This window comes from Aplidium turbinatum, chromosome 4 (assembly GCF_918807975.1).
Source record: "Aplidium turbinatum chromosome 4, kaAplTurb1.1, whole genome shotgun sequence".
NCBI classification, from domain to species: domain Eukaryota; kingdom Metazoa; phylum Chordata; class Ascidiacea; order Aplousobranchia; family Polyclinidae; genus Aplidium; species Aplidium turbinatum.
Window position 1 is genome coordinate 2,462,784 of NC_137475.1, and position 140,993 is coordinate 2,603,776.

Sequence of the window (140,993 nt, forward strand, 5' to 3'; positions counted from 1 at the left end):
CTACAGTAAAATTAAACCTAGACCTGAGTTGTCGTGAGATGCACAAAGTATTTTTTTACGAACAATGAGTTGCTGGAACATATTGTTTCTGGCAAACGATATGGCATGTGATATATAATGGCTCGTATAAATGCTGAGATTTGTTCAAAAACGTTTGTTTTATTTTGTATAAAAATTTAATTTTTCTGTTGTCCTTATTTTGGGGTCCATGTCGATGGCAACCTTGGATATTGCAGTGGCGTATATTCAGAGTGTGTGCGCCGCACATCCATCAAACATGGTTGATTCATCAATCATCATACAGTTAAACATGCAAGTAGGTTACTTGGTAGCCTATATAAATGGTGAAGGCAGAGTATACAAGTAGCCTATATAAAAGGTGATGGCAGGGTATACAAGTAAGTAGGCTTTTTGGTAGCCCATATAAAAGGTGAAGGTTTGGTATGTGTTTTGTCATAATAACCAAACATTTCACTTACTGAAGTTTTAATTAACTTAAAGTATGATATTTAAATACAGAACATAAATACATACGTAAACAGAAAAGAACATCATTACTCTGTAAACATAGGAACCTAACACCAGCTAACAAACTCAAGACTGCAACGAGTTAAAAACACAAAACACCGCGCGTACCAATAAAGAAAGAATGCCTGCGTCCGAAACAAATCAATCATGACGTCACACACACGAATCAGGAGAACGCAATTTCATTACAATCTCCTCCACCAAAATAGTGAGAACAATAATAGCGAATACATAGCAAATATAATAACACGGTAGCTTAAAGAGAACACATTTAGTAAGATAGCCTAGCAGGAGGTTTACGTTCTCTTGATGATCGCCAACCCACTTCAGTTTGTGCTTTCACAACCTTTCTGGGCGAGTCGTCAACATCGGCGAGCGGTAAGTCGGTAGGCCTATTATCTGCTGGGCTAACTCCCATGCTATCAGGTTCAAGCACGCCCTCTTGTGACGTAGGTGAAGACGAATGTCCTGTGGGGGCAAGATCTCTGGCAGATACAGTGGCTTCATGACCATTTTCGAAACGTACACGGGCATAATTCGGATTACTTTCGAGGATCTCGGCACTGTCAACAAGAGGTTCATATTTACTGTTTCTCACATGCCGTCTAACATACACAGGGCCATCTTCGAGCCAAGTCGGGACAGAAGTGCCAAACGATGATCGTCGTGAAAACTTAAACAAGCGATCGTGAGGGGTTTCGTTTGTGGCAGTATTAAGCAATGATCGGATCGAATGCAAAGCCTTGGGTAACACAGCTTCCCAGTGGGCAGTACGTACATTTTTCGATCTTAAACACAGTTTTATGGCAGTCCACACAATACCATTGTAACGTTCACATTGAGCATTCCCTTGGGGGTTATATACAGATGTGAAACTAGTCGCAACAGACAAATTTCTCAAGTACTCTTTTAACCTCTTAGAAAATTTAAACGCTTTGGCGTTATCAGAATGGATAATGCTAGGCATACCGTACACTGAAAACAAATTATGCAAACATGAAATCACAGTATTGCCACTGGTATCAGCACAAGGAAATACAAATGGAAAGCGGGAATACTCATCCACGATAGTAAGAAAATAACGATTTTTAGAAACTGATGGTATCGGGCCTTTAAAATCTATGTTCAGTCTCTCAAACGGTTGGGTAGATTTGATTAAAGTAGCATTCGGTGGCTTATAAAATCGTGGCTTTACTTCACAGCATACTTCACAATTAGCAGTCAAACGTCGAACGTCTTCAACTGAATACGGTAAATTTTTCATACGAATAAAATGAAACATTCTTGTCACCCCTGGTTGACATAATTTGTCGTGAATTTCGTACAGTGTAGTGTCTGCTGTGCTGGCACAATATGCTCTTGAAATAGCATCTGGTGCTACGTTCAATGTCCCAGGCCTATAGATAATGTCGTAAGAAAATTGTGAAAGTTCAGCTCTCCATCAGAGAATTTTGTCGTTTTTAATTTTGCCATGATTTTTGTTGTCAAACATAAACTTTACCGAATTTTGATCAGTGACGAGGCTAAAACGACAGCCGTGGAGAAAATGCGACCATTTTCGAACAGCTTCCACTATTGCTGTGGCCTCTTTCTCAACACTTGCATGATGCTTCTCATTGCGATTCAAGGTGCGAGAGAAAAATGCAACCGGTTTACCGTTTTGTTGAAGTATTGCTGACAGTGCTACGTCTGGACGCATCGGTTTCAACACAAAAAGGCAAATTTTCATCAATAGCTTGCAACGTCGCGTCCGCCAACACTTGTTTTAAGATTTTAAACGCGTTTTCAGCATCTTGATTCAATGGAAATGATGCTGTTTCCGTTAGAGGCTTTATTTTATCCGAATACTTTGGTATCCAACGTGCATAGTATGCAAATAACCCGACAATTCGTCGTAGAGCCTTTGTACTCCGGGGCACAGGCATTTGAAGGAAGGGCCTTACTCTTTCTTGATCTGGGACACTGTTACATTGTCTAAGTAAGCAAAAGTACTTTTACAAAGAATGTCGATCAATAATGTCATCTATAATTCTTTGAAACCATGGCACCGCGTTAGTTAAGCCAAATGAAATGACATTGTACTCGTACAGTTGACCATTTGCTTCAAAAACGATGTACAAGCGATCAGCTTCGGGAATTTCTATTTGATGATAAGCACTTTTGAGATCGAGTGTGCTGAAGAACGTGTATTTGTGCAATTTTATTTACTTGATCTTGCATATTGGGTAATGGGTAAGCGTCTAAATCAGTGAATTTGTTAATTGTGCGGCTATAATCTACACACATTCTTTTCCGGTGAATTTCTTCATTTTCCCCAGACACAACAAGAACTTGGGCTCTCCATGGGGAGGTACTTGGACGAATTATTCTATTAGCTAGTTGCGTTCGAATGGCATTTCCAATAAATTTTTCATTAGTACCGGTAATAGATTGTTTTCTTGATTTTGTGGCAATAGGTTTGCAATCTGCAGTCAAATGTTCAAAAAGTTTTGGCTTGAGAGGTGTCTTAATTTTTCCTAGAGCGCCAAGCTGAAGTAATGGTTCCTTTCCACCAAAATCAATTTTTACTGACTCATGTTGTTTTAAGAAGTCTTGGCCCAAAATTACGTCAGTCAGTAAGTGTTTCAAAATCACCAGATTGACATCAACATATTTGCGTTGCCCGAGTTCAATGTTTACTTGACAATAACCTTGACTACTTGACGCTTTTCCTTTTATCGCCATTCTAATTTTACATGATTGAGGGTGAACTACAAAATTATGCCTTCGAACAAACTCTTTATCCACATGGCTTAAACTGGATCCAGTGTCAATTAATGCATTAGCCCAAATGCCATTGATGCTAATTTTAAAATTTACCTTTGTCGGGGGGTCTCCTGTTGGTTCCGACGATGATACCACCGCGAGCGATTCCATTGCAGAAGACTTCTTCCAACTCGTGCGACAAACCACCGCGTAGTGTCCGTAAGCGTTGCATTTGTAGCACTTGACTTTTCTGGCAGGGCACAGCGACCGACCATGTTTTGGAAAACTTCCACAATATCCACATTTTGATTTGAAGCTGGATTGATTGGAACTACCCGCAAGTGGGTTTGGAATAGCAGCAGTACAGGGTTCATCATGATACTCAGAAATCGGCCTTGACACAAACGGCCTGTCATATTGTTCGGAGTTTCGATGAGCAATTTCTAGGAAAAGAGCTTGCTTGAAAATAGCTTCTAGCGTTGTGGTCTCTGGCGTATTGTTTTCCAAAAGACGCTGTCGAATCTCGTGAGAGACAATACCAGAAATGAACGTTTCGCATATAGCTTCGTTTTGATATTCTATTGCCGTCACCTGTCTGTAATCACAATCTTTGGCTAACGTTTTTAGCTTTTGTAGATAGTCATCTAGCGATTGACTTATTTCTTGTTTGCAAGTTTTCTATTGGTAGCCTAACGTGAGAAACTACTGTTGGTAGGTTTCTCATAAAGAGCACGTAGTGTAGCAACTGCATTGTCAAACGTGTCGCACTCACTAATATAGTCATAAACGTTGGCATCTACATGCGCAATCAGGCATCTTAGCTTGTCCCAGTGGCGTAGCCAGAAAAGAGATTTGAGGGGGGCCAAATATTTTGATGAATTGAACAGAACAACAATGTATTTGATTTAAGCCATCGCCACTTGGTGTGCAGCGGCGCATCCTGGTGGGTTGGGCAAGGGAAGCAATAAAAGTGGTGGGGGGTTAGAACGTGGCAAAGGCACGCGTATCCTAGGGGGGTCCTGAGGCATGCTCCCCCGGAAAAATTTTGAAAATTTACACTCAAATTATGGATTATAGCACTTTCTGGAAACACTTTTAGGGTAATATTTGTATGAAATTTATTAGCAGATAAACAGCTATTAACTTATTAAAGGTAGCTCTTACCCACGAACGGGCAAAAACTGCGGCTAAAATTAGAAAACACCAAAAACTCAGCTACACAAAAACTCAATAACTACACAAAAACCCAACAGAGTAAGCCATTCTGAAATTGCTTCCACAAATTAGTTCAAAGAAACGTAAATCGCGTAAATTTTGCGCGATTTGCGATTTACACAATTTATTGGTGTCTTTCTGTGTCTAAAACAAGTCCTGGGAGGTGTTAATAGCCAGATGTCTTGGAAAACGTTATAAATTTCTACAAATTTTATTACATTTTCAACAAAAGGCAACTTCGGAATCCAAACTTAGTAAATTTGGGGGGCCATGGCCCCTTTCGTCCCCCCCCTGGCTACGCCTATGGCTTGTCCACATCAGTCGCATTCGGTGTACCTTCTAAGAATCCCGTGAATTGTTTGTACCAATGTAGCCAGGTTTTCTTGGATTGCGCAGAACTTGGATCAGCCTTGAAGACGTTGGGTTTATAAAACTTGCTTTCCATTTTCAAATAAGTTAATTAAATTATTCTGTCATGATAACCAGACATTTCGCTTACTGAAGTTTTAATTAACTTAAAGTATGATATCTAAATACAGAACATAAATACATACGTAAACAGAAAAGAACTTCATTACTCTGTAAACATAGGAACCTAATACCAGCTAACAAACTTAAGACTGCAACGAGTTGAAAACACAAAACAACGCGCGTACCAATAAAGAAAGAATGCCTGCGTCCGAAACAAATCAATCATGACGTCACACACACGAATCAGGAGAACGCAATTTCATTACAGTATGCAAGTTGTTCCCGACAATGGTTCACCTAATCAAACGTCATATAAAAACCGTTATGGTCTACTTAACCTAGCTGGCATCTTACGTCATGGAAGTTGCTAGAAGATGAGCCAAAATTGCACCATCGTTCGTAAGACTTGTGTCAAACCTGTTTAAAGCTAAAACCTCAATTGCTAAGGTAACAGGGATCAGTTGTCAGTAGATGTTACAGAAAATATATTTCGCACTTATTCAGTGCATCTTCAGTTCTGAACCTGTTTAAACCTGTTTAAACCTGTTTCAGTTTGAAACCTGTTTAAACATGAAACATTGGATCACCAGCTTTGAACACCTGTTTGAATTGCGTGACAATGTCTTTCACTATTGCGTCACAGTACTGCATATGTGAGTTTGAGATATTGATATCTATTCTGGTCATTCGTGAAATGGTTGCTTGAGAGTTAGTCGCACATTTAACTCTTTGCTTAGTGCTTGCTAGCTGGACAAAAATTCCGTTTTATCTAAGTAGTTTGTTCTGTAGTGTCAAGTTTTAGTGGTGTACGGCGTTGCATCTCGATTTCGATAGCCGCGGGCTAATTTTACAGGAATACACGTTTTGAATAGACGTTTCAAAGAGTGTTTCTTTTTCGGTCATTACATACAGACGAACGGATTCGGGAATCTTACGTTACAATTTTCCCACAAAGAGATTATGGTTTACCGCTGTGACCACAAGTAACTAGGCTCTTGGTAGCTTACAAAAAAGGTGAAGGCATGGTATGTAAGTAAGTAGGCTACTTGGTAGCCTACATAAAAGGTGAAGGCATGGTATGCAAGTAAGTAGGCTACTTGGTAGCCTATATAAATGATAAAGGCAGGGTATACAAGTACGGTAGCCTAAGTACTTGGTAGCCTACATAAAAGGTGATGGCAGGGTATGCAAGTAAGTAGGCTGCTTGGTAGCCTACTTAATAGGTAAAGGCATATTATGCAAGTAAGCAGAGGTGGACAAAAAGTAGCGTCTCTCCCGCTACCACTACTTTGGAAAAAAAGTAGCGCCGCTACTGCAGACGTTACTCCAACTAAAAAGTAGCGCCACTACCGCTACTTTCAACAAAAAAGTAGCGGCGCTACAAAAGTAGCGCACTATTGCCCACCTCTGCAAGTAAGTAGGCTTCTTGATACCTTATATAAATGGTGAAGGCATGGTATGTAAGTACGTAGGCTACTTGGTGGACTATATAAATGGTTAAGGCATGGTGTGCAAGTAGCCTATAAGTACTTGGTAGCCTATATAAAAGGTGAAGGCATGGTATGTAAGTAAGGAGGCCACTTGGTAGCCTAGCCTATATAAATGGTAAAGGCATGGTATGCAAGTAGGCTACTTAGTAGCCTGTTTAAAAGGTGAAGGCATGGTATGTAAATAAGTAGGCCACATGATGGCCTATATAAATGGAGAAGGCAGGGTATGCAAGTAGCTTAAGTAGGCCTACTTGGTAGCGTATATAAAAGGTGATGACAGGGTAGCCTATGCAAGTCAGTAGGCTACTTGGTAGCTACTTGGTAGCCTATATAAAAGGCGAATGCATGATATGCACGTAAGTCGGTTTCTTGGTAGCCTATGTGAAGGCACGGTATGTAAGTAAGTAGGCTACTGAGTAGTCTATAGGGCCTATAAAAAGTGAAGTCAGGGTATATGGACGACACAGGTATCAGATAAGTATCAGTGCTCAGTGAAGGCAGAACAGGTAGGGTGTTACCCTACTGACTGAAGCAAGTACCATAATTGGGTTCTGTTTCAGTGAAACATACAATCATAATATTGAAGTGAAGGGATATTTAAAACACAATTCGCAATTTATTACAGGTATTCAAGACAGTAATTCGTAATAGTGCTAGTGATAGCCTACCAGTCGTATTTTACGTTGATTGATTGAATGCAAATAATGCCAACGTACTAGTTGCTCCGGTGGAGCAAGCAGAAACTCACTGAGCCATCAATTCTATACGATTTCAGCATCCAACAGCTCACGGAGCTTTTTGTCGAGACCGATGTTCCTACATCGATTGACAGTTTTCCATGCTGCACACTAGGGTAGAGTGAAAATAACTTTTTCGCGAAATTCAAAAACATAGCCCCCTAAAAAGTTGCTTTTGTTCATGAAAAACACATTTGTGAAAAAAATGAATAAAAAAAATAATGTCTTGATGAATCTCAATCCACAAATCAAAGATGGCCGCCAACTTTGCTTAAAAATACAGTAAATTCACCATAACTTTGTCAATACTTGCCCAATTTTCATTATATTTCAACAAGCTTTCCTCGTTCATGTCATAAAACACTAGAAATACATATGATGATAGCGTGAGCAAATTATGACGTCACCAAATCCAATATGGCCGCCAAATTCAGTTTTTTACATGTCCTATCCATGTTACACACTTCTTTTTCGATTTGCTCCAACGTTTGACACTTATATGGTTATGCTGTTTTCTGTCGTAAGTACGATTGTTCCTCTTGATAATATTAAATACAGATGGAAGTTTTATTTAGTATAGTATTCATCTAGAAATTAAAAATACCTTCAATAATTGCAACAGAGTAGGATAGGACGTTTAGCCGTTAAGCCCGTAGAATTAACGTTTCCAGTTCACGCCACGTGGAGGTAGTCCTACAGGCTACATGTGAACCTTTTAGGGGCAAACCGGGATGGAATGCGTTTGTCACCCAAGGGCATTCTGGGAAGTCCAAGGGATATGAATTTCACCCCAGAATGACCTGTTCAATGTAACCTTCACTGAAATTCTAAACTTTGAAATCAGCCTTGCTGTCAAACTTTGGCATTTTGCGCCTGCTCTCTAATCGAGCCCTGATGAAACCATCTCTGTTATCTTCTCCACAAACGGAGCCTGAAGCCTCTGTCACAAGCTTAACATGGCGTTCCACAGCCTGGCTATGACAGGAGAAACTTTCAACTGTGAGAGGACTCATCGTGAATGGATTTGTTTTGATCATATTAATCAAATCTTCATTGCTAAGGTTCTTGGTGTGGGGAGGTTCAGTGATATCTTCGTGCCAGTTCAGTGCCAGTCAATTATTTCTATATAATTCCTAGCGTGAAGGCTCAAGGTTGGCACTCTAAAAACTCGCACTGTAGGCCTACTGCTGCTCTTGCGTTCTCTGGACTTCTGTATTCGCCTGAGAGCCAGTTCTCTGATACTGATGTTTTCGTCTTCTAACATTGCCAGCAGAAAGTTTTCAGGTTGCGCAAAACAGGCATTTTTCTGGATAGCATTCATAACAACTTCCTTAAGCTCATCCTCAAGATATCTGGCCTTGTCTACCATGTTGTAGACATGTTTTGCTCCATCTGTACACAAAGATGCCTTTTTAATAGAGAACTACGTCGGTACATACACTTTCAAAATAAAGGTGATAACAGTCTTCAATTCTATGGACGGTGCTTCTGTTGAAATATACAACCGCAATATGCGATTTGCTAAAATCAGCCATCTTGCTTGATTAATTGTACCAGGGCATTTGAGTGAAAGGTCCAAGGAGCAACAACCTTTGCTAATAGCCAGACAGATTTCAAACAGATACTTCTGATCGGTGCTTAAGTCTTTGGGTTGCAGTATGTGCTCTAAATCACAAGGTATTTTGTCAAAATTTACCAGTGGTTGACGGTCACAGGTATGAACGGCTTTGCCGATTGGTCCTGCAAATCCATGGGGGCCAGTAATTGGACCATTTATCTTCTGAAAAAGGTACCTGAGAGGGATCTCATTGGTTTGCAACAGGCAGATACACCATTATGGTTTACCTAGTGACTCTTCAATTAATCGAACGACTCCCTTCTTTACACCAGTATTGACGCCTGTTCAATCAGTAGGCTACCAATTACATTGAGTTCATTTGTATCTACCCCCCTTTTTTCTAAATAATCTAACAACTTTGAAGCTATTTCAGCCCTATTTACTTGCAAAAACATGCCCGAAGTAAAATGATCCTGGTTCTGCTATAATTGTCACGTGTTCCTCTGATATTATTTTACAGTGAAATTTGCCATCAATCTCTTTTGCATTAAACATTGTCTTACCTTTTCGGCCATCAAAATATAAACCTGTAATCTTTGTACTGGCTTCACCTGACAAAGCTGTGCGTTTCTTCATCCTTTCCCTGCGAACTTTGCTTCTGTCGATCACCAAGGAGTTGCCGCCTTGAACATCAGTATGAACAGAACTCGCTATGGCTTCTGTTGCCCTATCTGAGACTCCATATCTGTCACAAATGGTTGCCATTGTTTGCAAAGATTTGGGGAAGACCTTTCTCTTCTTTCGACAGGAAGCATCTATATCAGTGGTTCTCAACTGGGGGTCCGCGGACCCCTTGGGGTCCGCGAAGCGATTTCAGGGGGTCCGTGAAAGCTTGCGAGTTTGCAACATGATTCATAAATTACGAAATGTAAAAATTGGTTGGTTGTGCTTTATTTGTGTATTAGGCTACCGTGATTTTCAAACTGTACTTCCCAACGAACAGGTGCGATGTCTTTTGAAAGTTCAAAGGCTTGGTTTCTAACTAAAAAAATATCATATAAATGAATTGATTTTTTAATAAGGCTATGTTCAACTTAACTTAGAAATACAAACGTTGGTCAGCAGTCTATCACCACTCACAGTTTTGCGATGACAAAGATTATAACGAATTAATATTGATTAGAAACGAAAAAAGGAAGAAATTGTTTGTAACGGTCGCAAAATTCTATTGGTTTTTGATAAAATTTATAGAAAAACATCAAATCAACATAATTATAGATTATATAGCCTACTGACTTTTGATGTGCTAACAAAAAGCTCATAACATAATTTCTCTAATGTCATCAATAGTCATAAGTGTGTAGCGAGTTCACCAAATTCTTTTAAGTCGTTTCGAAACTCATGAAACATTTGATTCCATTACAATTATAGGAAAAGCGATATACCAAAATTTCAGATAAAATTTTTTTGGGGGTCCGCGACCGCTTCGAAGGTACCAAAAGGGGTCCGCCAAAACAAAAAGGTTGAGAACCACTGATCTATATGTACCACTAATTGTTAGGACATTCTGTGTCACTGTTTCTGTCACTATGATAAACCTGAGATGATGCAGACGACTGAGTTGCACAACTTCTTGTGGTCATTTCACAATGCTTTAACAATGTTCTTCTTTTGTTTCTTTTTTCGAGCTTTTGTTTTTCTGCTTTATCAATACTACCAATAATTATTTGCCTGGCATTTCTTTGATTTATCAGAAATTCTACGACACATTGCAATATAGGCTAACGGAAAAACATGGCTTGAGTCAATTAATATGGACACGACTGTAACTATTTCTGGTATAAGATGAACACTTTTGAACAGGTCTGCAATACGCAATCATCCGCAATGAAGAAGAGAACGTAGCCTATATATCTATAAAAAAAATGAAAGAAAAAATACTAGAAATGGAAAAAATACAAAAAAACATAATTTGGCGGCCATATTAGATTTGGTGACGTCATAATTTGCTCACGCTATCATCATATGTATTTCTAGTATTTTATGACATGAACGAGGAAAGCTTGTTGAAATATGATGAAAATTGGGCAAGTATTGGCAAAGTTATGGTGAATTCACTGTATTTTCAAGCAAAGTTGGCGGCCATCTTTGATTTGTGGATTGAGCTTCATCAAGACATTATTTTTTTTTTCACAAATGTGTTTTTCATGAACAAAAGCAACTTTCTAGGGGGCTATGTTTTTGAATTTCGCGAAAAAGTTATTTTCACTCCACCCTACTGCACACAAGCAGTTGAGCGCGCAGTCAAACTCGCCACCGAAATGAGCGATGAGGTCATCGGCCATGATAGTAGACATGAACTTATTTTGACGCGAACTGCTGCTCGTTCACAGCGTCCACGTTTTGAGTCAAAGAAAGATTACGTTCTGTGATTGTTTTTGACTGTTTACGTCGTTTTGTGTATTTTTTATTTTTTTAATTACTTTTTTTTTTGGAAAAACAATTTTTTTTATTTTATTTGGATGAAATGGTTTTTTTTGTTCGGCGTCTTCCCGCGGCCCGATCAAAAAAATTTTTTCAGATTATATGTTTGTGACCTAAGCCTCCTATCTGAGCCGAGTTGCTAAGTGATTTGACAAAAAATGTGCATTGACGCCCTCCTTAATATGCATGTCCACTTGCATGCCTTTAAGTGTCCTTCTAAAAACACAGAAGCATTCCGTTGAGCAGTGTTGAACCAGAGTCCTTTCGAATGTCGAATCAAGGTTCTCACCACTCGGTTATAAATGCAACCGACATCAATGCTGTGGAATTGATGCTGACGAATGTCAGTACGTGACTGGCTATATGCAATAAGAAAAGATGTCACTGAGAGTAAATAGCCTTGAACGTATCTAGTGCAACAAAATTAAGCCAAAACAAAATTATAAAAACGAAATGTGTTGCTGAAATAAACCGCTTCATCTGTGTATTTCTTTCTTTTCGCTCAAAAAGTGTTCTTTGTTGTCAGTCGAAGGTTGTGACGTTCCTAGCTCACCAATTAAAGGATATTTGTCTGAACGTCAAACTCGAGTTCCGATTGGGGGAAAAATTAACTATCGATGCTACGACGGATACCAGATTTCTGGCCAGGCTACTATGATGTGTAGAAACGACAAACATGGTCGGCACCAGTTCCGCAATGTGTAGGTGAGTTATTTCAAATAGATTCACTTGTTAGGATTCACTTGTTACAAACAAGGCAACTCGTTTTAATTAAAAGAGTTTTACAATCTTAACTGATGTAGGCTACTGGTTTTACTAATATTTACTGGCTTACTATATTACTGTAACCTGTTTTATTATATTTACTGGTTTTAACTATAATTACTGATTTTACTATAATTTACTGGTTTTACTATATATTTACTGGTTTTATGATATTTACTGGTTTTATTGTATTTAGCCTACTGGTTTTACTATATTTACTGGTTTTACGATATTTACTGGTTTTATTGTATTTAGCCTACTGGTTTTACGATATTTACTGGTTTTATTATGTTTACTGGTTTTACGATATTTACTGGTTTTATTATATTTATTGGTTTTACTGTATTTACTGATTTTGCGAAATTGACTGATTTTACAGTATTTACTTTTATTTTTACAGCTCAAATGTGCATTTCAACCTTCCAGCAGGAGATAGATATCCGCCCTTTGAAGCCCAGCTGGTCTGTTGGTGATAAAGTGACTCTTTCTTGTAGACGCAAGCCGCCAATTAGTTGGAATACCAACCGCCAGATGTCAGTCTAATGGCCGGTGGTCAAACAGGAACGTCCGTTGCGAAGGTTGGGATGCAGTAAGGATTACTGTATGATTTAAGGTTTGTAGTAAGACTAGACTTGTAGGCTAGTGAATCCGTTGCAGAAACGAGGCAAACATAGTTGACATTGTGGATAAAACTTTGTAAGTTATCTTTAACGATTTATTCGAAGTGATATACAATAGCTGAAATCAATAATGTATAAAATGCTTTGAGAACTCTTTTACTTGTTTGACGTTCAAAAAATGAACATGTGAATTCAAAAACTAATTGGTCACAATGTGAAAATGTTGAGTTAAGAAAGTGTTTAGCAAGTTTGATTCACCTTGTCTTTGTATTGATATTACCATCTTATAATCTATTAATTATCGTTACAGGAGTTGTGTATCTAAGTATCTACAACATGTACAATGCAGTGTTTTGGTTTCCTTTCGTTTTTTTTTATTATCATTATTAGTAAAATATCTTCATTCCGAAATAAGACAAATAAATGTGCTTAATTTAAATTGTTGCTTGTTATTGCAGCTATCACAATTATTGCAGCTATCCATAATTTTGCTTCAAAGTGTACAACAGGCTGGCAACTTATGAGGACGCTTCAAATTCATGCTTTACACAAGGAGCGACTCTGCCAGTGATAAATAAAGAGGTCGTCGTCGTCGTCGTGTGAGCGTCTGGGGCCGAGGGTCTATCCTTTTACCACCCCAGATTCACGATGTTCCCGGACTACACTGGAAGGCTACTAGAGAGCAGCCAGTCTTTGGTTTCATCATCCATGACACGCAGACCTTCCACTCCGTTAAGTGGCTTGAAAATGGAACATTCATTGATGATGTGGTCTGCGGTCTGTTCCTCGGCATCACATTCACAGGAGGAGGAAGAGGCCATTCCCCATTGGTGCATAGTTGAGCGGAAAAGCCCGACGCCCGTACGGAGACGGTTGAGGCGCACCCATGCCTGTCTTGGTAGTATCAGGCCAATGGGGCGCGTGTCGGTGTCGGAGATGAAAGAATGGAGTCTGGTGGTGCTTGACTTCCATTCAGAGCTCCAATAAAGAGGTGCAAGATAAAATCTATAATGCAGTGTCTAGGTTTGGAAATGGGCAAGCGTATTGGATTGGTATCACGGGTAAACAAAATGAAGGACGATTTGTTTGGGTCAATGACGACAGACTTGGAAACAGTCATAAAAGAAACAATTTACAGCAAAGTACTAACAGTGCAGATCGCGATTGTGTCACTGCTCGCACTGTAGCAGTTTCTCGACGTGGAAACACTTATTGGTGAGAGGTCCAGAGTTTCAACGCAGCATACAACTAAGTTTGCATGAAATGGGAAAACACGGTTCATCCCTTCAGATTTACGACATCAATATCTGAATTCAATGGAGTCTACGTTCCCTTATGGACGTTTGAGTCAAGGGCGACCGTTTTATGTCCAAACAGAAAATAGTAATCGTAGAAAGTAATATTCAATATTTTTCAATAGAGGCTAATGGCTAATGTAACACAATATAGGCTAATGTAACACATCGTTAAAGTTAAAAGATACAAAATACATATACAAATCAAACAGTTTAAGTTTTGCATTTTTTTGCATTGTAGTTTATAAAGCAATTTGATTAGTGATAATAAGCCAATACTTATGTTAATACAATTAATTGCTTATGGAAATATTTGACATTTTCAATTAATCACCATGTACACGATGCAATTTCTTCCATTACCGTGTTGATATTGTTTTATTTTATTGACTTACATTTATTTTATGCAGTGTTTATGCGTATGCTGTATACTGCATGAACTGCATATACGTATCATTTTATATTAAATATAATTTATATAATAAATAATATAATAAATATAATAAAAAATTTTTATCTTAACCCTTTGAGGACCATTAATTTTCCAGACAAATTTTTTAGGTAGAATTTGTTTGTTTACACTTCATATGTCATATAAAAAACATCTATCAAAAAAAAATTAAAAAAATATTTCACATGCCGGAGATATCGCATGGGACATATATGTCCCATCGGTCCTCAACGGTAATTTTTTATCCGCAATACTTAAACATTGGTTTTTTAATTTTTGCTCTTACAGTGACTAAAAAACATGGCTAAAAACACAATAGACAGAAGTTTTACAAAACAAATTCTTCTGTTTCATATGCAGGCTTTGTATTATATGGTATTGCAGTGGATGTCCACCACTACCAACCTGAAGATTCCTACCACCTACAGCATTTACTGCAGAAGAAGTAACTTTTAGGATGCGTACCGTACTACTATGTATGCAAATTTTTGTAATTTCACAAAACAACAAAACAGAACATTGTAATGAAGAACATTTAGGGTCTAACAGTCTATCATTGAAAGCTATTGTAACATGCACTTATACTTGATGGTACATTCTGAAACAGTCCCTGCCATTCACATTGCAAAGGAAAATATTGCACTCTTCACATTTATTGTTTGTCCTGTTTCCAACTTTTTACTTGTGCACAGTAGGCCTAGACTAGACAATTGACAGTCTAGGCCTACAGGTGTACCAGTAGGCCTAGACTTCTTCCATGTCAACAAATTGGGATCTTGAACATTCTCTTGTCAGTGACTGGCTTTCATTGACATCATTGAAGAATGGTTTACCACATGAGGTTCAGCTTGAGATGTGTGACCAGCTGAACATGTTTTAGAGGTTCAATAACAACCTCAATTGGACAATCACCACCATTGTTGACAACAATTTTAAAATCATCTTCCAAGAAGGCAATATCTTCTTCATCAAGCATCAAAACATCTTCATCATCGCTATCATCGCAATAGCCTACTGAAGTTGACTAATCGATTCTTCATCCAAATGAAACATTTTTGTACGAGCAATAGATAGCATTTTAGCAGTTAGCTGTTGTGTATGCAATTATGTATAATAAATTTCTGAAATAAATCGCAAAATATAGATACGGTACTTAATGAAGCTGAAATATACTTGAAATAGGCTAAATCATATGACAGATAAGCACATTATTGGCCAACAGCATAAGAACAGCTTTGTAAACTGCATAATAACAGACTACCCTGGAATATACAGATAGCCTATTTTTGACAAAACATAGTGTGTGCAAGGGCAGAACTTTTAGCATGTAACTGTACAAACTTTAGTGGGCTATTTGGGCAAATGCACTGATTAAAGGTGTGCAGAGAATTGAACTTGTGGATGTAAGAGATATTTTTTTGCATTGATAATGCTTGCTAGTTATTTGCAGTTTAGCAGCTTAAAATAGTGAATAGGCCTAATTTAGCTGTTAATGTTTTTTAATCAAAAAATTATCATCTTCAACAGTCTGCAGAACTTTCAGTTAGCCTAACAATTGTGTTTCAATCCTGGAATATAGCGAATACACAGTCTCTAAAGAAACATAAAAAATTACCCTTGAGGACCGATGGGACACATATGTCCCATGCAAACAAAATATCCTTTCATGCCATAATATTCGCTCTTATCCTAATTCTAACTGGCATACAACAACAAAGAGGTCTTACAGACCACATTGCAACCAAAAATTTTTTTTTAAATGATATGAAAATTTCTCAATTTAGTCACTAAAAAAATGCACTTGTAACCTCAACTTTTCACTGTTTTCAAACTAAAATAACACCAAGAAAAATGATTGAGAGTTTCCAATTTTTATATTTATTTTGAAGGATAAACATCTAATACTATGTTAGGGTATCAGCAGTGGCAATTTTTTTAAAGTTAACTGCAGGGTGATCGGTTAAGTGCATGGGACACATATGTCCCAGCGGTCCTCAAAGGGTTAAGGTTAAACGGTGGATAGTTTACAAAAAGTTAGTAAGACTTATTTGAAACAGAATTAATTTCGTCTCAAATTTTTGTTAGTCACCACTGCTTCGAATTTGTGTTTAATTTATGAAGTTCTTACGTAATTTAACGTGGAAAGTAACCGCTCACACATCTTTGGAAAATTTTAAAATAATGTGTTTTTCATTTTTTTTCTTTCCTTCAATCGCACTGCAGTATATAACTTTGTAAATTTTATTTTGTATGTTATTCGCTCTCAGAATGCGCATTGTCATGGTGCGCGAAACGTCAGTAAAGCAATAAACCATCCTGTTTATTGTTGCTTTTACTTTCACTTTCATCAAATGAATGTTGCAACTAGTGCTAGAAACGACAAAAATTATATGTCATCAAACTCAAATTTGCAACTCTTATAAAGAATTTCTGATTTATCATTGATGTCCTAATCTGCTTTCTAGTAACTAACTCTTATGTACCAGGTCATTGGTCGATATGGGGTGATTGGGGCAGTGCTCGTTAACCTGTGGAACTGGAGATGAAGAACTTAAAATTTAGAGAACGTTTCTTTTTTTGTTGTTGATGAAATATGTTGCAAAGGAGCACGAAAAGAATTACGAAAATGTAACACAAACGTTTGCCCTGTTGAAGGTTAGTCTACTTGTGTGGAAAAACCAAAGAGGTTTGCCAAATTTCTGAGACTAACTGACACATTTTCGCTTTTTGAAGTTCGCATACATCACGATTCATATGTTAGAGAGAGAGAGATGTTTGTTTATTTGCCTTTCTAATACGAGTCGAGAAAAAAAAACACAATTATACATACGAATCAAAATATAGCATAGAAAGGTCTGGCAGCACCGAACAACCTTGCGGTTAACCAGTCAAGGTGCTGCCTGAAATCAGGCATCATACATTGCAGCGTTAGACATTACAAGTTATACATTAACTAAATCAATAAACAGCATGATTGAACAGTAGCTTCGAAATCGAAATGAAACATATGAGGTTTAGTAGGAAAATGAATCAAGACCAGCTAAGAAAACATGAGCATAATAATGAATCATATCGGATAAGAACACAAAGTACACAAATACGAGGTTACAACAATGAAAACTATTAATACTACAAAAAGTGCTCAATGCCAAGCAAAAAGGCAAAGCAGAGCGAATTAAATCAAATATAGTTATTACTATCTGAAACCTTTACAAATTGTTTCACTTAACGGATCATCAGAAGGTCTGAAAAAACATGTAAACAGTAAAGAATCAATAATTCTGAAAAAATATTAAATATTACAACTGTAATTTAATCTGCCAAAAAAAATCTCTAAACTTGTACTTCCTGAGAAGATATTAAATATTACAACTGTAATTTAATCTGCAAAAAAAACCTCTAAACCTGAATTCCTGAAAAGATATTAAATATTATAACCGTAATCCAATCTGCAGAAAAAAAACTCCAGAATTACCAAGGACAGCCTCCATCCGCCCCGACAAAATTTCAATCAATTTGTCTCAATGGAAACCAAGCAACATGATGGCAACATCTATGACATCACAAAGAAGCAAAATGCTTGTGTGATGATCGGCGCAACCTGTAGTAATCTGAACAGAATGAATAAAAATTGTTTTAAACCTGTCAAAATTAAATGAGATTTATAACCTGTAAAAATCAAATGAAATTTAATTTTTTTCAAAATTATAACCTGTAAAAATCCCAAGAAATTGTGATGATGTAACCTGTAGTGTCCTGAACAAATGAAATAAAATCTGTTTATAAACCTGTAAAAATTAAATGAGATTTATAGCCTGTAAAAATCAAATGAAATTTTAAAAACCTGTGAAAATCAAAAGGAATTTATTTTATTTTGAAGTACTTGAGTTTAAATTTGTTTCTATGACGACATTTGCCGACCAGTTCCGCACGCTTGTTCAAAAGGTGGCCACTATCAGCCTTCAGAATGGCCAGCTTTTCAGCCAAACATAGGCCACAATTGTTACGACCACCACCACTATAAGGCCGAGCACAGCTGTGGATGGACCAAGTTATTTTAGGATCAACACCCTTGTCCTTAAGGTCCCAAACTGCCTTAGATAGTGCGGTGCTGTTTCGTTTAGACCTATCCATGAAGGTACATTTATGGTTGGAAAAACGTTTTTTAAAAGTAGTTTCGCAACAACCAATGTAATTAAGAACCTTCGGGCTATTATCAATAGTAGCTTTGTAAACAACGGCCTTCTGCAAGCATTGCCCATTCAAAGGACAATCTGGCCTCACCCTACAATTGCAACCAGGCCGCGATGGTATATTATCAGCCTGCAATATTGCTTTATTGTGGGAGGATATGACGCTTGCAACATTCGGAGTACAACTGTAGCTCAGCTTAATACTATTACGGTTGAATATTTTGTGCAATCTATGATGGGGTGGAAAGTGGCTTTTTGAAAAGTGGTTTTGCGGAGAGAGTTTGCTACAACCCTGCTAATAACTTACCAAAATCTAGGAAAAGGAGCCGGAAAATTTTATGGTTTAACCCTCCTTTCAGCTTGCAGGTTGATAGCAATATTGGTAAGGAATTTTTCAAACTTGTTTCTATACACTTTCCACCCCATCATAGATTGCACAAAACATTCAACCGTAATAGTATTAAGCTGAGCTACAGTTGTACTCCGAATGTTGCAAGCGTCATATCCTCCCACAATAAAGCAATATTGCAGGCTGATAATATACCATCGCAGCCTGGTTGCAATTGTAGGGTGAGGCCAGATTGTCCTTTGAATGGGCAATGCTTGCAGAAGGCCGTTGTTTCCAAAGCTACTATTGATAACAGCCCGAAGGTTCTTAATTACATTGGTTGTTGCGAAACTACTTTTAAAAAACGTTTTTCCAACCATAAATGTACCTTAATGGGTAGGTCTAAACGAAACAGCACCGAACTATCTAAGGCAGTTTGGGACCTTAAGGACAGGGGTGTTGATCCTAAAATAACTTGGTCCATCCACAGCTGTGCTCGGCCTTATAGTGGTGGTGGTCGTAACAATTGTGGCCTATGTTTGGCTGAAAAGCTGGCCATTCTGAAGGCTGATAGTGGCCACCTTTTGAACAAGCGTTCGGAACTGGTCGGCAAATGTCGTCATAGAAACAAATTTAAACTCAAGTACTTCAAAATAAAATAAATTCTATTTGATTTTCACAGGTTTTTAAAATTTCATTTGATTTTTACAGGCTATAAATCTCATTTAATTTTTACAGGTTTATAAACAGATTTTATTTCATTTGTACAGGACACTACAGGTTACATCATCACAATTCCTTGGGATTTTTACAGGTTATAATTTTGAAAAAAATTAAATTTCATTTGATTTTTACAGGTTATAAATCTCATTTAATTTTGACAGGTTTAAAAACAATTTTTATTCATTCTGTTCAGATTACTACAGGTTGCGCCGATCATCACACAAGCATTTTGCTTCTTTGTGATGTCATAGATGTTGCCATCATGTTGCTTGGTTTCCATTGGGACAAATTGATTGAAACTTTGTCGTGGCGGATGGAGGCTGTCCTTAGTAATTCTGGAGTTTTTTTTCTGCAGATTGGATTACGGTTATAATATTTAATATCTTTTCAGGAATTCAGGTTTAGAGGTTTTTTTTGCAGATTAAATTACAGTTGTAATATTTAATATCTTCTCAGGAAGTACAGGTTTAGAGATTTTTTTTGGCAGATTAAATTACAGTTGTAATATTTAATATTTTTTCAGAATTATCGATTCTTTACTGTTTACATGTTTTTTCAGACCTTCTGATGATCCGTAAGGTGAAACAATTTGTAAAGGCTTCAGATAGTAATAACTATATTTGATTTAATACGAGGTTACATGTAGATAAAATAATTAAACTGAACAATTTTAACTATTTAATAAGAATTTAACAAGGTAATTTTATAAAGTTTTTTAAACAATGTGCATTTCAGATAGAGTAAAAAAAATAATAATCTAAAGAATTTAATGTTCATATATATTTATTCTCTGTAGGCTGCTGTACAGTTTTGTGCTTTCCAAGTCCTTGCCGTAATGGTGGAACCTGTCAAAATTTTAGCCTAAAGTGCCCCTGACAGGTTGGATCCAAGTATAGTAACTTTTTAAAGCATTATTTCCTAGCGCAGAATTACACTTAGCGAACTTTTTAATCTTAACCTTGTAGCTCGACTGGTGAGGGCGTAATTTAATCAAACGACTGCTCCGCAGCGCCACCACAGGCGAAACTCCATATTTCACTGCTCTGGGACGACTTTGGTGGTATTACGTCATCCTAAGTGGACGTCGTTAGCAACGGATGAAACAAACGCTTCCTAGATGTAATTGGTGGATCACAGTTTGGTCGGAGTTGGTACAAGCGGTTGCTTTTTTCGAAGATTTATTGTTTTTTGCAGTTTAATAAAACTGTACTGGATACGTTCCTACAAAACCTAAAATATACTTTAAGTGAAAAATGAAGAAATCGTACGAATCATCATTCATATTTAATTCATCATCACTATTCAAAAATAAATAAAAGTTCTCTCTCTCTCATAATGTGCCTTCAGTTGGCCATTGAAATCCTGTGTAACGGTCATCTGGATCTGGAAAATTGTTTCGGATTCGCCAAACAATGCATGACGGCATCACAATCCGATTGTTGCTTCCGAGAGCATCACCTTGTAGTATACACTCCAACACATGCCTGTAGGCATTTTTACTTTAGTGGTAGGCCTATTAACAAAATCATCTTCAGTGAAGTGAACATATACGACTAGTTTTGTATGGCCCATCCCACTTTCGAACACTTGAAGAAAACTTTGATCATTTTCTTCTCAGTAGCCTACCTTGTTTTGTGGGAAAGTGGGAAAAGAAAGCACACCGTCTTTGTCACTGACAATGTCACATGAACAGCAATTTGTAGGCATTGCCTCAACCATAAATTGAAGGTACTGTTTGTGAGATACTGTTGTTACACTGCAAATGGCTATAGCCAGATTAGGACAAATAAAAAAGTATGAAAATTGTAGCCCTATGAAACTGTAATTTCAATTGAATTGAGATGCTGTTTGATAAACGTAAACTCAACCTATTTGATCGAAACCTGATAGTAATAATAAGTTCACTTTTTCATTTCAGTAATTCTTAATTTGCACATGCTTTAGACCAACAGAACCCCACACATTCACGTTTTGCAGTAGCCGTACCATACTTTACCAAGTCATCACAGAGAAAGAATGTATCCTTCCCGCTTACTGTGACGTCACAGCGTTGTTGCCGTTTTTATTTTCGCAATTGAATGATTGCCAGATTCGCCGATGTCAACCAAAGTTTGCAAGCGTGTAACTTAGTAGCTTGTTGATATTTTTTACGACTTGCTGGTCAGGGAAGTTTGTTAGTGTCATCTTTTTGGTATCTTAGATAAATTTAGCGAATTTATTTACTTGTCAGAGGCACTTTAAACTGCAAGCCAATCGGAATAATCTAGACTCTAGACGCCATCGCTCCCAGTGTAATGATTTTATCAATAATTTTGTATACGCAATGATGATGTGTTGATTGTGCTCATTAACTGCTGGAGCTTCAATAAGATGACCAAAGCCTGACAGTTTATGGGATGGACGGAAACATCGAGCGCCCCATCCAATCCTTAAGTTAACAATAATGATGTGGTTGATTTGTAGCTTATAGTTGAATCTGAAAATCTACACATAAAAACATGGTCAAACGACGCTGATTCGACTCTAAGGGTATGCGTTTGAACAAAGAATTTCAGGACTGCTGTTATTTAACATCACTTAGAGCAGCATTTCTTAACCTTTTCTGACTTTAGCACCCTTGTAAACAGGCCTGAACAGTCTAACACCCTCTAACTATCGTTGACATGCGACTACTACAGTGGCGACTAAAAGTATAGTAAAGGCCGAAATTTTGACATCCCTTCAGTACTTTGTAACGAAGTCTCTTGTTATTTAACAAACTGTGCAGTTGTTTTAACGAAGTTGATTCAGGATTTGGTATTTGACTTTCATTCACCAACAGAAATTCAATTATAACAATATGTAAGAGAATCAACACTCTTAAAACAACAGCATAGTTTGTTAGGTGACAAAAAAAATATATATATATATACCGCCAGTGATCAAAAAGCATGTCAAAATTTCGGCGCCGCCATTAAACTTTGGCCTGCACTATTGAAAGGAAAGCGATGTACAAATTGATCATCTTGTTTATTCTTCAAAACTACTGTCGTCATTGGTGATAAAAGAAATAGGAAAACCCGAGAATAGTGAAAGAACATGGAAAAACTTAAGCATACTTAAGTTACTCAGCTGGGTAACTACACTAGTTACACATGTATCAATGTGATTTCTGTAACATTGCTTGTGTGTGACCAATTTCTCTATTCGAGGCTTCGTGTTGCTCAAAGCCACTCTCATATCGTGGTGCAACCAATGTTGAAGGCAGTTCGGGCCAATTTGTTGATTTGGAGCATGGTGGAGAACGCCTTTTCACACAGGTAAGTAGGCTATAGTCGGAAATGGAACGATCGATTCCAGTGTTGCTCGTGCCAATGCAGGATATGCTGTCAACTGATCACACCAGAAATCAGCAAGCGGAAGGACGAAATTTTGTCCGACAACTCTGATTCACCTGCATGCCAATCAGCTCCTCCTTTAGTTTAGTATCATCACTCATGTCTGCCAAGAAGGGCTGCTATATCCACTCTGGATATGAGTGATTTGTGCAAACGTATTTTGCCATGGTGGTTGCTAGAAGCGAGAGGTGAGCAACAATATTACAACAAAGCACCCACCAGGTGGTAAGTTCGCACAAACTAATCAGGATCAATTTGCGTACTTGACTGGGAGATGACTACAATAACAGCAAACCATGTAGGCTGCTTCGAATCAGCAATCATTGATATGACAACTACTGATTCTAGCAGAAAGACGAAAAAATGAAGAAAACTAAAATGACATTTTTTTATATTACACTGCATGCATTTAGCACCCCCTACAGTCTATTTCAGCACCCCTGGTTAAGAAACGCTGACTTAGAAGATGGAGTAATTCAACCACTTAGAAACTTTATGATGTCACTCTTGGTTACCGGCCCTGAGTCAGTGGTTCAATATCTCTACAAGTTTTAACTGCCAGGATTAAGCTTTCAAAACAACCTGCAGAAGCTTTGTCAATCTGAGGATAAATATTCAGGTGTTACTATTTTATGCATGGTTGTGATTATGAGACCAAAAACATAGGCAGAGATGGGCAGTAGTGCGCTACTTTTGTAGCAGCGCCACATTGTTGTTGGAGTAGCGGTAGTAGCAACGGCGCTATTTTTTTATTGCAGCGGTCATTATTGGAAAGGCATTTGACATGGGAATAGATAAAGTTTTTAGCCAAAGTCATCACCATTTACTGTAGCTTGTTTGGTTAACAGTTGATGATCGCTTACGTTTACCGCTACTGTATCTGGGCTATTACATAAAAACTTGAACAATACGTTTATCATTTTACAAATTCTAAAGTTTTGGTTATGTGAAGCTAAATGTAGGTGTACAACTGTACAACGTCAAAATGAGCTATTTATTCTTTCTCATCAACGATGCAGAGCAGTGTTGTCACAACTACCTCTTCATTAGCGAGTTCCTTCCGCAAAGCTTCCACTATACCTACGCGTGGATTCTTACACAATGCAATTCATGTTTAGTATACTGGAAAAGAAGGTGATAGTTATAGAGCAGGAGTTACACGGCTTTAATTACATTTTCATTAGGAATTTCAACGATGACTTTTTTAGATGTATTTTTAAACGTAGAATCCAAAAATCGAGTGCTTACAAGCCGAAAACTGGACATTTTTGAGATATTTGCATTTTTTGGGCTAGCAAGAGAATAACGTCATTGCTTGGGAGCTCAGGAGAAATTCGCGGTCGTTGGATAGCGGCTGCATTTGAATACATGGCTCAAAACCAAAGTTGCTAGTTCCGCTGTTTTCCCTCGCAATTCGGGTAGTTTTGTTTCCTGGTCGCGGCAAAATTTTAGCTGTGATGGGTTGTGGTCTGGTTGTTTCGTTTCAATTCGAACCAACTTTCATAGAATAAATATTATTGTTACTTCACTATTTTCAGTTTTCATGACTTCACTTTGCACAATTTTTCTAAAGTTGGGTTACGTTTGTGCTTGTTTCATTACGTGTTCTCCAGAAGGAATAATTGGAGAAAAAGGATTAGCAACTGCGATTGCTTGGGACAATTATGATGAGAATAAAGATACGCTTTCAGGCAGTGTGGCAGTTGTGGCACCCTCCATGATACACAAAGAATATGCTTCCAAAATATGACAACAAAGTTAGATGGATCAAAGGAACAAGGCCCATCACAGAGTGATAGTAAGCTTAGCAATTCTGGTTTGTCTTGGATTAGAAAAAGGAGTCTTGAAATCCCTCACATTGAGCTGGAGTCTGTAACAAAAAAGCCAAAGATAGTTTCTTCCAATTTTAAAACTTTCGATAAGCCTTCTCCAGAAAATCTACAAAATGTGACAAAAAAGGATGTGATTTGGTCAATCGCCTTTGCTGGCTGTAAAGGCACGCCTATGTGGTCAGGATGGAATGCTTAACTTACAAAAGATTCCCTGCTACGCCAGACAGTTGCATACATGCCAAATATAGGGAAACCACCTACAAGACATGATGCAGTTCTTGATATTGAAAGTAGCGGATGAATGCAAGGAACATTACATGAATGTTACGTATGACCTTGGAATTGCAAAGTCTGCTGCCCAAATCCAGAATATTCTGGCTCTCAGATTTGCTAGATTATTCATCTACTATGGACCGTTCCACATCATGTTCAGGTACTTTGGTAGCTTGGGGTACCTGATAGAGGATTCCGGAGGTCCATACATCCTTACTCTATCGGAAGTACTAGCTCCTGGGTCAATTAGCGGCTTCTTATCAGGAAAGCATTACAACGGGTATAAGCGGTTGCATGTTTTGCTTGCCACTGCGTTCAGGAAAAAACATGTAGAGTCGTTCTTAGAGCAGATGAAGGACAATGTGAATAGACATGCTATCATCACAGCAATGCTTCGAAACAGTATAGCCTACATATTGAAGATGTTGAGAAATCAGATGCCTTTAAAGGTCTTATGAATGATTATGAGAAGTTCTGTGACTACACACGGAACGAGAACCATGGCGGTACGGCCCAGTTCTGGTTTCTTTACATCAATCTTGTACAGCGATTTTTACTTATGAACAGAGTTGTAAAGACGAATAATATTGAGCTCTTCACTTATGCTCTGAAAACAATAACGACACATGCTACTGTACATCCTAAAACTGTTGAACATGGACTACAAACACCCTGGCATACGTAATCAGCTGGAAAAAGGAGCCTTCTCTTTAAGGTTGTCTGGACATTCCTTCTCCAGATTACCTGTTGATCTAGCAGTGGAGATGACTGTGAATGTGGATGCTGCATCCAGGATGACTGGCATAAGTGCGTTCACCCAGAGTTTTCCTGCCCAACAAAGATGGAATGTCACGAGGTATGTAAGGAGTCAAGTGATAAATTATGCGATGGAGAAAGCTGGTATGAAACATTATGAAACTGTTTACCAGCAATCAAAACCTTACAGAATAAAAATAGACCATGCTGATTTCATGAAGATTGGTGAAACTATCGATTCGACCATGAATCCATTTCCACATGTTAAACAAAGCAATCACTTGATCAAGCTATCGTCTGGAAAACCAGCTCAAGATGAGATCATAAATGATCTCTTGAACACAATTAGCAAAGGTTCTGAATGGCAACAGGAGTTCCTTGATGAAATAAAAGAAGATTCAGCTCGAATTGAAAAGCCCATTAAGAGAAGAAAAGTTAAAAATTTCGTTAGCAATGCAGCAAAGGTTTTCGTCACCACAAAAGATAAGAAAGTGGAAGAGCTGAAATGTTCCAGACATGTTTGGCAGACTTTTTTACTTGTCCTGCCAAAAAAAGCTTGACTTAAGAAAAGTCCTGTCTCACCCACTGTCAGTACAGTAGTTCCCCTTAGTCTATGCAATATAGATGGAAGTATATGACCACAACCAACAAGTCCAAATTGGCTAATCATCTTGAGTCACTTGCGACGGCAGCTAATGAACCATTGAATACGGGAAGTGATGTGAGTATTTTTGATGTCATGTTCTTGATCAGAATGATTACGAACCTTCCTTCTACTTATGGTGAAATTGCCAAAGCTCTTTTAACTATGATTTATAAAGCTACTAGCGAAGAAGTGCACTTTGTATGTGATGATTATACTCAGAACACAATCAAAGATTCGGCTCATGAAATTCGGGGGGACACCGACACTGTCATCAGCATTACTGGTTCTAGCCAAAAAAGACCTAAAGACTTTTCAAGTGCCTATCCTCATCGCAGTTAAAAGATTTTTTCCTTGCTTTCTTGTTTTGTGAGTGGCAGTCAAATCCTATGCTGAAGTAATCGGGAACAAGAAAGTAATTGCGGCAACCGGAAAAAAATGCTATGAATTTAGTGTGCAAAGTGACAATCTTGTAATAAGACAGGACTGCTGTTTATATGACTGCGGACACAAGGATGGTGCATCACACCTTTCAGTTCTACAAAAGTAGTAACAATCCTCTGCGAGTGAATGTGCGTTGTAATGACACAGATGTAATGATCATTCTCTTGCATTATTGCAGCGATGTGGACCTGCAAACAGAAATTTTATTAGAAATGGGTCATGCTTACAACAATACTCGACGTATTGTTAACATCAGAAGCATGATGGAGGAGCTCAGTGAAATTAATGGCTTATTCTGTACAGCTTTGTCAGGATACCATGCCATCACAGGGTGTGATTACAATTCCTGTTTTTTTGGCAAAGGGAAAACTAGACAACTCTTAATTGCCTTAAAGTACCCTCAATTCCTTCAAGCACTGGCAGATTTAGGCAGTTCTATCAGTGTTAGCTCTGTCACGGAAGCTGCTCTTGAAGAGTTTGTATGTGCAACATACGGGAAAAGGCAACTTCGTGACGTCAATGAAGCCTGCAGAGTTATATTTGAAACGAAGTTTACGTCAATAGCCTACAGCCCTACATAGTGAGCGGCCTCTGCAAAAAGTAAAAGGTTTGGAACCTACAGCAATGCCTCTTTACAGGGCAGCGTTTATCCAGCACATTAAGCGAGCAAATTTTCTTGCAAGGATGTGGAAACTTGCAAATGAATTCAAGCCTGTGACAGAGTCACCCTTAGACCATGGGTGGAAAGAGGATAATAGCGGTAAGATAGTGCCAAATTGGTTTGAAGGCTCTCAGCTGCCAGATTCTCTGGAAGTAGACCAATATAACAATGACAGTAACTACGAGGATTCGAATTTATATGACGATTCAGATGACAGTGAAAGTCAGAATGATGATTTTAACATTATTATCTAACTAAATCTTGTATTTCAGATTTTTTTTTTACAGTTTCACATTTGAAAAACACAAAAACTGTTACAGTTACTCAAAAACCATGACAGATAACCTTTTGTCTTGGCAGAGTTTGACCAATTTCAATTGTTGAACTAAGAAGCTGTCTTACTTCTATGACAAATTAATAAAGGAAAAAATTAGAAAATAAAAAACGGAAGTAGCCCACAAACATTAAAAATTGCTAATATCTCAGAAATGTCCAATTTTCGGCGTGTAAGCACTCGATTTTTGGATTCTACGCCCAAAAATACATCTAAAAAGTTCTTCCTTACATTTCCTAATGAAAATGTAATTAAACTCGTGTAACTCCTGGACTATTACTAGTTTTCCATATATAAAGTTTTGATTGTGCTTGCACTAGTCTTCCTGGGCAACACCAAGCGAATGAGATATTGTGTAAGGGAAAATCGAAGACTATAATTATTTTCTTTCTATCCTATAAAATTTGAACATACATCACTCTAAAACAGCAGACAAGGATGGTAGCAAAATATATGGCTATTCTCGTTCTATGTGCGTTCAGTATTATTTTAACCAATGGACAAAGTAAGTAAAAGCTAGATGCTACAGCTATGAATTACAAATAAAGCTTCGGTAGAGAGGTTGTCTTGTTGAACCACAGGCATACGAAGCCGAGTAACGTGATCAAGTTTAACATCTTCAAGTTTGTTGAAAAGGAGCGATCTTCCTGGCGTCAGCACTACCTGACTACTCACTATAGAACAGCGAGCATTGTGTTTCGCTAACCATACCGGTGTAGCCTCCACACTAGCCTTCAAGACTTTTCCAAATAACATGTGTTTCTCGGCAGTCGAGTGTAGCAGGAACTCAGCGATAGACACGTGTTTCGCCCATGAGGCTGGGCTCATCAGTACCGCACCACTTGTTCCTGCCACAACCGCTGGTTTTCGCAGTCAATTGAATTCTTACATTTGTGGAAAGAAAACAAGAAACCAACGTTAGCGAAACCAACGTTAGCGGTATGGTTAGCGAAACACAATGCTCGCTGTTCTATAGTGAGTAGTCAGGTAGTGCTGACGCCAGGAAGATCGCTCCTTTTTAACAGTGCATATCCTTGGCGACACCGTTGGTTTCTTGTTTTGAATATTTGAATAAAAGGTTGTAAGTCTCACGAGCCTTATTCACTGCGAACGATTATCTGCGATCTGGTGGCCTTGGAGACATTGCTGCCAAAAAGCGTTTAACAAGCAAGCCTTGCTTTCCTCGCTAGAGCGAGCGAGTGAAAGCGACACCGGCCTAACTTTTACCAGCCTTTTTAGATTTTTTTTAAAGTCAGTTAGATAAATAAATAACTAGAAAGTTTAGAAAATAGCCTAAGTCAGCTAGATCAGTGGCCCCCTGCTGGGAACCACTGATCTAGGCGAGTAGTTAGCTTTTTTTCCCTCCCTAGATTTTTTTTTTTGGAATCAGCCTTTTCCCCTTAAGGGAATTAGTTGATTGCCACGTAGAAAGATCAGGTGAGAATAGTTAGTTAGCTACAGCGAGTCTAGACAGTACGTGACCAGCTTTTAGGGTGTGGTCAAGACAGAATTTAGCTGAACTTTCCTTCAGAAGGAAAGTTTGAAACTGTTAAAGCTTGGACTTTGGTAAGTCTTGTTAATTTCTTTATATTTACAATCTCTACATACAATCTATACTCATGGGCGATTCCAAGACCAACGAGTTTAAATATGAAAGAACTTTGGTGGTGCAAGCATCAAGCCAGTCCTGGCTTGATGTAAGCACTTTCATAGGTTTCTTTATGGAAGGCGGTTTCCTTGCCAAATATGGAAAGGAGCTAAAAGCTGTGCGTGCCAAGAGCCTGCGGCAGCACATTTTCACCGTTACTTTCTCAGCTTCTGAGAACGAAACAAAATCCTTGCTGATGGAACAGCTGGCGCTACACCATCGGTCACCCGTGACCTACAAGCACAAAGAAACTGATTATGTAATCAAAGTATGGCGCCCTATGCCACCATGCGACGTGATTACTTTATACCCAGTGCCAGACGAGTGGCATCTGGACTTAATCAACGAGTTTGCTTGCCAAGCAAACTGGGGAACAGTCTATCAAATGACCAAAGGTAGACATAAGCAGCACCCCACCATCTGCAACGAGTTTATGCATGTCTACCTGCAGAACACTCAACTGAATAACATCCCAGAAAAGGTGCAGATGTTTGGTGAATGGATATCCATCACCAAGCCTGGGGAAGGACATTTGCCTCTCTACCAAATTTGCAAAGCCCGGGGCCATTTAGCTTCCAAATGCCCCACGAAGCTGAAGAAGACCCAGGCTAACCCACCTCGAGACGGGGCGTCCAAAACTGATCTACCCCGTGACCGGGCGTCCAAGCCGACCAGAAACCGGACGCCAAAAAGAAGAACAAAACACTCCCGGGACAGGAGCGACAAAGTACACACAAAACGCTCCCAGGATTCGTCACCGGCCAGGTACCGTCTCCCCTGCCATGTTTGCCGATCAACAGACCTTCACAAGCCTGGATGTGACGCAAGAGAAAAGTTCCGGGAAATGTGTAGTGGAAGAGGAAGGGGAAGAGGAAGAGGAAGAACCCCTCCCGCCCCAAACAACAGGAAGAGGAAGACCCCCCCCCACGAGCGACGATGGCTTTATCACCGTGGGCAAAGGAGGGAAACACAAACCCAAAACCCACGTGCGCAGCATCTTCTCGCCAGATGCTGAATTGGATAAGCCCATGTCCAACATGGAGTCCAAGACATCGACTCCAAAAGAACCATTGCACAAGCGGAGATCGGTTCCCCAAACAGCATCTCCCAGGACGACGAATCTTACAGACCACGACGCATCCTACGCCAGCTCCAAGGATGCGTCGGTCTCAGTTGACAATGACAACTCGTCAACTGACTTGGAGTCCGTTTCTTCGAGAGAGTCTCTGCGGGCTGGACTGCCCGGGACCTCTCCTCCCCATCGAAATGTCTTCAGTTCGGTGGGTGAGCTCACGGACTCAGACGGCGACGACCCAGCCATTTACACGGTCTAGTCCAACCCCTTAAACTTTAACCTGCTTTTTCCCTATCTATAATCATGTTCGCAGATACGGAGAGTGACGATTCGGACGCCGGACTGGGTAACCTCAAGGTTGGCTCAATGAACATCAACGGAATATCCAAGAAATTGCGAGATGTCAAACAGTTCTTTACATCTCACAGACTCTCTGTACTGGCAATTCAGGAAACACACAGAATCCCCACCGATCAACTCGAGACGTGGGCTCAACATAACAATTACATAACATACAACAACATAGAACCTGATAGAACCCCCTTCTATGCAGGGACAATGTTCATCGTAAAGAAGGACATACACGATAGGTCCGAAATCACACATCACACCATAGTACAAAATCGAATACATCACCTCAACATCAAATGTGGTAAAAATAACATAAACATATTCAATGCATACCTTCCGCAGAGCAACGGAGAGAGAAAGTCATGTTTTGAACTGCTCTCCGAGGCTATGCTGGAATATGAACATCAACATGTGGTCTTACTTGGTGATTTTAACGTGATCCTTGATCGGTTGGACACTGCTAAGCCGCAATTTTTCTTTACTACACCGGATAAAACAGCACTTAGAACATTAATACATCATAACCAATTGACAGACATATTTAGACAAGAATATCCTCACAAAAGACTGTTCACGCGCCAAAACCACAACAGTAAGACCAGGATAGATAGAATATACATAAATGAACATGCACTTGAAAATTATCATAACATCAAACATGAATACTTCACATCATCAGACCACTGCACATTACCAATAATTCATCTCCAATATCAACAACACACCAAATGGGGTGTATATTCATACAAAATCAATAACAGCATATTAGAATATGCTCACGTCATAACAGAGCTCGAAACGGCTTGGGAAAATTGGACTATAAACGTACCACAAGTAGAACCACCAGACATGCTTATAAGGTGGGATCATGGCAAGAAAATGTTGAAAAATCGACTGATTGAACTCTCGCAAGATGTCGCACTCAAGCGTAGAGAAGATTTCAATCAAGCGAAAAATATGCTCCACACTCTGGACGCTCATCCAGACCACGTCCTGGAAGATCGTCGCCCGGAATTCTTGGAGAAAATCAACAACTTCTACGATTATAAAGCAGTCGGATCGCAAATCAGATCCAGAACTATCCCAACTAGCGATGAAGAGCCATCTAAAAGCTTCTAAAGCAGAGGAACAAAATTGTAAAAGTAGCTCTATCACTGAGATACACGACGCAAACAACACAACTCTCACCAAGAAAGAAGACATTCTCAAAGAAGTACACAGCTTCTACCACTCCCTATGGGGTGTAAAAGACAACATAAACTCTCAAGAACAAAACAACTACTTAAACATTCTTGGAGAGGCCAAAATTGAGGAAGACGCAGCTGAACAAGCGGAACAGCTGATCAGTCTCAAAGAAGTAAAAACCGCCATCGATTCTTTTAACAAGGATTCTGCACCTGGATCAGATGGTCTCGGCTCATTATTCTACCAAAAATGCTGGCATTTCCTGAAACACGACATTCTAGAGATGCTTACAAATTGTTACTTGAGAAAAACAATGACTCCCTCAATGAGAGAAGCAAAAGTGAAGCTAATCTTTAAAAAAGGTGAAAAAGAAAAGCTCAAAAATTGGAGACCGATCTCTCTGCTCAACACAGACTACAAGATCTTGAGCAAAATCCTCTCCAACAGACTCACACCCATGATCACAAACCTGATTTGTCCGAATCAGAAATGTGGACTGCCAAACCGCAGAATAGAGCATGTTACAATGAATATACAAGCTGCCCTGGAAGCTTCTCAAACACAACACAGGGACTTGTACGTCATGATAACTGACTTTGAAAAAGCTTTCGATAGAGTTAGTCACTCCTTCCTCTATGGAATCTTGAAGAAACTCGGAGTAAAACCAATAATGATGAATTACCTGTCATTAGTTTACCGCAAAACAAAAAGCAAGATAGAAATCAATAGAGCTTTAACAAAACGAATAAACGTTAAAAGGGCATACGACAGGGTTGTCCCCTCAGCATGCTCTATTTCATAATCTGTGCTGACGTTCTCACCCGACGCATAGAGAAAAACCATCTGATCAACGGTTTTCGCTTTTCCAAGCTGACAATCCAGCAATATGCGGACGACACCACATTCATCACAAGAGACATTCCATCTGTCAAGGAAATCAACAAAGAACTAGCCATCTACCAGACGATGTCCGGCCAGAAAGTGAACCAGGGAAAGACCCAGATCCTGGCGTACAAACCTGACCTGGCCCAAAGAGTTCAGCAACTCTTTCCAGAAGCTGCGATCTTGAACAACGTCAAGATCCTGGGCATCTGGCTAGGCACAAACAAAACACAACTTGACAAGATGAACTGGCAGACCGCCATCAAGAAAACACAAACGATCGCCAACATCCACAAACCACGAAGACTCTCCCTCTATGGAAAGATCTCCATCATCAACACTCTCTTGGTACCCGTCACTCTGCATCTGAGTAGAGTCCTGATGCCAACACAACAACACATCAAAGAACTCAACAAAATCCTTTTCAACTTCCTCTGGTATCCTTCACCATTCAAACAGCTCCAGAGAAGCAAGACGTTTCCTCCTGTCAAAGATGGAGGCATCAACATGGTGGACATCCAATCAAAATTTCAAACAAGCCGCATCGACAGAATTCGCCACCTCTTCTCACTAGAAGACGCCACCGAAATCTGGCACGAATGGGCCATGTTCAATTTGAGCTACAGAATGAGACACATTAATCCTCATCTGTTCTCCAACAGCATTCCGCATGCCCCAAATCCAAAAGAAATGTATGCGGACATCTTCAAGTCCTTTTGCAAACTCAAAGGCTTGAAACACGACTGGGAAAATACTTCCTACAAAAACATCTATCTCAATCTGAAAACGCAATATGAAAAGAAAATTGACAAGATTGATCAAGACGGAAAGAAGATTCCTTGGAATGAGATCCTCTTGAAAAACAAGGGAATCAAACTCCTCCTTCCACCTTACCTAACCTCCATATCCTTTCGGATTGCACATGGAGGATACAAATGGGGAGACTTTAATAGATCAATACATTCCGACAGAATAACAAATTGCAAATTCTGCAGAAAACCAGAAGACAATGTTGCTCACGTCCTCACCAAATGCTCTTTTGCGCTAGGAACATGGGAGCGCCTGAAACAACAATATCTTGGCCTAACCAACGAAGGCATGGAAATAACAAAGGACTTGATCCTCTACAACCAAATCCCTGACGGACAGAAGAACAACCCGATTCTTTTGACCATGATGAATGTCGCCAAACACACCATCATCCAAAAGAAGAAATCTCTGGACATAGGCGACACATATATACAGGACACAAAACGGTCCACCATTCAAGCCCTGTGGGTGATCATGACAAAAACGAAAGACATAACACAAAAACATAACATTCCTTTGTCATCTGACATTTCTACTCCTTCCAAACCTCCTCCTACGGTCAGAAGAAAGAAGAACCAGTCGAGATCCACTCTTCAACCGCCCTCTCAGTCGTCCTCGGTGGTAGGGATGACTGATTGCAGCGGTGGATCTCACTAGCACAGTACGGTCGTAGATCATCTTTGAAGAAGATTAGACAGCCAAGGGCGTAACAACCCACCTTTAACCCGTCCCTCTCACTCATCTGCAACGGCCTGATGCCGGAAGAGTGATTGCAACGGGGGATTTTCAACCGTCCCTCTCCGTCGTCCCACTCGCTCTGGGATGACAGGATTGCAGCGGCCAATTCCATGATGACTCTGGGGTCAGCGAAAGCTACCCTCCCTCTGGCCGCTCCTCTCTGGCATCTCCGCCAAATGAGATGTCAGACTGCAGTGGCCCGTTTTCTCCAAACAGGTGCCCTTCCTGAAGCGGGCAACAAGAAGATACACACACACAAACAAACTCAAATAAAAATTAAAAAATGAATTATCTACCAAAACGCGCTAGTTCTCATGCTTGACCCGCCATCTCCTAGTCTGCTCCAAGATCAGCAAGAGGAAAGTCGAGACAGGCAGATCAGCTTGAGGCAGCCACTAACCAAACATTTACATCCACAGATTACCATCTACCGCGGTGGGTCCCTTCGGTCGTAGTGAGTCCCTCGCCTCCCTGGTAGGTATCTTCCATGTAAGTATGGTGTGCCTGCTGAGTGTTTGGGTGTGTGGACGGCTCCCGGAGCGGACGCACTAATGATGAGACAGGAAACAAATTCATTCCATATGGACAATTTGTAAACCTGCAAGATGTAGTGGTATCCATCTTGAACTCTGAGCGTTGCGCGAAAAAAAAAAAAAAAAAAAGCCCAGCCTCATGGGAGAAACTCGTGATTAAAGTAAATTCAGTATAGTAAAAGGAGATATATTTATGTATGATCGTTTGTGCCTTGTCTAGTTTAGCTTAGGATAGTAAATATACAGAAGTGAAGAGAGTAGCCTACGTCAGCTAGATCAGTGGACTCTGCCTTAGGCTCCACTGATCTAGAGTGGTAACTTATATTTTGCTTTTTTTTTCTTGTTTGAGGCAATCAGCTGGCTTCTTTTCCCTGAGGCTTTCTGCTGATTCCTTCAAAAAGGAAAAACTTTTATTTTGTTGATGTAAAAAAGAAAGAAACGCCTTAAGCAGTTTCTTTCGAAAAGGTTGGCAGTTTTTTTGTAACTAATTAAAGCGCCAGCAGCGTTCTCACTGCCAACGTGGTAAAACCTGCAAGTGCTAGTTTAAAATACCACAAACTGTTTAACTTTTGCTTTGAAAATTTAACAAATACTCGTACATACAATTGTGATTTGAGAATTAAAGCAGTAGGCTATAGTAGCTCGCAACAATGATACCAAGCGAGCCATACAACTTCCAAAGAAGACTTATAGTGAAAGCTGAATGCCAAGGTTGGCTGAGCATAGACAATTCTATTAGTTTCTTCATGGAAGATGGCTTTCTAAGCAAATATTCTAAAGGACTTGAAGGAGTACGCACGTTATACCTAAAAGAACATCAATTCGTTATCACACACACCGAAGCAGAAAAGGAAAACTTGGAAAAACTAGCTATAGATCACCAAACCCAACAGCATATCAATACCAAGGAGCTACAATAACAGTCACAGCTTGGAAGCCCAAACCACCCTGTGACATAGTAACACTGTACCCAGTTTCAGCAGAGTGGCGGGTAGAACTGTCAAGAGACATAGCAAACGACTGCAAATGGGGAAAACCAGAAAAAATCTTTCTTGGGAGATTTAAAAAATTTCCAAACATAAAAAACGAATATGTCCATATCCACCTAAGGGACATAAACCTGGAAAATATCAGACAAAATAAAAGTTCATGGTATATGGATATATATCACAAAACCAGGAGAGGAGCATCTCCCCCTGTGCAGAATATGCAAAAAGCGAGGTCATTGGGCAGCAGATTGCGCCCAGTGCGATATATGCAAAAAGAAGGGGCACACAGCCCAACAATGCCGAACGACACAAAAAATGAACAATACACCTCAACGTCATCTTTGTCGCTTCTGCAAAGGACTGGACCACCTCGATGCAACATGTCCCATGAGGATATTGTGTGGGTATTGCCAACACCGAGGACATCAAGGTACGGAATGCCCAAAACGTGCTCTCCTTACTCAACAAAGAAACGCCGAAACTGAAAGTGGTACTACAAGCCCTAACACAGAAGGACTATCTTCAGATATAGAGTCCACTGACATAGCATCACACCCATGGGAAAAGAAAAAGCACACGAAGGAAGAAAAAGAAAACGAAAAGGAAAACAACACACAATCAACAAAGATATCCGATATCTAAAACAAGAAATGCACCTGAAAGTCACCATTCACCTACACCCACCCACATCCGACCTAATAAGCGACCTCTTGAAGATAGTCCGCCCTTAGAAAACAAGACCCAAAAAATAGATCCAAACTACTCAAAAGAATCATCCTCCGATTCAGAACAAAACTCAATGCCTCTGATGATTGACACATCATCCCAGAATCAGACAGATGAAAACCTTCCCACACCATAAGAAAATGATGAAAAATCTATGCTTAAACCAAACAAAGATGAAGAGCTGCCAAGAGACAACGAAAATACTTACTAACTATAATATTTAAAACGAATTTTTATTGAATCCTTTTATCGCCTAAAAACCCCCAAAAAAATGTAATAATAATCATAGTGTTAAATAGCCTATAATATAGCCTAATGTGATTGTGTGTCATACTTTTGACACCTAGTGAAATGCTTTCTGAGGCAGAGAGTCAAACTTGTCACATGCAAGTTAAATAGCTTAAAATTTGCTCAATCAATATAAATGGAATTTCCAAAAAATTTACCAACATTATAAAATTCTTTAAGCTTCATAGACTCTCTGCCTTAGCTATTCAGGAAACTCATCGACTTTTACCTAAACAATTAGAAAATTGGGAAAAATTTGATAACATAAAACTTTTCTCAAACATATTCCCTGATTCTACAAGCTTTCGTGCAGGAACTATGATAATACTAAAAAATGAAATATATCAAAAGGGTCAACCCAGACATACTATTTTAAAGAACAACCACCTTCACCAACTACATATCAATATTAATGGTGAAAATATGCATATTATCAATGCATACTTTCCACAAAATCATAAAGACAAAACATCACTATCAAAATACTAATCCACAAACTTACAAAAATGGAATGATGACAAAATAATACTACTTGGTGACTTTAACCTCATCACAGACCCTCTAGAGTCTAGATACTGCAAACCCTCAATCCTTCTCAAACACCTACGACAAAAAGACTTTTAAAACACTAGTTAATAATTTTCAACTAATAGACATATTTCGATACAAACATCCACACAAAGCAATCTATACATATTCACATCCAAAAGCAAAAACAAGAATAGATAGAATATACATAAACAACAATACCTTGAAGCACTTTGAAAACATTACACATCACACAAATTTGTACTCAGACCATAATAATGCACCAACCTTATCATTAAGCTATCACACACACATAATATGATCAACACACATATAAAGTAAATAACTCCATCTTTCAACATCAACATGTAATATCCGAAATAGAAACAACCTGGACCAATTGAACAATAAGAAAACCAAACTTTCAAAATACTCTTGAATGGTGGGATAAAGGAAAAGAAATACTTAAAAATAGGCTGATAGAGCTCTCACAGCAACTTGCAACGATGCAACGAGAAGCATATGACACAGCAATCCAACAACTCCAGATCTTAAACTCTAAGATTGAAGACGAATTTTATCCAAAACTAGTATCTGACCGAGCAAAATTTACCGATGTTATTGAACAATTTCACAATAACACGCAAAGAGGAGCACAAATTCGCTGCAAAATACCTCAAAACGATTCAGAGCAAACAAGCAAAGGATTCTTTAATCTTGAAACGAGAAGAGGTAAAAATAATACTATCACCGAACTACATACAGAGGACAAAAAAGTTGTAACCAACAAAAATGATATCTTAACAGAAACACATAATTTTTACCATAAGTTATGGGGAATTGATGAAAAAATTGATCCAACTAAACAAGATGAATATCTAAACATTTTGAACCACACCACAATACATGCAGATGAAGCACAAGAAAATGAAAGACTAATAACAAAAGATGAAATTAAGAACGCAATTGATACATTAAATAAAAACTCAGCCCCGGCTCGGATGGCCTCAGCGCAATCTTCTATCAAAAATGTTGGCACATATTGAAATATGATTTGCTTGAAATGTATGCTAACTGTTTTCTAAAAAACACCATGACAGTAACGATGAGAGAAGCCATAGTTAAACTTTTTCACAAAAAAGGAGATAAATCATCGCTGAAAAATTGGAGACCAATCTCATTATTGAACACCGATTACAAAATTTTAAGCAAAATCCTAGCCAATAGAATCACCCTTGTAATGAAAACACTGATTCAACCCAACCAAAAATGTGGTCTACCGAACAGACGAATTGAACACGCTACAATGAATATTCAAGCAGCCATTGAAGCAGCAAAACTAAAAAACAGAAAATTATATATAATGGTAACAGACTTTGAAAAAGCCTTTGACAGAGTGGAACATTCCTTTCTGTACAAAATACTCGAAAAAATTGGATTTAAGCCAGTGATGATTTCATACTTAACCCTTATATACTCAAGCATCTCTAGTCGAGTTGAAATGAATGGAGCACTGACAAAAAAAAATCGACATTAGGCGAGGCATCCGACAAGGATGCCCTCTGAGCATGCTCTTTTTTATAATATGCGCCGATGTACTCACACGCCGCATAGAGAGCAATGCATCAATAAAAGGCTTCACCATAAATAAAAAAGCAGTAAAAATCGAACAATACGCAGACGACACAACATTTATCACTAACAACCTTAATTCTATTACTGAAATACCTAAAGAATTAAAACTTTACCAACAAATATCAGGACAAAAAATTAACGAAAATAAAACACAAATGCTTGTATCACAACCTGAGTTACAAAGTGAAGTACAGCAACATTACCCACATATTCAAATTCAAAATGAAATAAAAATCCTTGGAATCTGGTTAGGAAACAACAACAAAAAACTAGACACTCTTAACTGGGAAAAAGTGATAATACAAACTGAAACGACTGCCAACATTCATAAATTTCGACCACTCTCCCTTCTAGGAAAAATCACCATAATAAATACTCTTCTCGTGCCTATATCTCTTCACATGGGAAGGGTTCTTTACCCACAAAAAAAGCATATTCAATCCTTAACCCTTTGAAGGTTGGGGGGGGGGCTGTCAATTTAACTTTTTTGCATCAACAGTTGTATCTCTAAAACCACTGAGGCTGCGACTACGAGATTTCTTGACTTTTCCTAACTTTTATTCACCTCTATTGAGCTGAAATTTTGAGCGAATAAAGGTTATAAATTGAGAGATATAAGGCATTTCTCAGCACATCCTCTGAAATATTTCATATTCTATTGTTCAAAATTTTCCCACCAGCTGGATGAAAGTAATTAATTTGGCCCATGTCTCGTTAATCAAATGATTTAAATTGAGATTATGTAAAAAAAATTTAATCACAACATTGCAATGCATGTTTTTCATTACTCTATCAAAAACTACCAAATAATTCAAACGTCATAAGTCACATCAACATTTCAACGTATATAAGCAGTTCTAAAATTTACATAGTTTTAATTTTCGGATATGCTCTGCGTGAATAGTTTTACAAAGTGAATCCCAAATTTTGAAACCGTGCCTTAAAAAATAACAGAGATATCACTCCTAAAGCATAAGAAGAATCGACAGCCCCCCCCCAAACTGAGCAAGACTCCAGGAGCCCAACCGCCTAAGGGTTAAACAAAATCTTATACAATTTTCTATGGTATCCATCTCCAATTGAGCAATTAAGCAGAACTAAAATCAGAGCAGAAGTTAAAAACGCAGGATTAAAAATGGTCGACATAGAAACAAAATTTCAAACCAGTAAAGCTGACAGAATTAGACACCTATCCACACTCGATAAAGCTACAGAACTATGGCATGAGTGGGCAAAGTATAATCTAAACTATAAAATAAGGCACATCAACCAAAAATTATATAAACTAAGTGAACCACACTCTGATTGCCCAAATTCGTTTTATTCTGATATTTTCCGCACTTTTCTCCAACTCCGAAAACACAATCTTGACTGGACTGATATATCATATAATACAATATACACAACCCTAAAAACACAAAAAGAAACTAAAACTGAAATTAAGAGCCTAAACAATGAACCAATAAGCTGGTCAGAAATGCTCCTTATGAAGAAAAATATCAAACCATACTTTTCAAACTCTGACATATCAATCTGCTATCGAATAGCACACTCAGCTTTTAAATGGGGCGATTTTTACAAACAATCTAACTCATGGCATTGCAGCCAGAACAAAATTACTCGGTGCAAATTTTGCAAAATGGCTGTTGACAATATAAAACACCTGTTAACTGAATGTACCTTCACGAAATCAATTTGGAAAAAAATAGAAAAGCTATATCATTCAATAACAAAACAAAAGGTTAAACTAACAACTGATATAATCCTATACAACCATTTTCCAAGCAGACAGGCAGACAACCTACTGATTCTGCTGATCCTAAATACAGTTAAGAGTACCATAATTAAAAAGAAAATTTCACTAGACATTGGAGATAATTATATGTGGGACAACAAAAAATTTACCAAAACAACCCTCTGGGTTATTAAAACAAAAATTAAAGAATATCTTCAAAATGACACCTCTGTAATACCGACACCCCATACAAACTCCCCACACTGTAGCATAAGTCGAACATGACAACCAAGAACCAACTGTCCTCGAAAGAATTCTGCTATTAATTGTTATCATTTGCAGTGTATGTACCTGACTTGTGAATTTTATGAAATGCGCCATAGTAAATGATACTTATTCACACATACCATCTGCATGTAGCATCATTGCACTATAAGAGAGCAATGAGGCAACATGCAGATCCTTCTTCGTTTATGCAATTGCATGCATTACATTATATTCCTACTTATTGATTTGTTTATTTTTTGGCTACAAATGTGCGTTGTGGGACGCACAGTAAAATAGACACTTTTATTGTGACTGGTAATGTGTTACCTACCTGCCTGCGCAATGCATCTGATTTAATGTCGAACACAACAACGCCTTCTGGCATATGCATGATAAGAATATCTTTTGGGCTACTATTGTATGAACGTACTTGTTAGATGACCGTTATTGTGAAGATAAAACACTAGCCTCAAACATAAAAGTGATATCATAGCTACAATGAATTTCCAAATCTATCGCATGCCTTTGATCTCTTAATTCAGGTATAACTTATACTGTGCAACAGATTGGTATCAATAATATGATTGCATTCACCAATTGCTTCTTCTGTATTGTTTACTGTACAACTGTTTTTACTTTTCAATAAAAAAATAAAAATAAAAAAAAAACAGCCTCATGGGCGAAACACGTGTTTATCGCTGAGTTCCTGCTACACTCCACTGCCGACTTACTGTGCAGTGTTTGTCTTTTCCTGTTTACAGATTTAGTTAACCGTTGTGTTTTATTCAGATGTAGTTAAGTTGTATGTATATTATTCCTGAAGAGAACATCTTGCGATGTCGAAAACGTTCGATACTTAATTTGTTGCGTAGTTTTGTGTTTCTATATGTAATAAACTTGAAGATGCTAAACTTGATCACGTTACTCGGTTTCGTATTAGGGTGGAGTGAAACATGGGGTCGAAAATTTAAGTTGATAGAATTAATCTGTAATAGTTACTAAAACTTGTGATGTGGTAAATATATTCACATGCTGAAATATTTCCGATTTTGATCAACGTTTACGTCTGCCGCAAGTCGATTGAAGTTTTCTCTGGTATTTTGGAGCTATGGCGTCATCAAAATTAGCAGATCGTTATTTTTATCTATCTGCTACCTTCGGTACTTCTACCTAACAATATCAAAGTTATAAATTACACATAAATCGTCGCAAGGCAGTGGAAAATACGTCTTGTAGAACGCTTGTTGCATGTATATTATCAACTGACAAGAAAAAAACACAGATTTTAAGATATTTTCTTCAAATTTCAGTTCCTATCACAAGTTCATATGCACAGTTTGAGCAAGTATGTGCAATGAAGGTAAAGCAAACTACAGTAGAAAAGTGTTTTCCTTAAATATAACAATGGTGAGATTTCGGTTGCCTGTTTACTTTTGATCCCATACAAATATTGTAAAATCAGCTTATACAATGCATGGGCGTTGGCAGAAAATGTGCTGGGGGAGCAAGCATTTTCAAGCCAAATTTCATCTTGTGCGCTGCAACGAGTGCAACGTAGCTAAGTATACTTATGAAATGTAAGGTAAATTTGGGCGGCACGAGCGAAAACGTGGCAATTAAAGATATTTTCAAGGCATAGCCTAGGCCTACTTAGAGATAATTTCGGGCCGAAAGAGCAAAAAAATTGTTCTGGAAAAATGTTAGTTTACTTCGAAGAATATTAGATGAAAAAGATATTATCGCCCGAAGGTAAGAAATAGTTTTGAAATATCGTTTTCATAAGGAAAGAAACGTTTATAAGACCCAAAGCCAGGGAGACAAGTGCCCTCTCTGCCGACTTCCTGAGTTCAAATCTCATTAAGCACTCCATTTGCCAAAAATTCCCGTTTTGTATTGAATACAGGCATTCCTAATCTTGACTGCAGTCTACTTCGAATGAATCCGTCCCGTTGTTTCTGCCCACACACCGCAGATGCTGCTTCAGTGACGAGGCGAACGGCCCTTTCCACGGCTTGCGTGTGACACGAATAGCTAGGAAATTCAAACTCTGGAGCTGCAGCATCGTCAATGAAGGACATTAACAGACTATATAAATCCGGTTTGTCTCGAGTTAGCTGTAGTTCATATCTCTCTGTATGCTGCCAATCGATCAGTTCAAAGTATTCGTTTGCTTTAAACTTCAAGAGTGGAACTTTGAAGAGACCAATGGAATCTCCATGACTTTGTTTTCTGGCAGCAAGTATCCTTTGCAGTGCCAATTTTCTGATGTGCAAACGTTCATCTACCAACATGCACATTGTACAGCAATAAGTTCTCTTGGTGAGCAAATCGAAGACATTTCGGTTGATAACAGGTTCAACTGTAGCTTTTGTTCAACGCCGACTTTTTAACTACGTGAAACAGATGTTTAGCTCCTTTAGTACAGGAAGGTTGCGTTTTCACTGCAAACCACGTTTGAGCGTATACCTTGGCAATGTACTCTACCAAAGCTCTCAGATTTTCACAGGGATTCTTGTGTGAAACAAAAAGCCTCAAAATGCGATTGGCTGTTGTCAGCCATCTGGAGTGATTCATCTTTCTTGGATTACGATAGGCAAGCTTGGCATTACAACGCCCTGAGCTCATTGCTTTACAGATGTCATACAAGTATTGCTGGTGAAGGCAGTCGAATATCAACAGCCTCAAACTCAGCGACTGGTACACTGTCACAGTCTTCAAGTTTTTTACCAATGGAGCCAGAAAAACTTTGTGGACCAGATGTAACTCCATCAAGATAATGCATTAAGTGCCTCAGTGGTAGGCTAATTTATTAAAATGCAACAGATATACAATGATAGCCTACAAACCGCTGCAATGGCCTTTTCTTTGGTTCTTAATGGTTCTTTGCATATTCACGATTATGTTGCATAAATGGACTAATTGAATCGTAACAAATATCTTCTATGACGTCACGTGCGATAGTTTTGCTGTGGGAAAAATTCTGAAGCAGATCGTGATATTTAATCTGTAGGTCGTTGTAATTTTGAACTTGCTTGTGGCAGACGTAAACTTTATTTTAAAACGCTGAAATTTGCAAAGCTAATTAGTCAAGCCACACTACAACTTTTAATTGCTATTACAGAGCAAAAATCAAGATTTTCTTTTTTCACTCCACCCTACTTCGTATGCCTATGGTTCAAAAGTTACAAATATGTGGCAAAACATCTTATAGCACTCTATTGCATTCTACTGTACTATAAACAACAGCAGCGATCTTTGCAAAAATGTTACATACTTGTTGATTGATATTAGGTTAACAGAACTTAATGATATCAAGAGAAAACTCGATGTTTTTAGAACAAAATTCATGTGGAAAAGCTGGAAATGTTAGAAACATTCGGAACCAAGCATCTGTTGGAAGAGTCATTGGAGGGGAATATGCTGCTGGAGGAGCCTGGCCTTGGCAAGCTGTTCTTTGCGGATACGAATCCAGTGTCTTTAACGTATGTCAAGTGAAATAATCTTCTTCAAAGCAAACCTATCCACAATTGGAGAACTGCATCAGATTTATTGTGAAATACACCGTAGAACTCTTTAAAAATATCAAATAGCGTACTGCAGAAAAGAACGTTCATAAATTTAATCAGATAATTGCTTGACTTATTTGAATAAAACACAATGTAATATGTAGTTGTTATCATTTATGCAGTAGCTAAAATTGTAATCTATGATTCCTTTGAGTGCGAATTTGTGAGGTTATTAGTTTCACAACATTGCTCATGAATTGATATGTGTTTTGTTCATTTTGACATCCACATTGCTAAACCAAATATTTCCAACTAAGTCTCTGATATCACAAAGTCAAGAATGCCAGTAGTCTAGATATCGCAATAAGTTAAATCAATTCGATAGCATCACACATTGAATAGTTTTCAAATGCGCTTTACGTAAAACATATGTTTTGATACTTGTCTGCTTAGTCGTACAACGATAGTACATTCGGAGGAGGATCTTTAATCAACCATCGCTGGATCCTAACAGCTGCACACGTCTTCACCTCTTACTATATTCAACACGGTTGGCCTCGCAACCTACTGGTCACTCTGGGTAAGAGAGAAGTTTTGTTGTAAAGCAGAGAAGACATTTTTTTTCTTGATCTTTTCTTTGTAATGCTTGTTTTGCTTAAGTTACCTCACCACCAAAACTTGTTTTTGTAAATTCTTTATCAAGTTTGCATTATGCTGTGTTTGAAAACGTTCTTAATGCCGTATTTGATTGTGCTTGTAACAATGTTCCGATCTTAATGTGAGTTTGACTGGTATTGTAATTAAGGAATTTCACAACTTCCTCTCCAAACGCCGGTTACCCTCCCAGTCTCCTCAAGAGTTTATTTACCAGAGGAGATTATCATTCACGAAGACTTCTCAGACCATACTTTTGACTACGACATTGCTCTTGTAAGTTGTATGACCACTGGTATTATCGATCCAAGCAACTTGAACTTTATTTTGCACAACAAAACTTATCACAAGTGATTGGTTCACAGAGTTTTGACACATTTCACAAATAATATTTGTTAATCACACCCAAGAAACAGTGCTTTGTCCTCTGCTATCCAATAGAACACAAGTGTTCAATTTTTATGAAATATAAAATGATATAAGAAAGCGAGAAAAACCTGGTTACTTGGTGTTCTCTTGATTTAAAATTGTGAACGCTTTTTCAATTGTGCAACTTTTTTAAGATTAAACTTGGACAAAGAATGCAGATAGTTGATGACAAGTGGATCGTGTCGTCGGTCAGAATGGAGAAAGATTTTGTAGAATACTCGTCTTTTATTAGGCCCGTGTGTCTGCCGTGTGTTAAAGGAAATTGCGTTAGAAGTTTTCTTTATCAAAGTGGAATTCTTCACGGAAATGAATCGTCAGAAGAACAGTGCCAGAAGGAAAGTAAGCAATTGGTTACACTCTGCAACCAGAATAATCAGAAACAAGACAAAACAGAATTTGTCCAATTCATCCATAGTAAAAACATTTGACTTACTTTGGCTTTAAAGCCCAAGTAGCCGGGTAGAATTTTGCACTATTGAATTATTTACTTTGGTTTTGAACGACGTTTAAATAACATCACAAATACTGTAGATTCAAATCATTGTTATGTAAACGTTTAGGCAAATGGTTACTTCAGGAAGACAAAAGAGAAGAAAGGGATATTCTTGCTGTTATCACTGGCTTTGGCATAACAGACGTAAAAGTCGAAAAAGTTTCGAACAAACTCAAACAAGGATTAATTCGGTTGCGAAACAATGAAAGGTTTGTTATCAACTTAGGTTGCTCTCCATTTCGATTTGATTAGTGTGCATTTGTTTGCTTTGAGTGTCTGAAACAATCTAGTTCTAGAGGAAACGAACTCCTACAGCACGAAAGGCTCATTTTACTACAACTGACGTCAATCTGATTATAAAACCTTAACCCACTGTCTACCGAAAAAAGTATGAAAGTTTTACCATAGGGGTCCATTGGAACCCACATTTCAAAGTACTTGTTTTGACAAAAAAAAAACTGCTCCGATGATGAAGTTGAAGCTCAATAGGAAAGGACATAACAGACTACAAAAATCATAACTTATAAACACTGTAGAAAAACCAAAAATACTCGAAATTTAACATAGAAGTCATATAGTAGCCCATGCACAAACCAAACTGATACGGAATTGGTGTATTCTTGAACAATAGTCAAACTATTTAGAGATTTGGCTAAAAGACGCATATTAGGCCTACATATTAGTTCACAAGAAATATTGTGAGTTTATATATTATCGCATTCATTGCAAATGAATTGCGAATGTTCTTGGCAAACGTTGAGTTTGCAAGTAGTAAAGAATTGTCTGCATTTTTGGGCTTTGTACCTTTAGAAAAGATAGCATCTAGCCTTCTTTGATTTTGGCATTTGATCTTTAACAGCTGTTTCTTTTATTTCGTTGCGGATTTAGATGTCTTATTAATATTGAAGTTGAAGCTGGTAATCTAGCAAGCTCTTTTCCATGTTTGATCTAAAATTTTATTCTCTTTCATGCATGCATGCATGCTTCAATGTTGTGATGCTATTTTCGCTTTGCAATTGATGCCATATCACAAAAGCATTGACAGCAGTGACATCGATCATATTGTAAAATAGATCTATCGGCTATCTTCTCGTCATTCTTCTGGAAGTGTATTTCCTAAAAACTCTGTCAATAGTGTCGACTCCTCTTTTAGTGCTGTTGTAATACAAAATTACTTCGAATGCAGCAGGCTTGGGGTCCATTGGACCCCACAGTACAAGATGCTATTATTTTTTCTATGCTACCAACTTTTGTTTGAGATCAATAAATATTATATTGTCCTAAAGATCAAGCAAAGGTGTGAAAAGTCAAGGTATATCAATATTGCATCTGCTATATGTCCTGAGAAATCAGAGCGAAATTTGTTTTGGGGCCCATTGGACCTCACGGTAGACAGAGGGTTAAAATCCACATTACGACGGCGAAAATAGAGTTGCCATTTTTTTTACATGATTTGGATAGTGCTCTTACATTTTGTTTAACGTTTATAATTGTTTATTGAAAGATACAGCTCACAATTTATACATACAATTTATTGTAAGAGAAGAAAAAAATATCAAATCATATGCAGTCCTATTACGATTGCAATTTCATGACGATAATCTGTCTTGTCACATCTTAATAGGCGATATACATATTATTACATAAGTCTTTAATTTGCAATCTCAGACATTGATTGGTCAAATTAATACTATTCAGAAATAATAACTTCGGTATACTTGCCAATTAGATTCTATAAAAGTACGATACAAAATAAGCTTACATCACAATAACATGCAATTCACAAACATAGAGGAACGTATAAGTACGCTCAGTTTTGAATAATTCTATCTGATTAGCCAGGAGCTGCAAACGATTATTTGGTCTTCTTGTTAGCTGCTCCTAACTGGTTATATTTATAAAAACAAAACACAACTAGTGCTGAAAATTGAATGAGGCTGTTCAGTATTCACCAGGCGTTTACTTAAATAACATGATCCGTTCTACTGGTGCAAATTAAGCTGAACTATCACAAGATGTACAAAATGACAATCTGCTTTTATTCCGACGTTTTGTCAAACAGACACTTATTCAGGGGTACCAGGTAGTGACTATACCTGTCTAGCAGGGCAAAACACAGGACCATGTTGTTGAAATCAACTAAACATGCAGAGTGAACATTCAACTTCCAGACAAAAGAATTATCGCGCGCAAAACTTTGAAACTAGAAAAAATAAATAAAAACGTAAAGATCAATTAACATTCACATCCCTTTTTTCTAGTTTCTAAATGATAACTCAGCTTAACCCTATTATCCCTAGGTTCTGAGTTCCACCGAATCCCCAGGTGGTGCTGATTCAGCACCCAGTTTAAGCGCTTATAACTCTTTTATTACGAGTCTCATCATTACCATCTTTTGACAACAGATAGAAAATTTATCTGGGGATATGAAAATTGTAAAATTGTCATTCAATTGCTTAAAATACTCTTGATTCAAAGCAATACACAAGCAGTACTTTTTTTACCACATTTAAAATAAAGAAACACTGCAATCAAGAAAAAATGTTCGTTTTTTCCCACTCTTTGACGTCATCACGGTTTGCGGTTTCCATTCTCTCGAGAGACTGAAGGCTGACAATGATTTTAAAGGCATACTAAAGGAAAATTTCAAACCGGAATTAAGCATTAAAATAAGTAAACTGAACATTCAAGAATACATTTCAAAAACAATTACCCAAAAAAATTTGTTTTCAATGGCGCTGGCAAGGCCCAAAGTCCAGTGTTTCATTTATTTTCATTTTTTTCAAAATGACCAAAACGTGCAAACACAGCTCAAGAATACGTCATAAAGTCCAGCAATAACAAAAGCCACGTTACCACATCTGATGTTTTGAGCAAACTGTCTGCTGTTTTGATGTTGAAATGTGCTGTTTTGATGTACATACATACATAGCCTACAGTCAAATCGCCCGCAGTAACAATTATTGCGTGATCGGTTGATTGCTAGACTTTATGACGTAGACTTTATGACGTTCTTTACAGTCGCACGCTTCGTTGCTCAGGCCAATCTCGTTTTGAAAGCTCTGACAAAAGCACGCGCACAATGGTGGTCAGACCGCAATGGGGCAAAATTTTATTGAAAATCGTTTTATGGTAGCATGTTAAACACAAAGAACGTGGAAAATCGCCAAGTCAGGTTTTTCCTTTAATACCCCTTTAAGATTTTTTCTGTCTGCGGTTTTTCTTGCCGACGTATTTGTCAGCGCTCAATGTAGCTGTTCATTTTAAAGGATTTCAACGTCCGAAGACATTAGTCTGATTTTGAATAACGCAATAGTAGAATTGCTTTTCTTGAAAAGGTTTCACTGTTGTCTTTCAGGATAGTCAGAAACAATTCAAGCTGTTTCGTCTATAGCCTATGGTTCACACAATTTTGTATTGTTGAGAAGTATCTTGTTCTGTGCGAGTCAAACGAATCTTCACGACACTCTGGACACTTCTTTTTTATAAAAACGTCTTGCAGTTTGTTCCACTCACCAGAATGAAAATATTTGTGTTTGATTTATTCTATGGTGTTGTCAAGTTTTGTTTAACTTAGTAAAAGAAACTGTATTGAGTAGGACCGTTTGTCACAAAGTAGATTGTAATAGCAAAAAACAGTTGAATTTTTTGCAGCATCACAGAAGTTAAAAAAATACACGAATAAACCTCAAATAAGTTTTGAAGTCCATGCCGACTTGCCTAGCACTACCCGGCAAGAAAAATTTGTGCATTTTGCATTGATTCAATGTCTGTAGACATTTTTCTCAGTACTAAAAATACATCGTTTTAGTAGCTGGGTAAATCCTCATAAAAACGGCAACGTCACTGCAACTACATCGATTTCATAGTCCAGCCACAATTATTTATTCAATCAAAAATAAGATCAGAGAATTATTAAATTTTGTGTTGCAATGCAGCACAAGCAGTTTATAATATTGTGCATTTAAAATTTTCTATTGTATGCCTGTTTTATTTTGCATTGCAAGAAATTGCCCAATGACGACTAAATAAAATCCTGCTTGAGACTCGCGGCAGATTGAACATAGCGACTTTGGAAGGAAAATACATTTTGAAGCCAAAGCGAGCTGGGCTTAGCGATCAACATTTTGAAATGCTGTTGTTTCTGAAAGGAAATTGATGTTCTGCTTCTTCGCTCATTTTAGATACCGGTATAAAAGTATTGACACGACCTTCTGCTTATAAGTACGGAGTGTCCTTGGCATGTCGTTTTTTCAATTTTTTATTTTTTTATTTTTGGTAGGCGTACGTTTTGGGCTTGGATTATGGATTTTTAGAAGCATTATAATATGTGGAGAGCTAGCAGAGTGGTCGCTGCTTTGTAGTTAGGCAACAGCTACGAACAAAGTATCGTCTTGCCCTTTATCATGTATTTTTCAACTTGTACTTCATGCAAAGAAGAGTAGTTGTACGTCAGTACACATCCATTTCTTTGAAAAGTAACTGTAACAAGTTACTTTTAACAAAACGGTATCTGTAACTGAAACTAGTTACTTTTTGAGCGAAGTAACTGTAACTCAATCACTTTGAAAGTAACCAGTGCCCACAACTGGAAGTTATGCTTCGCTCTAAAAGCCACTCGGCTGACGTCACCTATGTATACAGTCTATTTTCTAAAGTATAGCGTAGTTGTCTAAATCTTTAGAAAGTTAAAGGCATAAAAGATGTTAGAAATTGTTGCCCACATTCGATAAATGGATTCATAATTATCAAAATAACTTATAAAATGAGACCCTGATTGTGACTTTAAAAAAAAAAATATTTACATGAACATGAAAGACCAGCCACCAAATTAATCCTTTTTAGCTTTGGTTCAACGTCTGCAAATGTCTGTCTGGGCGATGCTTAGGAAAAAGAGGGTAGCTTCATTCCTAAATCCTAATGGATATAGGAGTCAGCCCTCCTCGATTTACAAGAAGGTATCTAATTATGATTTTCTTTGAGTTACGTAACCTAAAGCAGATGATCGATGCAAAAAAATAATAATAACAAGCACGTACACAGCAAAAAGTGATCAATGTTCTGATCTAATACTTCGAAAACCGTACGTTATTAGAGTAAATGCTCGTTTTTTTTTCTAGGTATGGCAGAGCGAACAAATTCGCTCTCATAACGTTGATTCATTGTCTACAAACGCAAACAAAAGAAATTGCGGACTTGGTAGATTGACCGAATCAGCATTTGCGTTGAAACGATGAAACTCTCACCAAACACTTTCATGAAAAATTGAGATCTGTCCAGAAAATGTGGATAGCCTACATTTTGCAAGTGACATTTGAACATTTAGGCGACTGGAGAAAATTCAAGTTTGCAGTGATATGACGTTTTTGAATGAAAGCTCTTTGTATTGTCATCGCCACTTTCCAGTTTTGAAGGTAAAATAGATAAATATGTACAGTTTTGTTGTTAGAAAAGGAATTCATAGATTGCGTTTGAAGATCAAGGAATTGTGAGGTCATAAGTTACAACTGCTATGAATCACACAGCAAACAAAAAGATTTTTTATTTAGCAAATTGACTAAAGATCAGCGTTGCGTTTCTCTTTGCTACTTGTCGGTTTGTTGTCATTAGTCGAATCCAGGGCTCACCACGTGGAGGTTGACAACTTGAGCCCCATTGAAACCAACCAACTATGGAAGGTACCCAGCTCAAGCTGTTTCCTATCTACCTCTTTTAACATCTCTGAGTTAGACGCAGCCATCAAACACCTAAAAACTGGCAAATCACAAGGCCCAGACAAAATCCCACCAGAGCTAATTAAACATATTGGACCATTCGCAAGAGAGTGGCTGCGACAGTTCATGTCATTCTGCCGAAAGAAGTTGCTCCTCCCAAAGATCTGGAGGAAAGCTAACATCATAGCCATTAGAAAGCCCAACAAGCCAGCTGATAACCCTAAAAGTTACAGGCCCATTTCCCTGCTCTGTGTGCCATACAAGTTACTTGAGCGTCTCTTACTGAGCAGACTCGAACCAATCGTTGACCCAAAACTGCCAGAAGAACAAGCTGGATTCCGACGCGGCCGATGCACAACTGACCAGGTTGTCAAGCTTACTGATGACATCGAAAGAGGCTTTGAAGCCCGTGAGAAGGTGGGTGTTATCCTAGTGGATCTTACAGCAGCCTATGACACTGTGTGGCACCGTGGTCTTACTATGAAACTATTACAACACATTCCTGACCGACACATGGTTAAGTTTCTGGTAGAGACCATCTCGAACCGTACCTTCATACTGCATACCAACGAGGGAAAACCCAGCAGACCACGCCGCCTGAAAAATGGCGTCCCCCAAGGGTCAACACTATCGCCACTCCTATTTAATATCTATATAAGTGATCTCCCATGCACTACATCGCAACAGTATGGCTATGCGGATGATCTAGCTCTTCTATATGCTCACAGGAACTGGCATGAGGTGGAAAGAAAACTTGAAACTGACGTGAAACTGGTGGCTGACTATCTGGACAAGTGGAGGCTCAAACTGAATGCGTCGAAAACAACAATCTCTGCTTTCCATCTAAATAATCGGGAATCTCAGCGTCAACTGTCTGTCTCGCTAAAAGGAAGAAGAAGCGTTGCGTTCAAACGATGAAATTAGTAGCAAGTGCTGCACAAACCCGGTTGAAATCTGGAAAAACTGCTGCACAAACCCGGTTGAAATCAAGAAAAAGCTTCCTAACAGACGTTCAGCCACTAACCTCAACAAAAGAAGAAACAAGACTTAAGCAATGGAAACAACAATTCGAAAACGACCCATCATACACTGAAATGAAGATCCCACCATCAGAGTCCCTCCCCCCAGGAGCAAACGCTCCTTGGGCAAAGTGGAAAACATTAAATCGACTCCGAACCGGTGTTGGACGTACTAAGTCTGCAATGGTGGAGTGGGGCTACGACAGTATGTATCTGCTGTATGTATCTGTGGCACCGAGCCCCAAACAGCGGACCACCTTCTTGTTTGCCCTCGGCTTGCCACCCGGTGCAGTAGGTGGGACCTGTCAGTGTACAACTCCGTTGCGGAAGAATGTGTCAATCTGTGGTGTATCAACAAACTTTAGAAGACTCGATAGAAGAAGAAGTAGCAAGTGTTTTGATAAAAAAATTGAAATCTACCAAGAAAATTTACTTCGGTTTTTCACGCCGCTTCTAAACATTTCCTGGGGATGTTACATTTACTGCAGCAATATGATGTTATTGGATGAAAGGTTTGTGTATGAAGTAAAATCCTGCGTCAGCACAAATCTTTGATTGACAACGCTAAAGCAGAAACCACCAACCAGAAAATGAGTCATACATTTTTGCGGTTTTGTTTTCAGACAGTTCTCGGCCAGCGCGACGCTCCATATGAGCAATAAAGAAACACACAGTCTTCTCCGAAAAGAGCAATTTAGCAAAATTTCACCAATTGCATTTCAAAATGCATATGTTTGCATGAAAAGTATAAGACATTGGAGGCCCAAATTTACACACAATAAAATTCGATGATATTTAGGAAAAGTCAAAAAAATCTGGATACATGGAGCCAGTGGTTAAGCCGCGACAGCACATTTGAAGTGCTTGGTGCTGATTCAGCACCACCTGGGCAATATAGGGTTAATTTGCACCAGTATAACGCATCATGTTATTTAAAACAAAAATAGGTTGAAGAAGCACTCAAAATGACTAAAGCAAAGGTAAAGTTGAGCCATACTTGATCCAAGCATCGGGAGATGACAAGATAAGGTTCTCCTTATACTAAGCCTTCGGCACTAACCATAGTAAGGTGGCCAATTCCTTTCTATCGGCTGTTTTTTTTTTGTCAGCAACTATGCCACCCAATTTAATACACCCTGGGTTGTCGAACCAGTAGCCGGGTGTCGAACCAGTCAAAATGACTAATGGCAACAAAATAATTACGATGTATCAGTGACCTTTTTAGCAGGGTAAACTTTTGTAGAGGTAAGCTAAGTTGTTTTTATGTCTGGGAATGATTTGTTGTCATTTTTAGATAGTGTAATTTTTTATTTATCACTGAAGGTTTTGATGTTGGAAAGTGTCCGTATTTCGTGTGGAATTTCTTTCCATATTGTTGGAAAAGTCGTACAATGTTAGAAATTTATAATAATGTTTTTCATTTCTTTGTTTGCTTGGTCCTCGAGATAAATATGCCCTAATCAATGTTAAAGCACAACCATTTTGCACATAGTCCATGCAGACAATATTTTGCAGTGTTAGAATTGTATTTCATTTTAACTTTTAGAATATATCATTTTACAAAAATCTTTGTTTGGTTGATATGATTAAGATGCTTGGCTGATCAAGAAGCGTTGTCGGACAATCGAGTTATTGAAGAAAGCATAAAGTTCACCACAAACATGATTTGTGGAATTGGATCGATCAAGGCAAAGATTGTCGACTCTTGTCACGGTGATAGTGGGGGCCCTCTTCTTAGAGAGGTAAGACTTTTAAAATGAGTTTCAAAGTTTCTGATTTGTTAGTAAGTTTCTGATTTGTTCGTAAAAAACACTTCCTCAATAATCAAGAGCTATAAAAACGACATCCACTACCTGACTATGTTAATTGTTATTACTTTTGTAATATCTGTATTTGTTTTGTTTGTTTTTTTCTTCTGTTCTTCCTTCCTTCTTCTTTTTTGTGTCAATTTGCTACAATATTTAAAAACGCAATACTTTCTTTCGTATAACTATTTGAATGAGAGAGTGCAGACTCGACGACCGCCTATGCCTTCAGGGCTACGGTCTTTCGCACTCTCTCATTGGATGCACACTATCAGTTTCTGTTTTATGTATGTTTCGGCGTTTCGCATCCAAACAAAAATAAAATGACCATCCATCCATACTGTTAGATATATTTTTACATCAATTAAAATATATTTTGTTGAAATACATGGACGGTAAATATTTATTCTGGCTTTCCATCATAATCAAAAGAATACAGAAAAAATTAGGTTTTTATAGTTGTGCTCATAAAAACACTAAAGCTAAAACTACTTCAACTTAAAAGTCAACTAAATTAAAAGTTTATTCCTGCCCAACTATAATCAAACTAGTGCATAATGCTTGATGACCTAATAATTTCCAATTGATCAAATGGATAAAGATCAAAAAGCATTGTTGTAAACTTTATTTTTGTGAAAAGCACATGCTGTTAACTTTCAGACTAAAGCTTTTCTAACTTTAGTATTTGTTATAAATATGTTTTGCATCAATTAGAATATATTTTGTTGTATTAGATTGACGGCAAATATTTATCACAACCTTCCGTCATAATCAGAAGAATACAGGATAAAAAAAATTAAAGTTTTACAAGCGTAAAAAGTAAAACAGAAAATGTGGCTACAACGACTTCAACTTAAAGTCAACTGAACTAAAAGTTTAGTCTTCTTCAAGTGCACAATCAATCACATTGTGACACAATGCTTGACGACCTAACAACTTCCTATCAAATCGATGAAGAGTAAACAGCATTATTGTAAACTTTATTTTTGTGGAAAGCATATGCTGCTTTAACTTTTAGATTGCAGTCTTTGAGACCCACTGAATTGTACCTCTGGCGGCATTCTTGTAAATTGCGATTTGCTCACTGTCATATTTCTTTCTAGGACTTACACGTAAAAAGACATTGGAAAAATTGATGTCGTAATTTATTGGAATATCAAACGTTTAACAGTCAGATAAGTGGTCGCATAGCTCCACATGTGAAATGATAGATGAACATTCTTGAACTGACGAATTGATCATCACTTCCAGCTCATAAAGAAATCAAACTCTGAACAGCAAACGAATTTGTTGATTTCAAAATAAATATACACCACTATTTGCAATTGGCAATAACGTTCACTTTTACATTCTATTCAATATCGGCTGAAACTCTACAATCGTTTTCAATAAACTTTTCACTATAACTTCTAATCCTCATAAGTCATAATACACAAAACTAAACACAGCTCTGATAATAAAAATCAAATCACGCGGCTATTTATAACAGGTGTGCTTGGACCAGAAGCTCTCAGAGACTAAGGTAATATTACATCAAAAGATATCATTGTTCTGGAACAAGTCAGAGAAGTTTCCAGAATGTCATTGTCGCTACCCTTTAGAAGCAGATTTTACAATAATAGATTGCGTAACAAAAGGTTACTATCTGTCAGTATCATCGAAACACTACAACCGAATTAATTAAAATAGTTCACTCATCCTAGAACAAAACTGTAGCCTACCGCGGACTACGCATATTGATTGTAGCACTTACAATCGAAACGTTTCTGTAAGCATCTCTTTACTGAGAGCTTTAACAAGCAATTTCATTTTTATTGAGATCATCAGAAGGTTCTTATTCAAATAGAATTTACACTTGGATCTCCACACTTGTGTGTTAAAAGTTACATTCATCGTAGACTTCAGTCACATAAGTTGTAGTCAGCAGACGAATCCACTGCTCAAATATGAACAGTAGTCATCGTCGATGTCATTTAATTTATGAACGAAAACACATCAACAGAACTTGGCAGTCATCCTTCAAACTACCTACACATGGTATTATACTAAAAACTTTTGAAAACAATAGAACAAAAATAAACTTCAATTAAAATTTGCTTTTAATTATATAGGTTATAACTGGCGCTTTTAAAAGCTGTTGGGTGCAATTGGGGATTACCAGTTGGGGACCAGTGGATTGTGCTTCGTCCTACCTCAAAAATGGGATCAGAAAATATCATCCTGGGTTTTATACAAACGTCCCAGCATTGATTGCCTGGGTAGCAAGGAAAACAAAAAAAGGTGATTATGGTTGACTTCGATTGCATTTATATTTGCTTTGCATTGTCTGAAATACAGCGCGCCTCAATTTATATATGAGTTCGTTCACATCGCTTATCTTGCACAATGTGTGACTTACAACTTGAGTATTTGTTTTTCATAGGTAAGCTTGATACCTTAATATCAGAAGCGAATCAAGGCGCTACCGCCTAGGTCATCAACGAGTTATGACGTACTGTATGGGGAACTTGAATCAAAGGGGGAACTTAGTGACGTGCTTTCTAGACAAAAACAAAAAGCAACATCTAATCTGTTTTGTGCTTTTGCAAACTTTTGTCACTCGCTCTACCACATTATATTAATCTAACTAAAGGCAAAAGCACACAGTACGTTCAAAATCACTTGCAGATTAAAAAACTATAGAAATTTGGTTATACGCATATCAAAAACCGCAAAACAATAATATGAAAGCAATCCTCTGTGGTAAAAATAGCAGTGTTTTGCAAATCATGGGCCTAAGGGAATTGAAATAGGGAGTGGAAGTTATAACTGCAAAGGAATCATAGGATGACTAAGAGCAATGCTAGATCAACAAGTAGCCTAATTGTTCATTTATTTTTACAAATTTTGGTTTGTCAGAGTTTTACTGCTCCCAACAAATTTCTTTATGTATGTCCTGCTGCTCAATAAATTAATATTTCATCATTTTAGAGATTGGCTGTTCTAAAGAATTGTCAAAATTGGAAAGAGGCAGAAAATGCAAGAAATCATGTCGTTCTGAAAGCGATTGCAAAGGATCGCGAAGGAAATGCAGATGTGATAATGTGTGCGGAATGTCTTGCTTCAACCCAGGTAGGGAACAAATTTCTGGCTGAACAATATTGCCGCTATAAATAAGCTAAAAGAAATAGCTAAAAGCTATAAATAATAGCTATAAATAAGCTAAAAGAAATAGAAATCATAATAAGCTAAAGAAATAGTTGCACATTTCTTCTTATTTTATCGAACTTTGTAAATTTTATTGACACTCCAAAAATTGGAACCCGAAAACTAAAATTAGGCAGTTGTTTTCTTTTTCAATCTGTTTTAATATTTTACAATGTGTGATTTTATATAGCTCTGTATGTGCGTTGCTCTCAGCGCTTGACTAAAGCTGCAAGGGCAAGCTTAGCCATATACCAGGCATAGAGCATATAGGGCATAGAGGCGCAGCCGAGTACATTTTCACCTTACATCAGGGGTGTTCAAAGTCCGGCCCGCGATACGTTTTTGTATGGCCTCCGCCTGTTATTTCACAATGTGTTATTTTTGTCCTGCAGACACACAGAAATCATGCCAATTCAACTTGCATTAAAAAAATTAAATAAGACAGCATTTTCTCACAGACAAGAGAAAATTTGAAATCATTCTTGCGTCATAATTGCGAAATCAACATTGTCTCTAAGAGTATAGAAATGAGTTGACTGATATGCGAGCATTTAAACATTCTCTTTCTAACGAATTCGGAATTTTGCCGCCATTGAAAAGGACTTATTGCCATTCACTTCCTTCTGTGTTAACCTTGAGGCTCCACCTCATGTGCAGGTAATTGGGCTTCACTGCGACGTCGAGTGCCGAAGTCGACAGCAACATATCTCCCTTGTGTTTTTTTACAAGCAGATGGATAAAAAAAAATTCAAACATGCGAACGTTTACAAAGAAACCATTGAGCTTATTCCGCTCAACATATTTATGCCTGGTTGCTTGTCCACCAGTAACCTTGAAACAAATTTGACCTGGGTATTGAAATCAAGACGCCAATTTTACCCTTCACATTAATACAACTGCGTTTTAAAAAATTTCTAGATGATTTAATTTATAATGAAAAAGCAGATACTTTATATACTTACTTATCACATTCGATGATAGGCAATAGCCTATATAACTTCTAATGTACAGCAAAATACCTAAACATGCATGTTGCTTTATTGTATGAAAATTATATTACATAACACAATGTTACTACATAACGTCGCTTTGTTCAAGAAAAACAAGATTTTATCAGATATTGGTTGACCCACGGCCTCTTCCGCATTATAAAATTTGGCCCGCCTGGAGAAAAGTTTGGACATCCCTGCCATAAATCTATTTCCTTGCCGAATGCCAAAAAATACTAAGATGTAGGCCTACCACTTAAAAATTTTTTTTCTATGATCCGACAGATTAGGCCATCTTAATCATGCCTTCTAATTCAGAAGGTACTCTAACCACCCCTCATCAGCACGATTGACAACATTCTGTAATCATCGCATCTTGGCGGCAGGGAATGGGACGGAATGGAAGATGGAATGGAATGGAAGACTTGTATAATGGAATGGAAGACAGCCTTCCATCATTCTAAGTTCCATCATTAACTTTCTAGCCTGACACGTTACCAGAGATAAAAAAACTTGTTAAAATAACTTTACTAAAAGTTGCCGTTTGATTTTTTTGAATTAATTTTAATTCGATTTTCGGTTCGTATTGAACCAACGAGACTGTTGTCCAGACGGTTGTTCGAGAACGAGAAGTCGACAACATTCACAGTGAACTAAGCATCCTCATAAGTTGGCTATCATACTTTCACTTCAGTCATTTAAATTCACTAAATCACTCTTGAATCATTCCATTCGTGTGAAAACGTGAACAATCAATCAAAACAGTTTGAGATATAATAACATTATGTGGCAGCAAGCAGAGCGCTTTGAAAACCAAAGCGCTAACTGTGATAATAATCAATCAATCAAGTTTATTTTAGTATAGCTTCACATACCGGCATGACTACGGTACATTTGAACAAACGTCCGAGATAATATTATTTGGCCATATCAAACACATAGCCTAACTTTTATCCATATCGACGCTACACCACCGCAATATAAATAAAACTTAAACGTTACAATAGAAAGTAAGCTTGCGCCGCTACAAACTCCAAACACACAGTGGACAGAAATCATTGTGAAAACACAACACAAAAACGCAGCTGATCTAAGCTTTACCAGCCCGCAAAAACATTTTGACGATACTCTTGGAAGCGTCGGAAAAAACAAACAAACATCTAAATGACATGCCACTGAAGGCCTGATGTTTCACATGAATCATAGACTCCTTAACTCGACCTGTTATCAGACGTGGTCAAATGGCCGCGCCCTTCACTAGTTTTAAAATTTTATATAGAAGGAATTTTCCTAAAACGCTGATATTTCTTGACTTTTACTTTTTAGCATTTGAGCAATGAGCATCGTTTAAACCTAATTTGGTTATTTTTGGAACATTATGTGGTTCACAATAAGCATTTTGTCACAGGTCGTTCAGAAATTTTGTCTAAATTCCAAAATTTTGGCAATCGGTCTCGAAATGACTCATCGCTTCTGCCAGTAGCGGCGCCACGGGGTGGACTGGGGTGGACATGTCTACCCCACTCCTATTTAGGGTCAATTTTGTAATTCGTCAAGATCCGATGAGAAAACTTGGGGGGTGTATGCAGAGAGTTAGGAGGGCCTTATGATTGCGTCATAAATTAATTTCAACTTCTTACGTATGAATTACTTTTGCAGTATTGACATACAAAGAAATAAAGAATCTTCATTGTTATCGCGCTGTTGTATTGATTGATTGTAGTCTAATTTTACCATTTTGAGGTGATGGCTTTTATCACAGCTGAGACACAAGCTTTGAAAGACCTAATGGCAAAGGTTTTGATAGGGCCACCAACATGTCAGGCAAGAATGAAGGTGCACAGCAACACCTAGTTGCAGCGGGTGCCAAACTGTCGGTATATTTTCATTGTTTTGCACACCGATTAAATCTTGTGTTTGGGCACAACGTTAAAAACGTAGCGACAGTCAAAACAATTTTTGAAACGATTAGTAACATGTACCACTTTATGGACTGTTCTCCCAAGAGACATTTTTTGTATAAAGAGCACTTGAAAAAGAAGGGAATCACGTCTGGAAAAACTGCATTGCACTCGTTATCTGATATAGACTAGCCTACTATAGATGGTCTGCACGTTCAGATGATCTGGATGTTGTTATTAATGTAGTCTATATCCACTATCCAGCACTGCTGTCAATGTTCCAACAAATGTCAAACGAAAGTAATGGTGTAGCTACTGGTTTGTTCTTCCGCATCAAGCAAACTGAATTTGTTACTGCTAGTCTTATTCCTCATAAATGCTTTTCGTTAAGCAAACTGGCTTCAGATTATTTAAAAAGTGAAGAAATAGATCTCGCCACTGGGGTTGCTGCTATCAACGACTTGACAAGAGCATTTGACTCACTGCGTTCAGAGGAAGATTTTAACAAATTGGTTTTCAACTCATCGCTGTTTGCGGATAGAAATTAAATTACCAGTGAAACCACCACGCCGGCTAAGCGATGCCGCTACCCACCAAGCCATTTCCGAGATGGTCAGATATTATTGATAGGTTGCAACAGTCTTTTCGTGGAGTGAATCTGAATCCATTACAGAAAAGTTAAGAGATTTTTCTTTATCCTTTGACAGAATGCTAAATGAACTTAAAAAGTACTCACTCGGATCAAGCATGAAAATTAATGTCAAATGCAGCTGCATTTTATTTCATGCACATGTCTCCATCAAATTTGCCTAAAGTTGAATATTTAGTCAAATTCTATAATTTCGATGAAAATCAGGTTGGGCAGCAATAGGATCTTCTTTTTTTGAGGTCAGCTAATTGTCACAAGTGGAAACTAGAATTTGAAAAGCACCAAAGTGGATTGACCAAGACCGCGTGGTTGTATTTGCCTTCACTTTTGAAATTGTGTGGACAAAACAATCTTAAATCATTTGTACAGCGATTTGTTTCAAATTATTGCTAATGTTGCTACTTTGCCCATGACTGTGGCATCTTGTGAACATATCCACAGCAAAGTTAAGACAATAAACAATTATCTGCCATGTCATCACAAAGATTTGAACATCTGGTACAGGTCAGCAGTGAGCGAGACATTGCCGATAACACTGGTCCTCAAAAATTGGTGAAAGCTTTTAAACTGACCTGCGAGCGCAAAATAAAACTTTAGTGTAGTGATTCTTAACCTATGACTATGGGTATTATTGGGTAGTAGCCAGGTTTTTTTAAATTCTGTTAAAGGGGCCTCCCAATAAATTTGATGAGGCCGCCTATCATTGCAGCAGCTCCATGACATAAAATAACGACAAGCTTGCTAACATCAAGATCGTAGTCGGCAATTCTATGGACCGGAGAGGAAATGTATGGGATCGTTTGGTCCCATTCTATTCTTTTGTTTATAATTTAGAGTGCGCTCAATGGAAAACGAGCTTTTTCCCCCTTTCAATTTCCTGTGTTTATTTTTCAATAAATTTCACAACCGAGCTGCAGTGAATCACATCGCAGTCGGTAATCTTAGTGACCATATTTTACGGTAGTATATTACCTCGAAATATTTTTGTCCACCTCACTCATTTTTGGCTGGCGCCGCCCCTGGCTTCTGCTATTGTATACACAGTAGCCGCAGTCAACCGCGAGTCAAGTCATCAATTACAGATTAAAACTAAAAACGAAACGCAATGGAACTCATAGTACAGTTTATCGTTTTATCTAAATTCAGGCAGTTTTTGTTGCGTCATTGCACAATCTCGACAAGTGAAGTTGACCAGTGTTTACGAAGAAGATTCGACGTGTTCAAAACATGAAAAGCAAACTTTGGCAACTAGGAATGATCCGTTACTTTAGTTTAGTATTTACACTTTGCTACTTCTGAAAAGAAAGACAGGGCTAATCACAACCGAATCATCAACCACAGCCATCCACAAAGCGTTGTACCATTATGTGTAGATGACATCAGAGGAACAGGTTATTCCATCATCATCATCATTACGTTCCTTCCTCGTATTGAGGGTTGGATACAATGCGCCATTTTTCTCAACCATGAGCTGTTCGTACTGAATTTTCATAACTTAATTTTGTCCATTTAGTGATGTTTGATGTCCAAATCATTCTTGGTCTACCTTTTAGTCGGTAGCCACTTTAACAAGTCGAAATTCTGCCACTGAAATTGACTAGAATGAAACCGCCAACCAATCATAAGCTACGGTTTAAGTGACGTGGAAAATGGCAAAAAGAAGATGATAGAAAGCAAATTAAATGATGGATTTTTTGTCAGCTGGTTGGCTTAGGGGTTAGGGTTAAGGCTAGAAAGTAGTCATTTCATTGACGCGGGTTCGATTCTCACCACTGCTATTGCTCTTTTTCTTCTGTAATTACCAAATAAAGTTCAAAACAAGCATTAACTCTCTGGATGAGTGCTAGAAGGGTCACAATTGGACGGTAGCCTCTTGTAACATGTTCTGATTGGTTGGCGGTTGCATTGTAGTCATTCGCGGTGGCAGAATTTCGACTTGTTAAAGTGGCTACCCTTTTAGTCAGGTTCACTATGTCAAAAAAAAGAGTTTCGTTCAAAATTTTTGGAGATTAGCAAACCTATACATTTTCGGAAAGCTTAGATGATGAGGAATCCGAGAAACGTTGAATACATTTGTAGAGATATCCGCATGGCCGCCATTTTCAATTTTCAAAATGGCGGCCGCAAAATATATATTTTGATATATCTTGGCTGCTAATAAACTTAGAAACTTTATCAAATATGCTAATTCTATGTTTTAAGGGTCAAGATATTCATTAGAAGCATACCTAGATACCAAGCGTTAACCACTTTGCAATTATCCGTCATTTTGTTTTCAAAATGGCCGCCGAAATTATATTTCGTTATATTACTACTTACTAGTTGAGATATAAACTTCATTCACATTTTTCACATTCTGAGATAGTTGACTAAGGAATTCATTAAAAGCAAGCCTGCACGCCACTGTCATATTTTGGACAAACAAAAAACAATTCAATTTTCCAACAGCTGTCCTGAGTCTTATTTACAGCATTACAGTCAACGTCATTTTCGCAGTCTGTCCCACACAGGCACAAGTCGGTGCAGGTCAAGTTGTTCCTTCGACACGAACATCTCTGGGTTGAGAAGTTGGTTTTGCATTGGCATCGGTCTAGCTGAATAATGGCTTGTGGTGCAGGTAGAATCTTTGTGGTGATAGGTGAAATCCCACTTTCATGCTGATGGTAGCCATGCCGAAGTGGATCAAGGGGCTGTTGTCTTAGTGTTGCCACATGACAGTGGCTTAGCACCAGACACGACTCTGAACTCGCACGCGTTCAACGTGCTCCTCTAATGCACCAATTGTTGGAGGCAAGTTATGATTCTCCGCCAAGTTTGTGCAAAGCAGGTGCCATCTCAGTTCTGGAATGTTGCTTATGTGGACACCCTTAGGGCAGTACATCGTGCAGACATTTCTTTCACATTCTGAGATAGTGTGTTGTCCTCAGGTAACTGTATTAGTGCACTGATTGTTTCCATTCCTGCCTTCAAGTACTGTTGGAACCACTTGGTTTTATCCAATCCTGAAAATCTTCCAACATTATCAGCTCCACTGAAAGTATGGAATACGGGTAATGCTTTCGACTTCTCTTGTCCTAGAGCTCTCCATATTGGTGCGATCACCACTCACCAGTGTACCTGATAGCATGAAAATGGACGAGTGTTTGCAGAGTTGGTCGCACAATTTTGGTAGAGAGGTGATTTTCTTTAACCATTGACAGATAAAACCAAGCAACCACACGGCATTTAACATCATATATTAGAGTGAACATAAAACTATAAACTACGAACGTTTTCGGCCGAAAAAGTTGGCCAAAAACGTTCGTAGTTTATAGTGTTATGTTCACTCTAATATGTGATGTTCAATGCCGTGGGTTGGTTGTAGTTTGCAACAGCAAGGACAAGAAAGTCTGTCCAGACTGAAGAAGACTAACTGCGCACCAGGACTCCGCTGTGATGCTGATGCTGCGAGGCAGATTATCAAGGTGTCAGCTTCTTCGTGATTGTTCACTTCAAATGTGATGTTCCGATTGCTTCTGGTGTAGCCTGACGCTGAAGTTATTACCAGCTTTGGAGAATGCTTGTTTTATCCGATTACTTCTTCAGCAAGGTACTGTGTCAAATCTGCTTTCGTTTGGTCATGGGACAGGAACCTACTCAGTGGTATGTGCTTGATTCTGGTGTCATCCATGATTTGGTATTAGTCGGGATCTTTGTCTTTTCGTCGTCTTGCTCTAGTTTTTTTGTTTCAAAGAGTCAGACTTGTACGTGTCGAACACCAGAATAATCTCGTCAAACTCTGCTGTCAACGTCATGAGCTTGTCATTGAAGTGTTGGCTAAGATCTTTGACTGTCGTGATGGCCCAGTATTCTTTGTCATGTTCTGGACGACCACCATGCTATTGACAACGGCAATTTTCTGACTTATGTGCGATGCCGATGGTAACAGTTCTGTATTAGCAGTGTCAACTCTCTGTCCACCCGATGCTGGTTCATGCGCATCATGCTCTTTTCCATCAGTTTCAACCAGATGCTGCAGGCAATGGATGAGCTTTGATTTATCAGTGCATGGTAGAACTGATCCATCTGGAGCGAATAGTGCTCTCGGTGTGAGGGTGAACTCATAGTTACCGATAGCGTTCTTCTGGTCAATGTCCCGGCTTGATCTGGATAGGACCATGAAGCGCCCGTAGAGATCTTTTGTTTCTTTCAGATCGACCGACTGCTCATGAACCTTGATTGTTTGCTTCTTGTTTCTTGACATGTACATGGGGTTGTTCTGCTTCTTGACTGGTGCCCATAAGCTGACATCACCATTGATGCGTTCTGCAACATACTCTTTGTAGAGCTGTTGCCCTGCTCATCGACGGTCAGGATCTGTTTGATATTTTCGTGTAGAACACATGCGTGTGTGATGAAGTTATACAACTCATCACCTTCAACTGCGAATGGATTTCCGTGACTCAGTATGGTAACCTTTATCTTGTCAACAGCTTCATGCTCTTTCCTGACAATGGCTGGTTGTACTTCATGGTTACTTTTTTTGGAAGAAGTGTCTCTAAACTGATCTTTTAACTTATTTGAGAGGCGCGGCATCTTTGGTGCAGCCAGGAAAAACCGTTGCCGGGCATTCGTGTTGTTAGAAATGCCAATTAGTCCAGAGCGGACTTTCATCATCTTGTTGAACTGCTCACATGCATGATCTGCACCAATGGACACAAATGGGATCTCACCCTTGGTAACAGACACATTGCCTTCTTGAAGTTCACACCAAGTCTCTGGGTGGTTGATCTTCAGGTCATGCATATCTGCAATATACAGTGGCCAAAAGCGCTTGTACTTTAGCCGATCTGGAGCTTATTCAGTTCCTCACCAACTTGCAAATGGAGATTGATATTTGCATTCAGGGATGCCTCTACAAAGAATAAGATCGTTTCCACACGGTGAACATAGTCCATCATTGACTTGAACATCGCATTAGAGGACTTCTCCGTTTCCCATGCTTTCGATTGCTGCATCACATCTTCATCTTTGAAGATTCGTTCCAGATGGTCATGAGCAGTCGAGATGGATTCAGGACTAATGTTTCTGTTATCAGATGACGATGTACATGCCTCCTGGACCTTATCTGCTGATCTTGAGCAGATAATCTTCAGATGTGGCTTCTCTGTGAAAAACTGATCCAAGGCCAGTTCGTACAAAGCTATGTAAGTGTGGATGTGTGCACGAAGAGTTCTCTTGTAGTGCGCACACTTGAGAGTTTGTCTTGTGGTCGCAGATCCATAAACATCGGCTTCGATCCAGGCATCCACAATCCCAGAGTTCTCTATGGAAGTTCCGAAAGCTCTTAGTGCAGCCATCACAGCATGCAGCTCACCCAGTCTGGAAACAATTCTCTTTTCAGGTCGACCCGTGCGTCTAGCAACTGCACTGCCTTTTCGTAGATGGCCATGTCGAAGGTTATCACAGTTGGGTACCCCTGACTAACGTCTTCAGCTGGGATACTTGTAGAATCACGGTCAGCATAGTAGGCCGCTTGTGAGCAACTTCAGGTAGCAGGAGCAGTGCACCAACGACCAACGTGAGTGAGTGGTTTGCAAGATGAGATGAGTGACTTGTATCCTGCCCATCCGGGGATCTTGCTCTGTTCATCATTTTCTCTTGCTCTGGACAAAGTAGATGCTGTGACCCACTCTAACTGGGTCAGTTCATATAACTGAGCAACACCTGTTGTGTTGGCCTTAAACCTCCGCGGTATGTTGTCAAGTTTTGGTTTTGGCTTGGCACATGGCTTAATGGGCACATGATATGGAAAGGTTGATAAGTTCTCAGCTGCAGTAAGTTCAAACTTTGGTGCGACTAGTTCTCCTGGAACATTTGCTTTCTGATACACTGCAGTGATTGTTCCATGTGTGGCGGCTTTCCAGTAGACGGACACCAAATACGAATAAATGCTTTTTTGTAGGCGGACAAATACGAGTACGACGTAACACGAGTACGACGTAACACTGTATATAAGTAGTAATGTAACGAAATATAATTTCGGCGGCCATTTTGAAAACCAATATGGCGGATAATTGCAAAATGGTTAACGCTTGGTATCTAGGTATGCTTCTAATGGATTTCTTGACCCTTAAAACATAAAATTAGCATGTTTGATAAAGTTTCTAAGTTTATTAGAAGCCAAGATATACCAAAATATATATTTTGCGGCGGCCATTTTGAAAATTCAAAGTGGCGGCCATAGAGACATCTCTGCAAATGTAATCTACGTTTTTCAGATTCCTCATGGTCTAAGCTTTCCGAAAATGTATAGGTTTGCTAATCTCCAAAAATGTTGAACGAAATTACACAACAAACCTGACTATTTGTTTCTTTTACCGTTTATCTTCCCTTCTATTAATAATCTTTGTAACGAGTTTTGCCTTATTGTGTGTCCAAAATACTTTAATTTTCTTCTTTTGACTATTTGTAAGAGAATTTTACTTGAATTAAATTTGGATAATACTTCATCGTTAGTGATTTTTTGTTTCCATGAAATTTTTAACATTTGCCTGTATGTCCAGAGCTCGAATGCATCGATCCGTTTTTCAGTTTTTTGTGACATTGTCCAAGTTTCAGAGTTGTATATTAAAAGGGTTGACCAGACATAGCATTTTAATATTCTTTGACGAATTGATAAATGTAAACTTTGATTGATTAAAACATTTTTCATTTTTCCAAATATAGTTCTTGCAATTTCTATCCGTCTTAGAATTTCATGTTCACACCTCCCATCTTCAGTTATTAAATGTCCAAGATAAGAAAAAGATTTAACTTTTTGTATATTTTGATTGTCAATTATAATTTGGAGTACTGGAGTGTCTGGTGATTTTGAGATTATCATTGATTTAGTCATTTAGCGTTAATTTTCATATTAAATTCTTTTCAAATTGAGTTAACATTGTCCAATATTTCTTGAAGATCTTCTTGTGATTCAGCCAAAAGAACAGTATCATCAGCATAGCGTAAATTTGTTATGTTCAATCCGCCAACATTTACCCCTTTCATATCATCAATGCGTCGAAAAATCATTTCTGTATATAAATTAAAAAGACATGGAGAGAGTACACATCCTTGGCGTACTCCACGTTTGATATCAATTCCTTTAGACATATCTTTTTCCATGCGAATAAATGCTTTTTGATTCCAAAAAATAAATAATCTCGGCAAAGTTCTTCATTGTTGCTACAAATGCAACATGCCTTTTTGCACAAAGCACATGTTGAAACTATGTATGTTATTGCCATTCATGACATGTACAGTTGAGAAGGAGCGATCTTCCTGGCGTCTGCACTATCTCACTGCTCACGACAGAACAGCGAGCATTGTGTTTCGCTAAACTGAATTTTTCACAACTCCACGATTATTCGACGTGTGTTGATCCAGAATTGTGGTACGTTTCATTTTGAATTTTGAAAAGTAAAATTAACTTTTCTTACATTGTCTCGACATTGCTAGACTCAAGTTAAACAACCCAGACAGAAAAACCCGTCATTTTACATTGATTCAACGTCTGAAAAATGACGGGGTTTTGCTGTCTGGGAAATTTAGCAAAAAGCAGGCAGCCCAGGCAGAAAAGTTGGCTTTTATATCGTTTCAACGTTTAGCTACATTGAAAAGTATCAAAAAGAAGATTTTTCTTTTGACTCTAAAACATTTTGGCAGGTTGAAATGAAAGCTACACTATGAAATAAAACGTCTGACAAAACAGCTGACTGGAATCGTGTTACCTATACTTCTAATCCAGCTAGTAAATCAACCACTTTCAACAATGATTCGACGTCTGCAAACGTTAAATAAATGTAAAAAGGATCAATTTTGCTGGCTGGGAAAGAATGTGGTAAAATAAAGTTATTCCAACCAGAAAATCAATCTGCCAACGTTGAATCAATGTGAAAAAAATGATTTGCTGGCTGGGATCGCTACAACTATTTTATGCTTTCATTCATCTTGATTTGTCATGAGAGATACTCCGATGCTAAGCAGCCATGACCACCTGCGGAGAAGCAATTCATCATAATAATTTCAAAATCGCTTGATGTAGTATGAATATGAAAAATACTGCATTTATTGTAGGAAAAAATAATTTGTTTTAATGTTTTTTTGAATGTTCACAAATCATCAAAATTAAAATTCGAACGAAGAAAATCGAACATAAAATGACTAAATGCCAGCAAAATTTGCGTTTTTAGAGCTTTTTTGCAATATATGTTTTCAAAATACACAAACTAAGCATTTATTTCGAAAACAAATAATTACAATATAAAATAAAAGCATTTGACTATGTGAATGCCAATTTTCTCAAATGTGCGATATTTAGCGGCTGAGTTATAAGCCATTTATCAGGGCGTGGCCAAACGGCCACGTCTCGTGCTTTTCGCGTGTCTTTGAAACGAATACCAGATAGGGTTAAGTAAAGGACTGGAACCTCCCATGCTCGGGGTTTGTAACTTGAGTCTGAATGATTAACTTGAGTCCTGGGCAAAAGTGACTTCTAGAAAAGCTAGAGACACAATCTTAGAATCCATATTAGGGTTTTTGAAGATGGCGAGTACAATGGCAGTCTATCATTTTCAACACCATTTGATGTCATTTTCAAAGTCAAAATATTATACTTTAAGGTCAAATTACAGAATTTTGGTAATTTTTGTCCATTTTTGAGTCTAACTCGTAAAGCAAAACTGTTTGAAAGAAGTCTGTGACGAAACATGATATTGTGCACCTACTGCATCTATTCCCAGCTAGCAAAATCCGCATTGTTTTTTGATTTGGAATCTGCAGACGTTGAATGAATGGAAAAATGACAGCTTTTGCTACCTGGGTTGTGTAAGATATTTTCTCTACACTGCCTAAGTTGTTTGAAGTTCATGTGTTTACGAATGGCGATATATTGATAAATGCCCTTTTTGGCGGCATAGCAGCTTTTTCCTGACCATTCATCAACTTCAATTGATTAAATGGAAATGTGGGGCAAGAGTTCTGTTCATTTGTGAGCTTGGTTTGTGACATCGTTTTGTCAGCCAGTTCGGACTTATTTAGTAAGCCGAGATTTGTAGAATTCGGATAAGCAGCTTGAAAGAGATTGCTTCATGTGAGTACAAATTGATTGCTAATTTGGCTTTTGCTTTGTGTTAATTAAACGTCTGACATATCTACCAGCTTTGTTCGTGCTTGGTTCACTTGGAAAAAGGCTTACTTAATGACAAAGTTTTATTGCGCATGATCTACGTATTTTTGACGTATTGTAACGCGTTATTTTTATTTGCTATAGCTTAATTGTAACAGCATTTGAATCCTGTGGAATCACTCAGAATTGTGGTTTTAGAGATTGTTGTCAACTGTCTTTTTTGTACATAATGCCTGTAATTTGCATGACAAGACTGATATGTATTGCCGGTTTCATTTTGCTGAGCTGTTATCCTTTGTAGATGCACCTTTAGCTAGTAATAATGCTGCTTGTACTACTTTCACCAACATTCTATTGAAAGCTTGTGTCCTCAATGTAAGCGACAAAGAAAAGTCTTTGGAATGCCTCAGGAGGCAAGAAAAGCTTTCCAACTAGTGATAAACATTGTCTATTATGGTGTCATGTTATTATGTATTGTCACTTTGTGTACTATATTGTAATCATAGACTCCTTTAGATAATAGCCATAGTGTTGAGAAATGCATAATGTTGTTTATGTAATAACACGTTTCGTCACGACTTCTTTAAAAATGTTTTGCTTTACGAGTTAAACGCAAAAATAGGCAAAAATTACCAAAATTCAGTAATTTACCCCACAAATGGTGTTGAAAATAACACTATTGAACTCGCCATCCTCAAAAACCTTAATATGGATTCCAAGATAGTGTTTATAGCTTCTCTAGAAGTCATTTCAGCCCAGAACGCAAGTTAATCATTCAGACTTAAGTTACAAACCCCGAAATCGTAACATTCCAGTCCTTTACTTGAGGAGTCTATGACATGAATTGACAAAACACAAAAAACAAATTCTCCAACGCTTTTCATCTCGCTGCGGCTCTTGTAACTTACAACAAGTGTTGAAGTTGCACAGAAACAAGACTGCACAATAAATACTATTAATACTACAAAGAGTGCTCAATGTCGCGCGAAAAGCCAAGCAGAGCGAATTAACCTTTAGAAGGTTGGGCTCCTAGAGTCTTGCTCAGTTTGGGGGGGGGCTGTCGACTCTTCTTGTGCTTTAGGAGTAATATCTCTGTTATTTTTTTAAAGCACGGTTTCAAAACTTGGGATTCACTGTGTAAAATTATTCACGCTGAGCATATCCGAATATTAAAATTATGCGAATTTTAGAACTGCTCGTATACGTTGAAATGTTGAGGTGACTTATGACTGCAATTGTAGCGTGAGTTTACCCATTATTTTTTGATAGAGTAATGAAAACATGCATTGCAATGTTGTGATTAAAATTTTTTTACATAATTTTACATACAGCCAATTCCCTTCACGCTGTGAAACAGTTAGGATTAACGAGACATGGGCAAAATTAATTAATTTCATGCAGCTGGTGGGAAAATTTTGAACAATAGAATATGAAATATTTCAAAGGGTGTGCTGAGAAATGCCTTATATCTCTCAATTTATAACCTTTATTCGTTCAAAATTTCAGCTCAATGGAGGTGAATAAAAGTTAGTAAAAGTCAAGAAATCTTGTAGTCGCAGCCTCAGTGGTTTTAGAGATACAACTGTTGATACAAAAAAGTTGAATTGACATCCCCCCCCCAACCTTCAAAGGGTTAAATCAAATAATTTATAGTTATTACTCTCTAAACCCTTGACAGCCTGTTTTACTCAAAATTATCATCAGAAGGTCCTTGTTTAAATAGAACAAGAAGTTATTCGTCCTAAGTTACATGTTATTAAGTGAAGTTATATGTCATTAGTCCTGATTCTATTTGAATAAGGACTTCCTGATGATCCCCCTTTTAGTGTGAAACAGGCTGTCAAGGGTTTAAAGATATTGATACATATTGATAGATATTGATACAGTATATTTGATACAAGACTACATACTTGCTGCAGGTCTTCATGTTTAACTTCTTAAGCCAGACAGTATACGTAGCCTAATCCTTAGTAAAACACTGCTGTTAAATGTTTAACTCAAATTTACCGTGTTATATAGTTTGTAGGCATAATTATACAATTGTTCGATCGAAATATACTTTTAGCACACTGTTCTATATACCCAATGGTAAGTTTTGGCTACCCAAGCTAAACAAAGTGAGGAAAAAAGTTTTGCACCCTCCCTAAGTTGATCCAACTTAATGTAGAAGGAGATGGTAAATTTTCAAGTGGCTGGTGGCAAATCAAAAATTTGTTCGATCGAAATAAGCTTGGGTTGGAATAAACAGGGTTGCCTAGCAAGGTTTTAAGCAGGGTTGCCTGGATTTTCAGAGGGCTCAATCGGCAGAGAAGAACTCGAAGAAGAGCAGGAGCGATGTACTTTCGATTTTTGTACAGTTGCGCGTGAGGCAGAAAAGTATGGAATTCCGAGACGAGCAGCAGCTGCCCACGCAACGACAACATTGCTGGACACAAAAGATGATTTCAATCCGACGATGGTAGTCGACAAAAACAAGCTCGTTCGTGCACGAAAACGGCTCCGTTTAGAGACGAATCACTTCGTTTCCAGTTTGTTCTGCACAATAGTTGAAAGCCTTTACTTTGGCGGCGGAAAGGATAAAACCCTTACATTTAATGGCATAACTGGCTATCGTCCAAAATCAATCGAAACTCTACGAGATTTTAAAATCCCAGGAGGTAAATATATCGACCACGTTTCCACTCAGCATGGCCACCTAAAGATACGGCCTGATTTGTCACATTTTTCAGAAATTTCCAGGTTTTTCTAACTTTGGGCGAACGTTTAAATGCATTTTTCTAAAAATTAGATTTTTACTCTTTCTTTATTCTTTTCCCCAGATGACACAATAGGTTTTAACATTCTCACATGTTGAAAAACAAAGAAAATTTGATTTCGAAGATTTTAGTCAGACTGTTCATTTTCAATAACAGTCTGATTTTGCGTTTTTCAGCTTACTTTTTTTCATTTGCTACTGCTTCCCCAAGGCAACAAAAAGTTTTATGTGATTAGGAAACCGCAAAAAGTAAAAACATCTAAAAAAAAATGTCAGTCAAGCACTAGCAGTAGCTGTAATCAAAATCTGCAAAATGTGACAAATCAGGCCGCATCTCCAGGTGGCCAAGCATTCAGGCATTCAACTGGGAACAACATTGCCAAAACGATGTTGGCTGCTCTTAAAATTAAAGGAATTGACGTGACAAGCATTCGGGTTGTTGACTGTGACGAAACTGCCCTCAATACTGATAAGCCCACAGGAGCCATCACCATCATTGAGCAACATATCCGGAGTGCGGTGCAATGGTCGATTTGCCAGTTTCACCTCAACGATCTCTTCGGCAAGCTGGTTCGGCATCTCTTTGGCGAGCTGGACGGGAAATCATCAGGACCGCAAATCTTCAAAGGATTTATTGGCCGTGTTGTCGCTAATAATAAGTTTTAAATGGGAGAAGTTGCAGTCGTCGAGTTTGAGAAAATAAAATCCAATCTGACGGAAGTCGAGGAGGTGATGGAAAATCAGCGGTGATCAAAAGTGTCTGCTCGATATTGTGTTGGTCATCGAGGGAAGTCTGCCTCCATAAAGCATTGGATTCCGTGATCCAGGAAAACAGGATCATGCACGATGGCTTACTCTCACTTCAAGGATATGCCGACTTTATATCTTTGAGCCAGAACCAACAGAGGCGCTGGTAGAAATGACGACATACATCGTAAAGTTTACGCTCTCATGTGATTTACTACCAAGCGAAACAAGAAAATTCACTTCGCTGCTCGGTCTTTCCTTCGGTTGGTTCAACTGACTCGCTATCTGACAGGCCAATCAAAAAAGTCGTCGACAGTTGCCTACAAACAAACGCCTTCGCTGCGCATCCGGAGAATGTAGTGTTGGCCCTTCTGCGTGACGAGTCTAAACCAATGCGTAAGCTTGCAGTTTATCGGATCCAGAAAGCAAGGGCCGAGTACACGGGTGAGATACGTCATTTCGAGATTCCCAAAATAAACTTTGAGTACACAGACTTAAAAACAAACTTGTTGCTCCAGTGGAGCGAGCAGAAACTCACTGGGCCACCAATTATACGCGATTTCAACATCCAACGCTGCTCACAGAGCTTTTTGTCGAGACCGATCTTCCTACATCGATTGACAGCTTTCCGTGCTGCACACAAGCAGTTAAGCGCGCAATCAAACTCGTCACCGAAATGAGCCAACATGAGGTTATCGGCCATGACAGCAAACATGACCTTATTCTGACGTGAACTGCTGCTCGCACACAGCGTTCACGTTTTAAGTCAAAGACAGATTACATTCTGTGATTGTTTTTGACTGTTTACGTCGTTTTGTGTATTTTCAATATTTTTAATTACCGTTTTTTTTTTGTGTTTTTTTTTTGAAAAAAACGTTTTTTTATTTTATTTTGGTAAAATTGATTTTTTTGTGCGCGTTTACCCGCGGCCCGACCTAAAAAGAATTTTCAGATTATTTGTTTGTGACCCAAGCTTCCTACCTGAGCCGAGTTGCTAAGGGATTTGACAAAAAAAATGCATTGACGGCCCTCCCTACGTGCTCATAGTAGAGGTCATATACTTTCACTGTAAATTAATTTGTTTTCAACACTTATTTTTGCTAGCTTTTACAAAGCAAACAATTTGCTTAACCCTTTAGCTGAAAGTAGGCCACAACTAATGGGTTTGCTGTGCATTTATCAGTATTTTTTTTTTACAGAGACAGGATTATAGAATACTTCTTTACTTTATACTGTAAATAAAAGCTTGCTTTCTCCTACTTATGAAATAGCCATTGATATTTCGCATAGCATGCGCTCAGCATGGCATCACCCAGGATTATCACAAAGCCGAAAACTTGTGGCAGATACAGCATGTCAACAAACAATAGGCATTTATGAAAAAAAAATAGCTTTTTAAACTGTGACTACAAAATGTAGGCTAGTCAATCGATTTTTTATGTATGTAAATGATAAGGGTTGAGCTATCGAGCCATGGCCTGCACAGCATTGTTTTGTTTTTAACATGCTAAATTTTACATTTTACATTTTAGACATATTTTTCTAAAATACGGTAAGAGAAAATCTATTATGTAGAACCAAAACTGTATCAATGTGTATTTGCCTGCTCGTATTCAATAGTATGTTTGTTTTTTCGAAAGATGTGGCTTGAGCAAGTCGAAAGTTGCTTTTATTCTTTGTGGTTATAGTTTGTAAAACCATTTAACCCATTAAAAGCCGCCACAAGTTCCCATTGCTCTTTTTAGGAAATATTTCAGCCACAAAGTTGTATTGCCATAACTTTTGAACTAGTTTAAAAAAATTTGACGATTTTTGCTTTTTTGATGCATTTTTTTGTTTGCCTTTTAAAAGGACACCGGCCACATAGTCAAATGTAAATCTCGCGATACCTTCACATAAGAAGGTGTTTGTTTCGGTAGAAATTTGTCAGATCTTTCTTGAAGGACGTTTCAAAGTTATTGTATGAACATTGAACATATTATATTCACGATAACCATCGGCGTAGCTAGTGGGAGGGTTCCCCCCCCATTAGGCAGTCCCCCCCCCCCTTGGTAGGAAGGTTGTAGCGGCAGAATATTTTTAAACCTAAGCGAAAAAGCATAGCAAAAATATTTTTTGAAACGGATTTGGCTCGTATTCTATTTGCTGGTTCCTACTTCACGCGTTCAGGAGTGCAAAATCATGGTCCGCCGCGGGCGGCACAAACCATAGCGATACCCCACTGACAGTCGTTGGCTCCAACTTGTGACCGAGCATTGGTTTCGTCATTAAATCAAATTTGGCTTTGGATGGTGATGTCATATATGGCTTTGGAGGCCAATCTATGATGGAAAAGACGTAGGCAAAAGTCACATTGTATGGGGAGTATGGATTGTATGGAGGGAGGGACGTGGTAGTTTTAGGTTTTTTAGTGTTCGTTTTTCTTGGGCTTTTTGTATCCTTTTTTATTGAAAACTTCCCGTGCCTTCCTTAGATCTTTTTCTCCAGAGTAATCTGTCACTAGCAAGGTTTTCCCATGAATCCAGATCAATGTTTGCATGGTTGAGGAGACTTTCAGCTGATCTTTGTATCTCATTTTTGGTCTTCTGGGGGAGGTTTCCTGTCTCTAGTTGTCCCTCTTCGTTGTCCCTCTCATGACATGTCCTGTCCAGCGAAGGCAGTGTTGCAATATGGTGGCTTCTGAACTGGGCAACCTAGCGCGATCAAGGAGTGCATCTTTGGTGAGACAATCGTCCCAACGAGTGCCTAGCATTTGACCCAGTTTCTTTCCTCTGCTGAAAATTTTCAAGACGTTTGATGTCACGGCGGTATAATGTCCAGGTTTCACAAGCATAGAGAAGAGTGGATGGAACGACTGCCCGGAGGACCATAATTTTGTGCGGATAAATATAACATGGTTGTTGAAAACACGATGGTTAAGTCTTCCATAGGCGCAATGTGCTGCTTTTACACGATGTTCAATATCCTTTGACAGTGTTACTAACAAGCAAAAAAATGTGGCCATGTGGCCGGTGTCCTTTTAAAAGGCAACAATAAATATAAAGCAAAATAAACAAATAAAAGAAGCAAAACCTTACACAAATTAAAGTGTAGTAGGAAGCACAATATTATAAAGTGTCAAACTATGAAGAAACATAATTCATGTCTATTACCAATAGGCAGTAAAACATGCATGTTTCTCCTCACTTCAATTCATCCGGTTCTTCTCATTTTTCAACAATTTTCAAACTTTCACAAAATTCAGAAAAAGTACGTTGTTCGCAAATATTTATCAACACCTTCCAAAACAGACCCTAAACAACTACTAGCAAGTCCAAAATGATTCAATCAAAATAAGATGATGCAATACTGATGCATTCAAAACGATGTCCTTTTAAAAGGACACCGGCCGTAAATGGGTTAAATACATTCATATTCATTTTAGAGGCAATTTGTAAAATGGATGATGAATTTCCTGACGGAAAAGTATTCGGAGAAAAAGCTTACGGAAAGAAGGTAACGTATTCCTGTAACTATGGCTACAGGTTGCATGGCAACGCGCAGAGAACTTGCAGATCAGACAGAAATTGGAGTGGGGTGGTTCCCGTGTGTGTTCCAGGTATTGTGATTCCGCAGGGATTATCAAAGTTCAATGTACTATACAGTATCAAACCAATAAAGATAAAATGTGTAAAGTAGCCTGCGCTATTACTTTGTTTGTAACCAAGATTTTTTTCGTTTAAAAATCTTATACAATTTATTTACATCTGATATGGGCCACTCAGGCATTGTAAGGAGACTATTTGCTTGAATAGAGACCTATTTTTTTGAATGTAAATGCTATTTAGTATAAATAACATTCGATATGCAGATGACACAGTCTTGCTTGCAACGTCACAATGTGGTTTGCAAATTTTACTAGATGCAGTTCAAACATCTAGTGAAAAATATGGACTCAAAATAAGCATTAGCAAAAATAAAACTCTGGCAGTCTCGAAACGTCTTCCTGAACCAACAATTTGCTTGTACTGCAATGATAACAAAATTGAACAGGTTCAAAAATTCAATTATTTGGGCTCTATACTGAATCCAAGCACCCGATGTGAAGAAGAAATTAGACGACGCATTGCATTATCAAAGTCGAGTTTCAACACCATGACAAAAATCTTTAAAGATCGAAAGCTCTCCAAAACCTTAACAATTCGTTTGTTAAAATGCTTTGTTTGGTCAATTTTAATGTACGGATGTGAAACCTGGACGCTAACGACAAAAACCCCAAAAAAGCTTGAAGCTGCAGAAATGTGGTTTAACCGAAGAATTCTTAAAATTCCATGGACAGCAGCTTTTCGAACCAACAGAGCAGTTCTCCAACAGATAGGCCAAGAGCAGCAGATAATGAGATCTATAGAAATGCGGCAACTGAAGTTCTTGGGTCACAGCATAAGGAAAGGCGAACTTGAAGATTTATCTTTAAGTGGAAAAATAATAGGAAAACGGTCAAGAGGAGCTCAAAGATTCACATTTTTGCACAATTTTCAACCACAAATCAAAAGCCCTACTAAAATTTGGCAAGACGCAAGAGATCGATCAAACTGGAACACCATTATACATCCAGGGCTGTATCAGCCATGATACCTATAGAGAGAGAGTATACAGTATTATATAAATGGTATGAACTCCCTATTAAATTGAAGTAGGCCATTAGATACTCATTAAAGTAGTTGTCACAATCAATGTGCAATGCTTCGCGTCGGGCTGCTTGTATCGCGATCGAGCGTGCTGTTTTGATTGTAAAATTCTTATGCTATAGGTTATCATCGGTCATTGTCCTGAAGTAACCTCTGATTACGAAATCTGTATTATGCAACGTGTATTCTAGATCATTCAATTGCTACGTGCAGATCTAGAATCTTCTTTAAACTTGCTTGTTTACGCTCAGTGCAACTTGACAGAACAATGAGTTCGTGTGATGCAACATTACGTAACCTTCTCGAAGTTACTAGACCGAACAACCTTCTATAAATAGTGGTGTAATTTGCGTAATTATCTGAGAGTAGATTGTGAGCTGAGTATTATGAGTTGATTATGAGAGTTGTGTTCTGAGTTGTGGATTGGCAATAGGTGCAGAGATTATTGTTGATTGAAAGTTGAAGTAATTGAATACCGGTACAAGTAGATGAGAATTGGTGCTGATATAAATTGTGTTCGAAATTAGAGTTATTTGAGAAGCCGTTCGTTAAAGTCCTTCCAGAACTTTCATTATCATTTTGCTGGTAGATCTATCCGACCATTTAATTGACTGTTTTTCGGTTATATCCCATTAAACTACGTCATTAATCCTTTCCAAGTCTTTTTCCTGGTAAGAGATAGAAAGAAACCGTGACAGTAGTATTTAAGTGTGCAAACTGTTTTTTAAGCAACAACATTTTAAAAAAATTATTGAAAACGTTTTATTGTTGTTTGTTTTAGTGAAATGTTCCACTCTTTATTCGCCTGCTAATGGATTTGTTACTTCCCAACCTCAACCATGGCGGCCTGGAGACACGGTGCAATATTTGTGCAAAGATGGATATTTTATATTTGGATCTGATAAGCTCACTTGCCGAAATAATGGAACATGGTCAGGGGAAGCACCGAATTGTATAAGTAAGAACACAGAAAGTGATCAATTTTAATCTTTTTTTTTTGTCGTATCCAGACTTTCGCCCGGTGATTGAAGATTTAGATTAAGTGGAGGGGAAAGCAAGGAAGCCAATCTTTGCGACCACTTTCGGGCATGCCTTTAACACTTTGCTCCTCAAAGGGAGGCCAGATTTGCCCCCCCCCCCATATTTCCTTTGATTACTTGAAGCACAGTAACGCATTGCACTTGGTTTTTCTTGACTTTTCCTAAAATTTCGAGGCAGATCGATGATATTACATTTGATGCTAAAAGTTGTGTAGTTTTCTTGTAAATTCAAGATTTTGGTGAATTTTTGCTATTTCTAGCTAACTTCCAGGAAAGCATGAAATGGATTACATTGCGATAAGAAGCCATAAGCGCATAATTACTTCGTGCATCGATATGCGCGAGCAGAGAGAAACATTCTCTTGTTTTCTTTGTTTGGTTTGACCTCAATAACACAAAGCGCGTGATTTCTTTAAGATACAATTTTAGTAAAGAGGTGACTTTCTTCAACCATAAACAGAAGAAACCAAGCAACCACACGGCATTTAACATAATATATTAAACTGAACATAAACTATAAACTACGAACGTTTTCGGCCATACACATGTTAGCCCTTTTCAAGTAACAAAAAAATAACTGATTTTACATCTACATTGAAATAAATAACTGATCTACACACTAAATTGAAAACGAAATGCATAAGAATGAAACGGCAAAGCAGAGGAGAAAGGCACATCACATGGCGGTTAATTCCGCGAGGCAAACACGCATCATATGGTTGCTTGGTTTTATCTGTTTATTTCTTATGCTACAAAAGAAAAGCCAGTGATCATAAAGTTGTTAATTAGAAACAGTAATAGCAAAAGTTTTTTGCGTTATCAGCTCTAACACAATGGTGTTTTAAATTTTTTTTAGATGTTTTTATAATGGAAAAGCTGATAATTAGATCCAAACTTATCACATCCGGTGCTAGGTTATATAACTTGCATAACAAAATACTTAAGCTTGCATATTGCTTTGTTGTATGAAAATGATATTACATCACACAATATTACTATATAATGTTCCTTTGTTCAAGAAAAAGAAGATTATCAAATATTGGTTGGTTCGGGCCTCTTTCGCAGTATAAAATTTGGCCCACCTGGGGAAAAGTTTGGACACCCCACCCATGGCCACCTAAAAATACGGCCTGATTTGTCACATTTTGCAGAAATTTCCAGGTTTTTCTAACTTTGGGCGAACGTTTAAATAATTTTTTCTAAAAATTAGATTTTTACGCTTTCTTTTCTCTTTTCCCAGATGACACAATAGGTTTTAACATCTTCACACGTTGAAAAACAAAGAAAATTTGATTTTGTAGATTTTAGTCAGACTGTTCATTTTCAATAATAGTCTGATTTTGCGTTTTTCAACTTATTTTTTCTCATTTGCTATTGCTTCCCCAAGGCAACAAAAAAGCTTTTTGTCATTAGGAAACCGCAAAAAGTAAAAACATCTCAAAAAATGTCAGTCAAGCACTAACAGTAGCTGTAATCAAAATCTGCAAAATGTGACAAATCAGGCCGCATCTCCAGGTGGCCATGCCCCACCTTAAATCCAATTCCTTGCCGAGTGTCATGCCAAGTGTCAAAAAGAATAAGATGTAGGCCTCCCACTTTAAAAATTCATTTGTATGACCGGACAGAGTAGGCTATTTTACTCATGCCTACTGATTCAGAAGGTGCTCTAACCAGTGGTTTTTAACCGCCGGTCCTCCGACCGGTGCCGGTCCGTGTAATTTTTGTGCCGGTCCGCAAAAGATCTTACTTTCTGCAAAGCTTATTTTAATGTGGAGTCATTAGCATATTGTAAAATTGTGATCGCACTGTGAAACATGCACAGCTGTAAAACTGACATATCTCCACGTAAAATTGTTTGATAATAAAGGTGAACTTTTTGATGACCAAACTCTGTGCCGTTGATAATGTTTTTGTGACAAATTGCATAATAGTTTTCAAAAAGTTTTGAAAGACAGAAATACATAAACAAATGGAGAATTTTGTTCTTGATTTTGAAAAATTTCAAAGTCGTTGGAGACGAAAATTTGGAATTAGATAAGTTTGAAGTTCCGGGATAAAGTCAGGCCTGCAATGGAAATTTGCCAGAACCGGAGTTTGAGAAAGCAAAGATATTGTTTTTCAAAGAATGGAATGAAAACAAGCCGATTTGCTGTGGAAAATGCTGGTGAAATAGAGTGGTGAAAAAAGTAATAAGAGGTGTTGAGCGTTGTGAGTCAACAATTCAAAGAGTTGGCTAACAATTTTAACGATTCATTTCGCGTAACATGAAGATCCTCGACATGGAAACTTTTGGATAAACAATCCATGCATCGATGATGTCAACACATGCGACCTTAATCTTCATGAAAAAGAAAGTCTGATTGAATTACAATATGTTATGCTTCTACTTTGCAGTCCAGATTCGAAAAACATCATCGTCACACTTTTGGTTATCTCTTGCAAACGAATTCGTGCCTAACTTTCAAAACAATCGATTTGAAGATAATTGTTTCAACCAGCTGTTTAGAAACGACAGTTCTTTTTCATCAATAAAAAATCAACCAGGTTTGGTAACTACAAAAATGTATTTATATTTGGTTCTATTTAAAAAATTAGGTTCTATTTGAATAAGAGTACTGATGAAGCCGCCTTTACGGCGGCGAAAGCTCTACCAATAAATTTTTGTAGTTACCAAACCTGGTTGATTTTTTATTGATTATTATACGTTTGGTTGAATCCTCTCACATGGATCCTACAATTATTGATGATTAACAATTCCCATAACACCGAGAAGCTAGAACTGAGGTTAAGAGTCTGCAGAAACCTTTTATTACTGTTCTTTTTCATGTCTGGCTTTTACAAAGCAAAGAAATCGCCTGGATGCCGAAACAGAGCTACGTGTTTTAGAAACTTCTTTGATATCTCGTTTTCCTCACATAGGCTACTGGCAGCGTAACAGTAGCAAATTTCCCACTGACATTGATTTTGTATGGAAATGGATTGACATTTTTCTGTTTGAGTTTATTTGATTGCCGTTTTATTTTAATTTTCGTCCTGAATAGAAATCATATGCTAAAACCTTGCATTATGGTGCGCAACGACAACTTTGGTTAACAAAACGTTACAAATATTCATTCCATTCACTACGATCTTTGGTTGCCGGTCCGCGAACATTTTTTAAAAACTTTGCCGGTCCCCCACTGTTAAAAGGTTAAGAACCACTGCCTAACCCACTCACACCAGCACGATTGACAGCATTCTGTACTCATCGCATCTTGGCAGCAGGGAATGGCATGGAATGGAAAATAAAATGAAAGGCATATTTTGCGATGTAAGATGAAAAATGTCAAAGATGGAATGAAATGGAAGATTGGAATGAAGACAGTCTTCCGTCATTCCATCTCAATTCCATCATTAACGTTCTAGCTTGCAGTGGTTCCCAAACTTTTTTGAGCGCGACCCAAATCTCAGTTTGGTGAACATCTTTCGACCTAACCCACAGGTAACACGTAGCCTGCAGACAATTTTAGTACTTTGCCATGTTTTTCAATCTATGATTGCTATACAATTGACAAAACATCGACAACCTGACTGATTTGTTTAATCAGCCTAGGTTATTACGTTTAATCGTTTGGTTGTATCCTAAATGAAGGGTCTTTGTATAACATTTCATCCTCGACAACATCGAGAAACCAGAAAAGGGGTTAAGATACCAGCGTCCATATCATTACTTATACTGATAACCAGTTGTGGGGTGGTCTACTATATTTCGACTTGGTGAGAGGCCAAGTAAAAGCGCTCATTTCATTGCTGATTCAAGCCGGCTTCTATTTTGTGCCGTTTCTTGGTACTAAAAAATACGCTCATTTTTCACATGTTCCAGGTGCTCCGTGTACAAATGTCTGTTTGACTTGCTCTTCTTTAACCGTATCTGTTACTGCTTCCTTTTGGCGGAAAGAGTTACTGGCCGAGACCATCAGGTCTACGTCTCTCTTATTGTTAATTACTCCGTCGGCTTATATCAAATAACAACGGCAAAAAGTATGCCGTTGGTCAAAAGCCTTATCTATCACTTCAATCAATTTATTTCGCAAAATATATACGTGATTGTGTATTTTAGGTAGAAAAGGTGATAAAGACTCGGTTTTTGACCTATTTTCGCCATTTCCTGGTCAAATTTATCAGTTCACATTTTGTTTTGAAAGTCTTCTTGCGTTGAATACAGAATTTCATCAATTTTTTTTTCCGTTTCTGTGCAAACAGTAGCCTAGGCTATTCCATGCACTTTTTGCACTACAAAGTAATTTGCGTAAATAACAAATTACCTTCCTAATTATTGTCTGCCAGCAAAGAATGACTCATATCGCGTCAGATCGCGACTCCCTACCCAGACAGCAAAATCGACATTGAATCAATATAAAAATGACGGATTTTGCTGGCTGGGTAAAGAATGGAATTTTAGCGCCGCCGACAAACACAAAATGAAACCGCACGCTAATAGTAAACTGTCAATCAAGCTATTGAATATCAGCAAATTTTTTGCATTTCATAACTGGCTGTGACAAAAGGTTTATTGTGAACTTTACAATTATCCGATACCAACATAATCGGGATTAAACGTTGGGGCAAGTAAAAAAAGTAAAAGTCAAGAAATCTCAGGTTTCTAGCGTCATTGCTTCTATGTGAAATTGCTGAATTTGCAGAGGGCGAGACCATAAGGTCTACGCCAGTAACAGGTACGGTTAAGGATTCGTTTGACAACATTTCATAGCACAACCCTCAAAATGGTTTAACAGCACCAGAATTGTAGATGATAATGAACTCCAAACTCAAAAAAGTAGATCAAAACTATTGCATTGTGAACATACAGTAGGCTATGATTCACGTTTGCTGTGATTTTTTGAAGGATGTAACACATGCCGGGAAAATTACTCATTGAAGTAATTAAGGATTTTGATATGAGAAGCCAAATAAATACGTATAATACAATGATCTAGTCGATGTTGGAGTTAAAGCAGATTTGGATTGTCTCTGCATGACCCATTTTTCGACCCTTTGCGACCCATGTTTGGGTCGCGACTCATAGTCTAGGAACAACTTCTCTAACCTACTCACACCAGCACGATTGACAACATTCTGTACTCATCGCATCTTGGCAGCCGGGAATGGCATGGAATGGAAGATAGAATAGAATGAAAAGCACATTTTGCGATGCAAGATGGAAACTGTCAAAGGTGGAATGAAATAGAAGATGGGAATGATGGAAGTCAGTCTTCCATCATTCCATCTGAATATTCCATCATTAACTTTCTAGCCTAATACGGTTAAAGACATAAAAAATTGCTAAAATAACTTGAGTAAAAGTTGCCGTTGATTACGTTTCTTGAATTAAAATTAACTCGATTTTCCATTTGTATTGAACCAACGCGACTGTTGTCGGGACGACTGCTCGAGAACGAGAAATCGACAACATTCACATGATACAAACATCCTTGTAAGTCGGCCTATCAGATTTTCACTTCAGTCATTTAAAATCGCCCTTGAATCATTTTATTTGTTTGAAAACGTGAACAATCAATCAAAACAGTTTCAGATATAATAACATTATGTGGCAAAAAGCAGAGCGCTTTGAAAATTAACACTTAGAAGGTTTGGCTCCTGGAGTCTTGCTCAGTTTGGGGGAGGGTTGTCAATTCTTCTTATGCTTTAGGAGAGATATCTCTGTTATTTTTTAAGGCACGGTTTCAAAATTTGTGATTCACTTTGTAAAATTATTCACGCTGAGCATATCCGAAAATTAAAACTAAGTGAATTGTAGAACTGCTCATATACGTTGAAATGTTGAGGTGACTTATGACTTTTGGATTATTTTGCGATTGCGTGAGCTTACACATTGTTTTTTGATAGAATAATGAAGAACATGCATTGCAATGTTGTGATTAAAATTTTTTTTTACATAATCTCAATTTGAATCTATATTTTCATGCAAAATAATATAATAATGCAAAATAACACATATTACTGCAAAATAACATATAAATAGAATATGAAATATTTCATAGGATGTGCTGAGAAATGCCTTATATCTCTCAATTTATAACCTTTATTCGCTCAAAATTTCAGCTCAATAGAGATGAATAAAAGTTAGGAAAAGTCAAGAAATCTCGTAGTCGCAGCCTTTGTGGTTTTAGAGAAACAACTGTTGATACAAAAAAGTTAAATTGACAGCCCCCCCCAACCTTCAAAAGGTTAAAACGCTAACTGTGATAATAATAAATCAGTCAACTTTATTTTTTGTATAGCTTCACATACGGGCATGACTACGGTACATTTGAACAAAATTCCGTGACAAAAATAATAGGCCATATCAAACACATAGCCTAAGTATTATCCATATCGAATCTACACCTTGGAAGCACCGAAAAAAAACAACAAACATGCGCTTATCTACTGTAAGACAAGGTGCCACCACAATATAAATAAAACTTAAACGATAGAATAGAGAGTAAGATTGTCCCTCTACAAACTCCAAACAAGTATTGGATAGAAATCACTGTGAAAACAGAACACACTCAATGGAGCTGCGCAACAGAAGCAATTGCTATTGGTGACAGCATCCTCTACACGTGTAAAAACGGATTCGAAATGATTGAGCAACGCTCAGGTTGGTTGACGATTGTTTGCCTTGATGATGGAAACTTACCAGGGAACACTCCGAATTCAGTGAGAGTAGATGAAGACATTTCTGTGGTTTCCTTAGTTTTGTTAGAAAGTTGAATGTCAGAAAATTTAATTTAGTGCGAAAAAAACAGCAATGCATACGAATGTACAGCATAAGACATGCACAACATACACACAAACAACACAGCGCACCAAGAGGACTTGATAAAAACGCAAGGTTACTGAGCCGAGACCTCTTTGGCATTCTTTTAATTGCATTTTTGTTTGTTTTGTTTTTTATGAAGTTTAGTAATTTTAGATTTGTCGGAGGCCGAGCTTTCTTTTATACAGAATTCCTTATTGTTTAGTTGTCCAGTGCAGTGTTCCAAGCGTTCCTCTCAATGCTGTCGCATCAACCACACAGAGAACGCTAAGACAGGGCGAGACAATCACTTACACCTGCGCTTCTTCCTCGTACGTCATGGCAGACCAAAGTTCAGACCAACTGACAGCAACTTGCCGGAATGACGGAACGTGGTCTGCCGCACCCCCAACGTGTTATAAACGTGAGTTTAGCGCACTCTTTCAGGTTTCCAAAAATTTGAAACGATATTATTTTGTTTTCTATGATATTCTATTTATTGTTATTTTGTATCTATTACTTCAGCCCCAAATTCTAAAATTCGCACAACATTCTAATCCAAACATTGTTTATTACGTAAAGCTTGATTTTTCCATGTACCGGTATTCGTTTCGGAAGACTATATTATAGACCTAGTGTCAATTTTATTTTCAACCTCAATTTGAGCTGCAAAGGAGATGAGGCCAAACCGGGCCGCATAACTTCTTCCTGCCGCATACGGCCTGTGCTTTGAACATACCCAATGTGGTGTATCGCAAATCCTTTCTGGAATCCTGGTTTATCCTCCTAAAATTTATTGAAACGTTTCATTGTTAAACCTGTGCAAGAAGTAGCTTTTGCAAAAGTTGAGCGCAATGCATTTACTGAGTTTGGGGATTTGTAACATTTACTCAGGTGACAACATTTGCGGAAACAATGGAGAGCGTTGTCACTTCCCGTTCACGTTCAAAGGAGTTTCCTACAACCGATGCACAACTTTAGTAAACGACGGAACCCCCTGGTGTGCCTACGACGCGACATTAACAAGTGACCGGTGGGGAAACTGCCGACCTTGTCCTGGTGAATATATTATTTTTAATCAAATAAAAAGTGATAAATCAATAAAGCAAAACGTTTTTATGTGCTTTGTTAGTAATATGTTTCTTCCTCCGGTAACTTTGATGCAGGAATATCTAAAAAAAGGGATACGAAGGCTTTTATTACGTCTGGCAATGGAAGGGCTTTGCGTTGTACTAATTTTCATTTTTTCAATTTATTGCTACAAGACAACATAGCCTACTGCACATTATATTTCTCAAGACTTCACCAAGGGAAGAGGGATCGGTAAATCAAAAGCAAGTGCTCGGTCATGGCCGTGGCAAGTCCTTATTTCGTTCTTCATTGAGAAGGTTATCAAAGTAAGTAGGTAGACTACTCGGTACCTGACATAGGCTTACTTATCTCTTTAATGGTTTAGCTAACTAGATAGTAGCCTAATTAGTTTACTGATAGGCTAAGTTGATTAATTTTGTTTTATTTTCAGGTAACATACAACTAAACTGAAATTAAGTGATTGGTAATATTAGGTTCAAATATTTTTTGTTATGCAGTCTTATTCCAATGACAACATCGTCGGAGGAGGAAGCTTGATAAACAACAGATGGGTCCTCACTGCTGCTCATTTCTTCGGCAAAATAGATCGAACAAACGATTATTGGAAGGGACTTTTCTTGCTAACACTTGGTGAGTGTATTGTCACAAATATAAGGATAATTTTTTAAAACGCAAAATACGTAGTAAACACCATTATTAATGCATACGAAGCGGGTTATTATCCCATTAAAGAGATGGTACTTCAACTGGGGAGCGCGAAAGTGGTAGGCCGTTGCACTGGTATGGTATCGTCTTGTAACGGTTGTGAACAGAAATGTTGATAACACACCTTACCGGGTGTCACGATTATTAACTGTAAATTTGACCTAATTTTGACTTTATTTTCTAGCTCTTACTCTTGCGGTTGTTGTTGTTTAGTTCATTGTTCAATAATAATGATTGTTTGTTACGTTTTTTGTATGAAAGATTCTTTTCTGCCCTTGCAAGTGTGAAAACACAAGCTCGAAACAAACTTACCGGACTGGGCTCCCATTCCTGGGTTTTTAAACCCAGATCTGGGTTTTTTCTACCTGCCTGGGCTTTTAAGTTTTTTTTGTTTTTTTTTATAAAACGTCGATATCTGGGTTTTTTCTGCATTTTTAACTTTTCTTAAATATCTATTGATTTTGCATAACGTTATAGGAATCGCGAGCTGAATTAACCATTCTAAGTAATTATTTCGCTACAAAATTATAGCCTATCTAAAATAAATTTTGTCTGATTTGAAAGCTATAGACTAGCTCCGCCTCCTGATCACACATAAAGCATTCAGTTTCCAGTTTAAGTACCGGTAATGTCTTTCAGTCAAGTTCAATTGCAGTTTTACCAGTCTGCTATAATGTGTGAGTAGGCTACCACAGTTATGGTTCAATTGCTAGTTTTGTGAAAATTTGTTGATGGCAAAACAGACCATGGAAATAGCGGAGAAAAACTGTCATAAGGTACCTGCAGCTAATAAGGCCTGGCCAGTAATATGGCCCAACCCCGGGATCTCCGTTGTTACAAATCTTTTAAACAAAAGTAGAAGCTCTGATTGCTGCTGTGGTGAGTTAAGACTGACTGGTAAAGTTTCACAGCCTAAAGTTCAGAATCAGAACTTTTTGAGTTACGGAAAGTTGAAGTTCGTGGGGACTGAAATTGAGTGGTTTTATTAATTTTCACATATTTTAGACTGCTCTGCAGTTAACAAACCGCTCTGACTTTCATTTTTTTTTTCTCATTTTAGGTGAAAGGTATGTGCATGCTGATGCAGTAAAACCAATAAATTTAAACTTTTCTTCTAGTTAAAGCAAGACTGATAATAATGGTCAGACTAGGCTAATGTTGGTAAAAAGGCCCATCAGCCCATGGACAAGGAAAATTGTACCGCTGTGCACCTCTGGTTAAGAAAGTGAGAGTTAAAGACTTGTGTGACCCAAACAATTCTTGTTACACCATTAATTCAATTTGTTATTGCAATGGAAATATCATAATTTCAGTAACTAAATACTTTAGCATTCTCTACCATCCTTACGGACAATCGTTCCCCAGATAAAACATAAAACCTTTTACGTCATAATTTACCTGGCGTCTTACGTCATGAAATATTTCTGTAAACGATGAGGTCTTGCATTATTTTGAATTATGAAATATTGCATCATCATCATCATCATCATCATCAGCCGGTCATGCCACTGCTGGCAGATGAATATCTCTTCAACTGCAGCTGTAAACATAACAGGTGAAAGAGTGTCACCTTGGCGCACCCCTTTCTGAATCTTTATTTTATCACTTAATTTCTCGGTTCTGATTTGTGCAGTGCCATTTGTGTATGTATTTTTGATAATGTTTACTATTTTATCTGATATACCATGAATTTGAATTGCATTAAAAACAGAGGAGTGCTTGATGGAATCAAATGCCTTCTCCTAATGAACAAATGCCATAAATATGGGTAGTTGGTGTAGTATACCTAAAGTGATTGTACGGCATGCAACGTGATCTTGCCTGTAGCTGCTAGCCGTTTGTTGCATTGTTACAACAAACTGTACGTGTTTCACAGTAGCCTTGTAGTCAACCTACCGTCAGGTTGTCTGTTTTCTTAGTTTATGTATCTTTGTTAAATGGAGGTTTAATTCATGTTTTGTTTTCTAGACTTTCGTTATAAGTTAGTTTAAGCTTTAATAAAGCAAATGCAATGTAAAGAATAGTTTCATTTCAATTGGTATTCATTCATCTTCTCTAAGATCTGCCCAACTGCATGCAGGTGATCAATGCAAGAGAATCCTTGTCTGTAAACTGCTTGTTCGGGGGGTTGGTTTTCATTTAGACTGCTGCTTATTCTGTTCTTGATGATTTTCATAAATAGTTTGTAAATATGAGAAAGTAGGTTAATGGAGCGATGGGGCTAATGGGACACAACAGACTTATTGACTGTTACGTCATAAGTGGCAAGTTATGTGCGTATGGCATTTAGTTTCGTCATTTTGTAGATTGTCGATGAGAAAGCTGGTCAGATATTAAGCAGTTCTGCTTTACGTATTAGGTAGACGAAATTTCCGTTCTTTATCGAGAAATCTGTCTTGTGATGACAAGTTGTTTTGTGCGTAGTGCATACGTTTTGCGCTATTTCTTGTAACGTCCCGTGAAGCTGTCCTGTGCCCTGAAATACAATTCGTGAAAAGACTTTTTCAGAAGAGTGTTTCTTTCGGTCATGGCATACAGACGAATGATTTGGGAAACTTATCCTACAACTTTCCCACGGAGATATATGGTTTACCGCTGTGACCAACCATATCTACAAATACCATGTCGCTTTGAAAAAAAATGAAGAATGGGGCGAAGAAGGGGAATAGTTGTCCCTGTGTATTTACTTATTAGTTCTGTGCCTGTGTTGTCGATTAGAAGTTATTGTTGTGGTGTTGTTATTGTGAAAATACAACTTTTCTATCACTTTTAGTGCAATTTCAAACCGGGCCTTATTCACAACACATGCATCTAATAAGGCCAGCTTGAGATTTTTTTGATTTTTTTAACATTCCACAACTCCTCTTATTTAAAAACTTGTTTCAAATATATGTTGTTTAGATCAGCGCTTCCCAAACTGGAGTTTGCAACCCCGCAAGTGGTCGTGTAACGAACTTCAGAGGTCGCAGAGAGTGTACCAATTTTACACAAAGTACTGCAAATTAACACTCCTGTGCAAATTATTAACTGTATTTTAGAGTCGGGCACTGAATACGCGTGTTTTCGCAAATTAATGTGGTAAAACGGAATCGGAATTTAAAACCTTTTATTGCAATGTGAAGTAAGATGGCTTTTAAAAGTTGAAGCTAAAAAGGTTATTAGTGTAGAAAATTGAAGTCGTGATCTTTCTGACAAAAAAAATGCAGACTTTGCCCACCATTTTGGCAATGACATCTGGTTCTTGAAATTATGCTATTTATCAAATTTGCTTAAAAAACTGAACGAACTTAAGTTGTCCCTCCATAGAGAAAACATCTTTATTTTTACATTGAAATCTAAAATTAAAGCGTTCATCAACACATTAAACGTCTGAAAACAAAAATTTGCAAATGAATAGTTTGAAATGTTCTCATTTACTGAAAATTTTTAGCTTAACAATGATGTAAAGTCAAATGCTAAAGCCTTTGATTATTGAACGTTTGTCAAATCTGTTGAAACAGTTTCAGAAGTATTTTGTTCCAGAATTGCACAATACCAAAGTATATTGAATCCAAAACCTATTTGCAACGCAAAAACAAAGTAGCTAGCCTACCGAGCACTTCTCTCAGAAAGAATTGACTAATCTATCTTCTGACCTGAAATTTAAATTTTGTGGAAATTTATGATAGTAATTTTTTGGTAGTAAATTTTATGCAAAACACCTTTCCACTTTTTTGTTTAACGTCAAAAGGGAATACCTACCATTACCTGATTCACCAGTAGGCTTAACCGCATTCCTGTCGTTTGTTTTGACGTATTTGTCTTGAAAATTTCCAGGGTAGGAAACTGAGGCAAATGCTGGGTACTCGTTGATAGGATCGTCTCACCAACTAGTGCAACGACGCAATTACAAAGATCAGTTAAAGTCTCCCTCGACCCAGCAAACATTGATTTAGAATCGTGGGAACAGTTTGCCAGTGATAGGTCAATCTGGAGGAAGAGAACCAGGGAAGGCACGGATTTTTCCGAAAAAAAAAACAGGATACAACAGGTTCAGAAAAAATAAAACATGAGAAAAAAAGCTAATACAATCACGTTCCCAACTCTCCGTACAATGTGACTTTTGCCCGTGTCTGTTCCACTACAGACTAGGTCTCCAAAGTTACATTCAACTGGAAAATAAAACCAATGCTCGGAAACGAGCTGGAGCTTACGACGACATTTTGTGCGTGTTAGCGTTTTCAACGTTGACGAACAACCATCAAAACTACGCTAAGCAGCTTTGAAGCCGCCTTGGAAAAAGCTTTAACCAACATTGAGTCACGGCTGGACTTGATGTCACATCCAGTGCCGGATTTAGGGAGGGCGGACTGGGCTGAAGCCCAGGGCCCCCACTTTTGGGGGCCCCCACTTCAAAAAAAAATCTATTAATTTTTTTAGTTGCACAGCTGGAGATTGCTGTTTTAATTCGTATCTCAAACAAGCAGGGACGGCTTGCCCATATGTGCTGCGGTGCTGCAGCACCCCTGCCCTGCCTCAGTTATTTAACTTTTTTTTTAAGAAAAACATATTTGTTTGCTACTTTCATATCCGGAAATGGTGCGGATTTTTTTTTGATGGATTGTATTCATGGCTCGTCTCGTCTACTCATCGTTGGCAAGTCCATCGAATATTCCTAGATGGTTTGCCTGTTTTAAAGACATTATCTGATACAAGATGGCCAGTTAGATATGATACAGTCAGTGCATTAAAGTTAAACAAAGGATACAGTGAGACCATTTTAGCGCTTGAAGAATTGGCCTCTGATGATGCTCAATCTCGAGAGACCAAAGTCGAAGGAGAAGGATTTGTAAAAAAGTTGAAACAACTGGAGACAGCTATTTTGCTTGAAATGTGGAGTGCAAATTTGGAAAGGTTTCAAAAAACAAACCTGTCCCTTCAAAAAAGTGGATTGTGTTTGAATAATGCAGTACAGTTGTTACAAAGTCTTATAAGCTTTGTCAAAAGCGAAAGATCCAACTTTGAAACGTATGAAGAAAAAGGTAAGAAGAAATGTGGATCCAACACCCACGCAGGTTCTTCAAAACGAATTCAAACCCACCGTAATTAGGCATTTTGATGAGCCCTCTACAGAGCTAACAATTTTTTTCCCCAAGAGATAAATTTAGAGTTGAAATGTATCTTGCCATAATTGACAAACTATCTGCAGAACTGGATAAGCGTTTGAAAGCATCCCGTGACGTAGAAAGTAAGTTTGGTTTCATTTCAAAACTGTCGGATCTTAGCCCTAACGAGATTCATCAAGCTACTGTTGCATTGATGAAGGAATATCCCATGGATTTCGAAGCCAATTTTCCAATTGAAACAAGTCATTTTGCAGAATTTTTCAAAGTGAAAAGTGCTGATGGTTGAAAAGAAGCTTCAGAAAACCCTGATAAACACAAGGTGGAAGACAGTGTTGATCTCAACATGTTCTTACTGCTAAGGCAAAACAGGTGTGTTGAAACCTTTCCCAATGTCTTCGTTGCTCTACGAATGTATTTGTGTATGATGGTCTCCAACTGCAGTGGAGAAAGATCTTTTTCAAAATTAAAGAGAATCAAAAACGAAGCTCGAAATTCTTCGCGGCAAGAGCGAGTTTCGAATCTTTCGCTTCTAAGCATTGAACAGTACACGATATTTTGGATTCATTGTATTTTGAAGAATTGATCAGCGATTTTGCCACGAGAAAAGCAAGAAAACGTCCATTTTGAGTTGATATGAACAATTTTCTAGGGCAGCAAACAAACTGACTACCGGTACCACCTACCAGTTTGCAGTTTCATTTTTGGTTTATGGCCTATAGCGGGACTACTCAACTGGCGGACCGCGGTCCGAATGCGGACCTTCTGGGTGTTGAAGGTGGACCTCGAGCTTCTGGAAGAATAACCTCATTGCCACATTTTAGGGCCTCTTTAAACAGATTTCCATTAGGGAAAAGCAATTTTTTGTGTTTATCCAAGGAGCTGAGGCTTCGCTCCCATACCCCCAAACGCTTTGCAGTCTTCTCTGATGTGCGATCCACACAGCTACACTACAAAGAGACACAACACACTTTTCCTGTTTTATTTCTTTGTGTGTGTCAGACAAAAATCCAAGTCATGTTACATACTACTGAAAAGTGCTTCGGTGCTCGTAGGCTACTGGTTGTTTAATTTTCGTGGTTGCATATGAAATATTCACCGGACCGCAAAAATATTCAACTGGTCAAAATGGACCTTTGCTAACATTAGGCTAGTTGAGTAGCCTTGGCCTATAGGCTACTTCTATGAATATGATTCTGTTTTTATCGTGTGAAGCTGACAAACAATTCACAGTTCATACATAAAGTTGCGGCCAAAAACAAACGTTTAGTTTATATGTGAAACGATTAAGCTTACTTTGATCGCTCTGTATCTCAACAGTTTTGTGTTTAAGTAGGCTCACCATTCAAACCAAGCACTAAAAATTTAATGTCCTTGCTAAGTTTGCTTTTCAACCAGAAAACGAATCTTTTCCGAAGAAATATTGTTGAAAATGAACCAGGTTTTTCCTCACAAATTTCTCGAGGCAAAATTGGTTGCTTTGAACAGTACAGTATTGCACAAAATGAACATGTTATTGTACAGTAGGCTATATTAATAATCGCCTATAAGCAATTTGTATTGAAAATGTCGCCACTAAAAATTGTGGAGAAAGGATCGAGTTCACTTTGAACAGTGATAGCCTATCTCACAAACGGATACGTTTGTTGATCTACTCTAAAATGATTGGTTTTGCTTTCAAAAAGACAACTAGAGAACAGTGGCGTACCTAGAAAATAGTGGCATCGCTCGGGTAAGTTTGAGAGTTTGCGCCCCTCTAATAAAGTCAGCATTAAACGAATTACTGTAGCCTATGTCATTTTGTTGTTCTATAAATAATGTTCCTGTTTATTCGCCTTAATCGATCCCAATCGCAGCAAAAGCACAGTGACAGTACCAACTACACAATACACACAACTCAGGGTTATGAGGCGGAGCGGAGCCCCCAGCTGCTGAGAAATGCTTTTAACGTTTTGATCGATAGCCTAACCTTTTTAGCGAAAAATGTCATTTGATAAGGGCCCCTACTTTCAGCTCAGCCCATGGCCCCATAAACCCTTAATCCGGCCCTGGTCACATCCATCACACTCACAACCATCTGAACAAATGTGTTTGGTTCTTTATCTTGTTTCCAGTAGGCTGCGTGTAAACTATAAAGTAACAGTCATTGAGTACCGTTAGCTTGTTTCAATTTTTCAAAAGAAAACTTTCTCATCAATATCACGAATGTAGGCTATATTTCGCACTATTTATCATTTTAACTGTAAAGGGTCGCAAAATATTTTAAGACATTAAAAGGGGTGGCGAGCAAAAGAGTTTGGGAAACCCTGCTTTACATAGACCCAAAGTACCCTCATTCCAAGTTTCGTTTTAAAATTATGCAGTATTTAGAAAAATATTGAGGTTTGAAAATTAGCGGGCCTTATTAGCTGCAGGTACTTTAGGACCTGGGAACTTAAAAGAAAATTGGTGAACTAAGTAATGAAGGGTGTTTGCCATCAACGTTATGAAAATCCACTCTAAAAACAAAAAGACTTGCAGAAAATAACTCTTGTAGGATGAAATATATTTGAATATTCAATGGGTGGTACAAAATTTAAAGATAGCAGAAAGTGTAGTAGACATGTCGAAGCTTTTCTATTAGCTATTATAAACAGCTGTTTTTTTTTAGATAAAATCTATTTTTTTCAAATTTGTAAATGGGAGCACTGTTACCGGTAACTGCGAACCATGGCAACCTTAATACATAGACCATGACAACGTGCATCATTAAATTTGACTAAAGATAGATCTGTTAGTAGCCAAAATTGCTAGAATAGTTGGATAGTTTAATATTAATTTATAGATTAGACCATGTCTTTGATTTTGAGTTACTGCTGTGCTATTGTTCCATGCAAATAATGGACTAAAGCTAGATTTTGTCACTTGTGATGAAAATTGAAAAACGTGACACTAGTAATAGGAAAAAGTTTGACATTTTTTTGCGCAAAATTAGCAGTTTTGTAGTGATTTGAGATTCAGTGATCACACTTTGGCAATTTACAGTAGATTCTCAAAACCGTCATTTTAAAGTAAATTTAGCTTAGAGTTTAAAATCGAAAATACATCATCCTTCAGTCAGACCTCCAGTTCGCACACGTTGTCAAGACCTGTGTATATAGATCGCTATGATGTTTACGAACCTTAGAGAAAGGTCGGGTTAGTTGAGCCATGGCCACCTAAAGCTACGGCCTGATTTGTCACATTTTAAAGAAATTTCCAGGTTTTTCTAACTTTGAGGGAACGTTTAAATAATTTTTTCTAAAAATTAGATTTTTACGCTTTCTTTATTCTTTTTCCCAGATGACACAATAGGTTTTAACATCCTCACATGTTGAAAAACAAAGAAAATTGGATTTCGAAGATTTTAGTCAGACTGTTAATTTTTCAATAACAGTCTGATTTAGCGTTTTTCAACTTACTTTTTCTCATTTGCTACCGCTTCTCCAAGGCAACAAAAAAATTTTATGTCATTAGGAAACCGCAAAAAGTAAAAACATCTCAAAAAATGTCAGTCAAACACTAGCAGTAGCTGTAATCAAAATCTGCAGAATGTGACAAATCAGGCCGCATCTCCAGGTGGCCATGGTTGAGCCACTTTTTGCATTTTGGCAATTTTTTTTATATGAGTTGCTTTTATTTCTTCATTCACAGTGCTCTACCTTCTGCGTATATTAAACAATATTTGTAGGAAGTACAAGCCTGATCGAACCACGACAACCGGGTCCACAGGTGTTTAAAAACTAGTAGTCAAATGGCTCAACTAACACCACGGTAAGGGTTAGTTGAGCCACAGACTGGGGTTAGTTGAGCCTCATTTATTATTTTTGAAAACACAAATTTAACCACACTTCTTTTCCAAGCCTTAGTTTATATTTAAAGTAATAATATCAATGTATGAAAACAGGTTAACAATTGTTCCAAGAGTCGCTCGTAACTCAACGTGCAAATAAAATAATGAAGGTATTGCTACGGCATCCTAATAACACTATTTCATTAAAGCTTGACCACATTTATGAGCTTTTGTTGAGTTTTATGTACGTAGTTCAAAGAGATTTATTGGAGCGTAAACAGACTTATCCAACGGCTGCAATCTATGTAAGGTGTGTGGAGGTATCGTAAGCATTATAATGCCCTTTATACACTGGCTCAACTAACACCGATGGCAGTGGCTCAACTAACACCTTAACTACTGTATACCGCCATGAAAATGTTAAAATTACAGCAAAACTTCATGGCACACCATACCGCTTTTATTCAGAACGTAGCTTGTTTGGTAAGCTACTAAACAAATTAAATGAAACTGTCTCAGTAACCAAGTATAAAAAAAATATGATTGGACATACCTCTATTTGCAAAATCTACTTTCCAAGGTCAAAACTAAACTTTTTAACTTCAGCACCACATATGATATCAATCGTCAACTCAAACCAGACGGGAGACCACGCGATGAGAAACTTTAAGATTACGTGATGATAAAATGTGGTTACCTCACCAAATTTAAGAATTAAAAGGGGTGGATCAACTAACCCAGTGGCTCAACTAACCCGAGCTTCCCCTACATGCGAAGTAGGATACATTGTTTTCAATTAGGCCACAAATTAAACTGCTGGCTTCAAAAAAGCAGCTACGTTCTTTTTGTTAATGCAGTCCGGTTCAGTTTGTTCTTATTTTTGACCATCACAACCAAAAAACTAGTAGGCCTACATGCCCAACATAGCAAAAGTTTAGAAAAAGGTAGAAGCGAAAAAACGCGAACGTTGTAAAGCACATGATACCAAAGCAGAACAATTAGTTTAAAACATTACACACATAATGCGAGAAAATGTAGATTGGGATGAACTTAATGTTTTGATTTATCCTTTATACCTAAGATGGAAAATATAAACAAACTTAGTTTTAAACTCTAAAAATGTAAAGTTTATGTAATTTGACATTGATTGATATCTTAAACGAGAAAAGGTGGTACAAAGTTTTACAAGTGACGCCAAAAGGGAGGCAGTTGAAAAAGTTTAAGAGCCCCTGCAAGAAACATTTAAATCTCCTTTAGGCTACAAGCCAGGCTACAATACATTGACTTTCCGCAATCTCTTTTAGACTGATCAGAACGTCATCATTATCAGTTTGACTCATCAGATCATCATCATTATCTGTTTGACTCATCAGATCATCATCATTATCAGTTTGACTCATCAGATCATCATCATTATCAGTTTGACTCATCAGATCATCATCATTATCAGTTTGACTCATCAGATTCATGATAGTTTAGACACCAATAAGATTTCCATGCAATGTGGCATGAAATAAGAACAATGAACAGCAGTCACATCAGGAGAGTTACTGTTGGAAGTAGTTTAATAAGGAAATGTTCTTCATGATGCAGATATGCAGAAGTTTGCGAATAAACGGAAACATCCTTAATAGAGATATAGACTTACATTTGAGATGCGATATTTACAAAAAGTTATAGACCAACTCTAATATTTTCTTCTTCAGGTTCTTTTTATAATATATACTTTAACCAAATTAAAACTTAAATACTAAACTTGTTTTCAGGAAATGTAATTACGTCTTTGGCACGTCTTTCATTGAATTACCACATGCGTGTTTTACTCATTGTTGTTTTGTTTTGAGCAATTATCTTGTTTTGTGCTTTAGTCCATCTTGAGCAATCTACCTGGATACTGTTTCTCTAAACTTAATTCTCTGCTTAATCCGTTGTGTTGTGGAGTTATTTTGTATGTGAGCAGGATAAGCAGTCTTTCAATATTTAGATTACACAATATTCTTGCTGTTGTATTGTATTTCTTTTGCATTTTCTTATGCAATGTAGCCTACAATTATTTTTTTCTTAAAGGCTTGAAAAAGACTATATGTGTAGTTAAAAACGTTCACGTTATTCTATTTTTGTGTTATAATGTTAATTGTCGTATTGTTACTGAGGTATGCTTTTTAAAGTCGGATAACAAAAAAACGTTTGAACAATTTACTGGAGGCAGAAGAAATTGGAACAGAAAAATCATTTGAGACAAAATGAAATCATGATATTTCAACCAGTGACAAAATAGAGTGGACTGGATACAAGCGTCATAATAATAAATATTTATATGACTCGGGTCGTATAGCCTATCACTAAGGGCGTCCGTACATAGGGGCAAATGGGGTCAGCTGACCCCCCTGGAAAATTGTTAGATGAAAAATGAAAAAGCGAGAACATGCAAAAATAGGCAATATTCTAAAAGGGGGGGAGGGGTGAAGGTGATACGAGTGATTACTGGCTGGTCAAGCTCTCTGGTTGTGATCATCACCCTTCTTCAGGAGGATCCCACTTCCTCTATTAATTTACGAAGATACCTACGAGGCACGAGCAACCCGTAACCGCAAAATTCGACAACTTGAGCTCCTGTACTCTCAGAACCACATTACTAGTGCGAACACTGGCTTTATCTCAGATAAATCTGAAGAAGGATAATACACAGCTTCAGATAAAATCATCTCGTATTTCGTGAATTCAATAAAGCTGTTCGTAACATTGAATCATACAGAAAAGAACAATCAGCCACCAGTTTAGTTAATCAGTTCTTGAATAAAAAGTGAAGTCGACGTGGGCCTTTGCCAAATTTTTCGGTGACTTTTTGGATAAACGAATTTTGTCCGAGTTTATTCTACCAGTCCTTGGCAGACTGAAACTAAGCTATTTGAACAATCGCTAATTTTCGAATTTGCTGTTGATATAATCACAACTCATAACCTTTTTCTGTGTATGGTTATAAAGATTACGCTGGCCGACACAATTTTTGGTGCCGGCAGTTTTTGAACTGATTTAGACTAACTTTGGGGCGCTGATTCCGAAAATGCAATCAGTTTTTCTCCATCAGGTCAACTTTTTAAGTTACAGTAATTTTGACTTTTCTACAATTGCCCTACGAAGTAGCACAAATACAATAGTTTTAATGCTGTCATTATGGGATTACAACCTTTATTATTACTCTTGCATTACATTCTAAAACAAACAATGAAAGCAGACAATGCCAAGACAATTGTTTTCTGTGTTAAATGCTAGTAGGTGCAAATCAAGACAGCATAATGTAGCTTTTTTTTGGGGGGGGGGGGTCGAGTGCGCTTGTGGCTACAACATCTAAAAGACGTTGTCTCAATAACACAAATATTTTCTGCTACATCTGTAGTGATTACACACTAGAGCTTCACAGAAAACCAATCAATGATGGTGTAAAGCGTGCTTATCTTGCTTACTTTAAAGTTTAAAGTGAAGTTGGGGGATCAAAAAAAGTCTTGGGCTCTCCTCATTGTTTGCAAAACTTGCAAAGAACATTTACGTCAATGGATGAACAAAAGAAGAAAAGGATTAAGGTTTGCTTTCCAATGGTGTGGCGTTAACCAAAAGATCATAATAGCGACTACTATTTTTGTGCAGTAAACATAAAAGGCATAAACAGGACAAATACGACTTCCTCGCAATATCCATACCTAGCGTCAGCAATCAGGCCAGTGCTACACAGAGAAAAACTTCCTGTTCCTGATTTTAAAGGGTTGCCACAATTGGATTTACTTCCGGACAGTGAAGACGAGCAAGCTTCCACTGACAGCGATTTCACCCTTGTTGAAATCGAATTTCCTCCTGCTATTTTACCTTGTCAACTTTTTTCTCAGGGAAAACTCAATGACTTGGCGAGGGATTTAAATTTATAAAAGAAATCTTCTGAGTTACTGGCTTCAAGATTCAAAGAAGAAAAAAAATTTTTGAACCAGGTACTGTAATCACTTTCTATTGGAAACGCCATGTCGAATGTTTGCCTTATTTTTCTCAGGAAAATAATATTGTATACTGTACCGATGTGGAAGGTCTTAACAAGTTTGGTGTAGCAGAATACAATCCTCAAGATTGGCAACTTTTTATTGACAGCTGTAAACGAAGTCTAAAATGTGTTTTATTGCATAATGGAAATGTTTATGGATCTGTACCACTTGGACATTCAACAACTTTCAAAGAAAAGTATATCGAAGTCAAATTTGTTTTGGAAAAAATTTCATATTATTAACACAATAGAACTTTTGCATTGATTTGAAAATGGTTGGATTTCTGCTTGGAATGCAAGGTGGATACGCAAAGTTTCTTTGTTTTCTCTGTTTGTGGGACAGCAGGGCAAGAGATCAGCATTGGAAAATGAAACATTGGCCTATGAGAAGTGAAATGATTCCTGGCGAGAAAAATGTTCAAGCTCATACTCTGGTAGAACGATCAAAAATTGTGTTACCTTCTCTTCACATTAATATAATAATAATGATGGTGATAATAAATCTAGACTACTTTTCTGATAATCTTAGCGATTTGAGTGACGAGCAAGGGGAGCAATTTCAAGTTAAAGAAAGGGAAACCTGTTTGACGCAATAATGGATCGCTACAAGCCGACTATTGCTGGTCTATCAAACGAGATGATGCTTTTGCAGTTCACTCTCGTAGATCGCTTAAGCGCAAGTTTATGGCAGACACTTAAGCAAGGTGAAGAATAAAAAGCAACCATAACTATTAATCGTATGTTTGTGTGTACGTTTTTAAGTTCTTTGTTGGCTTGCTGAAATTGATTTGTGTCTTTTGACAATAGGCTATATTTGACTCGTGAGTACACATTACATGAGCAATTATGCATAAGTGCACTCATGCAGTGGAATCACCGTAACTAGAAAACTAGACCTGATAGACAAAAACTGACTGCATTTTCGAAATCAGCAACCCCAAATTAGCTAAAAACAGTTGAAACAGTTTCGGCACCAAAAAAAAAAAATTTTTTGTCGGCTAGTGTTATAGACTCCCAAATACCATCGCGAAATTGAAATGCTCCATTTTCTCTGTTCTCACCTTCCTTTACTATCTCTTCTTGGAACTACTAGCTACTAGCATTCGGTCGCTGCGGAAACCACACAGGTATGACAAAACAAAGTGCATTATTACCGGTACCCGAAATGCATATATTACACGCACCTTACACAAGGTTCGCTTGAGCACGATAATAGTATACAATAAAACGATTATATAACTCTGACAATTTTTGCTCTGGCCAATTTTGATAAAAATCCGTAGAAATGTAAACACTGACAAAAATGATGAATTATCTAGATGGTGTAATGGTCAAATTTAAAAAAAAAATTGCATCCGGCCGAAAGGGCAGAGTGAACCCACCTTGACCCCCCTAACCGAAAATCTGCGGACGCCCTTGCCTATCACCATGCCTAACACTGTCAATACAGACATGTTTCTATGTTTAGAACTTTTGTAATCAGTAAACTAAGGGATAAAAAAGTGTGATCTGATACATATTTTTCTTTAGGTATGCATCAACGTCCTTTAACTCGTAAGGATATACTGGAAGAGAAAGTGAAAGTATTTGTTTCTGCAGACGTACTTGAACATCCAGAGTATGGTGACAAAAGCCTTTTTGATTATGACGTAGCCTTGGTATGTTTGCATTTATTTTACGCTTCCAAATGTTTAGTTGATGTTTACTTTCAGTTGTAGAGACTGTTTCGTCCTTGTATGTACCATAGCCGATGCAGCTTTTGATGAACTAGTTCCTGAACGATTAACTTCCTCTCAGAGTCATGCATTGTCTCAAAGTGTTCTTGGTTCGCTAATCTGTTAAATATATTGTTAAAAAACAATAAAAAATGTTGTTTGAATGTTGTCTGTCATGGGTGCGCTTATTTGTATATCTTAGTAAAGTCAAGCAATAAAAAGATGAAAATTGAACAAGCAACATTTGAGTAAGTGAAAATTGTGTCGTGGAAGGTGGAAGGTGGGATACGGTAGAACTGATCTGGATAGGTATCAGTTTGCATGAGTAATGAGTATGCTTTACAATGAATTTTTCAAAGCCTGTAGAAACGTTTAACGAGGTATAAAATTTGTAGTTGGTTGTTTTCGCTAAAATACTCATTGAATAATTATGTTTATTATATATAGGTATCTTAAAACATTAGACTGAAAAAGTATGTAAAGCTATCATGAAGATATTGGCCTATAAGTTTCATTTTTCCTCATCAGTTAGATGATATTAGGGTACTATTGACATCTTCTCTTCTTATTTGTCAAATTGCGCATTTTCGACTTGATAAAGATCAATTTCCTCAGACACGTTATAAAGAAAGGTTAGGTTAAATTAAAAACTTTTAAAACGGTATATACCGATTGTGTTCTTTCTTGCATAACGCAGTGAGAATAAGTCAGATAATAATGTGATGACATTGTAAACTTGATATAAAATTAAAAATGAGCCCTGTCGCTAAAAGACCTCAGCTGTTATATATAAATAAAACCATAAATAAAACTATAATATTATCGTTAAACAAGGAGGATTGATTGATTTGATCTTTATCCTCTGGCAGAGAAAGTTTCTTTGAAAGCTTAATCCTGGCAGTCTTGCATACTTGTGGAGGTTTTAAATCACTGACGCAGGTCCGGTAAACGAGATTGACAGAGTGAAATTTTTGTTCGAAGAAATTTTGTTGTCAGTGAATTATTCCATCCGCTAAGTGCCGCTGAGTGAAGAGTTGTCCATGAAATGGTAAGTTCTAGAACATTGAATTGACAAGAAGGAGAAAAATGCTGTATAAAAAGTGTGGGTTTCGAAAACGAAAAATTAATTTTGGTTTCTTGTGCGTCAGCAAGATCGACTCAAAACAAGACAAAAGTGAGTTTTGATTGGCTACTATTAATCACGTGATAATTTGGTAGCTTTAGGATATAAATCGGATACTTCCACCAAGAGCAAAATGCAGTTAGATCTCACTAATCAGATCTACCTTATCTCGTCCAATATTATCAGTTTACCAATAGCTATCGTGGCGGAATTCTGGTAACATTTAACCCTATCTTACTACAAGCTGTTTTCGTACTCGGAAAGTACGTCACAGGCTATCTTAGCCACGTGCTAATTAATCGCTAATAACGGAAACTATGAAAATTACAGAGCCAAAATATTTTACAAGATAATAGCCATGTGCGCATAAAAATTAAATTTTTACCCAACAAATTTGTTGAAATAAAATGTTTGAGATGAAAAGACTTCAGAAAGTCGGTTTTTATTCTAATTTCCGAGAATAGCTTCAAAATTGAAATTTTTAAATTATAACATAGAGTAATGCAAAATTAAACAAAAAATTACTTTTGCTCATAAATATAAGGCATTTTTGGGCGTTTATACATTTCAAAGTAATTGCACTAACATTAACATATATATAACTAGCATTGCACGAAAATGTCTAGCCACCTTAGACAAAATGCTTATTGTGAAAGACAGGAAGGTAGAAAAATGACCAGTGTAAGTGTAGAAAATTCGCATTTTATTAATATTTTCAGATTCCTGATGAGGGCTTAGGTTAAGCCGAAAACGTTTGAATGTTAAACTATTTTGTAAATATGTAAAATATATACTGTTGTAATGCTCAACCCTGTGGTATTGTTGTGTCTTGCCTGTCTTTGGTATAAAAAAGCAAACTCTCTCCCGAAGCTATAAAGTCAAGAAATTTCACATTTCTAGCATATTTCCTTCTGTGAAATATTTCACAACTTTTGTGGGGCGTCTTCATAAAACGCCGTGTCGCTACAGATAGGGTTAAAAGCTCAGCACGTGCCTACTCAGACAACCACTTTACTTTGTATAGCCTACATTATCATCCGATCGGATACGGATCTGACAAGACTTGTTGAAGATATGGACCAGATAAAATGGTTGTTTGGGCATCAAACGCCACATCGACTATGATACATACTACGACGAACCCTTTAACTTGCAAATTATCTCTTGCCAAAATCGAGTTTATAGAAGTGCCAAAGCACATTGCAAAGGACACTACAATAAACCGTTTTTTTTTTAAGATAAAACTTGGGAAGCAATACAAACAAGAAAGATTTAATTTCATACCAACTGGAGTGTATGGCTGGGTGAATTACACAGAGTACATCAGACCGGTTTGCCTGCCTTGTATGAAGGATAATTGTGTTCGTGAATATCTCTTGAGAGAAAACCTAATAACTGAAAGTGAAACAGAGGAACAAAAATGTGAAACAGAAGGTACTACGTAGAAAATATGATAAACCTACACCTTCTCAGTAATTATATTTGAATAATCAGGGTCATATCAAATCTAGCAACTGCATAGCGACTGATAAATCTACTTTCACTGATACAGCAAATTTTTCAAGCAATAAGATAGGCCTATATCGTTATGTTCTATTAGTGTGAAAGACTGATATTTGAACAAAAGTCGTGCATTCAAACTAACGCTAACCTTAAAGGAGTCTTTGATTCAAATTGAGGTTTTCTTGAGAAATCGACAATTAACAATTTCTAAAACCTATTTAATTTGTGTTGCTGAAAATATGAGCGAACAAAAAACAAAGCAATTAAAAATTTTGCAGATTTTTTGATATTACTTTGCAGCTAACGTTCTACTGAAAAAAACAAACGTGGAAAAGGTGCTGGCAGTTGCTACAGGTTTTGGCAGTACGGAAAAACTAGCAGTTGGAGATGAAAACAGTCCCAAGCCAAGTGTATACCTGAGGCAAGCCGAACTGAAAATCAAAAGCGACCAACAGTAAGAAAAAATATTATTCAGTAACATCGTCGTCGTCGTGTGAGCGTCTGGGGCCGAGGGTCTATCCTTTTACCACCCCAGATTTACGATGTTCCCGGACTACACTGGAAGGCTACTAGAGAGCAGCCAGTCTTTGGTTTCATCATCCATGACACGCAGACCTTCCACTCCGTTAGGTGGCTTGAAGATGGAGCAGTCATTGATGATGTGGTCTGCGGTCTGTTCCTCGGCGCTGCATTCACAGGAGGAGGAAGAGGCCATTCTCCATTGCTGCATGGTTGAGCGGAAAAGCCCGACGCCCGTACGGAGACGGTTGAGGCGCACCCATACCTGTCTTGGTAGTGTTAGACCGATGGGGCCTGTGTCAGCGTCGGAGATGAACGAATAGAGTCTGGTGGCGGTTGACTTCCATTCAGAACTCCATTTGTGGTCCGCCCAAGCAGCCGCAGAGATGTCTTGCACATCAGCTTCGTTGATAAGAAGTTGAGCGGCTGGCACGAATGGATGTCTTGATTTCAGTCGACGGGGGTGCTCGTTTGGGAGAGCATAGATGTTGTGGAGGAGAAGGTGGTTAAGCTCCAGTGCCCGTCCACCGAGGGACAGAGTGGCTTCTTCGCGACGAAGCTCAGCGGGTTGGATGCCAGCGAGAATTGGGAGATTGTCCAATGGTGTGGGACGCAGGCATCGGGTCACTGCGCACAGGGCGCTCTTTATGGCGGTGTCGATGTTATGGCAGTGAGCACTGCTGCACCAAACAGGTGCAGACAAGGGCTAAGGCTGCTATACGCAAAGTGTCAGCCCTCGCCCGCCAGCTAGAGCCTGCCAGGCGCTTGAGTAGCGCAGCGCGGGATGTAAGTTTCTTGTGCAGTGACACCAAATGGTGGCGATATGTGAACGATCTGTCCAGTGTCACCCCAAGATATCTAATAAAGTAATATTACTGTAATGTAAGCTATTATCATTAAATGAAACTATGCACTTGTACTTATAACATGTTTTGAGACAATCCATTGGTTTCTAACCAACTGTTATCCTACTTCAACAATTGGAAGATATTGCCTGAACACCGCCCAAATGCAAGAAGACAAGAAGCTATAACTTGTATTTTTAAAAATGGCTTGTAAAGTGAAAGCATGAATAAGCTAAGCCAATACAAGATGTCAAATATCTTTGGAGAAAATGTGCATTTACTATCACGTTTCGTCAATCAAACCCGACAGACGTTTTTCAAGCAGGTACCCAACGTAATGACTACGTATTAAATCTAACTATGACATGGGTAGATAAAATAACCATCTGTATCAAATACAATTATTACTCACCTAAAAACATTAACAAGTTGTTTCACCCTTATTGGGATCATCAGAGGCTTATTAAAACGCGTCAGCACCAGAAACAATAAAACTGTGCCGTTTTGAGGTGGGTGATCTATAAAAAAGTCAAAACTACCTCAACATTAATTTACGCTTTAATCCTGGACGTTGTTGCGACTGTAGTCAGAGGTAGATCTACGCTACGTTTTGGAAACTTTTAAGCAGCTAGTTTAAGATTAGCCAAGGTTTGGACTTTTGACCTTGCAATGTAGAAAGGCTATATTGATGCAACTACCATGTATTTTGAGTATATTTGTTGCATCGTGCTTTTCCAAAAGGTACGCAAAAGCTTACAATTTAGCGGCTGTACCTACAGGTTAGAATGCACATTTAGCACTTACCAGACTCTTACATTATACTAAAACCGGAATATAGGAACAAACTATATTGATAAATCTATATCGACAGGTTTTCTTTTATCTCCATTGAGGTGCCGATATACTGTAATATGCTAATTCTACTGCGCTAATATTTAATAACTTGTTTAGTTGAACAATTATCTTCGTTTACTTCAGCTGCAGAGAAGTTACGAGCAAGTGGCTTGAAAACAAATGGGGTCGTACCCGTCCAATCCCTTACACCAACAACATGTTATGTGCTACCAGTCGAACCACAACAGACCATGTTTATACATGCCACGGAGACAGTGGAGGACCGCTTGTCACAAAGGTTCGGAAATTATCAAGTTAGCATTATTCTACTGCAGATCGCTACATAACTTGCATGAGTTATGCCAATTATATAGTGTTGTTCTACTGCAATGCATAATTTGCATAAGTTCAAGTTTCAAGGTTTGTGAGGTAAACAGTTGCAAAAATTTGCTTATTCCATAGAAACAATTTTTGAAAGTGACAAACACACAAAAATATTATTGTTCTCATCACAAAAAATATCACAAGCATTAATCGCTGTCTGTTCAAGAGTCCAAGGGTTTGAATTCACTCTTAGACGAGTCAATATAAGGTTGAACCCCAAAAAAATTGATACAAAAGGTTTTTCAACGGATTCTTTTACCTATGGGCCTACTAAATAACATACTAAAAGTCTACCAAAATCGGACCTCCAGAAAAGGGTCATTTTCAAGATGGCGTCCAAGATGGCCGCCGGGATGTTATATTGCCTATATATCAATTGCTATTCAAGCTAGAAAGGCGGTTTAGGTGTCTATCCCTAGGTTTTCGGGGTCAATGAATCGAATTAAATAGGTTAAATTACGATAGGCTGATTATCTACTGAGATACGTATGATTGTATATAATATACGACCTGGGGGGGCCCGGAGACATTTCGGACGCAGCGATAGGCGAACATCAGACAGAGCAGAGCACGATATTAGCAAATTCACTTGAGGCTTGAGATAAACCGCAAACAAAATCATCTTGACTTCCATTATGTAACACGAGCTTGAGAAAAGTGGTTTTCCAACATTTCAGTTTCTATACTTTTGGCAGCTTGATAAGCCGAATAGTGGTAAAATTTTCAGAGACAATTCCTCACATTTTATCTGAATGAATTCCATATGTATTGGTGAAAAACGGTTTCCAGTACAATTTAAAATAAAACATTTTTTCGAAAACAAAATACTCGAAAATCCGTCCGTAGTATCCCCAATCTCCCCTAATTAGACGGAACTATCATAAAAGCATATTACATGCGACATAACAGGTAGCCTACTATCAATACAGGCATCTAAGAAAAACTGCAACCAACAGGAGGCTCATACGTGGCCTCCTACAGTAGATGAATACAGGGGATTAATCTGTTCTAAAGAATGGCATACCATTAAAGTCTGGACACAGACACATTCAGAAAATCATCGGAATTACAACAGTAGGCTACAAAGGTAAATCGTAAACCAGGGTGATCAGCCCGTTTGTTGTCTTATTGCCTACGGCTGTCTCTATTCATCATCTTCCGACTCGTCTAGAAGAAACTTGTTATGTGGATTGTCACATTCTTGCAGTTGGCATGGTCCACATGCAGCGGTACATGGTAGTCCGTATCCTCTACAGGAGCAGCGGAGTGTCTTATAGGCAGTGGAGCAGTTGCAATGAATGACCTTCAAGAGACTGTTTGGAGCAGCCTTCATTTTTGACATAAGTGGAATGAGCCGATTCTTTTGCAGGTTCCACCCCCAAGTCATGACATCCATACTCTCTGCTTTTTCCATCCAGACCATTATCTGGTAGGCTAGTAAACTCGACGACAGTGAAATTGGGTAGCAGATTCAGTTGGTGGCAGACGCTCGGGCGTAACAAATGATGAAGCAGAGACAACTTTCTTGCTGAAGGTGTTATATCGCATTGTCGCAAGGGAATCTGTGCTCTAGCCATCAAAGAAGACAGCCATTACTTGGCACCTAAGGTCATCGATTATCTCTGTGGTCTGGTTTGGGGCAGTGAATGCTTTAGCACAAGACCGAAGAACAGGATCTCCATGCACAAGTTTCCGAAAAGCAGTCTTCTTGCCAACACCGAATATCCGAGACGTAGGGTTGTCGTCGTCGTGTGAGCGTCTGGAGCCGAGGGTCTATCTTTTTACCACCCCAGATTCACGATGTTCCCGGACTACACTGGAAGGCTACTAGAGAGCAGCCAGTCTTTGGTTTCATCATTGATCACAACCAGTCATGGCATGGATAAATATCAACTCAGAACACATGTCATGTCCAAAGATCTTTTTTAAACGGTTGATGTTGTATACTTTGGTACTGCCATCAGCTTTGGACTTGTCTGACCTGAAATAAAGGCCCTTACTATCTTCTTGTGCATAGTAAACAATTTACACAAGGAGATCGGTATTTTCTCCAATCAGCGTTGTTGTCTGGAGAAGAGATGTCTCCAGTGCGGCCTTCACAATTTCTACATCAGCATCCCCAAATGCATTTACCACGGTGCAATTTTGTTTCCGAAATTTATGCTGATTTCACCATCCATATTGCCGGATGGTGAAATCAGCATATGACCGTGCTATTTCGCCATAGCTTTGTCCACGCTGCCATGGTATGCGGTGAAGGAGTGAAACGCCATCAAGTACGTGGCACTCCGTTTTTGGCACAGAATGTAGGATTGCAGTACTTGCGTGATCACAGATCGCGTGTGCTAACTGTGGCTTATCAGCGTTTCGGAATACATGTCTCGATTCAAGGAGAGCAGGAGGGAAAGGACTAAGCTCGTAACACATAACTTCCTCCAGTGATAAATGTCCAGCTTAGGAGACCACCATGAAGCGTTGAAAAAGAAGTGCAGTATCAATGGTTTGATCAGGAGCGACCTTGATAGCAGATTTTTGCCCAAGGGTCCTGGCTTTATCCTTTCTATTTGAATGAGCATGCGAATGCAGGTTGTCCTGTCATTTTTTGTAAGATTTTTTGTCCAACAGTCTCATATTCGTGCACGTTCACACTATCATCGGCTACAACTCTAGTGACAACGTTCCTTAACGAAGCATCTTGCAAGAAAGGGGAACATACGACAAGCTTTGAATTGATCTTCTTCAGGTCAGCAGCGTCCCTTTTCATCCTTGCCTTTGTTGAAGCCTTGTTCTGTTCAGATGTCGTGAATGACAAGTTTGTAAACTCTTGCATAGCGATGTTGTATTCTGATGTTATGGACCAGGACAATGGACATGGTCCAAAGGGCTCTCTGCTTTTCATCCATTCCACTTCCGTGCGTCATTCCCCCAGTGGTTTTCAACGACCTCATCAATGTCGTCTCGATGACGAGATCTGAGCTGAGGCCTGCCCAGAACTGGCTGCTGCGACGGATAACATGAAACAAGATCCAAACAAAAAGCCCCAGCTTTTAAAAACACCGAAAATACAGCTTGATTGTGTACAAAAAACGCCAAACTAGCCAAAGTCGGCGGGAAAATAGCACGCCTGGCAAAACTCTTGCAACTAGCATGTTGCTCCAGGACATAGCCGTACGAGCCAGGGGGGCATGAGGGGCAGCCGCCCCCTTCCTGTTGTTTCAAAACGTCGCGAATTTGGGCAAAATCTTGCAATTATTAGGTCAAAAATTGCTATATGAAAAGCTAAAAAATTGCATGAATTAAGAAAAACTATAAATTAATATCTTTTACCTTATTTGCACAAGAAATGTGCCGCAAAATCTTCATTTGGCCACACAATATTGATGTATTGTATTGCATGGTGATCAAACTGTACTACGAAATGCATTTAACCAACAGCATCATGCCAATTTGGGCAGCCACCAAAATATGTCTCTAATACTTTTGTGAAACTGCCCAAATCAAAATGCAAAATTTGCTATATATAGCTAATGTTATTAATTTTCACAAATGCATCGTGTTGATTTGGGCAGCTCAAAACATGAAATTATTTGATGAAACTTATTAGTCTGTTTATGCAACTGCCAACTATGCAAATGAACAAATTCATTAATTTAAGGCAGTGGCTTTTTCGTGAACAACCACAGTAATGTAGGTTGTATATGATATCGGTCATATAGTGTTTCAGATTGAAAGACTGGAGCCGGTTAAATAGTGTTTCAGATTAAAAGACCAGAGCTGGTTAAATAGTGTTTCAGATTAAAAGACCGGAGCCGGTTAAATAGTGTTTCAGATTAAAAGGCCGGCGCCAGTCAAATAGCCACTGCCTTAATTTTTCCCATTTACATAACTGTATCGTTTAGATTTGGGCCAAAAAAATATGAAATTATCTGATCATAGTCTATTTATAAAACTGCCCAATTGGCATGATACAGTTGCCTCGCATCAAAATTTACAAAGTCTTTAATTTTTTTCATAATATCCATAAATGCATCATCTTGATTTGGGCGACTACAAAATATGAATTTATATAAATCTGGTGAACACTTTTATAAAACAATTCGGGTGGAGAGGTTACAGTACTTTTTCAACCATGAGCAGACATAGCTATTAGCTAAGCAACACCACAACATTTAACAAAAAAATGTTATAGCCTACCTGTTAAAAGTAATGTTAAGGTGTAGCCTAGCTTAGCTTTGTTTGGTTACTTTTCTAAACGGGTCTGCTCTGCTACTATTCGGCAATTTTTTGAAAATCCAACGACGCCTTCTGCAAATCCGACGATTGAATATTATTCAATATTCAGACATTGAATCAATGTAAATACGAACTGTTAGACTAATTGGGTTCTTTGAATCCTACGTCACCGTCTGTATGCAACCTTAGAATATATTAGTTAATTTTTGTCATCAAATTACACCCTCCTTGCACCCCTCTTTTGGCACGTGTGTGACGTCACGATATTGAGAATGATGCTTTCAGTCTATGCCTCTAAAACAAAGTTTGCCTAATTTTAAATGAAATTTGCAAAGAGCGAGTTTTGCCATTACCAAACATTCAAATATCTCAGCCAGGAATTAGCAACAAGAAAACATAGAGACTTGTAGCTTTATTTCCGAAAAATGCCGAAGAAAACATGATCTTATCCTTTGCTATGCCACCGGACAGCACCATTTTACAGGAATATTCATACCCACATTTTTGTTGAAAATATTCTCAGAATGCACCAAATTCAAAGTAATTTTTCAAAATTTTCTGGGGGAGAGCCCCCAGACCCCCCGCCGATGGGTGTCGCCATAAGCGAAACACGTCATCAAACCCCCCCTTTCAAAATTCATGGCTACGCCGCTGCTGGTGATCTTGTTATGTCAGTTTTTCACTGTTATCATGCACCGCATACATTATATTTGGGCAATTTCTATAAAAAGCGTGCACATTTGGGAAAATTTACGTTCTGCCCCCCCAAAATGGTTTGATCTCGTACGGCTATGCTCCAGGATGGTCAAAATAAAACTATGCAGCAAATATCGCGTCGATGGCGCGAAAAAATGTTGCTTTTTTGCATTACTAACTTTCTTAACACTTTAAATAAAGTAAACAATATCACACCAAATCAGAAGAATCGGTTTATTTAAATACAGAGCTTTCGCCACACAAGTGTGGCTTCATCAGTATAAACTTATTCAAATAGAAATTATTAACTAATTAATTATAAAATTAACTTATTCTATAAAAATATTATAAAAATATAAAATTATAAAAATTATAAAATTTAAAAAATTTAAAAATTATTATAAATTATAAAATTATAATTATTATAAAATCAAATTAGAAACTTATTCTATTTGAATAAGTTTATACTGATGAAGCCACACTTGTGTGGCGAAAGCTCTGTATTTAAATAAACCGATTCTTCTGATTTGGTGTGATATTGTTTACTTTATTTAAAATGTTTTGTCACACCGTGCATCCCAGTGGATCATCAGTTGAATTATAGGAAAATTTGATGAAAAGTTTAGGTACGAAGCTTTGTTTTGAAATTTTCTTAACACTATTAGCATTTTAGCACTTAAAATATCCTAAAAATAGCAAAATGAAAGCCTATAAATTATGGTCCAAAAACCCCAGACTCAAAAATAAAACCGCAGAAGTGCATTAAAAAAACAAGCTCTGGCAGTCCTGAGTGACTTTGCCCGAATAAATCTTTTTGACTTAAACAACGATAACTTTGCTTGCATTGTGATGCGACTATACACGCATTCATGTGATTATGATGTCACAAACACAAGAACAATAACAACTTGAATACCACCATCTACCCAATAGGCAAAATTATTTAGAAATATGCTGTACATTTCCTTGAAAAGGACCCCTTTCTGGGGGTCCGATTTTGGTAGACTTTTAGTATGTTATTTAGTATGCCCATTGGTAACAGAATCCGTTGAAGAACCTTTTGTATCAATTTTTTTGGGGTTAGGTGCCTTTTTTCCGTATATTGACTCGTCTATCTTGAAATATGAACGGAACATCGATAGAACGTTAATAAACATCATCCCCAAGAAAGTTATTTTTATTGGTAATATACCATAGACACCTTAAACACAAGGACTAGTATCTGTTATGCTCGGTATTAGGAACTTGAGTCCTAATCCCAAACTTAGGTCCATGCAAAATGTGGTATAATTAATTCATAAAACTTTGTTTTTGGTGTCTGTTATAAAGTTTTGAGGGGCAAGGATTCCATTTTTTACACTTTCTTTTGTTCTAAAATGTCAAGGAAAAGTTTTTTGAATCTTTGCAATTTTAGCAAAAATAGATGTTCTTTTACTCATGTCAATGGAACGACATGGGGTTTTATAAGGATGCCCTTCAGGTTATTGATAATGCCATCGACAGCAGTGAAAGTTCCACTTCTCAAAAGAGTGATTTGCTGAATAAACAAAATGATCAGCGGTTGAAGGTTTGGGTATCAAAATTTATGTTTTAAATATCCTGCCAGAAAAACAATCATGTGTTGGATAGAGCCACTGGAAGCAATGAGCTCTTCAGTCTCCTCAATATCCAGAAAATCATCGTCAATAGGAATGTTAGAATGGCATGCAGCATCACCAGACTATTGTGGGGTAGAATCGTATTTAAAAAGAGCTTGAAGGTTCTTGGTTTCAGCAGCTGCCTTGATGTCTTCAGTAGACTATCAATATAGCCTACTGAAGAAATTGCCTCCACTACGTTGCCTGGCTTGGCCAAAGAATTTTTCAAGCACTTAATCAGCAAACATACCTGGAAGAACATAACTGAAATTATATTCGTTAGCAAATAGCTGTGCAGCCTGAATGTTGATTCTTTTTGACCTAACAAATGAATCTGCACTGGTTTTTGTGAGTTTTTTCATTCGACCATGACCACTAGGGTGGGTCAATTTTCTCACAAAATAGTCGGATTATCGCATGAAAGACCATGACCACTTACCCCAGGTGGTATGAAAAAATACAATTTTCCACTTCACGGTAAATTATATTCAAAAGGTAGGCTACAGTGAAAACGAAACACAATTGAAATTTAATGAATTAAAACCACACCTGGATGTTAAACTAAAAACACAGTCTTTCTTTGATTTAAATATAGGCCGCTCCTTCCTTGCATCTAAGATAGAATAAATCATAGAGTTCCTTTTCTCCTTTCTGACAGTTTTGAGGCTGACCTCAGCGACTACACGAATCATTCTTTCAACGGCTTGAGTCTGTGGTGTGTATGACGATTTTATTGGTAGGGGAAGGGAAGGTAATTTGATACACTTTTAACACTTTTGCCTGTACACTGAAAATTACGTGACACAAACTATTGATTTTAAGCTGAAATGAAAGTCTGATCCCTTACACACTTTTTAAAAACATTTTCACTTTTCTATTTTTGTTACTTTTTTTTAATTGAAATTTTAAAAACGTCACTCAAATGTATCAATTTACCTTCCACGGAAGAAACCCCTTTGACAGCAAAGCAATAAATAAAAATTTAATATGTGGTTGGCTTGCTTGGGTGCAAGGATGACTGTTGAGATCTATGTGTACATCGAAGCTTCTGCAGCAGGATGGACATGGGAAGGATGATTGGCTGGAGTTCTTATACAAGGGGGGTGCATTTCGATTTTCTCGTTTTTTGACCGCAGATAGCGTGTAGGCCTACGAAAGCCTATATAATCGGTGTTTCCCAAAGTAGTGGGTCTTGTTAATAAAGAATAATTTATTTAAATCAACTAGATCAATGACAACATTTATTACACTCACAAAAAAGAATTTGATATACTGTATCAATTTACCTTCTCTACATGTATCAATTTACCTTTTTCAAAAAAAGTTATAAAATTCTGATTTTTGTATGCTTGGATGCACATTGCAGAAAAAACCTGACATGCCCTTGAAGCCTTATCAATGAACTGTCAAATGAGTTTGGTTTCATCTTTCAGGAACTTTTCTTTAATTTTCCAGACGAAAATAATCATGAGTTAAAATTTTTACGAAAATACTCAAAAAACACTCTTTTACAATTTTATGCCACAAAAGCACGAGTTAGCTGCATGGTGCAATTTTTGTAGTCATTATTTTCACAGATCTTCCACTTAATAAGAATATTTTTGACTAATAATTTTTGTACATTTCTGTAGGGGGCGTGTATCAAATTACCTTCAGTATCAAACTACCTTCTCTTGCCCTACTGACTTTATTGCATCCCAAAGTTCATCCTCACTCTTAGATGCTAATAATGGTGGTTCAGTAACGTCAATCTGTGTCCAGTCGATCATATCAATATAATCCATTGCATAAAGATTAAGTTGATCAGCAGGGCGATGGAATCTTCGTATTATTGTAGATGAAAGCTTTCGTGCTTTCAGAATTCTCCTAAAAGCTACCTCACGAATTGCAGGTCTATTGTCATGAAACATGACTATAGCAAGTTTTCTGGGTGAGCTGCATAACAATTTTGCTTGATCGATTTGTCGATGACAGACTGTACTTCTACTGGCTCAAGTCCACGACTGAGTTGTATCATAAGGAAGAGTACTGCCGGAGCATCGCTGATATCTGTGACCGTCTTAGTGGCAAACCATACAGGCCCATATACAGTTGCAATGAATCGTGGCAATGTCCAGCTTTTAATGGATGAGTTTGACTAGCATAATAGCGGCACATTCGATTTGCTCCTGTGAATGATTATATTTCTCAGGATCTCTGTGTAAGAAGTTGTTTCAGAGCATTCCCCAGAACTGATTGCATGGCAGATTTCTAAAAGGTACATCTGGTCTGTGGTTAGATCTTTTGAATTGTCCAATTTTGGTAAATGGGGAGTTTCAATTTTATCAAACAATACGATCTCCAAGGCTTTAAGTTTTGACCACAGAATATCGCCAATTTCACCAATGAATGTTTCTGGACCAGATGTCTTTCCAAATAATCCAAATAGATGCCGCAATGGTAACTCACTGATGGGATGCATATTGCATAGGCCAACATGTATTCCACTGAACTTCATATTGGATAATGGATATGATCTTCTATTCTAGCAATTATCCCATTACGATTCCCAGTGTTCACTGCTGTCCCGTGACAACCTGTTATTCGAATTCCATCTATGCTCATATTCTCGTCGATCATACATTAAAATGTCAATAAAACGACCAGTTGGTGTTGTGACATGAGAGATGTAGATGTCATCACGTTGTGTCAGTAAAACGTAATGATCTTCTTTTATTTTTTTCCTGTGGGGCAGTCATCAAAGACATATGATTCATCCTTTCTCCCATCGAAATAGAGCAATATCAAACTATTGATGACATGTTGGGTTGGTTTCTATCCAGTACGCCTCTTGACTCGGCTATGTCTCACTTTCCGCGAGTCAATAATGATGTCTGTGGAAAAGTCTTCTCCTGACATATCCTGCAAAGTAGCAGTGGCAATAGCAGCAACTGTTTCGTCAGAAACCATCTTTCGATTGGCTTCCCTTGCAGCACAAGGGATTGGGATAATATTGTAGACACTACTTGTTGAAACACTCTCCATGAAAGTCAGTTTCACAAAGCTTTTTGTGGTGTGTTAAACCGCACAGCCATTAGAAGTTCGCCCACTGCGCAGGATTGCCAGATTGGGCAAAAAGATTAGGTAAAATGACAAAAAATGACAATTTTCTCAACTTTTCGCCCAATCTGGCAACCCTGCTATAGGAACAGAGGGTCATTGGAGTAATGGGTTGCTGTGCACAAAACGATTTTAAACTTTGAGGAAATGTTTAGAGGGTAAAGTGGCACCTATGTTCAAATTTATATTATAAATGGAGAAATTGAGCCACCCTAATGACCACCTGTCCAGAGGATACCACGTCACAAATTTCACAAAGCTTCGTGAAATTAATGCAATCCTGTATTCCACGGCTGACAAAATTTGTCTCCATGTCAACCTTTTACAACCCAAGTACATCCTTGGGATGCAAAATAAAATTATGTAGTATGGTCCAACGTCATCCCTGGGATGATGTCTACATATTGCTGCTCAACAAGGTCCAAATACATGCATGGGGTGCTTTCGAAAATTTGGAAACTTTGAAAATTTCAAACAAAATTTATATAATATACACTCTTCAAAAAAGTTTCTATAAGCTTTAACCTCAAAAAAATAAATTTGATTGTCAAGATATTTACACAGTCAATAAACATTGACCTTGGCCGTATTCTCTAAAATTCTTGTCTTATTTAAATATAAACTGAGGAAATGAGAGCAAAAAAGAAAAAAGTGTCTATAGGTCCTGCATCTCCCCTACTACAAAAAAATAGTAAAATTGAGTTTTTTGCTTATAAATATTTTTCAAGTAGTCCTAGAATAAAAAGTGTTCTTAGAGCAGATATAAACATGCCACTTCTGCAGCTTTTGATGTAACATTCATCTTTTTATCTCCAGTGGTTTTCGAAATATGACAATTTTTATGAAAATGGGCCATAGAAACGCCCAGCGCGACCGTGTGACGTCATTATTTTCAATTTTTTTTCTCACGTTTGTGTTTGTAAAAGTCCACTACAAATTTTTAGAAAGTTGAGGAAAAATCCATGAACTTCGACATTTTTTGGCACAGCCTAATAAGCACACTCATTTTATATTGTTTAATTTTCAGCTCAGCTATCCCACGGAGGAAGAGCTGAAGACATGCTGGATCCAGATAGGAATTGTTAGTTGGAGTTGGGGCTGCGGACAATCAGTTAGGTATCAAGGAATTGATAGACAAGTCCCTGGCTTCTACACCAACGTCATGAAAGTTTCCTCGTGGATAAAAGAAAATATAGAAGTTGATTGAGAAAAGACCTGAATACAAAAATATAGCCTAAGGACAACAAATTTGTAATCAAGATATCCACCTTTTGGATAATGTTCTCTGCAATTCAAAATTTGAGAAGGTTGAGATCATTGATTGAGATCAAAGATCATTAAGCACTAACTGATTTTCTTTGTCTTGAAAGGGGAATTTTTTAAAGCAGTGGTTCTTAAACTTTTTGAGACACGACTCCCTTTTACAATTCTCGCGAAATTCGCGCCGCACCTTGTTTCAAAATCAAAAAACATTAAGCAGAACAGCAATTCGTTTCCAGGTAAGTCGCATTAATGCAAAGGATGTAGCCTAACTGTTTTTTGGATACTAAATATTTAATTCGAGGATTAGTAGCAGAAAATGCACATCTCAGATCGGCTTCACAATCAAGTTTGTGTCTAGATTTTTTCATGTTTATGAGAGCAGAAAAAACATTTTCGCACAAGCAAGTAGATGAAAATGGAAGAAGTGTGCGTATAGCCCAGCACCCACACTCTTATAAATGTCTGTAGGCTAGGCTACATGTTTCACCCAGAACTCAGTTAGTGGCATTGCTTCAAAGTCGTCCCTTTCAGTAAAATTTCATGCTATAGCTATAAGAATTCTTCTTGTATATTGTCTGTGGGGTTTCTTCTCCCGAGCTATCATGTGAACAATTCCGAAATACGCTTCTACAACTTTCGTCGACGATGATTGGCGAAAGCACTCTCTACTTGCAATCTTTTTGAATTTTTAAAAGAGTTTTTCTTGCATTGGAAAAAGCTAAAGGTTTAGTTTGATGGTCAAGGTGTTTTTTTTTTTCAAGATGGCGCTGCGAACGAATTGGTCTCAAAGCGTCGTTGCTCAAATTTTGAACGAAGATTTTGGCTGCTGTGCCAGAAAACCGTTGTGTTACGAGAGTTAAGGTGTCGCAGAAACATTTAGCAACGTCTAAAATATCGCAAAGAATGCGAGATGTAACAACAACAAGATCTACAAACACTGTGCCACTGTAACACAAAGTTTCATTTTCAACAATCGACTGTTCAGCGTAGTTGCGAAGACATGTTGTTTAGTCTTAATTCATGCAGACTTTTTCAATTTCTTGCGGCCCCTTGTGAGCCTCACACGCCCCCCAGTTTAAGAACCACTGTTTTAAAGCTTAATCCAGGTAGTTTTAGGTATACAAAGTGGGAAAAATCTTTTCCAAAACTTGTATCACGTTTCTATGCAGTTGTCGTCGTTGCTATGTTCGATTGTTTTTTTTTTCTTCTAGAAGTATCACAAATATATCTTGTACGTTTCCTGCATTTTCAATTGTGGTTGAACATATTTTGTACTTTCTTTTGCGTCCATAAAAGCAAACCGCAATGATAGTCTATAAAAATACATAAACTGTAGTTTGAATAAGGTCCAAAATATTAAACAGGCGTAGCCTACATCGTCGCAAATAAAAAAAAGGACGTAATTTCCAAATCATGCTTTGAGAAAATGCATTTTGATACTTGTTTTAAAAAGATTTATACTTTACCTTGAGTATTTGTAAATGAATCAGAATGATACCGAATTGTTCCGTTAATTAAACAATAAATAGCCATAGCTTAGGCTACCAGATCTCTCATCAATTATGTTAAGCTTTGGTTATTCCTTGTTAAAGGTTGTGCTGCATGAAGTTATGAAAATATTTTCCCAATTGGAGCATTCAATATTTTATAATTGAAGAAGAATTTACAACACTTTTCAATCCTTTACTAATTAGATCTGTAGAAAAATTTGGAGGCGCAAGTTGAGAAATGCTTCAGACAAACAGAAAATAATAAAAAACTACCAGTTGAAAATTGTTATAGTGTGGCCGCTGATTACTAAAATTAGAAGGACATTGCTAGGAATGCTATTCCTGCATCTTTCCAAAGAATGTTGATTGTTTATGGAAATATTTTGCCTCAGACTGAGAAAGCTTCTTTGAAAGATAAATCCTATTAGTTTCGTAAAGGCCCCTTTAAAGTAACCTAGATAATTACAAACATCAATTAATTTTCAGCCCTCATCAAGTTGTTTTTGAAGAGCTAGATTTTAAATAATAGCAGTACTGAAACAAGTAAAACAAAATTGTGACCCTCCTTTCATGAGTCAAGCCTTTGTTGACCCAATTTCGAGTCTGTTACTGACAGACTTCCATTTATTAAAGTTGTTTTTTTGGAAAGAATATAAGATTTTTAAAAATGCAATTGATTTTGTACGACCCGATGGACTACCAACTTTGTGGAAAGAGGAGTTAAAATTTAGGTAAACGCAAGTTTTATGTAAGTAAAAGCAAAATAATAATATATTAATACAAAGACACAGTTTGCATTTTATTGGTTTTCTAAAGACATCAGTTGGATTGCTGATAGTTGACGTGATAATCAACGCGATTATAAATTTAACATCGGTTTACATTTCCATGCCCAATATTTTGTGTTTTTTAAAGTTTAATGCGTGACCTATTCCACTATTCCACTAATGATAATCTGGTGCTGCGTATTATAAATTACGTTTGCTAACTATGTGCGCCGTCGGGGTAAAATCAAGCGATTTTAGGAAGATTATTCCAAAGACATCAGACCATATTATATATATCAGACCATATTGCATATATCAGGACGCCAGGGGTGCACCCAGAGCGTCTTCACACTTCTTTGTTAGTGATCTTATCCATCCAGTTAATTCCCATCATTCTTCGAGTGAACCAAATTTCAGCTCTGTTGATCTTCTTTTCTATCTGTGGGCATACAGTCCAGGATTCACAGACCTACCATAGTAGCCTACCTACAATAAAAGTGAACTAAACCATTTTTTCCAATTTTTGGGTAAAAACATGCTCAGAACGCACCAAATGTAATGTGATTCTTCAAAGTTTACCGGGAGGTCTGAAGGGTTTCCCCCCAAAAAAGATTAAAAAACGAAATTTTTGAATGTCCAGAAATCCAGAATCTTTTTGAATTTTTTAAAAATAAAAAAATTGGCCTTCTGAGCATGTTTTTACCCCAAATTTTGAAAAAATGGTTTAATTCACTTTTACTTTAGGTAGGCTACTATGGTAGGTAGCTACCCAAAATCTTGTTGCCACTTCCTAACGTTATTAGCCTAAGAAAAAACTAACGGTATTGACACTCATCCCGCAGGTTAATAGCTGAATGGCGATCCTTGACATTTATCATGTGGAACTAGTCAGTGATGAGCTTCACGAATACGATGGTGCCATCACTATTATCGAGTCGCTTCTTCAAAGTCGAAAAGGCGGCCACAGTATTTTCGTAGAAATCTGGCAAACAAAATGAACACTTTGTTTGTGTAAAGACTTGGGGTACACAGCTGTGTATGTGACCTTTGTTAAAAGGATGCTGTTTAGAGGATCTTCCTTGTAGAATGCTTCAATATCACGCCAGCGTGCAACGTTGGCGTGATATTGAATTGCAGAAATTGCAGCGGTGGGTCTCTCTAGCTCAGTACGGTCGTAGAACATCTTTGAAAAGTTTTAGACAAGCAAGGACGTAACAACCCATTTTAGCCCGTCCCTCTCACTCATTTGAAACGGCCTGAAAAGTGATTGAAGCGGAAAATCTTTAACCGTCCCTCTCTGTCGTTTCGCTCGCTCTGGGATAACAGGAATGCAGCGGCCCATTTAAAGAAGACTCTGGCTTCTTCTGGCTACCCCTCTTTGGCATTTCTGCCAATTGAGATCCTAGTCTGCAGATGCCCTTTTCCACGTGCGGGTGCCCTTTTTCAAACGGGCATTAAGAAGTACATACACAAATCATAAAAAAATACTATGAAAACGAGCTATAGGTCTCAAGCTTGACCCGTCACCTTTTAATCTGCTCCTTCAATCTTTCCCGCAATCGGTGTGAACCAATGCTGCCCGTGGAGAGACCGAGCAGACCATGGCAAAAAATAGCGAGTGATCTATTTGAGTTCAAAGGTAAGAAGTATCTTTTGCTGATAGACTATTTTTCGAGATGGATCGAATTATCCTTGTTATCGAGTACAACATCTCTTTCCATCATTAATCACATGAAGTCTATGTTTTCTCGTTATGGCATTCCCGAGATACTAGTTTCTGACAACGGCCCGCAGTATAAGAGCCGAGACTTTTCAAACTTTGTAGAAGATTTTAGCATAACTCATGTTACGTCTAGTCCTAGATATCCACAATCTAATGGCGAAGCCGAAAGAGCCGTCAGAACCATGAAGACATTTCTTGACAAATGTAAAGATCCGTACTTGGCAATGTTGGCTTATCGTTCGACGCCATTGAGGAATGGATTTTCTCCATCAGAGTTGATGATGGGCCGCAAGCTCCGGACAAAACTTCCATGTTTTCCCGACAACTTGCTGCCAAATTGGCCAGATTTTGCACTTGTCCGTAAACTTGACCTTGAGGATCAAATCAAACAAAAAAAAGACTTTGACCGTCACCATGGAGCGAGACCGCTACCCACCCTCCATCCAGGTGATGAGGTGTTTGTTAGAGACAGCAGTGACACGCAGAAGGGGATCGTGAGAAACGAGTATGACGCCAAACGGTCATACATCATAGACACCAATCAAGGAACATCAGTTCGTAGAAACCGCAGAGCATTGGTAAAAATACCACAGGCTGGTGAATTTGATATAAGTAGTAGGCCTAGCGTGAAATATGAAATCTCTCATTCTATTGACAATCACTTAGTTAACAACGAAGCAAATACGGAGACCAGCGACGTCCAATCTACAAGAACAAGATCCGGCAGGATCTCAAAACCACCTGAACGCTTGGCATATTAACTACTTACGTCTTGTGTTTTTTTTGGGGGGGAGATAATGTAGGACTATAGTTGTGTCTTATTAGTGCATATTGTTTTGATTTACCATATTTCCTTGAAAGTGTCTTACGATAGGAAAGTTGACAACGTTCCGCGAAGTTTCATGATTGTTTAACTTGCATACATGAGACTTGCTCACAAAAGCTTAACTGATCTTATTTAATACCGTACCCTATTATCTTCCCATGAACCGTGTGAAAACTTATTCTGTTTATTGTACTGTATTTGCAATGTGTGGTTATACATCTGTTTCTGTGTGATGTCTTTACAGTACCTCGATGCTTGGGCGGAGATGTAGTGTAAAGGCATAACACATGTTATGCCCTGAGACGCCACGCAATGGTAATTACGCAGCACTGTGCGCGTACCTGCCGTTGGGCGACGCAAGGACTGCTACGTGAGCGATGACTGAGGTTTTTGTGGTCATTCGAGACTAACCCAACAAACATCAGCAAGAGGAAAGTTGAGACAGGTGGATAAGCTTGAGGCAGCCAGTAATTTTTATTTTATACACCCACAGATTATCATCTACCGCGGTGGGTCCCTTCGGTTTGAGTAGGGCTCCCGAAGCGGATGCATTATTGATGAGTCAAATAACAAATCTATTTTAGCCTACATGGAAATTTGTAAACTTCGAAGATGTAGTGGCATCTATCGGGAACTCTGAGCGTTGCGCGAAGAAAAAAAATTCGGTAAATGTTTGAACGGATTGTTGCGGTTCCGGTCCTATTTTCCTCGAAGTTGACAAGGGACGAAAAATCTCTTGATACAAATTTCGGGGCATAGCCTGAGTTTGTAATTTAACACTTAAACAACAATTAAAATAAGGTGATTCCGATCATAGACTAACATACCAATGCCATATAACTTACATAGCCTGCAGTATAGTAATTTACTTTAGCTGCAATATACTTTTGAAAGCCAGGTATTATTTAAGGGGATCCAGCCATTATTTGAAAGGGATGAAAACATGACTAACTGTCCGGTTATGCAAACGAACTAGTAACAATATCTGAAAACAGCAATGGTTTAAAAATCTATTATTGAACATTGTCATGTCACGAGATTGTATAACGTCGCATAGGATATGTTGTCATATCAGCAGATATCGCGTTGGACAAATATTTTATCAATTTAGACCAAAAAGATATGATATAGGCTACATGTCGGTTATGCACAAACTTATTGCGAAGAACTTGTAGGCTATTGTGTGATGCAGTTAACAGCTTCATCATGTTTAGCCTACTTGTTGGTTGGTGGATTTAAATCTTTATCCTCGGACTGACAAAGCATGGATAGGTTATTCCTGGTAGTTTTGCATGCTTGTAGAGGCTTTTGAGGCAGGGCCGCTTACCGAGATTGACAGAGTGAAATTTCCGATTGTTGAAGTCTTGTTGCCGGGGAATTATTCCATCCATTAGGTGACGCTGAATGGAGAGCAATCCTTAGAATGCGTAACTCAACCTCGAGAGTCGAACCAGCATCGCTTGATCTTGAAGCTTCTTCGTTCACGAATTCACGCGCTAACCAACTGAGCTATCGGGGTGGATGACTTGTCTATCCACTGATTCTGAAATAAATGAAGATATTCAGCCTATAACATGATGCCTGTTGAACCATGCCAGAACCATAGGCGACTGCTCTCCGCGGAGAAGCGGAATAGTGCAATCATTGTACACTTACTTGCAGCAAACATCTTCACCATTAAACCGACATCTCTCAACAACAGCAAAGTTTGCCCAGATGCGATACCGGGTAGCCTACTTTAACCGGCCTTAGCCTATGCTAGGTAGCCTAACAGCAAAACGACTGTGAGTGAACTTCTTGCTTTGCTGCAACATAGGCCTACTATCATTTTTAGTTCAGTGTGGTTTTATTTCTGACTATCCCAGCTAATAACAACATGTGCTAAACATAGCAGAGGTCCAGAAAAGGGTAGAAGCTATAAACGCAAACGTTAATAACATGCTTGATACCGAAAGAGCAGAGTCAGTTTAAAATATGGCACGGTTCAACACATTAGTATTAGCCTACGCCTACCTACCAATATAGGCTAGCTTACTTTTAGTCAATGAATTGGTAAAAATATATTTAGTAAAATAAATCAAATATAGTTATTAGCCTACTATCTGAAGCCTTTACAAATTGTTTCACCTAACAGATCATCAGAAGGTCTTATTTAGTAAAATATGAATACATAAATGAAAGTTATTGATTTGTTTTCAAGTCTGCTCATGGCCATTTGCTATTAATAAAACTGCCGCGATGGTAACTTTTGGAGGCTTTGCCTTAACACCTACAGCATGACCGGCTACCACCATTGCGCCGCGGCGCATTGGTTAAGAAAGGTAAGACAATTTTCCTCATAAACTCAATTGGTTACAGTCATTAAAGATCCTTCTTGCACTCAGTTTAATTGCAGAAGAAAAAAGAACATTAGCAGAGGGTGGGAATCGAACCCACGCAATCGAAATGACTATTCCCTTGCCCTAACCTTAACCCATTAGGCCACGCTGCTTGTGGCGATACTTTCACTTGATATTCTTTATACGGTATCAAAAATCTTTCGAGTAGATCGGTCAAAATATCACGTGCTGAGTCGCATGACTGAAATCAGCTGATTCGCATGGAAAACTGTCCTATGTCAAGGTCCATGGGCGCCGATCGCTCTCTAAAATAGGTGGGGACATTTACTAGGAAAGGTAGAATGGGTCGACGAGCGAAGCAAGCTAGAAAGATTGGGAGTCTATTCTGACAAACAAACACAGTAGGTAGCCTACAAGTCTAATGCGATGCATAGCCTATATATTTTAATTGTCAGTGTCAGCATTGGACAGCAGACGTCCAAACAATCGGCAACGAGTCTGCGGCGAATTAAAAACGAAGTCCTTGGAGAGGTCATGGAGGTTGATCGAATTCAAAACTTTGTTGTGCAAATGGCAGACCATTGCATGATTTAGCTGTTTCTGTGTCATTGCAGATCGTAACCAAGTTTTGAGACGTCCAAAGTTGAAACTTACCATTCAGCAGAACACGAGCTGGCTGGTGAAATGAGCAAAAGTCGCACAAATAGTTCCACTTGCGGAAACATTTACATAACAGCGGATGGCATCTTCGTGAATATCATTCGAAAATCTTCTATCGACTTTCCATTGTAGGCTACTGCTTTCGAAAGAATCATAGTTCTTCTGCAAGGGACTCTGTGTCAGAGAACTCAGAATAATCGTCTACCACACGCGATCGTAGCTTTCCACTGAAGAGTGATTCTTGTAGAGTTTTGAAGTGCTCAAGATCGGTCGACTTGAAATAGTCAGTAAGATTTTGTTGCACGCTGTTAATGACAGCAAAATACTGTGACCGATATTTCGTCTCTGGTGCTTGAAGTTGAGGAGGTTGACCATGGCCATGTCCAATGTCCATGCGGAAGACGATTTGGCCTATAGGCTACAATTTTTTTTGACAAACCAACAAAGATGTTTCAGTAGCTCCCTCAACGTAATAATAACTGAAAAAACACCTTTTTTCTCGCACAAAAGTAACACAAGCTAAGCTTAGGCTACTGCACTAGGCTTACATGCTTGTAGCCTACGACTCTTTCTAAGTAATTCCAACACTCTGCACTGGCCCTGGCATAACCAAAACAAATACCATTTGCGAGATGCACCAGGGTTTCCCGCATAATAAAACATTTCTACTACGGTCAGGGTTTCTTCGCATAAAACAAAAATGTTGTTCCCTCCTTTCAATAGATTTTTCCCTTTTACGTAATAAAAATAATGAAAAAAGATGGCGGGGACATGTAAAAAGATGGTGGGAAAAGATGGTATAATTTGAAACGGCTTGGGGAGAGAGAAATAACTTTATTTGCCAATCAGATTTAATAATAGTACAATACACAATAAGCTTACATCACAATAACAAACCGTTCATAAACATAGAGGAACGCATAAGTAGCCTATAATGGCGAACGCCTTTTTTTAATTTCTTTAATCGAGATGCAAGAAGCGCTGTCTAGTTGTTATAAGATGTCAATGGTTAAAGTGCTTGCCTACAAACACATGGTACAGGAAACTGTTGTCCAATTATTCAGCTCAGTGTTGTCATATTTTTTTTCAAAAATAAAATGAAAACTTTGAAAACAAAAATAAACGGAGCACGTAAGAATTGCGAGATGAAACTACAGCCCTGATCAATTTTAAGAAGGCCAAGTATAGTTATATAGAGCCATAGTAGAACACTAAAAAAACTAGCTGCTGCTAACAAACTTGAAAAACTGCAGCTAAATTTGCAAATTAGTGTTTTTTTTACAATTAGTGATCCTCATAGTGATGCATAATTTAGAAAAACATTTCAATTTTTTTTTTACTTATAGCAATAACGTAAAAAAATTGAGGAGTTACCGTAGTTCGCCCGCAAATAATGACGTTGGCCCAACGTTCTGTACAACTGCACACCAACATTGGAAAGAACGACTTCCTAATTCTAAGTTCTTTTGCATTTTCATTGTCCCATTACAATTGTAAAGGGAATGACATGGGAATACCATGAAGCAATCCTAAACAATTCTTCGAAGGTATCTTCAATTAAAATATTTCAAAAGTTGGCAAAGTTGGCAAAACTACACTACCCTCAGCCAACCCGAACAATCGTCAGTCAACGTTGGGCCAAGGAAAAATGTTTACTGGGTACGCACAGTGTTAACAAATTCAATCTGATTAACCAGGAGCAGGAAGTAGAAAAAAATTTTTTCTACACCATCACAGATGTGGCGTAAAATATTTGCTACTTTGCTGTATTGTAGTAGCCAATTTATTGTTGTCTTGTCTGTAATCCTTCCTGCCCTATTGCCCGGCTGCTTTCAGTCTTACTTGTCTGCTGAGGGTTTGTTTATTGCTGAACTACGTTCATCGGCTAATTGCAGTGTTGTACGTTGACGCTGAGGCTAGCGCCGTCAGTTTATTTTTTAGTTGACGGAAGTGATAGCGCCGTTAACTATTTTGCCGATTTTAAGCGTCAAGCGCTATGCGTCATTTTTCGTTTGCATGAAAAATCTCGTTTCACAATGAGAGTTAAATTTTGTTTGACGTTTTGACTATCAGGCTGATAACAATGAACAATCCTTTCGTGTGGCAGCTGTTCGTCTATCCAATTATGCAGTTTCAAGTTTGTTTGTCGTATCCTAGTTTAATCTGAGTGGACAAAAGACAAAATCGTCTTTCGCAGCTCGAAACAGTCTTAAAAACCAAACTCGTTAGACTTCCGTTTTGTGAAACCCTGGCAAAAATAGCGCTAGAAATTAGCGCTGACGCTGACGCCGTCAATTTCTTTAGAGCTTACTCAGTACTTTACGCCGTAAAGTTTTTAGGCAATTCGCGCTGACGCCGTCAATTTATTTCAGTAACGCGTACAACACTGGCTAATTGTATATGTTAGGCTACACCGTCCATGAGTAGCCTAATTAATTAATCATAAATGTCTTTATGCAAAAAGTTAAGGTTGTAGACATGATCTTTTGGCTGTTGCTAGGGACGGTAGATACCCTAGATTCTACCGTCCCTAGGCTGTTGCACACTTGCACTGTCTTTATTGGAAAAACAATTGAATGTTTATTGTTTGGAATTTTTTTTTACCTTTCTTGCTTCTCCACCTAACTCTCATACTGTATTCAGTTTTGTATTGTGTGTGCTGTACATGTAACTGTGTGATTTTTGTACTTTGCTATGTAAATTTGTGTTATTCCTACTACTTTTTGAATTGGTTAGCGCGTCACTTCTGGAAAACGAAGAAGCTTCAAGATCAAGCGGCGCTGGTTCGACTCTCGGGGTGTGCGCTTGAGCAACGCACGGGACTGCTCTCCATTCAGCGGCATCTAATGGATGGAATAGTTCCTCGGCAACAAGACTTCAACAATCGGAAACTTCACTCTGTCAATCTCGGTGACCGGGCCTGCGTCAGCGATTCAAAGCCTCTACAACAGTGATTCTCAAAGTCAAACTGTGTGCCGCGGCACACTAGTGTGCTGCCACAGATTCTCAAGTGTCCCGCGAATCTTTTTGAAATTTTGGAAAAGAACTGTATAAATATTTAAAATAAGCCATTCAGACAAGCATGCGACTTAAAAGCGCTTTAACTCCTTCAATAGATGATAAATAAGCACATGTGACGATAAAACCAATTATGGCATTGCCGATACAGCAGGGTAATTGCCACGTCACTATTGGGCTGCTATGTTAGCTATTGCTAACATTACTTCCCACCATTTGAAAACAATGAATCAAGCAATCCTTCTGCAGAAGAAAAACAGATTGATTTACAAAGCAACCCATTTTTTCAAACGCTGTTTCCACAAAAAAACTTGGATGCGTTTTGGCTGTCTGCTTCCAAATTCTATTTCACGATCCGTGCAAAAGCAATCAAGATTATATTGCCATTTGCATTTTCATGGCTATGTGAACATGGCTTTTTTGTTTTGACTGAAATTAAAAGCTGTAAACGAGAGAGACTGCTTGAAATGGAAGATTAAATTCGCGTAGGCTATATGTTTGTCAACAATGCAATTGCAACCTCGTTTCAATCAAAGCTTATATTGGTATAAACAAGCACATCCATCGCATTGACACCTGAAAATAATTTTTTTTAAAGCAACATTTCTTCTTTTGTAAGTGTACCGCGTGCGTTTTATATTTATTTAATGTGCCACAAGCTGAAAAAGTTTGAGAACCACTGCTCTACAAGTATGCGAAACTGCCAGGATTAAGCTCTGCAAGAAGCTTTCCCAGTCCGAGGATAAAAATTCAAACAATCAATCAATCACTTCTGCTTTTTTAGGAGAAAATTTAGTTCGTTGGTGTAATTCTAGCTGAAATGGTGTAATCTGGAGGTTGAAATGGTGTAGTGAGCAAAATGGTGTCTGGCAACATTGGCAATCAGCACCGGCAGCCTGCAGGACTGTAGCTTCTAGCAACCACCGTCATTCTGGCAGAATAATTTTTCCGCTTTCCGCCTAAAAAAGTTATCCGTGAATAAGTGCGAGGCACAAAATGCGACATGACATAAGTTTGAAAAATCTTAAATAAAACTCTAATCCACAACATGTGCCACTTAAATTTTACATGCATTAGATTCAGTATTAAATTACTTTTTCACGGATGTGCATTAATAGGATGGCATTTAAAAGGAACTCCCAGCAGAACGCTTCAAAGATGGAGGATATATTTACGATAAACATTAAAATAAGAAGATTTTTGCAGAAATGACACCTCTTTAAACATCATTGAATAAACTATAATCCGCATCACATGCCGCTTAAATTTTACATGCATCGGATTAAGTATTAAATTACCTTTCCAGGGATGTGCACCAATAGGATGCAATTTGGAAGGAACTCCCAGCAGAACGCTTCAAAAATGGAGGATATATTTACGATAAACATTAAAATAATAAGATTTTGCAGAATTGACACCTTTTAAAACATCTTCAAATAAAACTATAATCCGCAATACATGCCACTTAAATTTTGCATGCATCGGATTTAGTATTAAATTACCTTTCCAAGGATGTGCACCAATAGGATGGCATTTGGAAGGAACTCCCAGCAGAACGCTTCAAAGATGGAGGATGTATTTACGATAAACATTAAAATAATGAGATTTTTGCAGAAATGACACCTCTTCAAACATCTTCAAATAAAACTATAATCCGCATCACATGCCACTTAAATTTTACATGCATCGGATTCAGTATTAAATTACCTTTCCAGGGATGTGCACCAATAGGATGGCATTTGGAAGGAACTCCCAGCAGAATGCTTCAAAGATGGAAGATATATTTACGATAAACATTAAAATAATAAGATTTTTGCAGAAATGACACCTCTTCAAACATCTTCGAATAAAACTATAATCCGCAATACGTGCCACTTAAATTTTACATGCATCGTATTCAGTATTAAATTACCTTTCCAGGGATGTGCACCAATAGGATGGCATTTGGAAGGAACTCCCAGCAGAACGCTTCAAAGATGTAGGATGTACTTACGATAAAAATTAAAATAATGAGATTTTTGCAGAGTTGACACCTCTTCAAACATCTTTGAATAAAATTATAATCCACAATACGTGCCACTTAAATTTTACATGCATCGGATTCAGTATTAAATTACCTTTCCAGGGATGTGCACCAATAGGATGGCATTTGGAAGGAACTACCAGCAGAACGCTTCAAAGATGGAAGATATATTTACGATAAACATTAAAATAATAAGATTTTTGCAGAAATATCACCTCTTCAAACATCTTTAAATAAAACTATAATCCGCATCACATGCCACTTAAATTTTACATGCATCGGATTCAGTATTAAATTACCTTTCCAAGGATGTGCACCAATAGGATGGCATTTGGAAGGAACTCCCAGCAGAACGCTTCAAAGATGCTGGAGGATATATTTACGATAAACATTAATATAATAAGATTTTTGCAGAATCGACACCTCTTCAAACATCTTCGAATAAACTATAATCCGCAATACGTGCCACCTAAATTCTACATGCATCGGGTTCAGTATTAAATTACCTTTCCAGGGATGTGCACCAATAGGATGGCATTTGGAAGGAACTCCCAGCAGAATGCTTCAAAGATGCTGAAGGATATACAGTACTTACGATAAACATTAAAATAATGAGATTTTTGCAGAAATGACACCTCTTCAAACATCTTTAAATAAAATTATAATCCGCATCACATGCCGCTTAAATTTTACATGCATCGTATTCAGTATTTAATTACCTTTCCAGGGATGTGCACCAATAGGATGGCATTTGGAAGGAACTCCCAGCAGAACGCTTCAAACATGCTGGAGGATATACTTAAGATAAACATTAAAATAATGAGATTTTTGCAGAATTGACACCTCTTCAAACATCTTCGAATAAAACTATAAACCACAACACGTGCCACTTAAATTTTACATGCATCGGATTCAGTATTAAATTACCTTTCCAGGGATGTGCACCAATAGGATGGCATTTGGAAGGAACTACCAGCAGAACGCTTCAAATATGGAAGATATATTTACGATAAACATTAAAATAATGAGATTTTTGCAGAAATGACACCTCTTCAAACATCTTTAAGTAAAACTATAATCCGCATCACATGCCACTTAAATTTTACATGCATCAGATTTATTATTAAATTACCTTTCCAAGGATGTGCACCAATAGGATGGCATTTAGAAGGAACTCCCAGCAGAACGCTTCAAAGATGGAAGATCTATTTACGATAAACATTAAAATAATGAGATTTTTGCAGAAATGACACCTCTTCAAACATCTTTAAATAAAACTATAATCCGCATCACATGCCACTTAAATTTTACATGCATCGGATTTAGTATTAAATTACCTTTCCAAGGGTGTGCACCAATAGGATGGCATTTGGAAGGAACTCCCAGCAGAACGCTTCAAAGATGCTGGAGGATATATTTAAGATAAACATTAAAATAATGAGATTTTTGCAGAATTGACACCTCTTCAAACATCTTCGAATAAAACTATAAACCACAACACGTGCCACTTAAATTTTACATGCATCGGATTCAGTATTAAATTACCTTTCCAGGGATGTGCACCAATAGGATGGCATTTGGAAGGAACTACCAGCAGAACGCTTCAAAAATGGAAGATATATTTACGATAAACATGAAATTAATGAGATTTTTGCAGAAATGACACCTCTTCAAACATCTTTAAGTAAAATTATAATCCGCATCACATGCCACTTAAATTTTACATGCATCGGATTTAGTATTAAATTACCTTTCCAAGGATGTGCACCAATAGGATGGCATTTGGAAGGAACTCCCAGCAGAACGCTTCAAAGATGCTGGAGGATATATTTACGATAAACATTAAAATAATAAGATTTTTGCAGAATCGACACCTCTTCAAACATCTTCGAATAAATTATAATCCGCAATACGTGCCACCTAAATTTTACATGCATCGGATGTAATTTAATACTGAATCCGATACATGTAAAATTTAAGCGACACGTGTTGTTGATTATAGCTTTAGTTGAAGATGTTTAAAGAGGTGTCAATTCTGCAAAAATCTTATTATTTCAATATTTATCATAAATATATCTTCCATCTTTGAAGCGTTCTCCTGGGAGTTCCTTCCAAATGCCATCCTATTGGTGCACATCCCTGGAAAGGTAATTTAATACTGATTTTGATGCATGTAAAATTTAAGTGGCACGTATTGCGGATTATAGTTTTATTCGAAGATGTTTGAAGAGGTGTCATTTCTGCAAAAATCTTTTTATTTTAATGTTTATCGTAAATATATCTTCCATCTTTGAAGCGTTCTGCTGTGAGTTCCTTCCAAATGCCATCCTATTGGTGCACATCTCTGGAAAGGTAATTTAATACTGAATCCGATGCATGTAAAATTTAAGTGGCACGTATTGTGGATTATAGTTTTATTTGAAGATGTTTGAAGAGGTGTCAATTCTGCAAAAATCTAATTATTTTAATGTTTATCGTAAATATATCTTCCATCTTTCAAGCGTTCTGCTGGGAGTTCCTTCCAAATGCCATCCTATTGGTGCACATCCCTGGAAAGGCAATTTAATACTGAAACCGATGTATGTAAAATTTAAGTGGCATGTATTGCGGATTATAGTTTTATTCGAAGATGTTTGAAGAGGTGTCAATTCTGCAAAAATCTTATTATTTTAATGTTTATCGTAAGTATATCCTCCAGCATCTTTGAAGCGATCTGCTGGGAGTTCCTTCCAAATGCCATCCTATTGGTGCACATCCGTGAAAAGGTAATTTAATACTGAATCTAATGCATGAAAAATTTAAGTGGCACATGTTGTGGATAAGAGTTTTATTTAAGATTTTTCAAACTTATGTCATGACGCATTTTGTGACTCGCACTTATTCACGGATAACGTTTTTAGGCGGAAAGCGGAAAAATTATTCTGCCAGAACGACGACCACCGTCATTCTGGCAGAATAGTTTTGCGCGATCCGCCTAAAAAAATGATCCGTAAATAATTGCGCGGTAAACAATGCGATGAAAGCAGCATCATTCGGAAGCTGATAAAATCACTTCTCCTTACCACATCAAAGCAAATGTTATATTTTTTCGATAGCCAAATGAACAGTGAACACAAAAATTTAAATAAAAAACACGACTTGTCAAATATAAAGCAACTGCAAATGCAAAAAGTTAGACAAAAATTGTATTTATTAAGACTGCTTATGTGATATGGCAAGAAAAGTAAGCATCACAAAAACGACTATAAAAATGCTTTCCCGAAATATTTTTCGGAATTTTATTTTCGAATCATGTTCAGAATTAAATTTCCTTTCCAGGGGTGGCAATTTCGTGGTGGAGCAGACGAAGGAAACGCGAGCAGAAGGGTTTAAAAATGGGGTAAATGTCTTACGTATTTAAAATAAATAGAGATTTTAACGTTTATAGACGCCTTAAATTGATCGTCTATAAAAATATTTTCCCGAAATATTTTTCGGAATTTTATTTTCGAATCATGTTCAGAATTAAATTACCATTCCAGGGGTGGCAAGCTCGTGGTGGGGCAGACGAAGGAAACGCGAGCAGAATGGTTTAAAATTTGGGGAAATGTCTTACGTATTTAAAAATAAATAGAGATTTTAACGTTTATAGACGCCTTCAATTGAGCGTTTATAAAAATATTTTCCCGAAATATTTTTCGGAATTTTATTTTTGAATCGTGTTCAGAATTAAATTTCCATTCCAGGGGTGGCAAGCCCGTGGTGGGGCAGACGAAGGAAACGCAAGCAGAATGGTTTAAAAATGGGGGAAATGTCTTACGTATTTAAAAATAAATAGAGATTTTAACGTTTATAGACGCCTTCAATTGAGCGTTTATAAAAATATTTTCCCGAAATATTTTTCGGAATTTTATTTTTGAATCGTGTTCAGAGCAACATTAGCGAGCAACATTAACGCCATAGGAGCTTTAGACTGCGATTCCACAAGCAAGCTTCTTCAAGGGACACCCGTAAAGTCAATAAAATTTTTCAAAACGGCTATGATAGAAAACGAGGACAAACTGCGACCCGTCGTTCTTCTTCCTTTCTTGTGCAATGGTCATTTTCGTTTGTTACATTTTTCCATCCAAAAGGAGTTCTTACATTGCTATGATTCATTAAACAATGGCATGTCCAGTGATGTTTCAGAGTTCTTTTGTGACGGCGTAGATTGTTTATTAAATGTCTTGGTTGATTACGGGCTATGTAAGGACGATTGTGCCGTAGACACTAAACACATCTTGATGCAATCAGACAACAATACTTGTGGAGTGGCCGTTTGCATGACAGCGGATATTCTCTGCAACAACAGCGATGAAAAGCTTAACCAAAGAAATTTGGATGTTGATTTTTTCACAACCTATCGACATTGGATGATATATGGCATTGTCACAAACGCTATCAAAGCTTATCCCGATTTAATGATTCTATCTGGAACTCCTAATAGCAATCTAAATAGACGCTTAATTGAAGGCGTCTATAAACGTTAAAATCTCTATTTATTTTAAAATACGTAAGACATTTACCCAATTTTTAAACCATTCTGCTCGCGTTTCCTTCGTCTGACCCACCACGAGTCTGCCACCCCTGGAAAGGAAATTAATTCTGAACACGATTCAAAAATAAAATTCCGAAAAATATTTCGGGAAAATATTTTTCTACACGCCTAATTGAAGGCGTCTATAAACGTTAAAATCTCTATTTATTTTTGAATACGTAAGACATTTCCCCCATTATTAAACCATTCTGCTCGCGTTTCCTTCGTCTGCCCACCACGAGCTTGCCACCCCTGGAAAGGAAATTTAATTCTGAACACGATTCAAAAATAAAATTCCAAAAAATATTTCGAGAAAATATTTTTATAGACGCCTAATTGAAGGCGTCTATAAACGTTAAAATCTCTATTAATTTTTAAATACATAAGACATTTACCCAATTTTTAAACCATTCTGCTCGTGTTTCCTTCGTCTGCCCCACCACGAAATTGACACCCCTGGAAAAGAAATTTAATTCTGAACACGATTCAAAAATAAAATTCCGAAAAATATTTCGGGAAAATATTTTTATAGACACCTAATTGAAGGCGTCTATAAACGTTAAAATCTCTATTTATTTTTAAATACGTAAGACATTTACCCCATTTTTAAACCATTCTGCTCGCGTTTCCTTCGTCTGCCCCACCACGAGATTGCCATCCCTGGAAAGGAAATTTAATTCTGAACACGATTCAAAAGTAACATTCCGAAAAATATTTCGGGAAAATATTTTTATAAACGCTCAATTGAAGACGTCCATAAACATTAAAATCTCTATTTATTTTTAAATACGTAAGACATTTACCCAATTTTTAAACCATTCTGCCTGCGTTTCCTTCGTCTGCCCCACCACGAAATTGGCACCCCTGGAAAGGAAATTTAATTCTGAACACGATTCAAAAATAAAATTCCGAAAAATATTTCGGGAAAATATTTTTATAGACGCCTAATTGAAGGCGTCTATAAACGTTAAAATCTCTATTAATTTTTAAGTACGTAAGACATTTACCCAATTTTTAAACCATTCTGCTTGCGTTTTTTTCGTCTGCCCCACCACGGGCTTGCCATCCCTGGAAAGGAAATTTAATTCTGAACACGATTCAAAAATAAAATTCCGAAAAATATTTCGGGAAAATATTTTTATAGACACCTAATTGAAGGCGTCTATAAACGTTAAAATCTCTATTTATTTTTAAATACGTAAGACATTTCCCCAATATTTAAACCATTCTGCTCGCGTTTCCTTCGTCTGCCCCACCACGAGCTTGCCATCCCTGGAAAGGAAATTTAATTCTGAACACGATTCAAAAATAAAATTCCGAAAAATATTTCGGGAAAATATTTTTATAAACGCTCAATTGAAGGCGTCTATAAACGTTAAAATCTCTATTTATTTTTAAATACGTAAGACATTTACCCAATTTTTAAACCATTCTGCTCGCGTTTCCTTCGTCTGCCCCACCACGAAATTAACACCCCTGGAAAGGAAATTTAATTCTGAACACGATTCAAAAATAAAATTCCGAAAAATATTTCGGGAAAGTATTTTTATAGTCGTTTTTGTGATGCTTACTTTTCTTGCCATATCACATAAGCAGTCTTAATAGATACGATTTTATGTCTAACTTTTTGCAATTGCAGTTGCTTTATTATTGACAAGTCGAGTTTTTTATTTAAATTTCTGTGTTCACTGTTCATTTGGCTATCGAAAAAATATAACATTTGCTTTGATGTTGTAAGGAGAAGTGATTTTATCAGCTTCCGAATGATGTTGCTTTCATCGCATTGTTTACCGCGCAATTACTTACGGATCATTTTTTTAGGCGGATCGCGCAATATTATTCTGCCAGAATGACGGTGGTCTTCTAGCAGGCTGCAGGCTTGCCTGTAAGTAGGAGTTAGACAGTCAGTAGACTAGTTAGTCCACTGGTCTAGGACCAGGTTCAACTAGTCAGTACTCAGTTCTACAGCCAGGAACCCATCGGCTCGTATTTGCGCAGTTCAAACTTGTACATATGGAATATTGCATTTGGAGGTCAGTTTTAGTTAACATTTGTATTTTGTAGGAGCTTTGAAGTAAACTGTGTTAAAATTATAATTCTTACAAGAAGGTAGGCTATTGACAACTGCAATTTTACATCTAGCCTTCTGTACTGTGGTCCAATTTTTTCTGCTGGCAAATACAGAAAACAAAAATAAACACATTAGATAACACAATAAACAAAAAATCGCACAGCAAGGATGGCAGTAAAAAAACAAAAGGTTACCAAAGGATGCAACCTAATTCGTACCTTTAACAATTCGTACCGTCAGTTCATACCTTGAAAAGATTGAGAAAAAAAATTAAAAAAAGTCGAAGTCGCTGATCGCAGTTTTCGCAAACATAAAAATTTTCCGCAATTAAACAAAAATTCTTAGGATCATTACCAGAAATTTTAAAATGTTTGCGTAAACTCCGATCAACCCTAACCCTTTTAAAATGTTTGCAGAAGCAGCGATCAGCGACTTTAGCAATCGGCAAACTTTTCGGATCATTCCTGGAAATTTTAAAATAGATAAAATGTTTGCGCAAACTGCGGAAAAACGGAAACTGCGATCAGCCTGAAAAGATCAAGAGAAAAAATTAAAAAAAGTCGAAGTTGCTGATCGCAGTTTAATAACACAAAGCCGAACTCACTGATCGTAGTTTCTGCAAACAAACTCTAGGGTTAGCGGAAACTGCGGAAAAATGTTTGCGGAGACTGCGATCAGCAAGGGTTAATGTTAGAAAGCATAGATTACTCGATTGTTAGAGTTAATGCCGAGTTAGGGTAAGCGGAAACTGCGTTAGATAGCGGAAACTGCAAAAAATGTTAGCGGAAATTGCGATCAGCGACTTCGGCTTTGTGCTATCTTTCTCTCAATCTTTTCAGGGAGAAAATTTTTAAATGTTTGCGGAAACTGCGATCAGCGACTTCCCCTTTTTTTAATTTTTTCTCTCGATCTTTTCAGGGTACGAACTGAGGGTACGAACTGAGGGTACGAATTGAGGGTACGAACTGTTCAGGGTACGAACTAGGTTGCATCCCCTGTTACCAAAGTCAGCTGCCACTTGAACATGTAAGAAAAAAACAATATACCGGTAGCCGCCCTATGGGCTACCATAATGGCATTCAATGTTGTCGGACATTGAATCGTTGGTAAAAAGGAGAACTAGGTTAGTTGACATCAAAAGGGAAAACACATGTCTTCATAGTTGAGAAATGTTCACGCTATGGGCTAGTGACTTCACACCCTCAATGGTGACATCATATCGGTATAAATAGTCAGGTTTTATGAAAGGCGGTATGCAGTTGAAACAATTTAGTGTCGTTAGATGGTCCCGCAATACTGGATTACAATCCCGATAAAGTAGTTATTGCGTGGTACAACGATTCTATTGCAAAACAACGCCCAGACTTCAACAACGCTAAGTGATCATTTTAGCATTGTTGCAAGTTTAATTCTATTTACTTGTGCTATCATTATTTGTATTTTGGCCTCCAAGCGCGCAAATTTGGCCGCCGAGAAGGAGCTCCCGGTAGGCCACGATGGCTGCTGGAAAAAAACACGAGTTTTAAGGCCTAATAATATAATAATAATAATAATGGTGTTGCAAGCACAGCAGTGCTTTTTCACCTTCATAACTTACGTAGCAATATTAAAACAAATAAATAAAAAAAAAGTAAATAAAACGAAATAGAATACCAACAAGCAGGGCTGCGATTTTTGCCTTTTTCGGTGACGAGGTCACTTGACTCGCGCCATCACCATTCGACAAACGCCGTACCTCACAGAAAAAAACAAAACAAAAAAAAAGGAAAATAAAATGGAAAAAAAAACTGAGAGAGGACTAAACGTCGTCAGGTCGAGAAACAATCGGGGGGAAGGGGGGAGGACATCACGTGATGCAATCATAAGAGTGCTGACTTACGTAAACTTTCTTGCGCCAGGTACTTCAAAGCAAGGTCTAAAAGCGACGCTTCACACGAGAAACTCCCAAGGCGTCCGCGCCGCCATTTTGAACACTGCGGGAGAATGCTTTGATCGAAGTTCCAACGCCTGGCATCAAACATTTCGCAACACATGTTTCGTGCTATTCGACACAACGGGTTTCTTTTGTAGATGAAATAACCTAGGCTACGTTGAGTTGTCAACGTCTATGCCAGTTTGTATTTTGCCGTTTGAGCCA

The 140,993-nt window shown here is 37.8% G+C and overlaps 1 protein-coding gene and 1 long non-coding RNA gene across 3 annotated transcripts; both read left to right on the forward strand.

Moving 5' to 3' along the window:
• Positions 1 to 28,405: 28,405 nt before the first annotated feature.
• On the forward strand, positions 28,406 to 45,714 carry LOC145769283 (uncharacterized). 2 transcript variants are annotated; one of them, XR_014288998.1, is made up of 4 exons: positions 28,406 to 28,428; positions 44,650 to 44,795; positions 45,273 to 45,399; positions 45,625 to 45,714. It is a non-coding gene; the product is annotated as an uncharacterized LOC145769283 (long non-coding RNA). The 2 variants fall into 2 exon arrangements; XR_014288999.1 differs by lacking the exons at positions 45,273 to 45,399; positions 45,625 to 45,714 and having other exon boundaries at positions 44,650 to 44,978.
• Positions 45,715 to 46,069: 355 nt separating this feature from the next.
• On the forward strand, positions 46,070 to 119,402 carry LOC145769271 (uncharacterized). Its single transcript, XM_082580854.1, has 16 exons — positions 46,070 to 46,241; positions 46,463 to 46,604; positions 54,720 to 54,870; positions 57,045 to 57,213; positions 57,904 to 58,044; positions 77,733 to 77,906; positions 79,757 to 79,933; positions 87,023 to 87,220; positions 87,691 to 87,855; positions 88,096 to 88,193; positions 88,386 to 88,518; positions 103,064 to 103,191; positions 105,610 to 105,805; positions 106,175 to 106,328; positions 108,217 to 108,370; positions 119,149 to 119,402. Exons 1-16 carry the CDS (start codon positions 46,097 to 46,099, stop codon positions 119,326 to 119,328), a joined length of 2,505 nt encoding a protein of 834 aa, XP_082436980.1. The 5' UTR covers positions 46,070 to 46,096; the 3' UTR covers positions 119,329 to 119,402.
• Positions 119,403 to 140,993: the final 21,591 nt, after the last annotated feature.

Coding starts and splice junctions, on each gene's coding strand:
- LOC145769271 (XM_082580854.1), top strand. CDS start 46,097: ATGGAGAAAGATTTTGTAGAATACTCGTCTTTTATTAGGCCCGTGTGT. Junction 46,605..54,719: donor CGGTTGCGAAACAATGAAAG/GTTTGTTATCAA, acceptor GATATGATTAAG/ATGCTTGGCTGATCAAGAAG. Junction 77,907..79,756: donor GGTTCCCGTGTGTGTTCCAG/GTATTGTGATTC, acceptor TGTTTGTTTTAG/TGAAATGTTCCACTCTTTAT.